This window comes from Argiope bruennichi, chromosome 1 (assembly GCF_947563725.1).
Source record: "Argiope bruennichi chromosome 1, qqArgBrue1.1, whole genome shotgun sequence".
In the NCBI taxonomy this organism is placed as follows: Eukaryota; Metazoa; Arthropoda; class Arachnida; order Araneae; family Araneidae; genus Argiope; species Argiope bruennichi.
In genome coordinates, this window is record NC_079151.1 from 98,120,284 (window position 1) to 98,264,462 (window position 144,179).

Consider the following 144,179-nt stretch of genomic DNA (forward strand, 5'->3'; position numbering starts at 1 on the left):
AAAGTTATCCCTGATTCAAAATGTATCCCCATTAACTTGAGGTGATGATTCTTGAAAGATTGTTTTTTAAAATTTTGACAAAGATAAAGAACTAGTGTTTCATTTGAACAGGCTTCAAATCAAGGCTGACATGAAAAATAATGAGAATATATTTACTATCTCATATATGAAGTATATAGGAAGTAATTGGTAAAAATTCGGTCAAATTCAAGATTTTGATGAATTTTCGCGTTTCAGATCTCTCCGAGTCTGAAAAATAACATTCTTGGAATTATATCTGCCTGTCGGTCTGTTAACAAGATAATTCAAAAACACTTTAAGCTAGACAGCTGAAAATTGGCATATGAAATTATGACCAAATTTTGATTTCTTTCTCAGAAAGTCTGTCTGTTTAGCTATTTGAATACAAGTGAAGGTTAAAACTATAAAACACAAAGTGCTAAGTAGATAAAAATGGATGCACAGGTTTAACATCTAAAATGTATAAATTTTTCAAATTGATTCAAAAATTCGTCAAATGGTTGGCTGTCTGTCGGGTTGCACTTGCACATGCATAAGAAACGCATTTGCTCATAAATACAATGACTTAAATTAATGAAATTTGGTATGTTATCTTGTGATGTAATTTTGTGCCAAATTCACAGTTAATCGGTAGGCAAAATGCATTCAAAAATATAATTTCATTTTTAAAATTTACTAAACTAAATTTTTTACTAACTTTTATAACTTTTTTTTACTAATTTTTTTAAACTTTTATTTTTACTAACTTTACTTATATTACTTTTACTTTTTTAATTATTACTTTTTACTTAATTTTATGAAAATTATAAACATAATTTTTTTTTAAAAAATGTTATTTTCAAAATTTTTTTAGTTTCTTTTTAGCTTTATTGATTTAAAGAGAAATAAATGAAAATGTAAATAAAGCAGTAAAATTTTTAATTAAAACTCATTTACAATGGGATATTAAGTTATAAAAAATGATTTAAACATTTATGGCAAAATTGTTCTATAATATTAGAAGAACATTATGTCCCTTTTCTTTCGATGCATACAGGGGCATCTAAAGAGTATTTCTTAAAAATTCTACAGCGTAAAAGTTACTTTCATAGATCTATTCCAAGAAAGTATATGCATACACGAAAGTTAGAAGGATTAGCTAAAAAGTTAGAACTCTAATTCTTGTAAAAAAAAAAAAAAATCTAATAATTCTTTTTTTTTTTTTTTTTTTTTTTTGCATTTTAAGAGATAAGTTTCTGTCGGGTATTACGTCTTTTCCAAAGAAATGATCTGAAGACATCAAGCTCTCTTCAATTTTTTTTTTCTTTTACATATTTAGTTCAAAGTTTGTTGATAATATTATTTTATCGCTGTGCAACCAAACATTTGCTTTATCAGATCTAAGTATAAACTTTATAACCTTATTAAAAATATTCATTCATATATTTCGTCAAAAAAAGTCTTCTATATTTAATCGGCTTAGCAATGTATAAATTGTTCCCAAAACCCTAATAATTTTGAAAAAAAAAAGTACTCCTTCAATTTGACCTGACATTCCAAAAACCATAAAAATTAAATCATATGATGAAATTGCGGACATGAAAGACATGGGGAGGCAAAAATACATTCCCCATAACCTCCCCAACTGAATACGAGGTGAAATATCCGTGAATTTCCTCTTCCCCCTCCCGTCCTCTCTTCGAGTTCTGCAGCTGTTCTGATACCTGACTGCACTCTCGGCGCCTTTGATGGATTATGAGAAGCGGGAGGTCCAGGGATTATTTCCTTCCGCGCCACTAATAACGTATGCTTCACTTCAATCACTATATAAATGTACTTAATCGTAGAGTTGGTTTCCTTTCCCTTCCCCCATGCCGGCGGATCAATACTTGGAAGTCACGATGTCTGCGCAAAGAGCGCAGGGAGCATTCGAAAGGTTTTGATTGGTTGGAATAAGAGTTGATCTCAGCTATTCTGAGTTTTGCGCTTTTTAATTGATCAAATAATCCAAGTTGATATTTGGAATACTACACAAATCAGAATATGAGCGTCTAGTGTATAAAATGTAACATGCATAGAAAATGTATGAAGCATCAAATAATATTAGGATGTCTTATTTCTTTTAACTTTTTAAATTACCATTTATTTTTATCTAATGACCTTCAGTTTCATGTATTAAGCTTTGTAAGTGAATAAAAAAATGTTATCTTTTTGGCTGTTTATATTATGATACATTTTGTACAATAAAGCGAAAAAGTAAATTCTAGAATAAATATAAATCAGTCACTTTATAAATGAAATTGAAAAATGAAAAAAAATAAAAAAATAATAAAAACACATTTAAAAACTAAACTGTACTAAAAAGTAGAATTTTTTTGCTTTAACTATTTTCTACTTTGCAAGGTTTAATTTATAATTTATTAACAATATCACTTTAAGAGATGATAGAAAAAATGAATTTTTATATTGCTTTTTTAAAACCAGAAAGAAATCAAGGTAAATGAGAGTGCATAGAAACTCCAGACTTGGAGCATTAGCATTCTTTTTAGCATTGCGTTCCAATTATAAATGTTTATTTCAATATTCAAAAATGTTAGTTTCTGAAAGTAATTTGATAATTTATAAATTTTATTTAAGCATATAAATCAGTTTTAGCGTTTTGAGTGTTTTACTGTAACAATAAAATTAGTTTAGGCCGATTTTATATAATAGTTTCAGTACGAAGGCATATCTATGATATATATTTTTTATTGATAAAAAGCAAAAGTATTTCATGAAAATAATTAATTTTGTCTTTAAAAAATAAACAAAATGCTAAAAAACATGTTGTGCAGTTACTTTCATTTCATAAAATGGATAGAAAATTACGTTTGGAAATTTCCTGAACTTTTTAAATACCTTTAATTTTAAATCAATTATAGTTATTATCTGACTAATCATTGACCACTTGACAGAAGCAAATTTTATGTATGTAAATTACAGCAAAGGAGTATAGCTCGTGATTACAGGCAAAATTTCCCTTAGAAGGGAAGAAAAAATCAAGAAAACTTCAATAAATTACCAGTTTAAAAGGCGCTCTAAGTGCCAAATTATCATTCAAGTTTTCACATTCTTCAGCTTTCACAACCAGCTAATCTCCCTGATCTCGTCCATGTAAATTTTTCATCAACTGAAGAATTTGCTTAAGGGGCAACAACTCTAAACTGCCAAAGTGAAGAAAAAGAGAAAACGAAGGAAGAAGCTTGCAATCTGGATTTTTAATTTTTATATGAACGGTGGCAAATATAAATGCCGCATAAAGCATTTTCTTCTAAAGAAATTGCAAATAAATAAGTTTTATTACTATCCATTATATATGAATTAATCTTATCTATCTATTAGAAAAAATTTTTTATGTAAACATTGCATTTTATTCGCTTTGTGATTGGTAGATAGTAGTAGATTTCCTGACATTTGCTAGATTTCCTGACTGAGGTTTGTTTAACCAGTATTGAGATGTAATGAATATTTAATGAAAATTATTATTACGAAAGAGTCAATATTTATGTTGCACTTGATGATGATATGGTGGCAAATAAGGGAAAGTAACACCAAAGTAATAGCAAATGAGTTAAAAAATAATATTATTTGTTAATTCTACTTTTAGACACACTGTTTGAGGCAACATTAATGGATAGCTTTCCGGTTTATTTAGCTTATTCGAGTAACGGACATTTTTCATCTCTCGGTTAGCAATCGTTGAAATACCTACACGAATTAACTCTGCATTGATTTTTTTAGCGTTATCAGATGAAGAAAAAATGCAAAAAGTGACTTCACGGTTTTAAGAAAGTATTTATTGAATTTGTTTAATTTTTTTTAATTGTGCATTTTAATTTCTCTTTTTTGTTGTAAAAATTAAAATTATGAAACAATTTCTTCTAAATTTTAACAAATGATAAAATCTTTCCTTTTTTTAAAAAATTTGGAATTGAGCTTTTTTGTCCATGACAGTTTTCAAACAGTTTGTTTCCATTTACTTTTATTGTCTGGTGGGAGGGAAACAATTTCCCAGGAAATCCACTAACTAGAGAACATGCATGCTTACAGAACAACATCGGGGTTTGGAGCGAAAATGCGCAAGGGGCTTAAAAATATATCAATTAAAAAGAACCTTAATATAGTTTCTGGTAATAAGATCTTAGATTCTGAGTCAAAAAATTCCAGAATGAAATCCCAATTTTACAAAAAACTCTTTTCAAAATAAGATTCACGTTAATTCAAACAAAACTTTAATAAGTAACAAGTCAAGATAAACGTAATAAGCTGAACTAAAATTATTGAAGAACTAAATGTGAAAATGTCGATAAGTTCTGTCAATAGCCAAATATAATTTATAATATTTAAATCGATTTTCTTTTGTCTCTTACTTTCTATAAAGACCTCTTTTCCTATGTGTGATTGAAAAAAAAAATACTGCGTACATTCAAACAAGCTGCTTTACATTCCAAAGCTGTGCATTCCAAACAAGTTTAACTTTTAAAAAACACGTTTATTATTATTATATTTTTATTTTACAGTAATAGCTCTTTAAATAGATAACAACTCAGTTAAGATTGTTTGTATAAAAAAAACTTTCTTCACAAATTGAATTTCCCCTAACAAGCACAAAAATTATTTTTCTCGGAAGCAAGTAATCTCAAAATAGATATTTTGAAACCCTTTTTTCATAACATCAAGGACATTGAAGGTGTACTCAATTATCGTTCTTCTAGAACATATTTTTGACAAAGTCGCTTTCTTTTCTTTCTTTTCCTAAATTGATTTCAGTAATGCCACTGAAAAAAGGGAGACTGTACCCAGTAACTGATCGATTCTTTGTGTTGTGTACTGTAGCCAATAAATCATCTCATTCTCTTTTAAAAGCAGGTAATAGGAAGTTGTATAGTGCAGTGATACGCAATGTATTGCAACACAACTAATGGAACTTATCATTTCCTTTCAGCAAAATGATCGTTCAACAAGTGAAACATTGTTAACGGTCCGGGTGCTGAACTCTTCAAACACGCTCTGTTTCTTAAGGTCTGTCTTCAAATAACCCCAAAAGGGCATTTTGTTCATAAAATAGAAGTTAAAATGAACTCGAAATGTCATGATGACAAAACTTTGCAGCTGACACAAGGATTGATTGTATGACTTACATCTCGAGAATGTTGAGTTAAAAGAGTTTATACAATGTTAGAGAATGTATGGAATCTATAAATAATTGTGGTTTGTACTTAGTAATACTAAAACTCTTACTCAAAATAACTGGTTAATTATATAAATCTTTACAGTCTACTGTAGTAACAACAACAGAAACATTTAATTCAGTGAGACGTTACAGAAACAGAAAACAATTGAAACTGACTTTAGAAACGAAATTTGAGACAAATAAAAACCTTAATTTTAACAAACCGTTTTTTAAATTAAGATTTAAGCAAATCACACGCTCAAAAATAAGCGAGATTATTTCCATTAAAAAGAAATTATTATTTTAAATGCCTTTTTAAGAGGCGATATACGAAGAAAAGAATATGAATTCAACTATATTTTGTGATAAATTTGTACAATAAACTTTGGATTTAAAATTTTACTTAAAACAAAAAGATGTTCGTAAAATTGGCCGTTGGTTAAGTCTTGAACTGAATTGTGAACAGTATTTAGAACCTTAGAATATGCTGAAAATTCTGTTCTATAAAGTAGATTTTTAATGCACATACCACATTAGTAATAAAAATTCCTAACAACTGAATATTAGAGGGGAAAATTTCAGATTTATTAGGTGATTGAATACTAAATGTCAAATTTATAGATGGTGATACAAATTCAAGAATGTTCATAAACTTCTGACCATTAAATTTCAAATTTATTAGATGAGTAAATACAAATTCAAGAATGTTAGCAAACTTCCGACCATTAAATTTTTAGATTCCTTTGATCGGAGGCTCATTAAATCACTTTAATATAATGTGATACATATTAAAGTGATTCTTATGATAAATTATTAAAGCATAATTAAGATTAAATCATATCTGATGTGAAGTTTACAACATGAATTTATATAAATATAAATAAAATGTAGAATATTTTACGTAAAAAGGCTAACTTATTCCAAATTATCATTAAAATATCCAAATGTATTGCATTTTAATAAGGCTTATTCCTATTAGATGATATCAAGGAAAGTATAGAATACTCTATTTTAGGAATGGAAATAATTAATAACACTTCAGAAATTAGTTTCGCCGACTAGTTTAGGCAATATTTCTATTTCTATTGTAAAAACTGAAAGAATTCTTTATAGGCATTAAGATCAATTGATGTTTTTCTTATATACCATGTACCAAACAAGAAGGTACTAATAAATATGATTGATAAATTATTATCTGCCAAACCATGAAATTACAGTTGGTAATAAACAATGTAACGAGCCATATCAATTTTCATTTCATTGATTTTTAAAAAGATTTTGTATAATATTTGTTTGGAGCAACAATATTTTTCATTTGCTTTCTAATACTAGCTGTTAAAAAAGAATTACAAAAATTTTAATTTCATGAAACAAATTGTTTTAAAATGATACACAAATTTAAAGGAAATCCATGATGTACTAGATAACAATAGTAATCTACAAAATAAATATTTTTTTTTGTATTCTGTCCTTAAATAACTTAGCATAATGACTCTTAAACAAAATACAATTAATACTTCTAATATACTTAAACTTCTATAGCAATAATTACTTAAGTATTAAATATATGTAATGCTTCTTATACTAAATATAAAAAAAATACAAAGAATTTAAATTTCATGAAACACATTGGTTTAATATGGCACTCAAATTTAAAGCAAGTCCATGATATACTAGATAACTCAATAGTAATCCACTATTGAGAAAATCTATTTTTTTAAATATTCGTTCTTTAAATAACCTAGCTTAATGATTCTGAAACAAAAGGCACTTAACCAAATTTTTTACTTTATTAAGCGGAACGAATAATATTTCCAAAAACAGCTATTCAGTTCAACATTTATCAGATATTTTTTTCTTTCTTAAAAAATTATACGTGCTCTAGTCCTCATACGACTTAATGCTGGTGAACAAAACATAAAAGAAAGTACGACAGCAGTGGTATAGAAAATAAAAATGAAGTCCATTCCCCAACTTGTAATATCAAGAGGAACATTATAGTCTTTCACCACATTAAGGTCAAGCCCATTAACATCCTGACATTTCATACCGCACATCGTTTTACAATCTATTTCCTTTTACCACAATTTTCTTATTTTTATTCTACATTCCCTCAATAGTTAATTGAGTGCTTGGTGGAAAGTAAGGTGCAAGTGCATATTATCGATGATTATAGACTGGGAAACGTTAAGACGAAGGTCGGGGGAATGGAAACTTTTAGGTAGAGATGAAATCATTCGATTACAGGATTTTTAAAACGTAGGTCAAAAAATCGATTTGAGGTTTAGAAAGATATTTCGTTTCTGGTAATGGGAAACTTGGCAACCACGGAAATTGAGAATATTGCCGTTGCCCTTAATCAAATGCTTCTACGTTTCAAAGAAAGTTTAAAAATAAAAGTATCGGGGATTAGATTTAAATTTTCTTAGCATGTTGATCGCCATGTCGAGCAAGTTTGTCTCCTCGATAATGGATTTGTTCGAGTCGTATGAATCACATATGATTCGCATAAAATCTTATGTTTTTTATTTTACTGTAATCGAAAATGTAGAGACGTTCACATTGACCATATACATGCATAATAAATGGCAAAGCATGGCCTATCGAACAAAATATAGTGATTGTCTTTATGTCTTTTTTTTTCTTTTTTTTTCCACACATTTTCTCTTTTTTTAATGGTTTATTACTATCGGTTGGGCTATTTCTTGACAAATCGCTGAAATTGTTCTCATATTCTTACATGGACCTAATAACTAATCATCCTTATCATCAAATAATATGTCATTCGTTATTTTCTAGAAACATTGCTTTTCCTTTTTGTAACTATCTATAATTCTTTTTAAAATGTACATAAAATTATATATTAAACAAAAAATTATGGTATGAGCAATATTATACTGTGTTCTTTACTGTTCAGCTAACAGAATGCAAATGCTTATTAAGAACAAGAACGGGTACGTTAATGTTTTAAATCACCTGCGATTCACCTAGTCTGCTAACTGTTCTGATCCATGAGGTCTCGTGAGACATATTTATTTCATGTTCAAAAACATTATTTTTGATAGTTTTATCTAAAAATAATTTTTATATCAATATTTTTATGGTTTTGTATGTATAATGAATCGGTTGTAATCCATTACCAAGAAAGCCCAAACAATTTTTGTGTTATGATGATTAAAGTGTTAAACACAGTATTATGAGTTCAGTTTTGAATATAATTCATTTTGAAAACTTCTACTCAAATAAAATGTTCGATTTAATAAAAATTACATCCTTGGTACTGAAATACTTAAATAAAACAAAGATTCCGTGTGGCTTTATAAATAATTGTGATTATTATCATTATCATGAAACCAACATAAGATAACCATTTTGATAAGGCTTATGGTTAAACAACTTCCTTATGCCAAAGGAGAATCTAGAATGTAAGTGAAAAAAATAAGATAAGGGAATTTTAATATAATGTGTACTTATTGAATATTTTAGTAGCTAATGAACCATTTCATTCTTAGTTATTGTTTACGTATGATCAAAAATCGACTTTATTTTTTGTCTTAAAGGAGGATAAAATTTATTCTAATATAATATTTCGATCGTCAAAAATTCCGGAACTTTTTGTTAATTTTTAATAAATATAAATTTTAATTGAAAATTGGGAAAAAATAGTCCCGAAGTTTATATTTTTTAGTTTCAAAATTTATTTGAGCTAAATATGATACCCCAGGTTAAATAGTTTTCCTTGTGCAAAATAAGCATATACACAGACGCACCATGTACGCACGAATATAAACGAGCGAACAGATACAAATTACCTTTTTCCCTTAATAGAAATGCACAATTGTTCGAAGAAACAACAAAGCAATAGATCCATTTACAATAGTGCAAGCAGATTCTTAAGTATTTTCAAGATTTCAGCAATGGAAAATTAATTAAGAATTTAAAAAAAACAAACTCACAAGCGAAAAAAAAAAGAGTCATAAAAACTTACACTTTCCGAATTGAAGTCCAAGAAATTTGTCTCTAAATAAAATAACCACATATTGTCTTTTAGCAACAAATATATTATTACGAATGACAAGGGACTATGCAATCAATTTAGAAGAAAAAAAATTGAAGCAAAATAGGTTGTAACTAGGATAATGGACTAGGCCAAATGAGAAAATTTCCAGGTGCTCTGTCTTGGTCTTATTCTTTCAACTTTATGAACTTTATTAAATAAATCCGTCTGTGCAGTGGAGGGTAGGATCCAGAAAAAAAAAGAATAGAATGAAAAGAATTAAAGGACCTTCTGCCACCAAAATATTTCTGGAACAAAGCAGGGAGGTCCATTTGAGGCCCATAAAGGTTTCCAAGAGCAGAAAAAAAATGGCAGATTGTGGATTATAGGATCGAAAAAAAGTAATCAAAATGTCGATCCGCGGGGGTGTTTCGAGTGCGAACTGCCATGTTCATTTGTGATGGCTCCAATCGCAAAAACAGGTCACTTTTTTCCTTTTTCTTATCGCCTTGAGAGGAAGGAATTAGAGAAACTGTCTAAATCTTTCCGCTTTGGAGAAAAAGAGGGAAAAAAAGGAATTGGACTTGAGTTGGTCAATATTGTGAAATTACGGATTTCTGGGTCCTTCAGATTTCTACAAGTGTTCCTCAAATATTTTGCTCGTTCTAGAGTCAAATTCTTTAGGATTTTGTTGAGAATGGACGTGAATTTAGATGAGAAATGGAAGAATATTGGTATTTGATTTCAAGCACGAAAGAGAGTATGTCGTATTCCTGATAATCCGGGTTTCACTAATTTTAAACTCCTTTTTACTGTAAACAATAAGTCAGACAAAACAATAATAAATGAAATATTTTAAACAAATAAGTCAAACGTTTTAGAATCAAATTCATTGGGCTTTGTTGAGTATTTATGTGCATTTAGACGAGGAAAAAAAAAGAATGTTGGCAGTTGATTTCAAGCACGAAAGAGAGTATGCCGTATTCCTGTTAATCATAATTTCCCTAATTTAAAACCTCTTTTTACTGTAAACAATAAGTAAGACAAACAATAATAAGTGAAATACTGTAAACCATAAGTCATACAAGACAATAATAAGTCAAATACTGAAAATAATAAGTCAAACAAAACAATAATAAGTCAAATACTGAAAATAATAAATCAAACAAAACAATAATAAGTCAAATACTATAAACAGCAAGTCGAACTTTCTAGAGTCATATTCGTTAGGTTTTGATGGTTAATGATTAAATAAATATATTAATAATTTCCTTTAATAAGCTAATTTCATGTATTTTGAAACTTTTTTATAATTAATATCAGGTAGAACTAACTCCTTAGAGAACCAATTCGCCTATTTTTTAAAAATAAAATAATTACTCATTATTTTGAAGAAAAAAAAATTAGTAACTACTGAGACTAATTTTCTAAAACAAATATATTTTTAAATTAGATTTTTATTGATTCTGTAATATGATTTAGTTTGGTTGGCTACAGCCGCCTAAGGCTAATAGGCTAGGAAGAGATGACGCAGATAGATTATAAATTTTTGTTACCTTAATTGCAAATAAATTTATAAAGAATACAAATTTTATTAATTATAATATATTAGAATAATATTAATACTTTGTCAAGTATTGTTAGCCAGTTCTTATATGTTTCATTTACATTCATTTAATTATTATTACAGTATAAATAACTATTGAACCTTTTTTAAAATAATATTATGCACCAATGTGGATGTCGCAAAATAAAGGGTCAAAATAAACAAATAATAACTTAACATTTTTACAAAGTTACACAAATAAAAAATTATCTTAAAATAAAACATGAACATGCCGTTAAGCTAAAGTATGTGCTGAAATGGGAAATTAAATTAATTAGTTTATCAAACGAGGAACTTATAGCACATACTGCGTACCGCTGCAAAATATTTAACACTATAACTACTAGTATTAAATATATACCTAATCTATTTTACAGTAAATATTTGCTTATAAATATATTGTAGTTTTACTATACCTGTAACACTGACGGGTTTTTGATCATCATAGCTTTCATTGTAACTTTTAGTTTAGTTTATGGAGATAAAAGAGTTTAATTTAACTAAAACAAGTTTAATAATTCATTAATTACTAGTAAAAAAACAAAAGAAGAATAGTTTGTATTTGCATTTATAAGATATCCAATTAGAGCTTTTAGTTCTAAACTGAATCATAACCGGAACAAAATAGATCCCATTATAACGGTTGCCGAACACTTTGAATCAATCAATATAATTTCATATGAAAAATGTAATTCAATTTTTTCTGGAAATGTCTGAAAGTGATGTATAAATAAATGTAAATATGTATTGGTGTCCATCATTACATAGGTGATCCATAAATATTATAAACTTTAAAACTCCGTCATTTTGACGAATCTTGGTATAAATAGGTATAGGTCATACTGATTATGGAAGTTATAAGATTATGAAAGTTAACCCTTAAAAGGGCCATTTTTTTCTAGTCATATTATGTTAAAATATTTTTAGGCTTGAAATTAGAATTAGAAAAGGTATTCATTTAGCTTATTAGATAAATTTAATTTGATTAATTAATTAATTTAGTTAATTAATAATTAAGTATCAAATCAAGACACCTCATTTTGTATAAAATAAAGAACTAAAGCCTCTAAGTTTCTGTCTTTCTAAAAAAATTTGTCAGAACTTATGCCAACCTACATAAATTCATACAAAAATTGATAAATTTGGTGGGAAGCGTACTTCCCACGGCCCTATAAAAGGTTAAAACGGCTTAGTTAAAATTGAATAATAGTATGTAATTGTTCTTAGATTTCATTAAAAGTCGTTATAAAGTTCTAGAGCAATGCATAAATTTTATCAAAATTTTTGAGCATGAAATTTGGCAACCATCAAAATGAAGGTCTTAGAAATTCTAGTGTTAAACTATTTTTCCCACTGGTACCTAGCAATAAATATAGCCAATAGAAGGTAAAAAAAAACATGGTATCAAGAAAAGAAAAGTTTTGGAAAGATATATATATTATTGAAGGATATGTAAACGAAACATGTTTAACTAATACAGGAAACACATTCATTATAAGCATTTATTTATCAGAAGTACGTATTAAAAACATGTTCTATCAACTATAAAAATCCAGAGAGGAAATTAATGATACTATTTAGAATGAAAACATTTATATCAAATAAGAATAGTTGACTTCTAAATTACTAATGCTTAACTAACAAATAAAACACCCTAGCAGACAACAACGACAATCATTCTTTAAAGTTTCTACAAAAAAGTTAAGGCTATATACGTGACAAAAATACACAACATTTAAAGTTAGACGCACAACCAAACCTTTTAAAAAATTGAAAACAAAGCACTAAATATAGATGCAATCAATAAATTCCGCCTCACGTATTCGAAATAAGAATAAATGCCTCCTCACAAGCTGACTTAAGCACAGGTTTGATAAAGAATAAATGACTGCAAATGACCACTTTCAAAATAGCCCATCCACTTCCTAATAAGTAGTTACAAAAACTTTGAAACGTTCGCCACACATAGCACATAATGATTTCTAAATTCCATAACCGATAAAAATGCTCGTTTGGTGCATAGAACGACATCTAAACAAAACACAGGGTTTTCGCTTCACTGATACGCCATCGTGAAGAATGATATTATTTATAATTCATGGGCTCATGGTACCCGACGATAAAATGGTCTAACAGTTTCTATTATCAAATCGGTGGAATCAAAAGAGCCGTAAATCTTCTTTTCCGCAGCGGGTTCTATTAGTTGCTGGAGATATTTGATTGGTGAATTCATATTCCGGCACATGGTTCCAAAAAAGAATTTCTTTTTTTCTCTCGGAAAGCTTTGACCTTTCTCGTTCAAGATTATGTCCATTCAGTCTTGTTCTAATCAATTGAAAATGTAACATAATTCAATTAAATGTCGTTTCATGTCTTTTCTTATCCGTTGGAGCTTGAAATCAAAGGCAATTGGTTTTATATGCGTGAATTGGTGGATGAAGTTTTTTGGTGATTTTCTTTCACTATTTCTTGAAAACGGTTAGGAAAAAAGAACAAATTACAATAATTGGGAGGTATTTTTGAATAATAGTAATGGCAATACTCCAGTTTTTATATATAAATGAATAATATTGTGATATGACTCTGAAATAAAAATTTTGTTACAAAGTAAGGAAATAAAATTTTTTCACCTTTCTTTAAAGTAGATTTCATAGCTTATTTTCGTAGTAAAATGCATTTTAGTTTGAAAAAGGCATCTAAGAGTAATATTGTCATTTTTATTTTAAGCTATGATAGTCACAAAAAGAAATATTATTCTTTATATTCTTTTGATCTCTTTTTTTTGTGTGTTAAAGATAACATCCATTCAGTCTTTATATGAAAATATAAATCAATCAAATGTTATTTAATGTCTTTTCTTATCTGTTGGAATTTGAGCTTATGGGCAAATAGATTTATCTGCATAAATTTGTCGAAAATAATTTTTTGCGATTCACTGCATGGATTCTGAGAATCACTGCTTCTTAAAAAGAACTAGAGAAGAGGAATAGGCCACACGATATTTGAAAATCATTTTTGTATTACTTAAAATAATGATCAGTAGCTCCAGTTTTTTTAGTGTAAGAAATTAGCATTGAGAATATGAAGTTAATGAAAGCTTTTATAAAAAGTTTTAAAAAAATGTTTCATATAACTAGGCGTTTTTTCGATATTCTTTCATACGTATATGATAGTCCATTTTTCTAATTGAATTCATAATTATGTAAGTTCTGTGAAGTTTGGTAAAAATAATTTAATAATATCTAAAATATACTTTTTCCTTCGTAAAATCTTTTACAGAAATGTTAAAATTTACAATTAAATAACATTCATTTCAAAAGTTTCTCATAATTCTGCAAAATTCGAAATCGACATATAATCCAAGCTAATGAGGAATTTCCACTATTTTTGCTTATTATCAATAAAAATTATCAATAATAATGCTCTTTGTAAGCCGCAATTCCCAAACTTATTTGATTTTTCAGGGTCGTTATTCAATCCAGATTATTCCAATTTGTGATATGTATTTATAATTTTATTATAAACCTAGGCTGATCCCTCATACAAAGGATTTAAAATGCTTCTGTTATTTTTTTGGTTCTCGAGTAGCTTATTCAAGAAGACAGGCAGACATAAATCAAAAAGACATTCGGGCTTACAGATGTCTTAAACGTGGTGATTTGTCAAAATCTCGAGTTCAAATATTTTGACTATTACAATACATTTTTTTTTTGTATACTTCATATACTAGAAATCAATAAAATAATAGCAAAATAATGCAAGAAACCAGATTCAAGAATAAAAAAAACCAGTTCCAAATTTCTTTATAAACTAAACAAATTTGATCTAATTCACTTAAGGGAGCTATAGAACCAAGCAAACTTATGTGGGTGTAGGTCGGCGAAGAAGATAGACTCAAAAATTGTGAAATTAGATCATTCAGAATATGAAAGAAAATATTCCGCGATTAATATTCAAGGTCTATTAAAGCAACAGGTAACAAGAACATATTGCAAAATAGCCTGTTATCTTTGTAATTTATGTAAAATTTACTAAAATATATTTTCTTCTTCTTCAGTGGCGCGACAGCCTCGGATGGACCTTGGCCTTCCTCAGAATTCACTTCCGTCCCGTCTTGTTTTTGGCTATGGTTTCTCGATTTGTCACCTTAATTGTTTTCAAGTCTCTTTCCAGGCAGTCAATCCATCTGTTTTGGTCTCCCTCTTTTCCGGATACCAATAGTTTAGCCAAAAATATCTTTTGCATTTTGTGAGTTTGTCATGTGAGAAAATAATGTTGTTTTGTTTTGGGGTTTTTGAAGCATTTTGAAGTCAAAATACGAAATTGGAAGTCAATACACACGTGCACGCACACGCACACGCACACACACACACACACACACACACACACACACACACACACACACACACACACACACACACACACACACACACACATATAATTTTTTTGAACTTTCATTTTTAATTTTTCTAGCTGGCAAAAAAAGCTTTGGAGCTCGAAAGATTTTGAAAAAAAAAAAGAAAAGCATAGCTTTTCTAAAAATTAACGATAGCTCAATACAATAGTCACATGATCATTTCAAACCAGTTTAAACCATTTTTCGCAAAAAAATAAATAAATAAAAAAATAAGTATATGTGGATATGAGAAAAAGTTTTGGACTCGACCGATTTTGAGATTTAAAAAAAAATGTTTTTCTAAATATCTGCACATGCGTAATCTGATAGTCATTGTTCCAAACCGGTTTAAATTGATTAATGAGTTAAATTAATTAAGACAAAGAATTACTTAAAAAGTAATAATGTCCTCACATGATAGAAATTTGCATTAACAAATTTCATTTTCTTTTTTTTGAAGACTGCATTTGTTGATGACCCTTCTTTGCGCAAATGAAAAATAATAATGAAATTATCTGAACTTAAATGCTTAGAAGGGCATATGCATCCATACCTGCTAGCCAAAATTCAGTCAATTCCTTTAATGAATTCCTTCAAGACAGTTTTTAAAAAAATGCCCCTCCCACCTAGAAATTTGATTGAAGAGCGACATTAGATGGAATTTAAATCAATAAGAATTAGTCCATATTATTATTTTGAAAATATTTCTCAAAAAAGGTAATAAGTTGATAATTAGGCCGAACTAGCAATTGTAAATGTTGCAATCTATGCAACTCAATTGAAAAGGGAAATGAAATTATAAAGAATTATTGTAATATCTTTCGACATATCTAAGAGGATGTAGAAAAACTTCAAGGCTCTGTTTTCTCGTTCTTGAACAGAAGATTGAGTGTATTTTCAGTTTATGAAATTCAGCGGCAATCCACTCTGTGTAAATCATGGAACCAGATCATTCGTTAATTGGTTTGTGATAAAGTAATTCAGATCAGACTGCTTTGATAGAGTCTTTTTGTTGTTATTTCTTGATGTCTTTTATATTTCGTTTTTTTTAAATCTACCATAAATTAAAGAGAAACAGCAATCAACATGAAAGATTTATTAAACTAGTAATGTATTCTAACTCTGAATTACTTATCTGTACAATCGCAATTTCGAACAAAGCAATGATAAAATTTATATTAAGTTCTCTGTCGCGACTCCATAAAGATTTGTTCCTTCGAAATGTGATCAGAGAATGTGTTACACCCACATGCTCAACCAAAATGAAAACAAGCATCCCACACAGAAAATCACAGAACAGGTGCCTCCATAATTTTTGGAGCAAGTGTAAGAGACATTACAACTAGATTTGAAGTTGAATATATCACACTTCATTTCTGAAGTAAGCTTAGGTTACAGCTTCAAGAATAAATTTCATATAACTTGTGTCACTTCAATGGGAGTGCATCTGTGCAGGCTAGAAACGATGCTCATATCATTTGTGTATTCTTCTAATTATATTCAACATTACAGAGAAGTAAGGAGTTGTGTTTCCGATTTTAATTAAGGTTGTGTAGAGATTTTATTCCTTCGTTCGCTCTTTTTTCAATCTAGTGTGAACAACACATAAGTTTAACAATTTGTCTTCTGTTTAAAATTCTTCAAAAAGATTATTTCTATTTTTTGGAGGGATTCAATTTTATAAATAAATATGCTTATTCAAATCTTGTATCTCTAGTATTTCCAAATAATTCGTTTTGCCAATAATTTGCAGTTAAACCTTTCAAATATATATTTTGCTGTTGTTATCTTCCCCATGAGGATTAGTTCCATCGAACCAATACAATAAAATGAAGTACTCAGAATGGTGGAATCGTGCAAATAGTTTTATATTTTTCATTATTCGCTCCATTTTCAGTCTAGTGTGAATACCAGTAGTACTATTTTATGATTATGTATTTTTATTTAATTGACTTTCTGCAGAATGTTAACCTTATAAAATACTTCAGTTTTTCTGAAAGATTTAATTTTTAATGATGATTTTTTATTTCTAGCGATTCCAAATATAATTTCATTGGCAATAATTCACTCTTTGATTTACATTGGTAATAATTCACTCTTTATTTCCATTGGCAATAATTCACTTTTTGATTGCCATTGGCAATTATTCACTTTTTGATTGCCATTGGCCATTATTCACTCTTTGATTGACATTGGCAATCATTCACTCTTTCATTGATATTGACAATAATTCACTTTCTTTATTATGGTTTTATATTTTTCTCGATTCAAATTATAATTTCATTGGCAATAATTCACTTTTTGATTTACTTTGGCAATAATTCACTTTTTGATTTACATTGGCAATAATTCACTTTTTTTGTTATAACTTTTCATTTCTCGCATTTCCAATTTCATTGGCAATAATTCACAGTTTGATTCACATTTTGTAATAGTTACAATACGACCCATGAGGACTAGGTTCCATCAAAGTTCATCAAATCATTTCACTAAAAAGATAAATCTAATAAAAAGAAACTCCTAAAACAATCTGATAATTACAGTTAAGCTAATTCATACAATTGAGTTCTACTATGTGAAAGCCATTTGAAGTTATTTTTAGATTCGAAATTAATTTAGGATGCTTTTATATTCCTAGCGATAGGAATTCATTTATGAAAGAAATCGTATATTTATCTGGCATTACAAACAGAAGAATTAACAAATAAACAACCAATAAACTAATAAAAAACAAGTGCTAAACATAATCAACAGGAAATATATTGGATAGATAACAAGGAAGCAGTGGAAAGTAGCTTGGGAACAACTTAAAATTCTCTTCACAAGCTTGCTTAATTGTAATTGTCTGCAAAAAGACAGGTTTCATTTCTTCGCGTCGTCTCCTTTTTGGAGGAACCAGAAATCTTCCTAAGTGGACACTAACTCCGTTTTAATAAGCGTTAATCTGATAAAGGAACTAGTCACTCCACTCGTAAAAAACTGCGGCTTCTGAACACTCGACTGGCAGCTAAGGACTTATTTTTTGTCACTCGTGGTTTTGTAGAGACTAGACATCGCTTAATAGCGTGTCACTTGGGACTGTCGCAATTGGGTAGACAGCTATACATTGTCGTTGGGTGCTGTCTTTAATCTTAGTCAAAATATTAAGACAGTCAGGTGATTTGTGAGGGTATTTGGATGATTCGTTTAAACTTGTAGAAGGTCTCTTGCATTAATTTGGAATGGAGACAATAAAAAGCACAGAAGAAAAATTATATGTGACTTTCGAGACATGTGCTGTTGAAACTAACTGAAGGACATAATAGAAAAATCAAGGCAAAAGGAACTACTGATAAAGAGATAACAGATAATGTAATGTCTGCTACAGGTACTATGTCTCAAAAGTACAAATGAGGAAGTATATTATTTATTGAGTTGCAATTTTATCTTATATATATATTAATAACTTTTATGTCTGGTTTTTAAGTATTATGAAATGCTTTAAATAGTTGTTGAGCTATTTATAAATATAAGAAATATTTTCTGATTTTAGAGTGATTCATCTTTTGTACGTGATGCCAGTGAAAGGACGCTGTTATTTTTCATTTAAATAAGAGAAGTAAAGAAATCAGGGTTTTATAATTACAAGGAAATGAATTCATGTAATTTTTAACTTAAAGTGGAAAAAGGAAAGTATGAAGTATCATTGTTATATAAATATTTCCCAAGTTGATTTCTATTATTAATTAATTTATACTGAAATAATATGACATATGTGATTTCCCAGAAATATAAATCATAAATCTTCCATTTTATTAAAAATATATTTGGTCCAATAAATTTAAATTTAAGGAATTTCAAATTATATTTTAAACTAAAATTGTTGCCAAGCACGTAAATTAATTATTGAATTTAATATTGTATACATTCCATGCAAAATAAGTTGTAAAAGTGGATTTAAGTGATTAAAAAATAATATTTTGGATTTTGAAAAAATAAATCTTTGAGAGAATGAAGATGCTTTAAAGATGAAGAACTGTGAATATTAAAAAACAGAACATTCATGCCCATTATGTGAATTTACAAGAAATCATTATTTGCTGAACACAAAGGCTTTACAGGATATATGAGGATTTACATACTGCAAGTGATCCATCTGCCATAATCAAGTTGGATAGTTCAATGATATCTTCTTCTGAAATCATTCCGTGCCTACGGTGGTATGGATCTTATAATTTTGAGCTCTGATCAAATGATAAGAACAGTAACCAAATTGATACCACATCTTCAGGTATCAACACCAAAGCAGCGAAAGAATATTTAAGCATCGACAAATTTAACGAACAGAACTTTCACTTGTGTAAAATTTCCGTCGAATAGAGGAATAAATATCGGGTATTCAAGTAGCAAAATCGAAATTCTGCTTGATAGCTCAAAATTACCAACAATATTACAATATTTTATGACATTTCGAATTATCATACAAAATCTTGTGCTAATAGAGTTGCCATAATACTCCCACGGCTTTTGATCAGAAATGATTAATGTTGCCAGCAGGAGATGAATTATTGAAATAACCTGAATAAAAGCGTTTACTAAGGACACATGTTTATTAGTGTACTAGTAAAAGAAAAGTTTTTGAAATCCATTTAGAATTTTTTAATTCATAAATTATTTATAAAATATTAAAAAAAATTTTGAAATAAATTTTTTTTCTCAAATTTGTTACCTATTGGTGCCATTTATACAAAAAACTAATCTATTTAATCAACTAACTGATAATTTGCAAAATTTTTAAAATGATATATTTTCAGCGAAATTTCAAAAGTAAACAAAAATTCGTAAGTGGTCTAAAAAAAATCGATTGCAAAATTCCATCTTGCAAATATGAAACAATTTAAAATGAAATGGCCTAAGTCCTCTAAAAATTTATCTGTCTCGACAAATTTTTGAGTGATGAGTTCGTAAGGTGAAAGAAATATGATGAAATCTGATATTGAGGGTCAAATAATCTCACCTTGATGTATTGCGTGTCTTCTGGAAGTTTTGAGAAGTAGGTATTTCTCTAGTATCAACCTGGTTATTTGTCTAGGATTGAAAACTACTAGGTCCCTTCCAAATAAAATCCTCTAATTTGGGGTTTTCACATAAATAAATTAAACGCAAAAGAAACAAGACAAGTTAAATAAAAGTGAAATCAGGAATTTCTGAAAGTACAACAAGCATTCAAAATACAACAACTTTTTTGCAAATAAGATATTGTATTTTGAATGCTAAATGAAAGAAGTGATTGAAATATGCAAAAAATTATTTAGAATCGAGTTAAATATTTACAACGAGATGTTATTTTTGGCATCAGTGAATGAATTTGAATCCAATATAAATACCACTAGCAACATTATAATGCCAATTCTCAATTCTCAATATCGTAGATATCTTAAGTTCAATTGAAGATATATTAAAAGCTTTCAACCAGTTAAATAAAAGTGACAACAGCAATATCTGAAGATCCGACAAGCATTCAAAATACAACACGGTTTTTGCAAATGATTTGCCAGATGCCACTGAAACATACAAAAATTATTAGAATCAAGTTAAATCTGTAAAACTAAGTGTTTTTACTGGCAATAGTTACGCTTTTTGACAATGTTTCCGAAGATATATTGTTTGCAAATCTACAGTCTTGCTTCCCTACATTAATAGTCTTGTCGCCGAGAAGAAAAATTTACAGATCTATTAAATGAACGCTAGGTTAATGACCCTTGCCCTTGGTGACAAATATTGATTGATTTTAGTGACAAAAATGAAGGTATTAAAAATACAAGAATTTTGACGCTATCTTATACAGAAAAATACAGGAATTTTGATGAACCGATCCTTGGAGATTCATCAGAAAATTTGATTCTATTTTGCGTGACCCTATAAGTGGGGAATGCTCATATGAGTGTCAGTTCTCTCTTCTGTTAATTTCAAAGTGATCTATATATTTGCTTTTACTGAGTTATTTACTATTTAAGAATTTGCTATCTGCTATTTTTATTAGAATCTAAAAATGCTGTTCTTTCTGTGTGTTTTAAACAAACTTCTTGGCAACCTGTTTTTCCTGGTGTAAAGTCTTGTTTTCCGTTACCTGCTTCCTTGCTTGTTAAACTTATTGACTCACTGGCTGATTTCCACAACAATATTCTGATTCAGATAGTACTCTTTTTATATAACGACATTTTTAATTTTGTGAAAATAATTACACAAATTAACTTTCACACATCAGAGTTTTCTCTGGTTTAATTCAGTGTGGGTTTTTTTTTTTTTTTTCCTTTTTTTGAAAAAAAAAAAAAAGACAAAAAGGTACAGCTATCTATGAACCAAACTTTTCAGTCAATCATTCAGTCAATCTTTTACAATTGTGAGCAGAGAAGCAGAGAAATTTCACCAATTTTAGTACAAAGATTTTTCTGAAATAATATATTCTTTCTTGATCATCTTTGTTCTATTATTGTGATGCAATCTGCAGAAATTACTACATGCAAAATTCGCTAAACATATTTTTCATCTATACGCCGAAATTAAATAGAAATATAACTAATGTTATTTCTAAGCTATTGTCTAGAACTTATGCGCATAAGATAAAACAATTCTGCTCATTATTATTATTTATTTCTAATCTTATTCTTATATTTCCTAGTTTTCCATTTTTTATTCTTTCTATTAATTCTTTTCACTCCTAATTCTTTTATATATTTTTTCTCCTTTTTAAAATATTTTTTTCTCTATACCTGTCAGTATCTACACCTATAAAAAGTTTTATACATAATTACATTTTGTTTTCCATTAGCTCGCTAAGAAATGGGTGCAAAGTTTATTTTTTTGTGAACTGAAAATTAATTTTTTTCATTTCTCAGAAGAATTTCGTATGAAGCAATTCATATGTTTATCCGTTTGTTTGCGTATGTGTTCTTATATTTGTTTATTTATGTATGTTTAAATTAGTTATATGCATCTTTCTCTTTGTATATATTTTTCTGTTTTGCTCTCTTTTATCCACTTCTTTTGTTTTTGTTTTTCATTACTCTTTAACTTTTGTTAAGGGATCGCCTTGCATATTTTTTATTGCTAAGGAATTATTTTGTATTTATTAAGAATTATTTATTATACTTTCTTCTGTAAGCTTCTTGTTGACAATTATGGAACCTGATGATAGTTAATGTTCAAATATAAACAAATAAACATCCGACATAGCCAAATATCGAGAATTGTACAAATTATTTAAAATTAAAGAACATAAAAATAATTTCATATTTTGTAAAAATAAAAGATTTTCTGACAATATAAATATTATCACTCAAAGGTTACGCAGTAGGATACATTATAATCGAATGTTTGCATTATATGTCGACATGGGTGAACAATGTTCAAACAAATTTCTGAATATCTGTAGTTTGTCTTTTTTCCGCCACATAAATTTCGTATTCTGCATACCTTCTTTCTCTTTATTCTTCCACTAATTTTCATTTCTGGCATTTTCTTTCTTAATTGTTGAATTCTCTCTTCATTATGAAAAGACAGCAATAAACCAGCTGGAATAGTCTACCCAAAACTTTCCCTCATATTATCCAATAACTTTGCTATGCCAGAGAACGCCCTACATGATTTACAATAGTTAAGAAATATTAACTTTTGAAGTGAATTCAGCATTTTTACTGTATCTATTATGTTATTCTTGGCGATCAATTCCTGGCATGCAGTTAAAAGTATCCAAAAATCGAAATTTTGTTTTAGATAAGTTTTTTCTCAACCGACTGAAACAGAAATTTGTCACAAAACTGCAGTTGTACTCACAAAATCACGTACCATATTTGATATATTGGACAAGTCATTGCGTTTTTTAATTATCGCATTTACATGTATCTGAAAGCGCAGACAGACTGACAGTCAGTCCGCTGTTGCTTTCAGCTCAAACTTTTACAGCTGTCTACACTATAGATATTGAATCTATGTACTGAATCGTATATATATATATATATAACTTCGTTTTATAATCATCGTGTTAACTTATATTCTAATATCCGGATGGTAGGACTTCCTCTGAACGTATTTTACCCAAAATTTGGTAGAAATTTGCAAATTTGGTGTAAAGACCGTACCAAATTTCAACCATTTAGCTTAATGTATTTTTGAATTTTCTTCGTCATAGACAGACAGAAAATTTGTTTTTCGCACTCAGGATGGTGTGAAACTTGGAGATTCGTCAAAATTTCGACTTAGAATTTTTTGACGATTAGTGTACTTTATCTATCTTTATATGCGAGAAAATAAAAAAGAATTATCTATATCCAACCTAACCTGCATATTCTCTTTACCATCTCATCGCCCAATTAATTATTTTATAAATTTAAATTAAAATCTTTAAAAGTATCATTGCATTAATATTAGAGAATATTGTCTTCTACGTTTAGTAAATTTCTGATTCAGAAATAAATGTGTATGATTCTCTAAAAAATATTTTTAAGCATCGATTGCGATAAACCTTAAAGTCATGTATTTTTAATAACCTTACATCAATTTTGTATATTTTGTTCATGAGCCTTACTAGTGGAGAGAAGTTACGTGACACATTAATGCCATAAAAAGCAAATGTTCTGGTAATCTGCCTAGCGGTTGCTTCAATTCTAATTGTAATTTGAAATTAGCGGTATTGTAGCTTTACGTTTCATTCTTCATTTGAATAAAGAAGAAGAACCACACGGTAAGGAAACGATGAACTCATGGAAATGGCATGAAATTTATTGCAACAATAAAACGTATTATTGAAAATTATGAGAATTTAAAAAAAATCAAAATTTATGAAAAATTTGCATAAAAATTAATTAAAATCATCAAAAACGATCATTTTTTTAAGTCTTAAAAATGAAGTAATAATAAGTTTAACGTAATAGTACTTTTGGAAATAATCATGGAGAGGTGCTAAAATCTCGTTGATTTTAAATTTCAAAAAAAAAAAATAAAATGCTAGATACACGTTTATACTTTTCAAAGTATATATGCGCCTAATTTTGTATATCCGTATAAAAGTTATGTCTTTTAGAGCATCAATACAAACACATGCGTTCGGCTTGATAATGCGTAGAGATTAAATATAGTCACTGTGTGATTATGATAATGAACCATGGGAGAATGATATGATTTAATGTAATAATGCTAGTAGCTCTATATTTAGCCAATATTCTTTGGAAAATAGGTTTAGTCTATCGCCTTGTATATTTTCTAAGCAGAAAGCAATTTACATTATATAATTTTATACTGGAAAATAATTAATTTAATTAGTGAAGAATATTTTTATATGCTAATAACTAAGTAGAAGTCATCCGATAACAGGTCTGGAAAAAGAGCAACTGAAAAAACAATTTGAGTATTCAAATGCATTTCTCACATTTGTTTTAAAGTGAAATGGATCACTTTAAACTTTCATTTGAGGAACAAAAAGCCATTTTTATTCCCTCTGCTATTTAAAGTTCGAGTTCTTTGCAATTTGGTTGTTATTTTTATTTGATTTCAGTAATCAATTTATTTTAATACTTTTGTAATATGTAAAGAAATTTGAAAGAAAAAAAGTGCATATAGGATGAAAATATTCTACACATAAAAGTAAAATCTTAAATAACTTGGAAATCATAAATTATTTTCATTATTTCCAAATTATTAATTTATTTTTATTTATTTCAAATTACTTTTTTAATTTTAAAGGGAATTTGATACACATTTATTATTAAAAAAAAACTTTCAGAAAATTTGTTTTTTTGCAAAATTGGTTTTTCAATTCTTTTTTTTCCAAAATTATTGAAATATTTTTAATTACTATATAAAAAGTATTAGTCTGCTACTAAAAAGAAAGATATATATAATGGAATTATGGAACATTACATGCTAATTATCATATTGGATTTAAAAATTTATAATTTTATAATTTCTTTTATTTCATTTCCGATGCTTTTTTAATACAATATTCTGTTCTTGTTTTTTTTTAATTGCTAATTTTGGCAATACAAAGATTATTTTTTATAATGGAATCGTTATAATTTTTGATAAGATATTATTTTTATAATGGAATCGTTAAAATTTTTGTGCATGATCAAGGTTAATGGATGCTTGTTGGCAAAATCTACCACGAAAGAGCGTCAGTTATATAATTCTAGATTTTTGTATACGATACAAATAAATTTATTTTCTTCTAAATATTTTATTATTATCAAAGGAAAAGAAGAACTCATCTTAATCTAGGTATTTCTGCTGCCTTTCAGATATCTTATTATGGTTCTGATAAACCGCAAAATATCTTAGCCTAATGTACTTAAAGTGCCTCTGCGAATCATAATTTTCTATAAGGTAAAAACTTTTTGGCATTTATCAAAATTTGAGGAACAGTAAAGTAAAAGAATCGGTACCTGACGTAAAAAATAATTTTCTAAAAAAATTTTTCGTCATCGGTGGGGAGAAATTGAAATCGCGCGAAAAACAATAATGTAAAAATAACGACAATACTGTAAAAATAACGAACCTTTTTATATTAGAATATGTTTCTTATAAAAATGAATTTCTGAAAATATTCATCATCCTTTTCTAAAAGTTTCATTAAGGGACGCCGAATTTACAAATAAACTTAAATAAAACCGCTTAGTTTATTTAAGTTTTTCAGACATTAATATGTAAAACCGCTTATTTTACAATGGAATAATTTCCGTATAGTTAATAACACATTACATTCTGTAATCCTCTGTTAAAATGCATAAAAATAATCTCATAAGCTTGATTCGAAAACAAACTGAAATCTATGTCCAACAACTTCGCAGTGGCAGCCCAAAATTGTGAAAAAACTTGTCCGAAATCATCATGCCCAGTGACCATATCGGAAATCGCACGTCAGTCGAAGCGAACTTACAGTTGGAGAGTTAACCTCAACTGGTCTCTCTACCTGGGCCCATTTGCCGCTAGGGGGCGACCTACTTTTGGACCTCGGTCTAATGAAAGTAAGGTAGTCAGATGGACCCTATGCACAAGTACAGGTGTGACCGTTCCTACCGGTGTGTGCCTGAGCGCGTGGACAGTGGTCTGCCTCCGTCCCACACGCATTATGTGTGGGAGTATACACCGTAATGGCACGTGAGAAAACAGGAGTTGTAGACCCTCTTAGTTGACTGAACAACAAGTTTATAAATAAGAAAGGATTATTGGATTTTCTCGCTTCTTTTATATACCATTTGTTAAAAATGAAACCCATGCCGCTTGGTGGGGGTGGGATTCGGTGAGGTACAGTAGTGTACCCCGTGGGATTGTTTCGTGTATGTTTTGAAAGGGATGACCACAAGCGGTATCGAGTGTACATCTGTAACCCCCTTGCTTATGAACACTGGAGTAACGTCAAAGCAGGACATGATGACCACGGATATGGCTGAGTTTCAGGATGTGAGTACATTTTCGATTTTAATTTATTGATATTGTGATTTTAAAACTTATTTTAAACTAACTTATTTTAAATGTGTTAACTTACTTTGCATCCATGCTCTCTATTAGATGCTATTAGCGATGAGAAAAAAAAAATAGCTTTGGAAATTCTTTCCAAAAATAATATATTCATGAAATTATTAATCTTAAGTAATGCGAAAAATTTTGATCTGATATAATTTTTGGATATCTATTAGTTCCCGAACTATTAACGATTTTATAAATCTTATAAAATATTTTTTCAGAATTTGTTATTATTATACTTTTAAATTGCATGAATTTTTTTTTAAGTAAAAATGAACTAACCTATTTTGTTGTTAAGCAAATTATTTTAAAACAGGAATCCTGAAATCGTTTTTTAATACTCTATGTATTAAAAATACTTCTTTGTTTAAAACATATAATGTGTTTTTGTAAGTTATCTATCGATCAATTATTTTTTTAAAATTTCATTTGCATTACATTTTATTTTTAATCATTTTTTTTTCATTTACATAGAAGTTTTATTGTTGACAATTTCCCTTTATTTTGAATTGATATTTTTTCCTAATCAACTTTTATTTCAATATAAAATATTTTAATGGACAATTTTCGTGTGAAATTGCGCTTGCTATTTGATATTAATTTTTCTTGAATTAAATATTTTGAGTTGATATCACTTTTTGCTAAATCTAACTTCCGACTTATATTATTTAGCTGAACTTTGAAATGAAATCCTATTTTTTCAGTAAATAGATTTCTTTTAGAAAATGATTGCTTTAAAATATAGCCTGATAATAATGAAACATGAACATTACATGCGACGCCTACATTTCCTTAATTGATTGTTTTTCGTTTTATAAAAACATTGAAGGATAATTTTCTATTAACACAGTTTATAAATATTGAGAATATTTTCAGTGGAGAAATTTCGGATATGTTTATTTGAAATTTTAATTGTTTACATCAGTATTATAAATCATTTTCATAAAATCACTATTATTCTACAGAAATTAATATTGTTTTTTATTTTGTAATGTAATTCAATCCAAAATATCTTCCAATGTAAATTCATGAAGTTAAATTTGATTCTTTACATTTCTGAAATGACGGAAATATTATGTATTAAGACAGTGCATTTATTTGAAAGTTAACTACGACCTCTTAAATATCTTGAAAGAAACTAAGCAAAAGCCTCATTTTGAGGCTGAAACATTTTTGAAATACATTAAACATCAAATATATACATAACTAAATCTTAGCTTAAGAATAAATATTAATTTAAATATTTCTCATACTCATGCTAAAATTAATAGAAATGTTAAAACTCCACTCAAAAATTTAACGACAAGAAATCATTAAATGTTTTCAAACAAAAATAAATAAACAAATAAAATAAAATAAACTATTAAATACATTTTATCCTGAACACTTCGTTCCGTTTTTGAAATTCTTTTATTTAAAATAAAGAATATCAACTTCTATTTATGTTATAAAAATTTCCTTTTCGAATTCACATTTTCACAAATTTCCAATCATAAAAACTCCCTTTCTTCTTTAATTACACCCTTTCGAACTCCAAATAGACAGATAATCCTTCTAATACCTACACACAGCATCCAAAAGTAGCTATAAAAACTGGCAATCAAATAAATAAACAAAAGGCACGAACTGACATAACGCGACCATCATTTCCTGATCAAGAACAAAGGGACAAAACGCATGCCGTAAGCGCGCCGTTACTTAGCCGGCACGGCGTCGACACGATTACCGTCAGAGCAGGGACTGCAAAAATAGATCGCACTACGGACACAATCACTGGCCATTTCCCTATTGTTATCCATTTCTAATCTAAATTTCAAACCTACATCTTGGACGGCAGGCGCCCAATTTTGTTTATCGTTGATCTTGAGTTTATAATTTTCCTTTTCTTTTCTTCTCAGTTTTTTTAAGATAATGATTTACTTTTATTATTATTATGATTTTATATTTATTTTTTGGAGTTATTTTTAAGAAAAGGGTCTTAAAGTTATGACGGAAAAACTTCAGTTCTATTTGTGATCTAAATGTTAAGAAACAGTATTAGAAGGGTTTTTTTTGGGTTTTTTTTTTTTGACATGAATTGTATAGAAGAAGATTATGCGTTAGATTTGAGAGTTGTTTCCTTAAAGATTTTAAAATTCAATTAACACACTTATTTGTTTAAGTGAGCTTCATTTGAAGAAGTATATCAATGCAATTTTCTTATTGATTTGCGCGATAAATATCTTTAATAGATAAAGATAAATAGATAAAGCAATTATAATCTTTATTTTTAATTTGATAATAATTTTCTAGGCTGTTTATTGAATTTTAGACAAACAAATAATTTGAATTTCAATAAATAAAAAAATGAAGCTTTAAGTCAAATGAAAGAAACATGTTTATTTTCTCTCAAATATTTCAAAAGTCACTAAATATCAAGAAAAAGCAAATACAACAGAATTCTTACGTTGTTGTTGTTTTTAAAAAACGTAATTCTTAGGTTCTAAGGTTAGTAGGAAAATATGTGTAATAGAAATGATACAGATTCGACAGCTATTTTAATATTTTTGGAATATTTATTTAGATTTGAGATGGAAACGTTGTTTCCACGTGCTTTTTAGTATATTTTTTGTCTGTATTTGCGATCGAGGAAGAAAACTGCATAACTGTTTAAATTTTGAATGCTATTATTTTCCATGGAGACTATAAACAGTTGAAATAGAGTATGTATTAAAAATATTATCCAAATAAGAGTCAAAATAATACAAAAAAAAAGAAATGTTGGAAATAATTAAACAATAAACAATCTTAGATCAATGGAATAATAGCTCGTAAGATTTCACGAGATTTTTAATTTAAAATAATGAAAAATTTAATTGGACTATTATAAGATTCCATTAAGTTATATTTAATTTTAAATATTATTCTATTTCCTGATTCATATATTTCAAATAATATTTCTGTTCAAGTTATGTCAAATGACACCATTCAGTAACTTTAAATTGTCAAATTTATCAAATTTATCGAACATTTTTGGTATTGATTTTGTGTCAGTGAAATCAGCAACAACAAAGCTCGTAAAATTCAATAATATTTAAATCAAAGACATATATTAAACAGTTACAAATAACAATGAAGTTTAGAGTTTACAAGAAGATGAAACCAGGAAGTAATTTGTGTATCCTTAGCAATATTTAACTTCTATACAGTTAAAATGTTTTAATGTTCGCTTTCTTGAAGTGAATTTATTTACGTAAAAAATAATTTGCTAAGCTTTAATTAATGAATTGGTTTCCATTTCTTAATAAATAAATAGATGTTTATAATGTTAGATCAGTTTTACATGAAAGCGTTACGCTCCGTCAAATTTAATCAATACGTAAAGCTTAAATTGCATTCTTTCATTTCTTTCAAAAGTTTAGTTTTTTTAAGCGATAGTTCTTTAATTTATTAGATAATGTTATGTTTTATACAACCTACATCAATTATCGAAAATGGCTCTTCTAATAAATATTATTTGTCTTTATGGCAAAAATAAAGCATGAAAAATTCTTCATATAATAATTATGCAGCCTTTTTTTTTCAATTAAAAACAACAAAAATATAGTAACAAATTCTCCCATCTAATAAGAACACAAATAATCCTTTATTTTATTATTATAAACTATAATAGATACTAAAAATATAAGGATAACATTAATATATATATATATATATATATATATATATATTGGCATCTAGTTAATGGTTCCGATATGTTTTTATTAATGTAAAAGAAATTAAGTAAATGATGTGCTTACAAAAAATGTTGAAGTTTATACAGCTTATATAGTTAATTTAGTAAAATGTTGAAATTTATAGACGTTATATAGTTAATTTTGTCAAATGACGAAACTTATAGAGGTTATAGTTAACACTGCTAATTTTTTAATGAATTATTCATCATTTGATCATGTAATTGTTACTTGATACTTGTATATAATTTAAAAGAACAAAAATATGAAAATGATGACATATTTTTAGATTTTTATATTTGATTTTATCTACTATCAAGCATTTAGCTTACTAATAATTTATTAAAAAATTAAGAAAACTTAAGAAAAAATATTAACAATTTATCAAAACGATAACGAATAATGTTCAAATTACGGAAATGTTAACAGAAATTGTTGTTCAAGAAAATTCTTCTCTCTTCAATCAAATGATTAAGAATAATATTCAAATTACTTTTGTATGGCAAAATTATGAACACCATAAATCACTTTGATAATTTTCTCATTCACTTTATTTTTCACATTTCTTAACTAAAAAACATTTCTTTAACAGCGAAGTGAGTTTTTTTGAAAAAATAAATGTCTGTTTCAAAATTCCTGCTAGGTTTGCGTACAACATCGGATCCAAAACAAAGATGTAACAGATAACGTTCTTCTTTTTTGTGACAAGCTGTTGTTAGGGGTTGCAGAGTGCAAGTAAATCATTGATAACTCTTTGAGATTGTTTTGACTTTTTTGATCCCGACCTTTTTGACTGGAAATTATGACTCCGATTATTTTAAGATAAGAATCCCGTCGTGATCACGTTTCGAACGCACCAGAAGAGCATCTTTTTTATTATTCTGGAAAGTTATTTATTTTTTTAAAGGATTTATCGATAGCTTTCCATAAAGTTTGAATTATTACGTGCTGATATCTCGACATTGTATCTTTGAAACCGAAATGTTCTCGTGCATATAACACTTCATAAACAAAAAGGAACTGATTTATTTTCGCTTCTTGTTTTTCTTATTTCTGGAAAGTTTCATATTTTAAAAGAACCTTTTTCTATCATAAGAATTGATCAGTAGAGAAAATTATAATTATCTCATATATTACTTAAAAAAAATATTCGCTTGTTTTGAAAGTATTTTATTTTTTATCAGTTGTTACATGTTATGATTTTACAACAAAGTTCTCTTAACAGGTTAATTTGCTCAAATTTGAGCAAACAAGGCAATGCATAATTCTCATAATTCCTTATTTTTTTAGATAAAAAGATTATATTAGAAAGTCCAGTATTTTCAAAGTTAATTATGCTCAAGATTTTTATAAATATGGAAAATAAGAAATAGTCCGGAAAATTAAACATTCTGTGATTTCATAAATTAAAAAAATAATTATTGTGTGCAAGATAACAGCGATTGTAATGGTTTTAATTTTTAACATTTTCTTTGAAGTGCCTTGAAATTAAATTAAAGTAGAATTTTTATGTTTAAATTTGAAATGAAAATAAAAATCAGCCATCTATAATCGTAAAATATCATTAAAAATGACATAAATTGTTGAAAATAAAGAATAGATATTTTTCAAAATATTTTATAAAATAATAAAAACTTGCAAGTGCTCCATTGAGCTATTTTAGCAATTTAACAACGAAATAACTCTCCGCCCTTTAAGCAATAGGTATCTTATTACCTGAAAGCATCCAATCCATCATTATAGAGTTGAATTTCTCATTCAGTTTATTTGCCATAAAATAATTTGTTTAATTCTATTAACATTATAAATAAATGCCAAAAAGATGAATGACTTAAAAAAAATTGAAATGGTTAATTTATGATTATATAAATAAATGAGCTCTAGTTATAGGAAGGTTTTAATAATTTTATATCAATAAAGGCTGAATAAATTATGATTAAAAATTATTGGTTTAATATTAAGAAAAAATATTAACATAAATAATCGATCAGCTTAATTACCATTAATGATCTATATATGATCCCTCAAAGGATTAATACAGAAAATGTTGTTTTGTTTATCCATTTATTTATTTGAATTTGCATGTTAATTAGATGAGGTTATTTCTCCATTACCTTCAAATGATATTCATGAGAAAGTAAAATTGAGGTGGACCTAACCAAGTCATACATCAATAGTCTATTTGTCAAGTTTCTTCTTGTTCTACTGACCTGAAAATACTGCAAGCTGATTGGACAGACTAAATTGCAAAAGCTGTCTTATGATTCGTAGCATAATACTTAAAACCTATTTTGACTAAGGACTGCATATATGCAATCATTAACTCAAAATATATGCATTTTATGATTTTTTTAAAACATTTTATTCACGACCAAAAAATTTTAATTTAAATAAAAGTTTTCTTATCTTATTATATTTTTGTTATATAAAAACTGTCTATTATATAAGCATTTCCTTCCATTTTTAATTTAATGATGAGTTTTTTTAAGATAATTTTTATCTTCATTTATAAAATTATTCTAAAATTTATAACTAAGTATCATAGTTTAATTAATCAATTATTTTTTTAAAAAATACTATTTCCAGATATTTACTGCTAGAGTTATCTTTTTTATAAATTCCTGCGGATTTTTAAACTTACTCTAATTTGATTTATAAGAATGTTGCAATAACTTTGGATAGTAATAATTATTTTAGAAAATATTTTTTGAAAAAACTTTTTAAAATTATAAAATAATTTTGTTAGTGAACACTCACACAATGTAACAAAATCAAGCGATAAATAAAAAAATTGAATTAATAAATACTTTTAATCAGATTTTCTGAATAAAGGCATTTCCAAAATGGCCGTATAATGGCTTCCAAATTCTTTTGTTGTTTATTATATCTTTTGTATTGTTAATTTTTGTTTTATTTAAGTACACTAAATAAATATCACTACCATGCATAAAAAAGAGAGGAAAATGTTTCTTACTTTAATATTACTAATACAAATTTGTATATTATTTCGTTTTAGTATGCAAAAATTTTATTCAAGAATTAATCTTTCATGCCTTTTTTTCATAACATGGGGGAGAGGGGAAATGCATTTTATAAGAACCTTTTAAAATGTTGATGACATTTATACCATTAATTAAGTATTTTGAAACAAACTGTCCAGCAAGCATTCCGTGGCTTCATTCGCAATTTTTAAGCTTAAATTTTTACAACTCAATTAAATTAATAATTTTACTAATATCTTTCAGAAAAACTTTTTTAAAGTATATTTTTTATACAAATATAATAACAGTCGATGTTTTTTCCATATGTCTACTTTTCTGCTCACATGATTACATAATAGTTAACACTTTTACCGTTTGGTTTTTGAAAATACATGGCTCTTTGAAAAAATGCACGAATCACGAAATATTTTTTGTTTAAAAAAATTTTTAAACAGTTTTTATGTAATTAATTATTATTTTTATTTTTAAACAATAAGTATAATATAATACAGCAATTTTATTTTAGATCAGTAGTACTGTTTGTTGTTTGATGTAATTTTCATATCGATATTAGTCTAAAAAATTTATAATTATAGTGAAGATGGCCAAGGAAATCAGTTTCATTACAAGTAGAACGCAAAACTTTAATATCATTTGTATCACTGAGATCCATTTTTTTTTTTTAAAAAAAGAGTTTTTAAAATAATGATTAACAAGTCAATGGTACTCAGTTTAACTAAAGCTGTGATTGCCATACTTATTTTATTCCCTTTTTGCTTAGGTTGAAATTAGTAATTCTATTTGTAGTCTTCAAAGGGATTAAAATACATTTCTGTCTCATTTTTTACAAAATTGCTATTATGTATTTATACATTTTGTTCAGTCTAAACAGAATGGTTATTAACTTTTACGAAATTGCTACTTGTTTATGTTATACATTTAATAATGCTAAACACCTATGGCGATCAGCTTGCTTGCCTAGATTATTAACTTTTTAGGCAATTAAAATATTGACATGGAATGCGATTTTAAAATTTCTGTTTATTTGATACCGTTAATATGAATTTAATTGAATCATTCTGCAACAAATCATTGTAGGCTTAAATTAAAAATGTGCATGCTACGAGATAAAAGCGGAAGTGGAAATTATTTTTTGGAATTACAGTCCAAGTAAAAAATTCCATCTTTCTTAAAAAAAGAAACTTAATTTTAACATTAATAGAAGCACGCGACTGAATATTTTGATGGATATTGAATTTTTAACATTAAAAACATCGTAACACTGCAAATTAAACTTGAAGAATTTATTAAAAGTAAAGAAAAAACTATTCAGAAATTAAATAGATATCATAAAAAGGATAATTTTTTAAAGTTTTAAGATAAGGCAATATCTTTTCGTGAAATTAATAGTTTTGGAAGATGTGGTCTTCTGTTCCCGTAGGTAAATGATAGACGGCTAAGCCTATTTTGGCCCTCGATTAAATTTTCAGATTAAAGTTTGTTTCTTAGTTTTCTGTTACAACATCTGACTGAATAGCTTGACACTGTCAGCAGCATTTATAATAATTTTGTTTAATTAGCGAAGTCTTGCATTAACTGCAGCTGTATAAACGCTGAATAAAGCAGCTTGAAATTTTAGATTACATATGGCTGTTGCCATTCCATAATAAGTAAAAATGGGCGATCTCTGTGCCGCGTACAATAGCGTTATATATATTAGCGGCTTACATGTATTCTAATTTGCGACATCTATTGGTAAACATGCGAATTATAACCGACAATGGTTGTGGGATTTACTACTTCACTATTACTTTATTGTTATCATTTCGAAAGCCATCCATTTAGTATTATTGAGTTTTTCAGTTATACAGACCCCAGTTATGGAACGCTCCAAATTGCATTTTCGACGCTCATTTCTTTTTTTTGTTGTTTGTTTGATTTGAAGAAATCTGAACCGTAGGCCATCAGATACTTTTAGCTGCTCCGTCATAACAAATGTCGGACAAAGAAATGCCTGGAGGAGGAATAAAAAAATTCGAAGACTATCAGTTGCAAGACTTGAACGAAAATGGGAAAAATTTGTAGAAAATGATGGAAAATATTTTGATGATGAATTCGGCAGTCACAATTTTAATAGCAAGCACTATGATGGCATGAGATTTGATTCCACTAGGATATATATATATATATATATATATATATATATTGTACCAATTTTTTTCGATAAAAAAACGAATCCTTTTTTTTTGTCCTTTAAAAAAAAAAACAATCAAAATACTTTCAAGCACCTAATATATAAATAGATGCTTGAGTAGAAATAGTTGAAATTTCGTTCCGTTTGCCGTTTAATTATATTCAAGCTAAAACAATTATGTTTCATGAAAGCATTCAAATAATCAAAATATAAATTTCATTTTCAATAGTCCTAATTTATCAAAAACGAATTTATTTGGAAAATTTTCCGCATTGCATTCACTCAATTACGTTTAGTTTCAGTAATGAATCGGTTTAATTATTAATGCATAATTTATTAATGAGACCGAAATTCACTTTTAAAAATAAAAATTACAGATTTCAATAAATGATGCAACGAAATCATTTAGTTTCCTGATTAAAATAAAAATTTCAATTCAGCATGCCACGCATCGTACGATAAAACAAGTTTGGTTGGAAAGAGATAGATTTCTAATATTTCATTTCCGGGTAGGGAAAAGCTATCGAAAAATAGGTTTTATAATATCAAATGGCAAAATAAAAATGATTGAATATAGAAAAAAAAATCATAAGTATTTCTCATTCAAGAAAAGCGATGCGTTTCTAATGTAATATTGTGAAAATAATCAAACATCCAACTTTAAATTAATAGTATTAAAACCAAATCAGAATAAAATAAATTCAAAACTGCAAGAGGTTTTATATATAATTCTCCTAACTGCAAAGAAAATTGTATCTTTGGGTCGGTAAATGTTAATGAATATACAGTTTATGTCGGTTATTTTCTTTAATTATTTATTGTTAATATATTTTTGAAATACGAACACCAGTTTTTTGAATAAATATTATATATCATTCTAGATAGTATAACCTATAATGTAGAATTTTCGTAAGTGTAAGGAAAAGACGAAACAAAGTTCATTAAAAATTCATGAATATTCAGTTTATATTTTTGAAGTCAATACATGCATTTCGGTATTTCTTTCTTTCAACATATAATTTAAAAATATTGACATAGATTTTTTGCATACATAATATATTCGATATTTCAATAACACAATGGTTTAATTAACATATACCATTTTTATTGTTTAAAAAAAGGTGTTTGTGTATGTAATTAAATTAACCTAAAAGAAAATATAACATCCATAATCTTATTTGATTACAGATAAATTAAAAACCAATTTGCTGTCAATGCGGGAAAAAAAATTCCAAGAAAATGCCCTATTTCTACAATGAACTAAGAAGGTGTAAAAGAAAAAAAAAGTCAGATCTTAATTAACGGAATCTTTTTTAAAGAATTACTCGAGTTTTTCTTTTATTATTATTAATTTCGTTATTTTATAATTTGAATTTAAGAGCGTAAAAACCTGAAATAATTAGTTTAAAATAAGACTGTTTATGTTTAAACATGCATCTTGTTTTGAGATATTCAGAGACTTTATTTGCAACAAAATGGCAATTAAAATATTTTAAAACAATTAAAATGTTCCACATACTTGATAATTCTCCATAGTTGAGCAATTTATTCTTATTTCCTCTTGGCAATTATTTTATTAAAGTGTAATTTTTCTGATAAATCCTAGAAATCACGCAGAAAAATCTTCATTTTCAGAAAGGTGAACTTCTCATATCTGTGTATATATTGCTTGATTTCATTAAGTGACCTTATATCCAGCAAGATATTATTAAAGACAGGGTAGATCTTTCGTAAATTTGGTGTTCTTTATTATACACTCCCAAATTTTCAATACTTATTCTTTTAAATCACAACTTTTCAACATCTATTCTGAATTTTCAGTGCAAAAAACATATTGAAAAAAACTTTTCACGATATACCGCAAGCTAAACTATACAAGACATGGAAAACAAAATCTTTTTCAGTTTATCTAGAAGAGTGCTAATTTTCTCCTCTTTTGGAGGAGGTTAAAAACATTGTTAACTTCGCTATCGTCCTTGAAAAGAAGGCAGCTTTCTTTTCGTTCACAAAAATATGCACTTTCAACTCCCATTGGTACCTGCTTTTTCCCCCAGCAAGCGCAAGGTGCTAATAACCTTGTAAACGAAAGAAATTTGCAAGGTTATCAAATAAAAGCTTTTATTACTCTGCTTAATAATTTGCTTCAGTTCTTCAAAAATTCAAAAGAAGGTGATGAAATAAGTCAAGCGAATCCTGCGTTGCGGTAAATGTTCGGAAAACTTTGTGAGTCAGGATTTTTTTTATGAATCATTAACAATTGAAGTTGCTAAATATTCATCATATCCTAATTGTTGAAAAACAAAGTTATAAATATAAAAAGTAATGTTTTAAATATAAGAAATATATGTTTTTTTTTAAATTTTAGATTTCAAAGTTAGTAATCTATAGTCCTAGTTTTATAACTCGGACAATAGGGATATTATATAAAAATATTCGTTGAGGTTAATAAAAAAGTAGAGTTTCATTATTTTTTTAAAAAAATTGTCTTAATATGTTTTAAGACAAATTTTTAAAATCCTGTTTATAGAATCTAAGAAAATGTTGCATTTAATTCTATAAAATTTATTCATTACAAAAATAACTGTTTAATATAAAAAGCCTAAAAATTTTATAAAATTATTTTATTTTAGATTTATTTTATAATAATTGAATAATTTTGAATTACCAAAATTATGTGCCAATCTAAATATTGCCAGATTTCATATTAGCACCACATTATTCAATTATTTATATTTTTAATATGTGTCTAAATAAAAAAAAGTTTACGATATCTTTACTTAAATTCCCTTTTATTTTCATTTTCTAATTTGAGATGATGTTAAGGGACTGAATTTGCTTAAATTTGGTCGAAATCAAGTGGTTAAAGCACTCTTTCATATTTAAGTCTCCTAATTCACTGTGACTAAATCATTTTAAAACGTAAAGAAGCTACAAAATGTTTTAGTTACAATGAAACTCTTATGATCATGTGATGCATATCAAATATTCCATCGCAATTTAATTTTTAACGCCACTGCATATTTCATTGATGGGAGAAAAACAATGTGAACTCACAGTAACTTTCAAATCAATGTGCATTCATGTTAAACAATATGCGCGGTATCCTTTGCCATTGAACGAAAATTGAATTCTTTAACTATAAAACGAGACTAATCTTTAAATAAAATTATTTTTGGGAGATTTTGATTCTAATTACGGGGCGTAAGTTCTGTTATAAAGTAAATGTTCAGTATTTAAATTATAGCATTGGGAAGAGACATTTAAAATACGTTAAACTAGGCATTTCAATATTTTACGAAAAAGAAGATAACTTTAAAATTTCTGGATCCTTCATTCCAGTTTGTTTCTTTTTTCATTATTACTTACTTTTCCTGAATAAGGAAATAGAAATTTGCAATATTATGATACTAAAATGTAATAAATTTACATATATAGGAGAAGTCGCATGAAACTGAATCTATAGAAATGCAGTTTTGAATAGTTTTATTCTATTAGTACTAATAATATGGCTACAAATAATGTTTCACTAGTATTAGGAAGAAAAAAATATTCGATGAAATGAGTTCTTAGAAAATAGAATTATATATTTTTATGACTTTGATTATTTTTTTGAAATATTTAATAAGTAAGGAAAAAAATATCAGTTTCCAAAGAATGAATATTTTGGAAGAAATGCAATTTTTTCTCTCTCTGCGAAATGTTTTAAAAGCAGGAAACAAAATAAAATATATTTTATTCATTCTTCTTTCTCCCATAATCATTTTTCTATAATTAACAGACTAAAACTCTTTTAAAAAGATAGCTTAACATTTATTTCACGGAATTCATTTTAATGATTTCGCCATATTTGATATTGAATTTTATATAAATTAAATTCCCACTTTAAAAGCTGAAACTTCAAAGATGCCTTTATTTTTTATTTATTTATTTCCCACCTTCCATTACTTGCTAGCTGACTGGAAATATTTATTGTGTTTAACTTTCAATGCTTATTATTCTCTTAATTTTTTAATAAATTTTTAAGTATCAGATTGGGATACACATTAAAACTGGGTTGTTTTAATAATATTATATCTTTTTTATTTACTGTACACTAGAAATTCTTTGTCAAGTTCTGTGATATCATATTTCCACTAAAGACATATATGTCTGTCTTATCGTATATTGTCTTTTGTGGGATTTAAACGTCAATTTTGTATTCCTCATGTAAACTACGCGGGTTTTTCAACATTGGAAGAAAATCTCTCAATTAAATGTTAAACTCACCGATGAAAATTGTTTGAATTTCATTCGAACAATGATATTTTTTATTAAAAATTATACAGAAACTATTTTTTAATGTTAAATTTTTAAAAAATTGCGCGGAAATTAAACTGCTATTATTAAAAAAAAATTCTTAATTTTAAAATGCTGCGAAATATTTCGTACAGTAATATTTTTGTGAGTTATTCCATAATAACTCCAAAATATTCCTTAATTTTTAATTAATTAAAATTCTAATTGTAATTTTTAAAAAGAATTTCTATAAAATTCCAGTATTTATTTGTGCTAAATTTGATATTATTATACAAAACCATATGTTCTGAATAAAGCCACAGACATACATCTGCACACATAAGCTCCTTATTTCTTAATAAAAGTACTTTTTTAAAATATAGACTGATCTGTAAAATTTTAAACTTAAGAAGAATTATCGTGATAAAATTTTATTGAAGTATAAATTACATTGGTTTTAAAAATAAAACGTTCATTTTTTTTCTGAATCTATTTCGAATTTCAGTTTACACTGAATATAATTCTGTTTAAAGTAAATCTCTGAAAATTAATTCTAAAAGTTTGAAAAAACTTAATTTTTTTAAAGAAAATATTAATTGCATTGTTTTAATCATAATTTAATTCTTTCATTTTGAAAAAAAATCATTAAAAAATAACTGATGTTAACAATTAATGTTAATAATTGATTCATTTAGAAATTTTTTAAATTTTTAATTATCTTCAATTCGAATATTTATTTCTTATTAATCTGATATCTTCAAGATGCAATGAGGTATTCAAATGTAAGATGGTATAGCTTTGATTTAACAGTTCAACCTAAATTTTAAAATTAACATTTTTATTATTTAAAATAATTGTTAAGCATTTTAGTGATGCATTTGGTTGATTTAGAATCAAAGAAATAGAAGGATTGTTATTTCTGCATCGATTTTCTATGAAAGATAAATATCAATAAAGTCAATAGCTCTGAGACCGATGAAGAACTGGATGATCGCTTCCTGTAAAACATTGACCAATTATCTTATTTATCGCATGCGAGGATAAAACATTCCTTCGAAATTACTTACACGCGTGCTTATATTTCGTTCGCTAAAAATAACCGCTTTTCTACATTTTGTATTAACTACACCTATTTTGAAAACTGTTTTTTCCTGTTAACCGAGCAGAAGGCAATCGTGACGAATGATCGTACGATCGTATTCCGACTGGTGCACTTAATGTAATCTTGCTGCAGATAATTTGGTATGTACACTGCATACGATGGCCTAAACGGGTAGAAAAAAAATAGAAAAGAAAAGAAAAGAAAAAAGAAAAATAATGTACCAAAACAAATGAACCCCAGAACCTTAATCCTTCCAATGATTCATTTGAAGATTTAATGATTTACGGGCGCAAGCATCGCACAAGTGCACGCAATTACTAGTCGTCTTATTGGCCCAGTTATTGGTAAAAAGTTCGATGAAGAAAAAATGAGTTCTCAATTTCCATGTGTTCTATATAATGAAAGATGGCCATTCGACTTCTTCGCTGCCCTAAGCGACAACTGGCAGCTCGGTTACCAGCAAACTTTTCGAGAGACATTCGTCACCTGAGGCGATGGAAATTATGCATTCTTTTAGGAATAGTTTCTGCGCCATTTTGTTGTTGTTACTTTCAATGACCATTACTCTGACTAGATAGTGTATTGACTGGCTGGTAAGGATTAGGTTATGAGATTTTTAAACCTGGAGGACGTGTTTTTATGCAAATTGAGGATAGGAAAGCGAACCGATTGAACTCATTTGCCTAAGTAGTAGTTGTCAATGGAAAAATTATAGATATGAGATAAAGAGTGACATTAAGGCTTTCTTGACACTTGTGTAGATTCTTTTAAATTGAATAATAATCGGGCAGGCAATCTAACCTCTAACACGAATTCTAAATCAAAATTCGAATTGCAATTCCTTAAATATTCCTCCCGAACATTTGATTTCTGTAAAATTGCTCCTGCAAATTACTTTATTTCATTTTCTATTAATATTTAATTCAATTTCTGTTGCAATTCCTTCAATTTTCCTCCTGCACGTTTGACTTCTGTAAAATTATTCTAGTAAATTACTTTATTTCTTCTTTAATAATATTCGACAACTTAATTTCATTTGCAATCCCTTCGTTGTTCCTTCAGTAATTTAATATTCCTTTAGTAATTTAGATTTCTATAAAATTGTTCATGAAAATGACTTCGATTTCATTTCCGAATAATATTTAATTCCATTTCTTTTACAGTTTTATAGATATTTCTTCTATATGTTTGACTTTTGCAAAATGTGTACCGGCAAATTAATTCATTTCGTCTTCTAATAATATTTCATTCTCTTTCTTTTGCAACTGCTTCCGAACGTTTTTCTGTAAAATTTTTCCTATAAATTTCTCTATTTCGTTTCATATATATATATTTCATTAATTTTTTACTATTTAATTAAATACAATAATTTTTGCTACATTCGTAAAAAAATTTTATTTTACATTTTCCTCAAGTTTAAATAAAAAATTTTTAAGAAAAGGTATTTCATATTTATTATTTCTTACCTTGTATACTCTTCTTAATGCATTGATACTATTAATTTTCTTAAGATTGTCCTAATCATTTCAACGTTTTATTAAGTATAAGATTTGTTGTGTCAAAAATTTGATTGCCATTAATTTAAATCTAGAATTTTGATGAAAACTGTCTTTATTTTCTAAGTGTCTATCGTACATATATTTATAACTGAAAGAAAACTTGAACTAAAGCTAGAAATTATATCTTTTTAATATTTATAATATTAAAATAAAATTTAATTACTAAAATACTGCATAAAATATATAATTTTTTTGATAGTTCAAGATCAACAACAACGAAGAAAGAAGATTTATTCATTTATAAAGTTTTGTAAATGAATAAATATATGATTTATTATTTAATCTATTTAAATTAATAAAAATTACATTTTTTCTTTTCTCATACTTAAGTAAGCATATGTAATTTTTCTAATAATGTACTTCACAATAGAGTTTATAAAATTGATTTCTGGCGTATATGTTTCAATTTCCGTATCTCCACAGTCATCATTTAGATGTCTTACTGTTGTAGTTCTGAAATAAGTATCATTTGAGAACTTGAAATATTGCATAGACGTTAACGAAAGTGAATATACAATGATGGATGCATACTAACTTCATTAACTTTGCACATTCTTTTTGAACTTTAGGAACTGGAGAAATTCAAATTCAAATACTTAATAAAGAAATTTTTAAAACCCAACTTTAATTAATATTTTAGCGTATGAAATCACAAAACTGAAGATCGAAACAAAAAATATAAATAAGTAAAGACTAAATTAAAAAAAGCCATAATTATTTTAAAATTCGTAGTATATTTTACTATTTTCTGAATATTAAAGTTTTTTGAGAAATTACTTAATTTTCATGTATTACTCAAAGCATCAGATGCTTTTATATTTTTTTGTTTTGACACTCCAAAATTAGTTTACGAAAAGTTCATAATTAAAACGACGATTTTATAATACTTTTAATTTCTGCTTTGTAGTGTTCACATATTTTAAGATTTATCAAATAAACATTATAGAATCTTATACAAAATATCGCAAATATGCCACCAAATAGCGCCAAATATATGAAATCAAAATTTAACTCAAACAGTCGGTTAATTGCCATGAGAATATAGAACTTAACAACATTTCAGAACTTGAGTACATCAAGTACGTCAAAAAAAATGATTGCAGTATTACATTTTTACAAAACTGATATCAACTAAATAAAAATATATAAATATTATTTTAATAAATTCATAGTTTAAGAATAATATTTCACTTTGATATAACAAACGTTTCAAGAAATCCCTGTAAACAGAAAACAGACTCTGTAAGCTTTTAGTTACTTAAATATATTTTATATTTTAATGTAAAAATTATTTCTATTCATATTTTGTTGAATTCCCCATTCCCTGGTAAAATTTTATTACCTGAATTCTTTTAATGTGTGTATATATACAAATGCGAAAAAGACAATAGAATCTTGCCCTAAGTCTGTCATCATGATAATAATAAGCATTGCTCTGACAAATGAAACAATGAATTTCTATTATCTGGAATTACATCATTTTGTTTTTTGTGAACTTTTTGTTAGTTAAACATATATACATTTTTAAATTTCTATTTATTTGTATTTTAATTCCACGTATAATTGTAAATTTGTTTATTTTTTAAATTCTTGTATTATATGTGTATACAGACGTAGTAAAAAAAACAACAACAACAAAAAACAGATTTCTGCCCAAATTTGATCACGTTGAATTTGTCTTTAATAGCTCTTTTTTTGACAAATTCAACAAGAAATACCTATTATTCGAAATTAAATTTAATGAATTTTATTTAATCAAATGTATTCAACATTTTTTAAGACCAATCTCATATTTTGAATTCCTTATAAATTTTGTATTCTTTTAATTCCTGAATTCTTATAAAATTAATGTATGCGCAGAAAAAAAAAGAGGATTCGGCCCTAATTCTAACAAATTAAACTTATCTTAAATAGAACTTGCTTTGACAAATTCTTCTTACTCGCAATTAGATTTTATAAACTTTAAATCAATTAATCAAATGAATTCAACATTTTGTTTCAAACTAACCGCACATATTTTATTTAATTCCCTAAACAGCTGGAGTTTTCTATTTTTTTATTTCTTGAATTCTTATAGTGTACACGTATCCATAGACGTAGTAGGAAACATGGAATTTTGCCCTAAGCCTATCATGTTGAATTTGTCTCAAGTAGGTCTTGCTTTGACAAATTCCATCGTTATTAATTTTGCATGTAACATGCCACTCACTCGTAGTATACGGCGGGCATTTAGGAGTTCTGGTTGATGAGTCTTGGAACCTCTCCAAAAACGGAGAACGAGATCTAAATTATCATTTACCGAGACTTGAATTCAGAAATGTTTCTCCGTTCTCGTTTCCAAGAGAGCACGATAATAACAGAGAATGAGCTTAACTCTATTCAATCGATTGAGCTTTAACGTGGATGGATCGGTTGAGCCACGTAACTGCTCATAACAAAGCTCTGGAATTGCCTAATGTAAGTTTCTGTTTGGGAAGAAGAACTGGCTCTGGTTGACTCCAGCGTAATTTAATAGTTTGCGAATACAAAGAAAGTTGAACTAAATGGATTATGTTGCTTTGTTATTGAAAATTAAAAGGGAGATAGATCCGTCAGTTACTCCAAGGTTAATGGTCTGGAAAACGTAACCAAAGAGATCATGGTTAAGACCTTAACAAATGATCTTGAAAGAAATATTTAACAATGATAGTAATTTTATTTTGTTTGTTATTGCCGCAGTGTTTTTTAATTCATTGATATATAATTTAACTCACTTTAAGTTGGAAAACCACATGTACGATTTTTAATGGCAACAAAATGCACAGGGTATCCATTCTAATTGTGGTCCAAATGTTGATTTCTAAACCATTCGAAATAGGCATACATTTACGATTCAAAAAGTGCTTTTTGACGTAAAGAACTATATTTTATATTATTTGAGTCAATAAATATTACTTCTAAAAAGCTACGAAGATTAAAATTTTAACCTTCTTCCTATTCTTCATAAATAGTAAATATTTCTAGGGGACCTTAAAATTTTGAATAAAAATCGTGCGAGTAAGGTGAACTCTTAAATAAATTAAGGTGAACTCTTAAATAAATAAATTAAGGAGTTTTGAATTTTAACATTTTAAATCAAACTTTTTCTCGGGGAGATGCCGTGTGTAAATTGAAATAGATTAAAATCGTGCATGTTAGAGATATTTTTAAAGCTTCATAACTCATTCAATTCAAAACCGTGGCATATAATTCTTTATGCCATTTAAAGTATTTTTTTCATTTAGAAGCATATATCTTTTCTAATGTTCTAGATATTAAGTATTATGCTACAATTATAGTGGGTGTCATGTATGTTGAGAATAATATAAGTGTAATAAAATAAATTTTAAAAATAATTTAATCTTTTATATAAAAAACAAAGTTTTTACAAAGGAAGGGAAAATTATTTAAATTCGGTTATTCTTAATCGATAATTCTTTGGATTTAAAAACAACGACATCATTTTTCCTATGTAAAACTTCTAAAAATATTAGACATTCATTTTAAATAATGGCTAGTATTTTAAAATATAAAATCTAATTTAAATATTCTTGTTTACAAGCAGCAGAAGCCACTGTCCTACTGAGAGTTATGAATTTAGCTTTCTCAAGAGACAGTTTTAGATCTGAAATGGCATTTATATATATAAAAAAGAAAAATCATCTAATTCTATTATCCGTATTCATACTTATTAGCTTTCAAATTTGTATTTTTCTTATTCATCATTCTTTGGATCCGAAAAAAAACTTACGTAATTTGGCCAAAATTTTGTATTTTACATATGCCACAGCTTCATTTTAAATAATGACTAGCGTTTTGAGTCATATGATCTAATTTAAATATTCTTGTTTACAAGTAATGGAGCAGCGGGAGTCAATGGCGCCAGGGGAGTTATGAATTTTTCTCTCCTAGTTTTAACATCACCGACTTAGCAAATGCCTCAGGGGCATGGTGTTATTTATTTCCCTTATTGTCATACGTGGATTTAAAAATGACCTAGCACATTAACCTTTTTTTTTCGTTGCATATCCTAAAAGGAAATATGGGACATCTATATTTTCTTTGTCACCCAGTCGTTAAGCCAATGTTTAAAAAAAATTTAAACAGTTAGAATTCCCCCCTTTTTTTTGATATTTTACAAAACAGTTTATTTTTCTTAGTATATTTTTAATTATTCCTCTAAATGAATTTGTAAATCAAATTTTTATCATGCTGGAAAAGGAAAATATAATTAATATCAACTGAAAAACTAAAATCATTTTTGATTTAAAATTTTAAAAAGCAATACGAGGAAAGATTTTATTTCAGTTTTTAAATTTTCAGTTGAATTTTATATTTGACAGTAAATTTTTCTTTTAATTATAGTAAAAAACGACTTTTTTTCATTCTCTTCGAATGAAATTGAATTTTATAAATTTCCTCCTTCCGTGATTCCTTTTATGGTAACTTTAAGTAAAAATGTTTTTGGCGGGAAAACACGGTATAATTAATTGATGATAAATGATAAAAAATATTTAATATAAAATGAAGAAATATCTATTTAACTTCAATAAAAGTTATTTCTGTAGTCATTTTATTATAATTTCATGACTGATTGTCAAAGTCATATGTTGCCGAAATTCCAAAAACACCAGTTCAGCGCCAGTTAGGGATATGGATCATAATTTAGAAAACTCTGGTTTTGAAGTTAGTTTCGAATACATAATTTTAATCAGAATTTTAGTATATATTTTCCTCGAATTGATAATCAATTAATGGTTTCCTAAAATATGCTTCATGCTTATTTAATTCACTAGCACACAGTTTTACACAAAAAAACATATACAGTAGTCATAAAAGAGAATCCACAGCTTTAAAGATTAGTAAAATAGCTAATAGTAAAACTTAGAGTGCGAATATACTTGTAATTGTTAATAAAGCTGTTAAGCCTAAAAATCTTATCTATCTGTGATATACATTTGCTGAAGAAACTTGCAAAACGAATTCATCGTAGACTATATGAAGAATGAGTACCTTTAAAGCACTCTGAAACAATTCATAATTGAAAACAGGTCGCAAGTCCCTAAAATCCTATTCAATGACGATATTTATTTTCAAAAATTCACTAACATATTTAAAAAAAAAAAAAAAAAAAAAAACATTGTAGTCATGGAACAAAATGAACGACTTTGAAAAACTATGAAACAACTCTTGATCTGAAAGTTGTGCGACCTCTTTTTCTAAAATATGGTCATTCTCACAGACGAAAAGGAAACAGATATTCTTAAACAATGCTTACATTCAACCACCCAAATAGTTGTTACGAAATCACGTCGTCTTTATTAGTTTAACCTAACTACGCAAATATACAGTTACTTTTGAACAAATTTTTCCTGCAAATTCAATTTAACGGTTTTATGTGACTTCTTTTGTACTAGATGAAGTTGATAAAATTAAGAAAATAAAATAGTTTGTATTTTTCAGATCTATTTTGTGCGTAGTGAAAATAAGTAGTATTTATCCAATAAGGGAAACAGTTATAAAAATATTTGATGCTTTCTATGGTCCGTTTTCATTGTTATAAATTACACTGTAACACTTCTGCTCTGGAAATGAATACAAAAATCTGTAAATGTAGTAATCATGTGTCGAAAACTAGTTAATATTCTGTTTAAAAGAATGAAAAATTGGTAAAGAAAATAATCATGGAAGGTATCTTATTAAAATAATCACTCCCAAATAATTGAATGAATAAAAACTCTGTTCTTTACGATTGGATTATATTTAGTAACTTTTTATCCTAATTTGCTTTAAGTGCATTTAAACAACATGATTTTAAAATATTTTCAGATTTTTTTTTTCACGTGACCTAAAAATAAGCGCGAGACAGCCAAAGGTAAGAAAATAACGGTGAAAAAGCTGTCTAACAAATTAAATACTGATTTTTTTTTAATATTTAAAAAAAAGTCTTTTCGAGCCTTTATTGCCCATATTTTTCAACGACAGAATTTACTTTTAATTTTAAATACAAGCAAAGTCTTACTCGAGATGTAAGAAATGTTGTAATTATTATTAATTAACAAAATAGCAAGACAGACGTCGAAATGAAATGAATTCCTAGTCTTTTTTCCGGAAAATTTGAGTTTTGTTTTACTAATTATGAGATATCTGTTAATAAAAGTAGCACTGAAACTGAAAACAAATTTGCTTTATATAATTGAGAATATGACAAAAGAAGGAATTCCTTATTTTAGAAGTAACGAGAGGGAGGTCTTATCCCCTTCCCTTGTATAAAATTGTAGACTTTGAATAAGGCGGCGAATATTTTGCATGGCATTGGTGAACAATAGTTACGAAATAAAATTCTTTGACCTTGAAGCTGGTATTTTTACTGAATCTATCAGGCAAATATGAATTTTTGACGCCTTTTTTTCTATCGATTGATATCAAAATTCTATACTAAATTACTGTTATTGTCACAATATAACATACTGAATTTCATTGGCTAAAATCATTATGTTTATGAATTCTTGCGTGTACATGCATACGAAAGTTCAAAGGGACAGCTGATCAACACTTTAATAGATTTAATTTAAAATTTGATAAAAATCTGCATTGTAAAGTTAAACTTGTATACCTATTTTTTTAAATCTATATTAGCAAATTTGGTATTCATCGCGCACATTCGTAATTGAAGAACTAGACACACAGATTTTCACAAAATGCATCTCATTTAAAATCTGTTAGAAATCTACACATTTGATAAAAAAGTCTATATACAAATTTAACGTCTAGTTGGAAATGTTTTTGAATTCCTATTTGGACTTTGTCAACGACATTCATTTCATTTACGGTTATTTTTTGACTAATTTTAATAACTTAAAAAAAATATTTTTAAGCATACTTTACAACCATATTTTTCATTTTTTAATTATTCCATTTATTTTCATACCAGTTTCGTTAATATTAAGTAATTTTTAGTGTTACATATAAATATAACATTATATTTTTATGTAACTACTAAGAAATCTTAAAAATAAAATAAGAGCTTTATTGGACGATGTTTCAGATTAGAGGTTGCCATCTGTATTAATTTCATTAAGTGCAATATTTTTGCGAAAACTGTCATGTAAAATGAATCGCTTTCCCCTTTTTAAATACCGTTGGTATCACAGCAAAAACAATCGTTGACTTTTATAAAAAAATATCATAGTTTACGATAAATAAATACAGTTAGTACGTTATTGACATTTATTATCGATTATTATTTATTTATTGATGAATTGTGGATATTGATTCTAAACACACTTCAGAGGAAATAATTACATCTAAACTTCAATAAATATTTATAAAAAAGAGCAAAATTTCATAACAATATATCAAATATTGAACAGAATTGAATTTCCGAAAATAATTGTAACATCGAACGGAAAACTAATTCTTAAACCACGTTATAATATTATGTTTAATTCAGAATTAAAAATCACTTTCTTCTTTACAAAATATAAGAATTTAATCGCTGGTAAAAGATTTATTATGGAATTTCAGTAAATACTATTATTTATATTTCTTTGTAAGGGTATTAGAAAATCTTCAAATCAGAGGAAAATGAGGGTTTAAAAATTCCATATTTTATTTTCAAGTTGTTTTTTTTACTTGCCCTTTGTTGTTTCAACTCTTATTCAAGCGTGCAGCCAAAACCACCTCAAATTACCATGCTTCAGCGCTTCGATTACAGTTTTGTCTTCCGCCATATAACAGGCGTATTTGATTTTTTTTAAAGAGGGAAATAAAAAAAAATCGGTTGGGATCTGAAAAATAAAGGGTAAAAAAATGACAAGAAAGACACACCTATGATGACTACGAATATCGGAGACAATATGGCCTTCAAATTTATATAATCCGGTTTGTTATTTCTAAGAAACCATTCGATCATACAAACATAGAAGTTAAAAACAAAATTATCTGTACCGGCACATAAAACAAATTGTCTTCAGTAATTTTCAGAAAAAAAAATATTATTGTTTTACTTTAAAATAGTTCCCATTTGCCAAAATTATAAATGAAGCTTAGTTATCGAATAGAAGGCATTTGAATTTGAATAAGAATTTAAGAATCTACAGTACTGTTGCCAATAGCATTTTATTTATAATATCGAACTATCATAACTGAAATTCTAAACTTTCATTACCACTGATGTTAAATATAATGTTGTTTTCTTTTAAAAAAATGGAAATTTATTGCACTAATGCGAATATATCGCTTCTATTTTTCTATAAATTCAAGATGTTTTAATAAATGTTAATAATAGTGCTTTTGTGTAGAATGTTTAGATATAAAAATGCAAGCCTATAAAATGGTAATATTGATCTGAAAGTCAATCGCAAATGATGCAATTTCAGTTCGTAAATTGAACCAAATATATCTTATCAAAACTATTTACCAAACGATAAAATGATTTTACTCGATATTTTTTTATTTCTGTTCAAATAGTTGGCAATTATTTCAGAAATATTTGCATTGAATCGAAATTAATTTACTGTTCCTCTTTGAATTTGATTTCAATCTCAAAAACAGATTTAAAAATTTAAGTATCCTATCAAATGATTTAATAGTTGATTTTCATTTTATAGAAAAGGGTGAAAATTTTATAAATAAAATAAGAATTAAATCAGCACTTTTTTGTCTATAAAAGGCAATTTGAATTTATTTTAAAACTTGGATGCCATTTAAATATACGATCTAAAAATAATTTATTAATATTATTAAAATTTCTTCTAAACCAAAGTGTTATTTATATAATTCATCAAAGAAAAGTGTGTTCTTTTCCTCAAATATTAATTTTACAATAAGAAATTAAAATATCTCTGTTTGGAACAGTTTTTTTTAATTCGCTGTATAAAGGAAAAGTTCTTTCCCCTTGTTTATAAGACAATTTGGTATTTAAATATCTAATCTAATATTAAATTTTCTTTTAATTTTAAAGTCAGATTTTCAGTTAATACAATTTTATATTATTTAGAATTTTTTGATAAAAACTGATTGAATTGATTCTTCCTTGTTTTTTTATTTTGTTATAAATATTATGAATGAGCAAAATAATAAGGAGGAATACATAATGCATTTTCAGTCGAACTTTTGAGTTGGAGTTACAAGTATGAAAGATTACCAAATTTTAGAATCAATTGCATGTTTTTTCAGTTTGTCTACTACATATAGGGTCGATTATTAAGTACTGAGTAATCAGAGAGGTAGCAGGTGCTTGCTTTCGCATTTAGATATAAATTAAAAAAAATTCCCACAAGCTTTCATTGTTCTTAAAGTAAATGTAAAACGATCGACGGCCACCTGCAGCATGTTTTCAAGATAGTGTTATGTTTAGTACTTTAATTTACTCAGATTCTATAAATGTTTTTAGCTTTCGAAACTTGTTTATCATTCAAACAGATATTTTTGATCAGAAGAAAGGATTTTTTTCCCCTTAAGTTATGAAATTAGAGTCGTAGACAACCTAAATCAACACCTTTGTTTTCTTTGTGTTTTTTCGGTGTTTCTTTTTATATAGTTCTTTTAGGAATCTTGTACCATCATTCTACAGAGTTGGAAATATTACATTTAAATTATCAAATAGGAATAGACTGTAATTGAATGGGACAGATTTTTTAATTTTTTTTTTTGTGTGTGTATGTGTGTAATATGTGTATATGTGTGTGTAATGTGTGTATATATATGTGTGTGTGTGTGTAATATGTGTATATGTGTGTGTAATGTGTGTATATATATATATGTGTGTGTGTGTATGTCTGTGTATATGTGTGTGTGTGTATATATATGTGTGTGTGTGTAATGTGTATATATGTGTGTGTGTGTGTAATGTGTATATATGTGTGTGCGTATATATATATGTGTGTGTGTAATGTGTGTATATGTGTGTGTGTGTGTAATGTGTGTATATATGTGTGTGTGTGTAATGTGTGTATATGTGTGTGTGTGTGTAATGTGTGTATATATGTGTGTGTGTAATGTGTATATATGTGTGTGTGTGTGTAATATGTGTATATGTGTGTGTAATGTGTGTATATATATGTGTGTGTGTATATGTGTGTGTGTAATGTGTGTATATATGTGTGTGTGTGTGTAATGTGTATATATGTGTGTGTGTAATGTGTGTATATGTGTGTGTGTGTGAAATATGTGTATATGTGTGTGTGTGTAATGTGTGTTTATATATGTGTGTGTGTGTATGTGTGTATATGTGTGTGTGTGTGTAATGTGTGTATATGTGTGTGCGTTATGTGTGTATATGTAATGTGTGTATATGTGTGTGTGTTATGTGTGTATATGTAATGTGTGTATATGTAATGTGTGTGTGTATATGTGTGTGTGTTATGTGTGTATATGTAATGTGTGTGTGTAATGTGTGTATTATGTAATGTGTGTGTGTATATGTAATGTGTGTGTGTATGTGTGTGTGTGTGTGTGTGTATATGTAATGTGTGTGTATATATGTGTGTGTGTGTGTATGTATATACGTGTGTGTGCATATGTGTGTGCGCGTGGTATTAATGTGCTGCTATTTCCTTAAATAGAAAATAAGCGTTTCTAATGAATTAAATGGTATTAATGTGATGCAAGTTAATATAGAAGCTTTTCTAATGAAAGAAAAAAAAATGTGTTCTTAAATGGTGAATATATTTTTAAAAAGTACTAAATTAATACAAATTATTCTTTTTTTAATTAAATGTTTAAATTACTTTTATTATTGAGGTAAACAGGAACATAACTTCTACTTTTTCACAGCCTTTAAAGGGTGGAAATACAAAACCCAATTCCTCACTTAGTCATGTGTTTTTTTTCAAACCTTCCTCAGGGGGACAGTTAAAATGATCACCTGGGCAAGATGAAAGCTTCCGAATAATCTCGCCCGGTAGAAAAAGGTCGTCTAATTCGCGTTGCTCATTACGCTATCCCGAAAAAGCCGCGAAAATTTCGAACTCAACAACTCCCGCCTCCATTTTCCGAGCCAAAAGTTCCCCTACGTGCAAGGCCACCGAAATATGTTCATGAAAAATAAGAGTAGAACCTGAAATTAGTCAAGAGAAAGGCAGAAGAAAAAGAAAGAAAAATTCTTCTCGATCCAATTTCTCGTCGATCTTTTGTTTTTCGCCGAACCTCAGTGAGTTCAAGGCTATTGGCCTCGGGCAGGTGATTTCAAGGACAAAGGAAAATGTTATCCTGAGATGGGATCGTTTTCATAGGCATTTTCACATTTAAAAGCGATATAACAGATAAGTTGGTCAACTTCATCCTATTAAGACTTTAGCGCAGTCCATTTGCATGATTATATGGTTTCTTCAGGCCCAGATGATAAATGAAGTGCTGCCACCCACCAAGGGAGGGTTTTTATTGCTTTTGGGGGTATTATACGGATTTTGATTGGTTTGAATATTATTGGCAACATTAAACTGAGGTTCTTACATTTAAATGTTTTGACCCAGGTTAAAGTTCAGGGGATATTTAAGGTTAGGTTAGAAAAAGGGTAACAATTTATATGCCTTTCGGTCAAAAGGAATGCTTGAGTTATCCATAAAGCAAACCTGAAAAAGAAATGCCATCCCTAAAATTATACGTTGAATTATTTTCAGAGGGAAGAGACTATGTAAGAAGGTTTATATCTTTTTGGAGCAGTAATAAGCGGCTTGTGTGTGATGGTAATTAAAAAAGTACCTGCTTCATTTTATGAATGATTGCTTCGAATGCCCTATGAAGATTGTTTTATGAATGGTCTGTTAAGTTCTGTCTCAAGACGTCAAGACAGGTCAATAAATTTCCAAAAACGATTATACATGAAAAGTTAGAGAAAGCTTTCATGAGCCAAATAAATAATCAAAGAAAGAAAGAAAGAAAGAAAGAAATGTTATCCCAAAAATTAAGTCCTAAATCATTTAGAATAAGAGGGCAAAGACTTTGTAAGAAGGTATATATATTTTCAAAAGTAACAAATGGCTTGTAGGTGTTAATATTTAAAATATATTCAGTATACTCCATTTTGTCAGTGACTATTTCGAATATCTGATGAATAACTGTTTTATGAATGTCCTGTTTCTTTTTTAATGTGTCAATAAATGCATACATATTTCCTTAAATGATTATGTAAGAAATATCAAAGAAGATCGATTAGAATCAAACTGGCTGTGTGATATAGAGTCCATATTAGATTCCACATCACACAGTGCAAGATAGTAGACAACTATAAACATTTCCAGCCGTAAATTCCCTTGATTTAGCCCAATAATGTAAGAAAAGATACAAAAAGGTTCTTCTAAATATTTTAATAGATTCTTACTTATTTTCTGCCTTAATAATAAGGAAATACATACTCTGGAATTAACCTCGTACGAGAGAGTTTCGAAAATTTGAACAAGAATCTATGATATTTTTATTCTTTCAGGGTTTTTATTAATAGCCTCGCAGCATTTCAAAAATGTAAAATTGACAACATAAAACATCGTGAAACTGTAAAAAATCGAAAATTTGTTTCTAAAAAGTAAACGAATCACAATACTTAAAGCACAAAATAGCTTTTTAAAATACCATGTGAATAGTTTTGTATCAGATAATAAGTCGGCATTGTTAGAGTTTTGACTCCCTCCGGTGGAGAAAAGGGGAAATTCTGTTCCCCTAACCAGATGTATTCGAGACGCCGATCCGGCGACATGTACATACTCTCTCTCCCGTCTTTTGTGTTGTGATGTGTTTGTGTGGTAGCTTAGAAATGTCCGTGTCCATATATGTGTGAAAATAAACCTATGAAAGTTCAACTCCTGCTTCGTCATTTATGGAATTGTCATGCACTGACTGAACAGGCATTTAAATGGTAAAAAATACATTATTAGGATTTAAGTAAAAATTAAAAAGAATAAATCGATTCTATCGGAACAACTAAAAAATTCTTGACAATCTTTACCAGCTATTGGTTCGCACCGTATAACCGTATTTTCAAAGGGAAAATCGAGCGGAATAATGTATGCCTCTACTACGGCAGGTTTTATTTTGACATCGGTTCTGTTCGTGTCTGTCGACCATTAAGATTTTCGAAATATCATAATATTTTTGGTAAGTATTAATTTCACCGTACTTCTAAATGATTTTCTGAAAATAAATCTAAAATGTTTGTTATCAAACCGAAAAAGCATAACAAAATATTTGGAAAATTCAAAATTGTAATTTTAAAAATAGTGGAAGAAATTACAAATAAAAAATAAAACTTGTTTATACAGAGAACAGTTTATTACAGAGAGTAACGTCTAAACAAAAATAGTTTGTTTATGTTTCAAAGCGTATGCAGAAGGAATTTTCAAATCCTTTTTATTCCACGTTTAAGAAGAATTTGAATTAAAATATCTAAAAAGGAAAAAAAAAAAATATGGAATGGTAGGCCTTTCATCACAATATTATAAATAAATATGCAATATCAATTCAATTGGTCTGATATAAATTAACAGCCAAATAGCCTATAAAAATTCTTGTGTAAACTCTTGATGATAGAAACAATTCATTTATAATTTCAAGGACAATACTCTTGATCTTATCACTTTTAATTAAAAGAACAATTCTGAGGTTAAACAAAACAGATGCTATCTTCCTTTTGCGTCGAGTTAATTAAGCCTCACTGAGCTTGCTACATCTTATGATTGATAAAGAGATAGCGAATTCATCGTTTAAATCCTGAGAGTTCACAAGCATGTTATAAGGCTGCAGAAACATCCTGATGACAACGTTTTATTTAATTAACCTTCTATGAAGAATGCCATAAAACTTGACATTTATTCGTCGATGAAAAGATTTAACAATATGCATAGGTAAAGAGCGGGCTGATCAATGCGTAGGTATTTATAGGTAATATTTATAGAACAAAGAAAAAACTACAAGGTAATAGGTAGCCGGAAGTATTAAGAAACCTGTCCGACTACTGGTTGTAAATTCTTGGCCTTCGATCGATGTCTGCAACCCTGAAGGCACAAAAAACGGCTCAATCTCTACACTCACATCCAAAGCTTTCTCTTCTTCACAAGATAACTGTTCCGTTGGAAACCAAGGACACAAGACCTTCCACTATTAGTTAATTTTCCCGTGCATATCAATTAGATCAATTCTTCCTCCTACTAGAAAGTTCCTCGGCTGTCCTGCAAACGAGATAAAAATTTCACAGAGAAAAGGGCTAAATATCATTTGAAAATTTCTACATTTTTCTTGGTGGAAAGTCTACTTAGAAACTCTGATTCTGATACTGAAAGCACCAAGCATTGACGAGGTGCTACAGTACCAGGTGCCCTATTAATTAATTAATTTTCCAGTGCATATCATTTAGATCAATTTTGCCTCCTACTAGAAAGTACCTTGACAGTCTAACGAGATAAGAATTTCTCAAAGAAGAATGCTGAATATCATTTGAAAATTTCTATGTTTTTCTTGGTAGCAATAGTCTACTTGGAAACAGTAACTCTGACATACCCGGATATTAAAAATGTGATAATATTAAGTAGAAATTCTTAAGAGAATTGATAAATCTTTCCCTATTAGTTAATTTCCCCTCTGCATATCAATTATACTAGCATTGCTTTCCATTAGAAAGCTCTTGAGTGTTGCAAAGAAGATGAGATTTGTTCAGTCAAAAATACTGTATCAAGTATAAAATTTCCTAGATTTTTCTAGGAAGAAATAGAATTGGTTTAAGGGAAGTAAGAAAATCTTCTTAAGAGATTTCTTCGTTTCCAAAAACAGCAGATATTGATACTCAATAGCGATTATGTGTTCTTTAAAAAAATGTTTTTCAATTTTGGGTACTGTTTCAGCACAACTTCTCAGAAAAGCACAATTCTTGTAATGCAGCAATTCTTGTTAGACATTTTTGGGTATCCAGAAGCGATCAGCAATTAAAAATGAATTCTTAAATTTTTCAAAATTAGCTCTCTATAGGGACGTGAAAAACGTTCATGACTTTATATTGACCAATAAATATTTCTATAGCCACATGGTCAGGAAATAAGTAGAATAACGAAGTGGTTATTAATTATAACCAAAAATAAATTCAAAAAATATACTAAATAATCTTTTAAATCAAAACTTTTTTTTTACTTATTTTATTTCTCATTATTATTATTATCTGATGACGAAAAATAGACTTAGGTGTGAATATACTACGAAATTTGAAAAGAGGATGATAAGTCACAATCACCATGATGCTGTTTGATATAACTATACAAAATGCATCATACAATTCATACAATTTTAGCGATATTCATAATTTTTTAAGATAATGAATAAATTAATACAAAGACTATAATAATGAATAAGAGCCAAATGGACTTTCACAATTTCAGTGCTGATTTTCTTTTCGACATAGAGAAATAGTTTTAATATTTTCTTTCGCATCTTCTTTTTAGCAAAATAATAGCAATTAATTAATTATTTGAAGTTTAACAAATAATTTCTTTTTAATAATTTCATTTTTATTATTACCAGTAACATAATCATAATCATTTTGAGATAATGACCAGTAATTAAATTTTCAACAATAACGAATAGGCATTCTTTAACAGAAGAAGAAGAATCAGTCTGCTTTGAAAGAAATTTTAAAATAAGTTAATGATAAATAATGATAGTAATGATAATAAATGATAGTTCTATACACTTTTAAAACTTTTTAAATATCTAACTTGATTGAATAAATCCAAATAATATATATTTTATTATGATAATTGTTCATTGCCATTTTGCAGAAGATAAGAATCTTGAAATGCACTTCTAACCCATATTACCTCGACGTGTAGCAACATGATTACGCTAGTTAAATTGTTCATGCATTTGAAATCTAACATCGCAACAAAAATAAATGTATGCAAAAGCATTCAGAGGGAATTTTAGATTATTACGATTGTCTGAAGATATCTCTGTCCATTTCTAAGATTAAGGGCTTTTTAACTATAGAATTTTTTCTTAATATGATATTGTTTATAGGCAGTCACTTATCTGTAAATTGTAACATGCATAAAGCAAAATAAATAAATAAAAGGTTCAAAACGCTTTTCAAGGCTTTTCAAGAGAGAATTTTCATTCGATTTTTTAACTAAAAATTAATCAAATTTTAAATTTTTTGCTCAAATTTTACGTATTATTGTCTGAAAAACAAATTAAATAAATTTCTACGGATAATAAGTTCATGAATGGGAATTTATGAATACAAGTTTGCATTGTCACTGATTCATTTTCGAACAATATTTTTCCTAATTTCAATAAATATTTAAAAAATATATATATATTTAAATATTTTTGCAATAATAGTTGCGTGCGTGTATGTGTGTGAGTGTGCACATGCGTGTATACGGGATCGCTAATTTATAGTTAAGAGTAAAATTTTAAAAATAAAATAAAGTCAGATAAATTAAATTGCTCAAATTATGTATTTTTTCTTTATTATAAAAATTATAATTTTAATTGAAAAATAAAAATTTAAAAATAATTAAAAATCAACTAAAAAATTAAAATAAATATCCTTTTAGAAAAATAGAAACATTAAATTGATAAATCTTTTGATTTTAAATTTTGCACCCAAAGATGGTTTAAAGTAACTTGGGAAAAAAATTTCAAACGAGTTGGAAACAAGAAAGAAATGCAAAAATGCATACATTCTGTGTTTTCTGTTCTTTTTTTTTTCAAAGCACAATTCCAAGAACTAAATCAACAATGAGAAAATTGTCTGCTAACACAATCGTTTTCTTGTCTTTCTCTTAACCAAATATACCGCAGAGGAAAAAAAAATCCGGTTTATTCATCTTAAGATTTTCGCGAACCTAAGCTATCTAGTCTTTCTTCCTCTTTTGCAACAATGTTTTATTTGAAATTGTAAGAGGAAAATTGATAATAGTGCTCTTTGTTATATGGAATTAGAAATCAGGTTCCAATTTAATGTATATAAAATGTTAGACCAGTACCAAGACATAATTCAAACTCGAATTTATAATATCTGGAATAGATGCATTAAGATGCAAATTATTGATGATATTTTAGTGCCATCATAGAAAGCAATTATTAAAAATTATAAGGCATTTTTTGTATTGATTTAATTTGATTTGTGTGGTTTTTTTGGGGCGCAAGAGCCACATTTGGCTAAGCTGTGCCATGCAAATGGTAAAAGATAAAAGCAGGGGTAAAATACAAGTTCAGATAATCAACATAATGTAATATAAACTCAGAACTTAAAACTTATGAAATGTGACATCAATAAAATTTCAGAATTAAAAAAAACCCATCAATTTAAATCCAAAGAATATGGTATCGAATTGATAATTGTTGATCACGGTGGGCACGATGACTGAGATAAAACAGGTATTAGTTACACTAAACATAAGTATAAAATTTAATAGCTTTTAAAAATTTAAAGATATTTGTGTGGTGTTTTTCACCCACCAAGTCCTTAAGAGTCAATGAAGTTGAATGAAAAAAGCGAATATGATGGGAGTTATATTCGTAATCGGAGTTATATTTATATTTTTTCAATTTTTTTTTTGGAAAAATTAGTTAGAATAAGAAAAAAATATATATATAATTACAGTTTCGTGTAAAATGTAAACTATGGTTATGAATTTCTTAAATTAACATAATATATGAGGAAAAATATTGAAATTTTTTGAGCAATTCTGTTTTTTATTGTAGTGCATATTAATATATATAAAATACTATACATATTTTAATTGAAAAATATCTCGTATAAGAAGGTGATAATTTTATAATTAAATTACAGAAGCGTAAATGGACTGAAAACGTAAATGTACATCCCTCCTCATCTACGATGTATGCTTCATCGTAGAAGTATATGTAAGTTAAATTAACAAATGAGGGAAAATATTGAAATCTTTTGAGCAATTCTTAGTAACGCAGATTAATATATATATATATATATATATATATATATATATATATATATATATATATATATATATATATATATATATATTTAAAGTGATGTACATATTTTAATTGAACTTCATCTCGTATGCGAAAGATAAAATTTTATAATTAAATTATAAAAACATAAACACATAAATAGTATTTTAATAGTATTAAAATAAAAAATAAATTTTATCTCCCTCATCTACGGTATGTACTTTAATGGTTTAAAAATGAAAATTTACGAATTTATTTATTTAATCAAATTATTACCTTTAGAAATATTTACAAAATTACAATTAAATGAACCCTTTTTATCAGAATCAAAAAAATTGCAACTTAATAATTTTTTATTAATTATAAAATTATAATTAAATGTCCCACTATTGCTGAAATAACTCAAATATTTAAAAAATTCGGAATTCGTCATTGCGTCACCGAATGTAGAAACCATTGAAACGACTCGCCTTCTTCAAAAAAATTATAAAATGAAACTAATACACTATTTTTGAGGACTTAAAAGATTTGTCCAAGATTGGACATGCCAAATCCAAAGAAAAATAGAACAATTCATTTCATTTTATGTTTGCGTAACGATAAAATTTATAGCAAAACAGATGAAATACCAACTGATCAAATTGAGACAATGCCTCTCAGCAGTCGGTCAGTTCCTCGGCTAATCCAACTAAGTTGTAAAACTTTAATATAATCTGATTAAGTTAGGCATACAAATTCTTGTTTAAATAAAAACATAATAACCGACAAGAATTTTTTTTAAAATGAATATTGTATTTCTTATCTGTTAACGTATTAATGTGAGCTCAATGGATTTAAAAGTAAAACTTTTAGATAAAAGATTGATATTGCTTATTGATTTATTAAATCGTATCAAAATATCGTATCAAAGAATTCTTTTTTAAAAGACACTTGATAAGAAACATTAAACAATTAATTTATTTGTACTGCGCAGGAATTGCAGCTGAAGGTTTGAGTAGGATGCAAATTTATTTATTTGGCAAAGAAAAAGAATAAAACAAACATTAACGACTTTCAATAAAAGCTGCGTATTGACATAGAAACGATTAGTTATTTATAGCTTCAGGATCTTTCGAAGTTTAATACTTTTCTTCCCTATATCGAAAACTAGATCACTTATTAAAGAAACTATCAATTCAAATCCTCCCTACTGCTTCAGCTGCCCGACAATGAGCTTATAAAGATATTTCTTGCATTCATTTTCTCCTCGAGTAGGAAGTATTCCCTCTTTTTCGAAGAAGTGAAAGTTGATGGCTTTCAGTAATCCACCGGCATTCGGCAGATGCGAGAGCAGAGAACAATAATATGATCTGGCCAAGAGGAAAAAAGGGAAACAAGAAAAAAAATTACTGTGATGATGATGGCGATTTCTTAAATAACCGGACATCGCTCCAGCGAGTTTACTGCCAGAACTGGAGCACATTTCGATGTTCCATTCCATCCATTGTGTTATTGTTCGAGCGTCGATGGAAGTTGTCGATATTGATTGCGACGGACCTGCCGACTTCTTGACCGGTTCTTTTAGGTAGGAAAGTCATTGATATGCAGATGGCGTGTGGCTCAAAAAAGGATTTTTCGAAAGGAAAAACGAGGCTTTGAAAAAAATCGGAATCATTACGGACACAGTGATCAGGTTTCTTCATTTTCCAAGAATGGCCGCAGGTCACCAGTGGCAATGATGGAACGGGAAGGTACGAGGTGTGTGTTGCCAAACTGCCTATTAAAACTTCTCCGCTTTTCTTGAACGAGACCTGACTGCTCCAGATCAGAGCTGTCATCGAAAGTCGAAACCATCAATTCGTTGATATGCAGTCTCAAATCAGTTGGCTCTAAGTGATTTCGATTGATGAATAAAAGTTTTGTTTGCTCAATCCCATCATTTTTGTTCCGTATTGCAATAGATAGGTCAATATGATATCGCTTTTTGAAAAAGAACGGAATATTTGCTTGCAACGAAATATATTATCATGGCTGACGGACTATTTGTCCAGTTTGGATAAGCATTCAAAGCTTTAAAAAGACTTTTTGCTTCAATTTTTAAATTACTGAGCAGTTATTTTCAACCATCTTATCTCAATAGTACTGTGACGTAACGAGAGTAATCCGTAGATGGGGCATGGCATTATGTTTCCGCTTTCGCGATGTTATTTCTCCTTTAAAAAACCACATATCTAGTTTTTAACTTCCAAGTCATATCTTCTTTAATACAACGATTTTAGTACTTAACGATCTAGTGGGAGAAAATCCTTATAATGTCTTCCTTTTTTGCAGTCGATTGGCTTTTTATATCACAAATAATTGTTTTTAGTTGTGCTACTTGCTTCTAAATACTTAACCATTTTTCAAATGAATTAGTTGTAATTTAGAACTTATTTCACCGTAATTTTACGTTACCGTATGTTCATATATTCACCATACGTTTGGCGCATCATGGCCATGTTTGTGCCATCGAATTCCCCTTAAAAAAGTTAAATAAACGCACTAATGTTTTGCCTTTGTAATGTCACTTAAGACTAGCACCTGGGGCATCTATACCCCCCCCCCCCCCACTTCGTGCCAATCGGTATGCAAGTGCTACAACGTACACTTGTTTCGAAGTCGGTAAGAATATATTTTCGTCTAACGTTACAAAAATTGATTCACAATTTATCTAATAGTTACAAAGATCTAAAATTTTATTATCTTTATGTTCTCTCGCTTCTCTTTTTACCACTTGAAAACATCATTTTTTAATTCTATTTTTCACTAAGGGACATCCAGTGGCATAACAGTGGTAGGTGGGAAAGCCAAGGGGGAACATAAGAGTCACACTTGTGGGATCTTGTAAATGCATAAAATTAATTTGCCTCTTTCACTTTTTAAAATCGAGAGTTATAAGGGAAGGGGATATGAAATTTAATACTTTGTTCATGAGCAATTTATTCCCACTACACAACTAAGAGTGCTTCATTTATTAAAAATTAATATTCTTCTTTTTCTTGAAAATGCAAAGGGGTACCTCATTATGATATAAATGATGTTTATAAATATGTGTATATAAACTTTGCAATAATATAAATATTTGTATATAAACTTTGCAATAATATAAATATTTGTGTATAAACTTTGCAATAATATAAATATTTGTATATAAACTTTGCAATAATATAAATATTTGTATATAAACTTTGCAATAATTTAAATATTTGTATATAAACTTTGCAATAGTAAGTTGTGCCTAACTAACCATGAAAAATTACAAACATCCTGAAAAATAAAAAAATAAATAAAATAAAATAAAAGAAATAAATAGGCTGAAAATTTCTTTTTGAAGAAAAGAACCTCTTTGAAATTACATGTTTTCGACATGATTCTTTATTCCCCCTTTCATGCTTTGTTTAATGAATCTACGTTTACATTGAGGCATTTACTAACCAAAGATTTATACGAGTATAATAGGAAACTATCAACAAATAGTTGATAGTTTTCTTCATCATTAAAATTCAAATAAAATCATGTGAGAAACTTGTTATTGAAAGGAAAATCCAAGAAACAAACATATCTTACTCACACAATAGTTGAGAGATCATAGTTCAAATGAAAAAAGTACCGAGAAATTCATAGAAATTGGTGGAATTAGGTGTAATCGAACCACAAAATTGATAAAAATAATAAACCGCAAAATAAAATGCCGTAATAAATTCTTGAGAACTTTGCTCGTCTTTAAAACTACAAATCATGTTTGACAGGAGAGAAAATGCAGAAACTTGTGAGTTCTAAGAATTTTAAATTTAAATTTAAACCCGTTCTTTTAAGTTTAAATTGAACTCATGCATTTTCCTATAGTGGCTTTTGTATTCTCAGAAATACAGAATTATGTATACAGACAAGCTTTTGAAAAAAGGGAAGGAGAATATCTAAAATTATTATATTTTTCATTTTAGAATATAACGTTACAACAGAATTATAATAAAACAACTAGAAATTTCACATTATTAGGCAATGAATGATGATTTAAAAAGTTAATCTTATTGAAAAATCAGTATTAGAATTCATTCAGTCGTTTTATTTTAAGAACTTATTATTATTGTGGTTGATTTCATAAAAATAATCCATATATATATTTTTCTTTTATTTTACCGATTTTTATTTATAGAAATAGTTGTTTTTGGTGCCAAAATTTTTTTAAAAAAGATTTTAATTGAATTTGTTATGCATAACTTGATGCCCATTATTTTTTCAATATAATTTTTTTTAGTCATCACATTATAACAAACATTAAAGCCATATAATTTTTATAAACATTATGGTTGTGATTGTTGCATGTATGAATCTATTTCATGGAATCGAGTCTCATGACATCACAGTGACCTCTGAAACTTAATTGCTTTTGTAAACTATTTTCAAATTTCCCGTAGTCTTCCCAATAGGGCAATTTCAGTTTTTCATTCCATATATTAAATGCACAAGTGATCAATTCTTTAATTTTTAAACAATAGAAAAAAAATTGTGATGAAATCCTTCCTGAAACACTGAGAATCCTTTCTACGAATGGTTTGAATTTCATTGTGACAAATATACAAAAACATTTTCAAAATAAAAAAAGCAACTAAGAAAAGTTTGAAAGATATCTAAATTGGCATAATAATAATAATAATAAAAATACTATTTTAAATTTTATAAAGGTACAATAAAGTAAGAATTTTGTGCAGCAATAATTTTAGGATTTATTTTTAAGAAATGTCAAAATCTAGCTAAATTTTTAAATTATTAAAAATTCTACTAAAATTTCAAAAAAATAATTCTGAGATACACATTCTGATTATTTAGATTAAATTTGTGTTATGTTTGTATTTTTAATTCAAACGGTCAGACCCTTAGAGACCCATTTTGAGACAAATTCACTTTTTTTATTAATAGAGATTGATGACAAAAACAATGAAAGTGTATCAACTTAAATGCTGAATATTATAATATTCCAACATCCATCATGTTATAGAAACAAATATAATCATTTAGATACATTTCATCCTTTTCAGAAATAAGTTTCAGGAGAAAGAATAAAAAAGCATAAGAAAAAATGTATTTCATGATGTATTATTTTGAATTTCCTGACTAAATAAACAATGGAGGCAATCCATTAGCGATAAAATAAACATTTGTCAACGCGAACATATATATATAATATATATATATATATATAATTTTTCCTCTTAAATAACAGTAATATCAACCGCAAATTCCAAAAGAGCCTGATTGAAAATGGAAACAGAAAATCAACAGCAACTTATTATTATCTGAAATACCGATTATCAACAGCGAATTTTCGATTTTTCACAGAAGCAAATAATACAATCGTTTCATTTCATTCCAATTTAATTTATTCTTCTTTTCTTGTTAATTTTCAAGCCACACTGTGAAATAAATCTATGATTTTAGCTCCTCGGACATTATCAACTAAAAGATTAAAAGACGGCATTGTATTCTAATCCATGTTTATGAGATGTTGTTATCTTCAAGCAAAATAGGTCAAAGAATTCACTAGTTTATTAATACTGTACATATGGCATTGTTTATATATTTAAAAATACTGAAAAATAATATTTCCCTAATAATTGTTTTCATTTAACATTTAATTTTATTTTCGCTGGCATGATTTTAAATAGCGTATTGGTAAGTTTAGAGATTCTTTAAGGAAGATGAATGTTATTTACGCATAAAGTGTTATGAGCTATTTTTAATCTGTTCTATTTTTGATTTATAATTTTGTGATGCACGATTGAACTATTATTTAACAAATCACTTAAAAATTATTTGAAAATAAATAGTAATAGCAAATAATGATAGTATTGTTGAAATGAAGTTTGTACTTTTAAAATTTTAAAATAGTGAAGAAATTAATATCTGAATAAAATCACTAAAAATATATTTAAAAACGGCGAAAATAGAAGCTATTTAAGTAATATGCTATTATTTCAACCTTTAAATCCTCTTTGGGAAGTATAAACAGATAACTAGAATAGCTATGTGCAAATAAAAACTTTTATAATTCATTGAATTGTAAATATGATCGATAATTCCAAGTAATTTTTAATTATAACCAAAAATAAATAATAACAGGCAGCTGATCTAAGTGAATCTGATGTATTTGGGCACCTTATCTATCCGAATAATCCCAAGCTAATTATTGAGAGTAGTAGTAGTAGTTTAATGTATATTAAATTGGGAGTTTTCAAAATTCAAATTTATTGAAATCAAAAAACTATTCCTTAATAAACTACAAGCTTAAAATTCTCATATTTACATCTAACAGAATTTTGAAAAGTTCAGCATGATTTCGTCAATGAAAAGAAAAAAAAAATATTAAAATAAATTTATTTGCAGTCTTATTTCACAGAAATTTCCTTGAATATTAGATATATTTTTTAAGATTTTTTAGTAAACGTTTAAATCATTTTATAACTTAACACTTTTTTAAAAAAAATAATAGCAGATTTTGAGAAGTTATAAAGAAACATCAATAAAATAAGCAATTTTCCTTTTTGAAAAAACTTATATAATAAAATATAAAAAAAGAAAAAAAAGGGGTATAATTTCAAAAATTTTGGGACGGATTAATATTGAGAATATTCAATTAAATAACAGAATCTTCTTAAATTTTATTGTGTAATTTTCTGTTTACATAGAGTGAACTGGCATCAGCTAAAAAATAAAATGAATAATTGAATACTCAGTTTATCAAAAATTGTACAAAAACATTTCCAAATGAAAATAAATAAACTACAAATCATTCAATTTTTTTACGCCCAATTTATTCTGCTTTCATTTTTTTTTAAAAAAAAGGTAACAATTTTTCCAATTTTTGATTTTTCTAAACCGCAGTAATGCAACTTAATACTTATTTTATTCCACAATATCATAAATTTTCACAATTTTTTTCCCGAGATGCTCAAAGTACAAAACAAAAAAAAAATGAAAGCACAATTATTAAAAAAAAATCAAAAGCAGTAGTAATTGTGTATAATTCGTAGATTAAAAGCTGAACTAAATTGCAATCAAAACTAAATAAATCTTTCAGTGGCAAAAAGCAAATTAAATAAATAAACAGGGAAAAAATACGCCTCCACTACTAAAAGTACAATTTATAAGCTGCTAAGCCATCTAAAGCTTTTCGCTATGCATCAATCACTTAAGACAAAAAAGCCTAATCCTATCTGCAACGCCTTAATGCGATTTAAGCAAAAATTCAACCTAACTGCCTAAAGAGAAGAGGCGAAGTTACAACGATGCATTCCTTCTTTAGCATACAACAACATTGCTTTTTGTTTTACTTTTCTTTCTACCGCCTCTTTGCCTCTTGTAACTTTTACGATGTTGTTTATGATCCTGCCTTTTTATAACGGAAATGGTCGTTATCGTTGTAGGGAGGTATAACGCCGACTGTGAACATCTGAAAAGGGACCTCACACCGTGGAATGACGAAGGCACAGAGGGTATAAAAAAAAAGATGAAAATGAAAAATAAAATTAAAAATAAATGATAACCAATTTCACGCTTTATCAGGCACACCTGGTCAGATTGGGAATCCAAGCAGATGATAGGCAATTTACGTCTCTTCAATGATTTGAAGTTTTCATTGGCGATTGTTGCTTTACCATTGGGGAGTGCTTTTTTTGTTCTTAGTTGTTGCTTTAACAGATATCTCAGGATTTTTTCCAATTAAACATTAAAAAAAGCGATGTAGTAAGAGCGAAGATCTTATGAAATTTCAATTCTTATTGAGTTTAGTTTAATTGAAGACAATCCAATCTAATGGGTTCCAAGCAGATGGTAGATAATTTGTCTCTTCAATTATATGAATCTTCATTGGCGGTTCATTGCTTTACCATGGAGATGTGCTTTATTATCATTTGTTGTTTTAGAAAATATCCTGCGATTTTTTTTTTCAATAAAGCAGTAAAAGCGAGGCATTAATGTGGAATAAATTATGAAATTTCATTTATTTGTTGAGTTTAGTTAAATTCAACTATATTTGCATCTCGTATCGAAATGCCATGAGTAATGGTTTTGGACGGACTCGTAATTTTGAGCCATTATCAGATGTTTTATATTAGTATTCTTTTGATTTTTGATGAAAAAGTGGACTAATTTATTTACAAAACCAACCATGAAGTTTTCTTGAAAATTAGCCTTTTGAACTGGCTAATTGAGTTTTTGCAGTTACAGTTGAACATATTAGCAACGCTCAACTGTTGTTTGATTTACTACATTTTGCCCATTTTGGAGCAAATTTTAACTTTTTGACTAATAAAAATAATTTGACCATATGAATTCGAAAAATATGAATCATGGTCCTGTTTTATGAAAAAAAATATGTTAAAATGATGCATTAAAATAAAAATTACGCTTGAATTAAATATGAAAATATTCTAGAAGGTTTAAAATCTAGCTTATAAAAACAGAAAAAAACTTATGAACTGAAACGAAAAAAAATGCGGGGGGGGGATTGTTTTATCAAATATTGTTGATATTTCTGTGGAAATGTTTTAAAAGTTTTATATTAAATTGCGGATCTTTTCACCTGAGTTATGATAAGCAGACAAACCATAACAAACAAACTTTAAGAATAAATTCTGGTCATATCAATAATGGCAGCTAGTAAGTTTTGAATCATGATACGTAGAAGCAAGAGAATATTATAGTTAGAGATGAAAATACGAGTTCATTTTATGATTCGATAAAAGAGATACCAAATATTATTTATATGAGTGAGAGTTCAGTTTTAAAGTCACAATAAATACTAAACAAATCTCTCCATATTATAAACTATTTTTAAGAAAAATTCTTTAAATAAACTTCAGAAAACCTCAGATCTTTCCAAAACATAAATTATTTTTACAGGGAAGCGAGGATTCTTATTGTAAATATTTAAATGTTTAAAACTATATAAAGTGAGGTAAGAAAAAAGGGTTTTCTTTGATTGTACGTTACCAAAGGATATTTAGAATATCAACTACCCCCCTTTCCTCTTTTCTTTTCAAGATGAAGTGCAACTTCTTACAAAAAAAATTAGCCTTATAAATAGCTATTTTTTATATAAGGAAGAAATAATTTATTGTATTTTCAGTGATTTTTAAAACAAGGGTGATGGATACAGAAATTAAATATTATTTTGTTGGGCTTTAATGCATTTTCCCAGGTTAATATTAAAATCGTTTTATAGCACAACTACTTAAAACATAGAACTTCGTCGTACTGACACGTGAATTTTTAGAACATTAGAAATTTCATTCTTTTAAGGATCAAATCATGGGCCCATTGAGTTCTTTACTGTGATTGTTTAAAATTATTTAATTATATGTTTCAATATAATTGCTGGATTTTTAAAACCCATCGCAAATTTCTTAAATGTAAGTATTATATTCAAATTTTTTTTAAGATTCTGAATAATAAATTTGATACAAAATTCAATTTTTATAATAGTATAAACCGAAAAAAAATTTAAATGGTAATAGTCACTTGAATTACTTACTAATACAATTTAATCCATATCTATTATAAAAATACTAAATTAATTAATTAACAATTTTAATCAAATTTACACTTTGCATATTATTAAAAATAAATCTTTATTCTTGAGGCAAAATTTTGTGCACACTTTAATGTAAAAGCATTTGCTTTAACTCAATGCATTTTAAACTTTAACTCAATAAATCAAAATTAATATCCCAGTTGATATTTCCTAATTACTATTTTTACCATCCTGCTATTATAATCTCTTGTTTGCTATAGATCAATAATCACTCAAATTTTTACTCTTAATTTTACTCTTTAAATGGTAAAATGAATTAAAATGATCGCATGAGTTTAAATAGGGCATAGTATTTATATAGCAATAGCGCATATATTTAATATTTAAGAATTTGAACCAAATGGTTGTAATTCTTATCACGCACCAAAATTAAAATATTTTACATACTTATTAAATGATATTTTATAAAAATGATCTCTTCAACAATTCAAGAAGGAACTACTTAACCCTTTATTCACTTAAAAGATGATGAAAGAGGCCCTATTTGTCTTATCCATCATGCTATAAAATGGGCAGTTAGCACGCTTATGATATACGCACCCACTGCTCAATCAAACTTTAAAAGCTGACGTGTTAAATTATAATTTGATGAATTAGGAGTAAGATTAAAAGAGTTTCACAATTTGAATTTAATAATTATTATCAACCCATTTTCAAGATGAAAAAAAAGGTAATTTAGTAGAAGTATGAGTATCAGTCATACTTATTAAGTAAATAAAAAAAAAAAAAAAAAAAAAAAAAAAACAGGAAAAAACTGGCAGTTGAGTTTTTTTTTTTTTAACTGCAAGTGTGGTTGAAACTGACGTATTCTTAATTGTCTGATACATATCTAAATGAATTGCATGCAAATTCATTTTTTTTAAATATTTTTTGAAACTGTTCATTTTTTTAGTGACTCATGTAGTTGCTTGTAAAAAAAGTTAAAATAAAAAAAAAATGTATTATTTTTTCCAACTTAAAATCAACTTTTCTTCTTCCTCTTTTAGGAATATTTTTGACGGGTTTTTTTTCCATTTTAACCTTAGCCATGTAAACTATTAACATTCAAATGTCTTCTGTGCATTCGAATTTTTCCATTGTCTTTTTCTTGACATTCTTTCTGATTTCGGTCGAGACGTTTCTTCAATATAATTTGATTTCCTTATACACAAACAGATAGAATCATAACATCAAGAAAATTTTCCCCTTAAATTTTGATAACTCTTCATGTTTCATTACCTCTCAATATTGTAACTAGCAGGGTCTCCGTGAAATTTTCTCACATACTATCCAGTTAAGGTCATCCCCCTCCCTCCGCATAAAACTACAAATTTCTGAGAAGTTCACAAAAGCCTTGATATCATCAGCGAAAAATAGTTACGAAATATAAAACTTTGGTATAAATCTAGAATTTTTATTAAATCTATCGTGCGAATATTTATTTTGAACGCTTCTTTTACTACCCAATGAAGAGAAAATATGACAAGAATTACAGCTGTGGTTACAAGATAACGTTTCTAATTTCATTGATTTAAGTTATTCGATTAAGAATTATTACAGAATACAGAATAACAAGGTCAGACTTATGACAGATTTGATTCAAAATTTGGTAAGAATTTATACAATAGAAACTATTCCTGTCTACCAAATTATATCCATGGAACCTTTTGAACTGTGGAGTCACTGAGATTGCACGTCATCGCATACCCAGATAGGCAGATTTCCTCTGAATGGATTTCCTACAAATTTGATAGAAATCTACCAATTAGCATTACCAGTTTTCTTCACTGATTCGGGATACTTAATAAAAAATAATACGCCAAATATCGAATGCCTGCTAAAAAAAGCGAGTTACTCGTCGTCTGTCCTAATATAAGTTTGGACAATAATTACAAAACGAATAGAACTACTAGGATAAAATTCGCCTACACAGATTTAGTATCTTAAATATAGACATGTATCGAATTTGAAACCAATATATTAAGGGGTTGAATGTTTATCGCCTTGTATTTTCACAAGCATGTAAATGCAATAACTCAAAATCGAAGTGAGATATATGAAATATGGTATGAGATTTTTTTTATTACTATTGTAATTTTGTGTCAAATTTATTTTTCAATCGATTGGAAAAAATCATCCAAAATACAGATTCGGTTTTCTGGTATTTGTGTATTAACCACATTCCAAAAATTCATCTCCAAAGAAAAAAATCACTAACACCGTGTCTAATAGACTAGTTTGCCAATGACATGCTACTAAACCCTTTGCATTCGTATCTCCCCCTTCAGATATCATTCAAGACAATGCATGATTTTGACATTTTATTTATTTTGATCTTATAAATACCCAAAGTAGTAAAAAAGAGCAGGTTAAAACAATCATACATTTTTACTTATATTTCGGAGCAATAAATAATTTTTGTATCAAGTGAGCGAATTAATTTTCCAAGCACTTGCACATTTATTAAAAAGTATGCAAGAAAGTTGGGAAAAGTCAACGTCCATTGATTATTAGCACTATTTGTTCAGAGTTTCTCGACACTTTTCAATGTACCTAATAGGCGATTTTTTTTTCTATTGCACTGCAAAATAAAGTAATTCCTCATTTTGAAGTTTTTAAAAAAATATCGACAACTCTATTCGATGCAGAAACTCTCTGCCATTTATCACTTTTAGAGTTTATTTCTTCTACAGGTGATAAGCAGGAACTAAAAAAAGTGTTTTTCTGGAATTTTTTGTTAAGTGGATTTTTTAAGCTGTTGTTTTGTTATGTTAGTAATAGCTTTCTTATTTTACTCGATATGTTTTTTTTACTCCGAAATTTATGAAATGTGTCTATGCATTTTTAAATAAAAATAAACATTTCCAGCTATGTATTTACATGAAATCAAAGCCAAATAATGCTTGCTCAAAAGCCTAGATGGCTTCAATATCTGAAAATGTCTGTAGTTGGATGCTGTCAATCTACGAATTTGTCCCTTACGGCAGATCGCGTAACTTCATGTTCAATATTCTAAGATGGCCATGGCCATAAGATATCAGATTTCAATCTGAGATGTGATTAATCTAAATTCACATCTCAGATTGAAATCTGAGATCTTTTTACCCTTAAAAACCTTGCTATGACAAGGTTAAAAAGCATTTCATTTCAATCTATGAATGCCAATAGACAACGACTTTACGAGTGTCGTGCTTTTTGTTCATATTTGTTCTTAAGGTATGATTGTCACAACTGAAAATATTATTGTTAAAATTTTTATTGTGGGAATCTTGTGATGAGGAACGCAAAATGTTACCAAGATGTATTTAAGAATAATATTTCGTACAGGAATGTTAAAATATCTATTGTTAAGTTCAAATATAGTAATATAAATATTCTTTTCGTTCTATTCATCGAGGCTCTTTTATTACCATACTGCTATCTATATATGTTAACCACGAATGAAAATATGATAAATATATATAATTTATTTTGGAAATCTTCTGAACATGAATGAAAAATTTTATGAATATTTAATAAAGACTTATTATGTTCTAGAGTGGTAAAAATATCATTTCCTTAATTCAACCATAGCAGCATGAACGATTACCATATTTTTTTATATGCATTTTTATTTGAAGTATTATTACCACGAATGAAAATATAACTGTTAAAATATTTTGCTGCGAATATCTTCTGAGCATAAATCCAAAACACAGGTATTTGTAAGAAAGAATATATGCTAAAATGATATAAAAATATCACATATTTAATACAAGCATCGTCAAATGAATGAACGCCATGTTGACGAGAAAATATCAGCTCTACATTTATTACAACGCTGAATTGAATGGATATGACTCATCCGAATAGCATTTCCAACATCGAAAAGAAAAGCAGGTGATGGGAAAAGAACCTAATGCACCATGAATCATATACGACAACGGCAGGAATCTTAATTATATATTTGATGAATAAAATTAATAGAACGGAAGCAAACCTGATTTCTATAAGTGCTGAAGGTGAAAAATAAACTGGTAGATCTCAAAGTGTTGTTAGTCTGAAGGGAAAAAAATCCCATCCGTCTTTTCATCAAATTCATGGATAAATTTGAATTACAGAATTAAGTTCGGATGGTGGTTTCTGTCTTTTGCCGATTAAATACTTTTTTTTAAGTTGCGATGATTGTATGTATAATGTAAATTAAAACTTCAAAAACTATTAAATAATTAGTTAAGGAATTCAGATTATTACTATGACCGAATTGTTTATTATATTGTTATACAAAATCTTAAAAGTTTTTTTTTTTTAGAACTAGCCTAAAATTATAGTCTATTGAATTTAATTCTAGTTTTTTAATACACTGAATTTCATTTGTTTTATGCAGGCAATAAATACCAAAATTAATACATGTGATTTCAAATTTGCAACTTCTTTATGCTTTTCTTTTCATTTTAGTGTCTATAAAACTTTTTATCTTTTTTTTTTCAAAATATTTCAAAAAAAGAATATTCGTTCATTTAAATATAATTTTAATTTTAATTTAACTAAAATATTCTTCTTAAAATGTAATAAATTTATAAGTATTTTTAAATGAAATTGTTCGCAAAATGTTTTAACTATGTAATGATGTAACTATATTAAATATGTAATGATATGACTAACTATGTTTTAACTATGTAATGTAATGATATTTTCATAAAAATATGAAAATATGCTATGTTCACAATATAGTGGGTTTAATCAACTGTTGCAAACAATTTTTATCCGCTTCTTATAATTTTATTAAAGTCTTCAATTTTTTAAGATCATGAATTAAAAAAAAACTCTATTGAAGTTTTTCTTGAAATAACTATTTGTAATTTCATAATTTTTAACAATCTTTCTACAAAATATTCATATAAATTAATATAAAACATAACATTGGCTTAAATAACTATACCAATTGATTTTCATGGATTTTAAAAGTTTTGTGCATTTATGAAAATATTTAGTGTATAGTGTATTAAAGATTAGTTCTTATAAAACACAAACAAATTTATTTTTTCTTAAAATAAACTTCCTGATGAATAAGAATCTCACCCTTAAAATAAATAACACTTTTTAATTGACGTGTAATGAATTTGGTATCTTGTATTTTATAAACTGATGACCCCCGTATTTTCTTGAAAAGGAAGAATTAAATCAATGAGTTTTATTACACGTAACATGCATTGCTTTATAGTAAATTAACTAACTCGAACTTGTGATAGTCAGTATTGAGTAGTTAAAAATTTTATCGAATGAAAGTTCTCTAAGAATGTTTTGGAAAAGATTTACAAAATACAACCAGAAAAAAAAATTAGAATTAATTGTATCTTGCAAGAAAAAAGTTCTACCTACTGAATTTCCCTATCCCTCATGGAGTGCATTGCGACGGATACGAAAAACTATGTACTGATATGAAAAAGTTCGCTCTCTGTAACGGATAAGAAAATTAATACAAAATATGTGACGCTGTAAATAGTATTTATACATACTATTTGTCAACGGAAGCTCTATAAAAGTTTTGAAAAAACTTTGCAACATAGAACTAGAAAATCATTTTTAAATAATCGTATCTTACAAGGAAAGCGTTCTAATAAATGATTTTTCTAATCAGTAACACATACCGTAATATTATAAGGTAAAATATAATAGTAAATATTGTAATTTTGACTAATATATGATAGTCAATATTGTGATACTGATTAACATGAGATAGTCAATATTGTGATACTGATTAACATGAGATAGTCAATATTGTGACATTAACATGTGATAGCCAATATTGGGATATTAGTTGCAGTCAATAATGTAAAGAATATTTTTAAAAATATATATCTAACAATGAATACTTTCTGAAATTTTTGTAAAAAAATTGCAAAAAAATATAAAATTATTCCAGACCAATAGTACATTGCAAGAAAAAAAATTTATTGAATGAGTTTTTTTTATACGAAACACATAGTGTATTATAAAAAAGCAACATAAAATATGTGGAAGTCAATATTGTAATTAATATTTAAAAATTAAAATACTTTCGGCTAAAATTTTGGAAAAGTTTCTTAAAATAGAACCAGGAAACAATTCAAAACAAATAGTATTCTTTTAGTTCGTATTTAATTTTATTTTCATGCAAGTGACAGAGGATAAAAAAATAAGAATCGCGTTTGTTTATGGCAATTTGTTTAAAAATTCTTAAGCTGTCATTCATGTCTGTTATCGACCTTGCTTCTTGCTCAAGAATATTCACCTGTAGATCAAATGATCGCAATTATAACTTTTTCTCATGCAAATTTTCATCATCTTGATTATCCTCAACAGTCTTCGATCACAATAAACCAAAGAGGTTTGATTTATAAGAAGGAACCGCTTTATTTAAAACAGATTATATTTCGGCCATAAATCTTACTTATATTTCTTACAAGCCGAAGCAGTCTTCTACTTGGAATGAATTAAAACCTTGGAATAAAGGGAAAAGTTCGAAATCAATCTTATGAAAGCTCAAGCTAGCTTGATTGATTCTTTTAATAATTAGTATTCATTAGTTAAGGTTATTTTATTAGTTTCCTTATAATATTATTTTCCTGATTCGAATCATTGACTCCGCATTTTGTCAAGATATTCTGTAGAAAGTTCTTTATAAAAAATATGGTTTAAAAAGGAAAAGAAATGCATGCGAAATAGTAATACACAACTGTAGGGGAAAATTAATCTAAGAATTCGAATATCAGATAAAAGATATCTTTAACCGCGCTTTTTGTTTTTTTATTCTAATAGAAAATACTACCGAAAATATATATTTAAATTCCAAATGCAATAGACCCTCATTTATTGCAATTAAAAGGTCAAAATTAATATGTATATACTTTATAAGAAATTATGTTCTATGAATTGTGTTTAATTATAATAAACACTTTTGTAGATAAATTTCCCATACTTTGTAATTTTTTAAAAGCGTATTCATGCAACGTCACTTTTCAATCGTATTATGTGGGAGATAGCTGTTACAATAATCTAAATATTCTAAGAGTGATGAGTTTTGACAAATTTATTTACAATAGACAGCTTTATCCCATACTGCGAGATCCTCCGTAAAGCGAATTCGAGCAACACGTCACTTTAGAATCTCGCTGTACAGCAGTTCATTTTAACAAAACACAAATCATTCTAAAAATTATACTGCACGAAAAATTTACTTACACTATGCTTTACAGTAAATAAATTTTCCATATTGCGAGATCCTTTGTAAAGCGAATTCGAGCAACGCATGAATTTCTGATGATATCATAACCCAGTTTACTCCATCAAAAATCGAATATTTTAAAGCGAGTACAGATTAATAAATAAAACAAAGATGTTTTTTTCTATTTTTCTAACTTAATAATGATAATAAATATAATAATGATTACGGTTCAAATGTAATAAGCATTGATTGAAAATAATTAGATATCATTTAATTTTTGCAAGTGAATAATTTCCAGTTTCTTTTTTATAAGAATATAATTACACTTTAGAGACATTTTACAGATTGAATCTTCTAAGTTGTAAACATCAGTTTATAGAGAAATTCCAAAATCTGAATTATTTCCAGCATATAATTTAATTCAAATTTTCAATTCTTGATCTAGACTAAATCTTTGTAAAATTACGAGTCAAATTATTCAAAGACCCTGAAGAGTCCATTAATGAATTTACTTCAGCTGATTCAAATAAACAAATGATTAAGGTCAAAATTAATTAAGTTCATAATTTTGCATGATAAACATGAGAAAAAATGTGCATCATTCGCAAAAACTATGCATCAGAAGAATAAAGAGTTCATTTATACTTATTTGATTGTTCATTTTAATGGATTTATTTTATCAATTAAAATCGGCCAATAAAAGCTTTACTTGCTGTTAATGAAAAAATTATATTTGTATTTTATTTGTCCAGGCAAACATTTTATAAAATTAATTCTATATTTTTCAATGGTAATACAAGAAAATTTTAGAAACAAAATTATTAACATGATGGGAATTAATGTGTAATAAATGGACTGATTTCGATAATGAGTATTAAAATTGCATTTTATGAATGTTTTTTTTAATATTTTGTTGTGCAATATTTATATATATATATTTGTTGCATAATATTCTATTCTTTAAAATTTTTGATGAGAATATTTAGCTCGAATGTACCTTTCGAAATGTAAATTTATTTTACCGATTAGAAAGAGTTCTTAAATCAAAAGTTATCGAGATTTTCATTAATATAATTAATTATTTTTATTTTATTATACGATTTTTTTACGAAATAAACGTGAATATGCTATTTTATAGTTCTTTTTTCGGGTAATTGAATAATTAGTTGTTTTTTTTTCGCCAAATAAGCAGCATAACTTGTGTTTTAAAATGTTTCCTATTTTTAATTATAAGCATTTCTTAAATACGAATTTGTTCGTTATGATAAAATATCAAATTTCAATTTTTTTTAAAATTTATTTTTGTGAGTAAGACACTGACCGAACATCTACGATAGCTTTATTTTACATAAAAATCTTGAAAAGTTAAACATATTATAAGATTCGTTTAAATGAAAAGTGATATTTTCAAGATAAACCCAAATGGATAGCATGGAAAAAGGAGAAACTCAGTAATATCAAACTGAAATACATAAATTTTACACCTTTTTTTTCTAGACTTTGGCTGTTTGCTTTGTCAAGACACTTCATCTGATATCAGATCAGAGGTGTTCAATGAAAGAGAGCTTCAGCACGTTTTAGGGTTGCATCAAAATGCAATTTATTACGCAAAGTAGGTTAAAAAAATAACTGCATTCATCTCGTTTCTCCTACGCAATTCGGATGTTTTAATCTACATCACCTTCAACGAAATTTTAATGATTTATAATGTCTGTAAGCTTTCCCCTCTTCGGAGTGACTTACAAGATAGTTATCAATCAAAATTCTCGTTCGCAGTTTTGTCACGACCACTATAGATTACCAGAAGGTGTTCCGATGCTATCTGGAATGATCTGAATTTCCTCTTCCTCATTTTATCAGAAATGGGCATTTTGAAAGATTTGGAGTAATCAGAATTTGCATTGAATATCTCTTGCTTTTTTGGGAGCACGCTGTAACGATCAATAAATACAGAATTTTTTATTATATATATATATATAAATGCTTTTTAAAAGTTACGCGGATTCATCAGAATAAGCATTGGATATTTCTTGCTTTTTTTGGGAACATGCTGTAATGATTAATAAATGCAGCAATCTTTATTTTATATTTTTTTAAAAATGCGTTTTAAAAGTTATTTGGATACATCAGAACAGACAGTGAATATTTCTTAATTTTTTTTTGGTGGGGGGGGGACAGTGCTGTGATCAATAAAGACAATAATCATATATTTTTAAAAAATACATTTTAAAAGTTATGCTGATTTATCAGAACAGGCATTGAACATTTCTTGCTTTTTTGGGACAATGCTGTAATGATCAATAAATACAACAAACATTTTATATTTAAAAAAAGCATTTTAAAACTTATACTGATTCATCAGAACAGGCATTGAATATTTCTTGCTTTTTTGCCACAATGCTATAATGATAAATAAATGCAACAAACATTATTTTATATTTTTAAAAAAGTGTGCTTTAAAAGATATTTGGATGCATCAGAACAGACAGTCAATATTTCTTACTTTTTGGGGGGACAGTGCTGTAATCATCAATAAATACAATAATCATATATTTTAAGAAAATGCATTTTAAAAGTTATGCTGATTCATCAGAACAGGCATTGAATATTTCTTGCTCTTTTTGGGAACGTGCTGTAATGATCAATAAATGCAGCAATCATTATTTTATATTTAAAAAAAGCATTTTAAAAGTTATATGAATTTATCAGAACATGAGTATTCCTTGCTTGTTCAATTACATAATAATGATCAATAAATATAAAAAAATCCTTTTTTATCCAGAAAAAAAAGTGGTATTGGAAGTTATTCGAACTTATCAGAAAATGCATTAAATATTTCTTGTTCTTGGAACTAAATAATAATGATCAATAAATATAACAATCCTTATTTCCCCCCCCAAAAAAGTCATTTTGCAAGTTATTCATACTGATCAGATCATACTTTGAATATTATTTGTTAAACTATCTAATAATGATCAATAAATATTACAATTATTATTTCTCCAGAAAAAAGTCATCTTGAAAGTTATTCGCACTGATCAGTGTGCATAAAATATATTTTGTCTTTTGGGTCCTATTTAAATTATGCATAAATATAGCAATCTGTATTTTATTAAAATAGCATTTGAAAATTCCGACTTATATTCCGATATTATAAAATTCCGATTCCATATTCCGACTTATATACATGGAATATTTCTTGCTTGTGGCAACATTTTGTAAGGAATGACGAATATAGTAATTCTTATTTTATTAGAAATAAGTCACTTGAAAGTCCTTCGAAGTATTCAGAATATGCATAAAGTGTTTTTTGCTTTAGACCATATTGTAAACATCAACAAATATGGTATGATTCTGAGTTCGGTTCATGACTAATGTTTGTTTTTTTAATATATAATAACAAACAATAAGTTAGTCAAGTCATAGTATTTTGCAAATAAATAAAGGGTGCTTTTACTTATGACATTATATTAGAGTTGAAGATAACTTTTCAAAACTCACTACCTAAAGAAAGAAAATATATATAATATACCAAATTATTATATAAATGTCTTTATTCATATATATATATATATATATATATATGTATATATATTTCTATGAAGATTTCAATCATTCATGCGTCTGGGGAAATAAGTGATATTTCTTTTATATTAATCTTAATTTTTTAAATTTAGTTTAATATCTTTCAGGAGTATAATTAATTTTTACTGAAGAGAATATTTGAAATGAGAATAAGTGATAATTAAAATCACGAATAAATGTATTTTAAAAAATGAATAAATTCTTTCGTCTTCTAATTGTTTAAAGTAGAAAACAAAATAGAAAATACTATAATTAAAAATTTTGATTCTAAATAACTTATGTAAAAAACTTTAATGTCAGTTTTATTTATTTCATTATACCTATTTAAAAAGTCTAGGTCTCTTCTTCATTTTTTTTTTTTATTTCGAACTGTCTCTGACTTTTTTTATTTCGCTGTAAATATATATATATATATATATATATATATATATATATATATATATATATATATATATATATATATATATATATATAAGTTTTCTTTATATTTACATTTTTTAAGAAAAAAATAAGCATTTGAGATCTATGTTAAAATTTTAATTGAATAAAAGAATAAGCATTTATTTTAGGTAAAATTTTAGTGTAGAATTATTCTATTTGATAATTTTTTTCCACACATGTTTATGAAATAGAATAATTCTACATAATCTTTTTCCAAATGTAGAGAGATCAGAATAAATTTAAAATATTATTTATGGAATATGTTTATATCATTCATTTTTAATTACTACTTTTATATGGAATATTAAGTTTTTATATGAAGATTATTATATAAAATAGTTTTTATACTTTATTTATTAATCGAAATAATTATTTTAGAATTAATGAATATTAGATAGAACTTTTAATGATTATCTTTAATAATAGTTTACAATACTTTTAGTTTTACTTAATTGAGCTAAAGAAAATTAAATTTCTTCGAAAATATGAAGACAGACCTACATAAAAATGACAACTTCAGCTGATATAATTCTATTGATGTTAGATATATGTTATTTTTTATGGAATATATTTAAATCATTTATATTACTAAAATAATGCAATTTAGGCTTTCTGACTACAAGCAAGTTTGTAATATTTTATAAATTCTCTAAATTTTTTAAGTCAGTGCAACGGGTATTTCTTCTATTTAAAATTGGAAATATTTTTGCATACATCATTACGTTTTATGCTATTAATAATTTTTACAAATTTTTCTACTCTAATTACACTTTTTTCCCAACGTATATATTTCTTCTATATTTTCTAAGGAACGAAAAAAAAAAAAAAAATAGGAAAATAAATGGAAGCTTTCTGTCAGAAATTATTTGTCATTTCAGTCGAAAACACTATTACCCTGTGCTTTATCTACGGAACAAAAAGTAATGACCATTCCACTAATAAGACAGCGCACCACTCAAGTTTTTTCAAAGGAAAAAAAAAAGAACATCATAATTTTTCGTAGGGTCTTTCCAAGCAGACGATAGTTAATCTTCTCCGGACAGCCCCACGCTCTTCGCACGCGCTTTCCATTCTAGACACGCTCCAGTACCTCGTTCCGAACAAAGTGGGGGGGAAAGGGGGGTGAATCGAAGGCAAGGTACTTTACAATACCTGACCAGAAGAGCTCTTTTATGGGTGAAGAATGTAAACAGTTCACTTTAATATGTTTGCGGGAGGACGTACACAAGGGCTCTAACAATGGACGGTCTATACAAAGGGTACGCTGTTCCTTCTTGTTGCTTGTGCGAGGAACTGTTTGCAAAGTTATGCAACGGACGCAAGGTCAAACATCAAAAGAAATTGCTTACATGCGGTGTCACTGGAGAGCCGTAGAACAAGGATATGGCCTTATGTGAAAAGAGGAATTTATTCCAAATGGACGTTTGTATGTGCGTCCTTTTAATTTTAACTATTAGAGTTCCGTTGTGTTACAAATTAATGACATTAGTGCCTTGGATTTAACGCATTCTTCTGAAATATCCTTTATGGGTTATTGTTTCTTTTTTCTTAAACTTTTAAGAGTTATTTTGGTCATTATATTGAACTTACATTCATCTTCACTCTTTTTCTTTTAACTTAGTTGAGAAGGTTTTATTTGAGTAAGTAATGAAACAAACTAAAAGGCCTTTTACAACTAAGGTCAATTTCATTTTAAATGTATGATATTTATAGAAATTTTATGTATGGCTTAAATATGAGAAGAAAAGAGAACTAAATAATTAAAGATATCGCACAGACAAATTCCTTGAAGTATATTTAGTTACGTTCTTTCAACAACAATAGAAAATTCTTTAGAATTTCAGGCAATGTGAGATTAAAACAATAAGGCGCCTACGCATTTGTGAACCAAATGCTTCTTAAACCGTCTATGAGCAGTTCGAGGTAATTGTTCTCTACGCGTTTCCAACATGAACCGTGGGACGGGGTGGGCATCATATGAGCCATCATTTGTCCTTTATTCACAAAAGGGAGAAGAGGAGGACTAGGCGGGGAAGGCACTAAGTCTGGCACCACTTTTGTAAGCACTAAATCTGCGTTTCATCTTATCTTGAATTGCGACAGAATTTGATTCCTGATGAATTTAAAGACTGTGAATTGCTACTCCCAATGGATTTGAGAAATATTCGATGCGTAGATAAGTTTGAGACTTTTGTATCTTTTAAAAAATCCTTTGATTTAATGCCTTATTTCACTGGAACATAGTTTAAAGCACGAACATCTTGCTGTTGGGAGCCCAGTTCTCTATAAATAAGCAAATCGCAAAAGCATATAACACATTCACAACATGGTCTTCAGATTTATAGATAAATCTTAAAGAATGCTACATCCTAGTTAAGGGTTTCATTGTAAAATAATTCGAGAATAGAAAAAATATTCAACTAGCACTTAACACAACATAAATATTAAAAAGAAAAAATATTTAATATGAAAAAGGCCATCAAAATTGGATTTGAAAGTGGAATTTTTAATGATCTTTAGTTATTTTTGTTTATATTATACAAATTATTTGGAACGTTAGAAATATATATTTGGAACGTTAAAAATATATATATGGAACGTTAAAAACAAAATTTTTGTATTTAATATATAAATTAAATACAAAAAAATAATATACAAAAAATAAAAATAAAAAAATAATATTTATTTTTGTATTATTTTTATATTTTAAAATAAATATAAAAATAATACAAAAATAAAATAAAAAATAATGTGAAATTCTACAGAATATCACAATTTGCGACCTTCCATCCAGTAAAAAAAATGCAGTTGTGGGATATACAAGAAGAATGATGAAAGTGGGTGAGTAGAATTATAATACGTCGTAAAAGCCTTTAGTGCAAATGAGTCAGCAATCAGAATTCATAAAAAAAGAAAGAAAGATAAATTTTCCGGCTATTGTTAATTACATTAAATCTTGAAATACGTCATTTCCTTGTCGATTCTAAATCATTAGAAAGATGGCTAATCAGTATTTTTTTTAATACTGATTTCTTCTTTAAAAATAATGACAACCATATTTTTATGGAAAAAATATAATTTCCTGGTGAATTTTACAGAAATATTTATTAAATACAATTTATTTATCAATTGTTTTTCTAGACAGCAACATAAGTGCTACAAAACATTAATTTTGTGTTCAGAAACGAAAATATAAATTCTTAGACAAACAGATAGCCATATTTGATTTTTGCAGATGAACTTTTTTTTTTCATTTCTCTAAGAAATTCTTTTTCGATGAAAAAAAAAATCCGTTGGAAAAAAATTCATCAATTAAAATACCAATTATTAAAATTTTATCACAAAAGAATGTTAATTTTGCTTTAGCCTTGGCTTAGTGACTGCTATCATTGGCATTTCAACCACAAATTGTTCCTTACAGCATCTTGATTACTGGAATTTTTCCTCTAAGCAAGACACAAATGTGGGTTAGTCTGCTCAAGAAATCCTTCAAGAATGCAGCCTATGCTTACAAGAAGACAATCTATGTCGCAACTAAATCATATTTTTACTTTAAGCGACCCAATATTACTTTGGTGATAAACGATACTGCTCTTACTTTTTTATGATAAATCTTTGATGGGCTTAGCTTATTGTGACAGATAGCTTAGAATTATAGTCATTGCCACAAAAAAAGTTACGTAAATAAAAAAGTTCAATCGAAATAATCGATCGTGTTAAATTTCATAGCTAGGTTAATATCTGAATTTTAAAATTCTCAAATTCTTATATCACTTCATAAGAAAACAAATTTGTTTTTGTTTACATATTTGTTTCTCATTCGCAGAAATAATTATTAAAAAAATTGATCAGCTTGGAAACTAAATTATAGAAAAAATACTTCACATTTGATTTTTCAATTCGTTGATGATTGATGAATTGACTGCATTCAATTTTTCATAAAATTTACACTTTGCTTGGCGTCTCTTGTCTCAAGTTTGAAATTTGATGCTATCTATTGCTTACTGCAAACTCCTTGAGCAAATGCGCATATAATTTCCTTCGAATATTAATTGATATCCTATTGCCGTACTAGCTTCCATTAATTACGATAAGCTGACAGTTTAGTTTATCTTAACAACACTTAATTCTCGAATATTTAAATTAGCATCTGACTTGCGCATGCTCTTTCAATATGGAAGCATTCACAAAGCTGGTAAGGAGGAAACGGGTTCGAGAAAATATCTGGTAATTAAACAGTTATCGGTTCGTAAAGTATTGAACAAATTACTGAATATCGCTTAGAGACGTGCTTCTACTACTGATTGAGGGTATTCGATCGATAGTCATGTAATTAGTTTGATTTATTTCTGCTTATAGTTGGTCAAATTAACTATTTTTAGAAGTCTCAAAGCTTACTTGAAATTATTGTTGAAGGATTTCTATTGTTCTTGCTCTAACAGATCATAAAAAATAATAACATTGAAATCTTACTTAGAATGCAAATAAAATATTAGCTATTCGTAAATTATATGAGATAAATTAAATTAGAAAATAAATCATGAATGGCTTATTCATTTTTCTAAAGAATTTGAAACTCACCGTTGATGATCAAGCATTTTACACAGAGAAACTTTGCCATAATAATTAAAAACAGCCATTTATTTTAATTTGAGACACAGAAGAATTATAAGAAATCTTTTCAATCAATTTCGGAATTTGTTTCAAACCTACAAGAAAATGATTTCCAAATTTGTCAAAGATTACAACATTTAGAAGAATTTGTAACGCACTTTCATTAATTTCATTCAAGTTTCAGATCATACAGATCTCGCTGTGCAGACATTTTCAATACAATCCAGATCATAAATGTAGATTGTTTATCTATTTAGTATATAATACATCAGTCAAAATCAGTTCATCACATGATCAGCAAAAACAATTTTTTTAGTATTTCATCGATATTTTAAATATTCAAATTTAGAGTATTATCTTTAGACCAATATAATTAGTTTTGATTTTGTAGTTGTCTCCGAAATTAATGTTTATTTTGTTTGTGTGGTTCATCGAAGAGAATGATTTAGATAAATGAGCTTATTAGTAACGAGAAGGAAAAAAGTTAAAATAATTCTTTCATCCCTTTCTTTCTTGTAATGACTTCCCATGGCTGTTCATAAAATTTACTGTAATGACTTTTAGTAACTATAGCTGCTGTCTATAGTTTTTGCCTATTTTGACTATGACGCCCACCTATAACGCTTACTCATAATGAGTACTAAAGCAATTTTTATCGCTATATTTTTCCACAAAGAAAAGAACACTAGATAAACAGGCAGCAAGTTCTGTGTCTTCCAATCAAAACTTTTCTTGAAACGTTTGCATATTTCAAATTTTTGAACTTCTTTCATAATATTTTCTTTTCATTATTTTTTTTGATAATTTCAATTCAATATTTCTCCTTAGTTAGGTCATGCAAAACTTTCTTTTTTTTTTCCTCTTGGGGGGATAAAAATGTTCCTTTTTCGTTTATTTTTTGATGCAAATAAGAAGGGACAACTTTAGAAAGAATTAACTACATAAAAAGTTAAGAGATATATTAAATATTAAAATGATTTTCTAAATTATGAATGAAACATAATGCCGCAGAATTTCGCATAAATTGTTCTTAGAATTTTCGTGAACTCAAAATAAATGTAGGATTCCCCACTTAGAATCAAGTTATGTTTTTTAAAACACTACATTTCGATTTGCAAGACATTTCAGCCTATATTTTGAGTTAACAAATAAATAATCTTTGATGTTAGAGTTACCAAATAAATAATCTTAGGCTGCAAAATAATCTTAGACTAGATCCTAAATATTCCATTTAAAACAGCCATTTCTAGCTTCGAAACATTTCATTTGGAAGCTAACAAGTATTATTTAAAAATAATTCATAAGATTTGGACAGCATTTAAATAGCAAGTACTGTACTCACCGAGCTTCCTCGACACAGCAACCCAATATTTGAAACACAATGGTAAATTTAAAGTGCGCCAAGTTCAAATGTGCGGAGATTTTTACGGAATTGGGTCTTCTGTTCACTTCAGTTGGTGACTACAGCTGCCATCTCTAATCCATACGATGACCTTCATAAATGCATCCTTAAAATGCATAAATGCATCATGATTTCATATTTTTGAAACTAATCAAAATGAACATCTTATTTGCATATTTTATGTGAAGGTTATTTAGAAATCATTCTTTATTCTGCTGGTTTCTTAGAATTCTTATATATTGAATTAATTAAGGAATTCCTGATTAAAAATATTTTACAAGCTGTTCTCATGTTAGTATAAAATATTAAGGTTTAACATCCGGTTAATAACAATATTATAAAAATGTACCTATAGTGTTAAAACTACCTTTTAATTTCAAGTCGTTTTCTAATTTAGGACGTCTAGTTAGTATTAGAATTTCAAATAAATTGTCGGAAACACCGCATATATTTGATTCTCTATTTACTTAACTCTCTAATTTCCATTTCCCTCTCTCCCCCCTCTCTCTCATTCTTTTTTTATATAAAAATGGCAGTTTTAAAAATAGCACTTATTTACAGACATTTTTTAATTTTTTTTTCTTATTTTAATAATGGAAGTTAAACAGAAAAGAATTAATTTTGTATAAAAATAATATTTAAATTTATTTAAAAAATTCATAATAATCATAAACTGCATCTTCATTCCAATGTTATTTCCATTATTTAATAACAATATTTATTTTAGCATCTTTTATTTGAAATGAAAGCATGTTTTCTAGCTATGTCTGTTGTTCGAAATATTTTTAGTTGCATTTCGGATAAGGAAATTTTTAATTAAGGAAAAAATATAGCCAAACATTTATATAAATATTGCTTGGACAAAGAAATTAACTATTATAATTTATATATATGTATATAATAAGAATAATACAATGTTTTCAAATTCAGTTTTAATCTAGACAGTTTTCAGTTGCGATTGTTTTTCAAATGGAAATAAAATGGAACACATAATTATATGCATTTGCGCTTGGCGTTGAATACATAAACAGTAATTGTGAGGGTTATGAGTTATTTAAAAGTATCATAAGAAACAAGTATAAAAAAAACATAAATTTTTAGCTTTATTACATTTAATTTATTTTTATTTTCAAAAATGAATCTTCAAAATGTTATCAATGTTTGATGGTGTAACATTTTAATTAAAAATTTACTTAATCAATTATATTAAAAGGCAAACTAAATTTAAAATGTAATCAGGGTTCAATAACATAAAAAAAATAATATTTAGAATATGATTCGATTCCATAAACGTAGATATGCCTAATATAAATCAGTTGATAAACATTTCTCTTTCCTTCTGTAAATGTTCCGATTTAAAATAATTAATTAAAGTTTAACATTATGGATATGTAGATATACTGAATTCTTTAGTTTTATTCTAAATAATAAAAAAAAAAACTAGTAAACTGAGGAAGATAGACCAATCAGAAAATAAACTTTTAAATAGTAAAAATTTGAAAATGAAGTTTAGACAAAATAACTATAGAAAAGAAAATCAATTTTATTGAGGTGAAATTTAGGAATTCTTCCATATAGTCGTAAATAAATATTTAATAAGTCAATGAATTTGATAAATCTATTGTAAACACTGAAAAAATGTTTACTAAGCGTCGGAAAAAAAATTAGAATTAGAATAGATGTAGAAGCCAAGTAACTAAATAAATCGGAAAAATAAATTTCTTGTAGTAGATAAAAGCGGGTTTAGACTTGAAATAATTATAGAAATAAAGTAACAAAACTAATCTATTATAAATATAAATACGATATATTTTATATACATGCAATATTATGTATACCATTTTATTATTAGATATGCTCTTATAACAAAACATCATTTCACTAAATAACATTTATTAAACTAGTGAAAATTGCTATTAAAAATCGGGAAAGTTAAATTATATTTAAAACAATAATAGGAATTAAGTAATAAACTTAATCAAAAATATATCATTAAACAAAATATAAATATGTGGGATTTTTTCATTTTCTTCTAAAGAAAAATAAACTACCCAAATCATTGGCACTAACTGAGCCAGCGTAAATAATCTATACTTATAATAAAGCTCAATGTGTGTGTGTGTGTGTGTGTTGGCGCTCTACAGACCACGTCATTTGACATACAGCTATCAAATTTGGTACATGTATGCCTTAGAGGCCGGGAATGTGCACCTGGGGTCCCTTTTCTTGAAATTTTAATTAGAATTTTAATTATTAATTAAAAACTAACTTTCCCGCCAAAAAAATCTTCCATTTTCCCCACCGCCAACTTTTCCGCCAAAAAAAAAATCGAGAAAGGCTTCAGTTTTTTTTTTCTCCCAACAGTAATGAGGCTAGGGTTAAAATTTTTCGGCGGATTATTTCAATCGATTCTGTTTATTTTCTTAATGTTTGATGCATTTAAAATTAAACATTGTTAATGAATCGATCTTTCAGATTCATTCTGAAGTACTTTTGAATTAAAATAAAACAGAATAAAGGAAATTAAAAATTTCTAATCCGCATAGCGTTACCTCAACTGGCGTAGAAAAAATCACGTATTTGCATTACGTAACCGGCGAAGAAAATTCACGCATGCGCATTCTGTTCTGATTGTTGCCATGACAACCGTTATTAATGGATGATTTAAATTATTTTTGGGTTCGTTGCATGCTTTTGTAAGTAAATTGTATTTATGTTAGTTATATATTTTTTGTATATGCTTATAGTTTTAAGTACATCGTTTTTTAAGTAGTTTTTTTAAAATCTGTTTTCAACCGTTTATTTTAAACGATTCGTTTTATTTTCTTAGTGTTTGATGCATTTAAATTTAAACATTGTTAATGAATCGATCTGCTCATAATGAATCTAAGAAAATTTTGTTGACCAACTCTTGAGATATTACATAAATTTAAAAAGATATTCTTTAGTGCCCATAAAGTTTAAACGCTGAGTGACTCTATTTTCAGTAATCAGATTATAAAAAAAATGCTTTGTTTCAATAAAAAATATTATTATATTAATTGAAGATTCATTCTTTCCACTTTAATTTAAAGCATAAATTCTACGGGTGCTAACAGAAAATGAGAGAGATACATATTACGTTATGACTGAAGGCCTTTATAATATTATAAATGAATTATATGACAATCAAAATTTGAAGTTTTAAAATATTTTAATGAAGAAGCTATTAAAGTAGAAATTGTATAAAATATTTAATTATTAAAATTTTAACGAACATTAAGATTGGCGAACCGGCTGGTCGCCAAAGGCGGCTAGTAATAAATAAAATTTTAAAAAATTTGTAAGCAAATAATGAAAAGTTGGAAAAAAAGTTTAAACTTTAAACAAAGAAATTAATCATAAAAACGTGGATGTTCAAGATTATTGCCTTCTTCGATAATCAATAATTTGGAATTAATTTATATATTTGTAAATCAAATATTCTATGAAAGATAACTCATCCTTTTTCCTTTTATATGCACTTATTAGGAAGCGACTGCTCATGTGAAAACTAAATTGTATCTAGATCGTGCTTGTTCCCCTAGTTCTAGGTCGAGTTCCTGTTGCTCTTAATTCAGTTCCAATACAAAAGACATAAGAGATCATTTAGAAAATTGTCATTAAGTTCTGTTAATTGCTTTTCGAATTGAGATCTCGATTGGCTAATCGCCTGACAAACAGCTACGTAAAGAAAGAAACATTTAGTTGTTTTGTCATCAAGGTTCGAGTAAAAAATAAAACTTCGAATAATGGTATGCTGAAATGAGTTTGGGATGAATTGAAATCTTTTAGAAAGCATTTCGAATATTTCTTATGGAAACAATAATGTGTTTTTTTTACCCGGATTTTATTTTATACATTCTCTATTGTATTATATTTGGTTTTTTAAATGAATTTTGAAAAAGTACATTTCTCAACTTTTTTCTTTAATTATTTTTAATTCATTTTATTGGAAATTGGCCACTTAGAATTCCTTTATATTATTTCATAAAATATTTTAATTTGCTATTAAGAAAGTATTAGAAAGTGCCCCAGTTAACAATTTCGAAATAAAAATCATCAAGAAATTAAAGATTCCATGAAAGGTTTTTTTCAAGCTGCTTTTTATAAATTCAGCTATTTACAATTTTATTGTACTTATTCGAAGCAGTTCTATAAAGTTTCTTGTGGTAAATTTTGATTAAAATGCTAGTAAAAATAGCTATATTTAGAGAACAAAGAATTACTTTTTCTAATAGGGAAAAATAATGTTTTTTTGTAATTCCAGAATTCAATACATATTTATATCACATGAATTATTTCATTATAATAGATATTTTAATAATAGGTATAAAAATCGCCTGATTACAATTATCAACTATAAAGCCCTTTTACTTACATTTTATTTTACACGTTCTCATTTTACGTTTTTATTAAATTAATACTACAATTTCATTCATCTCTTGCAGTATGGTCAACATCATTGTCCTTGTCCACCCTTTAAAAAACTACTTCATTTCTTGCAATGAAAATAATGCTTTGCAAATGCTACTATAAATGCAATCATATTAATGAATTTTAATGATATATTTATTATTTATCTAAATTTCAAAGAAATAGGATAAATAAAGTATAAAATGTCACATAAAAATATGTATTATATTCAATTAATTAATTACCGATAATTAATAATAAAATTTATTGCAATATAAGATTTTAATATAATAATATATATATTATATTTAATTTTCTCTTAAAAATTTGAAATCTATTTTCTTCATAAATCTGTTGCAAATTGCATAATTTTTCTTTCTTTCATTCATTTTAAAACTCTAACATAATATCTAGACATTATGTATTAGCAATACAATATATCATTAATTTATGTGTTCTATATTCTTACATCCTTAGAAATTTTTAAGTTCTTATATTCTTATAAATATTCTTGCGCTTCTAGAAATTAATTTATAGTCACAGTCCAATACATCTATTCATTAAGAAGAAAAGGTCTATGTTTTATGGCCCGTTGTGTCATGAAATGTTGTCGAGGATATGAAAGATCAAGATGAGTTGTAAGAGCAAATGCCATCATCTGGACGAAAACTAAATTCAGACGTCCTTTCTAAAATTACATTTCTCGAATAACTGTTAATTGATACCAAAAAATTGGAACTGATAATAATTAATTGTTAAACTGTTAATTGAAATCATATCGTATCTTGTTTTTAAAATATTGAAATTAATCAAAAATATTACACTAATACTGTTTATGTGAATTAGAAAATTGGACTTATGATCTTAAATAATGCAATGAATAATAATAGAAAATATATTCGGATAGAGCCAGACGCTTTCTTAAAAAATTAAGAATTTATAAATCATTTTCAAATTCTATGAATTGCAAAACTTCGGATAACTTTCTTTTTAAAAAAAAAATTATGGCAGCTAAATTTAATAATAAAAATAAATATAAACGAAGCATTTCTTTCAATTCTCTTTTTCGTGCCCATTATAATAAAAGTAATCATATCTTCAAGGATTTTTAAATTATAGAAAACCGCAGAAAAATCGACATTTTTCACTCTCCCGGATTCAATTCACCTCCCATATCAATAACCCAAATTGCATGAGAAATTGGTAACGAAAGTGACCGTTAATTACTACGTTGGCCATTTCAAAAACGTGCGAAACAAAAGTGCGTTGGGAACAACTCATATTTACTTTCGAATTCATTGATGCGTTTCTGGCATCAACGGTTCCATTGCGGAATACCGTTGCGAAAGTTTTTATTTATTCTCCACTTCCGCTGCTAGTATCCGGTTTATTTCTGGTGGTCCATTCTTCTCTGTTCTCAAGGATCGTTGCAAGAATTTCGATTAATGAAAATTGGCCACCTTTGGGAAAAGTTTTGAATGTGAGTGGTTCCCAGCCAGTTTTGTAGGCCAGTTCCTATGCTCACTTGTTGATTTCTTATATGCTAGAATCATTGAAGCCGCCTAAAAAGTACGGGAAAACTTTATCAAATGAGAGATCGAATTCCGCATAAATTTCACATTAACTGTATAAACATTTTTTTAAATTTATTTTTAGCTATAAAAAGGTAAAAAGGATCAATAATTAATAAAATTTCAAAAGAAAGAGTAACCAATCCATAAATCACTCTAATAAGATGTTTGTGTCTATACAGACCTTGTAATCTCACTGTAGTAGAAAATGACAAATGTCACGTAGGCATGTGACACATTTCAACTTTTTGTCGAACGAGTAAATAAATAAACGAAAATATTTAATCCATATTTTGAAGGAAAAAAAAAACATCCGACAGAAATTGAGTTTGAATTTCCAGTTTTTAAATTGAAATCATATGTAATAATAATAATAAAGTGCTAAGAAGTATTTAGAAAAAAGGAAATTTGCTAAAAGTGATTTTCATGGAAAAATAAAACGAAGAAAATTGTTTATGCTGCATTTGCTTTAGCATTTTCTGGCATATATGAGGATTTTAAAAATTTGTATAACATTCTTATGTCTTATATAGAAATATATTAGTGAGACGAGTATGTTTCATATTCATGGAGATGGTAGCAAAAGTTTTCAAAAAACAATGTTAAATTATTAAAGTGAAAAAAAATCCTTAAATATATTCTACACCTGTTATTATTACACCAAGTACATAAATGTCTTTTGGCATAACGAATTTATAAAAAAAAATGTTTTGTATCTTTCAAATATGTTCTACTTTTATCATAGAAGTAATATTATTTATTATTAATATCGAATTGTGAATTTTTTTTCATGATTTCGTTTAGAGTTTGAAAGTTTGAAGTCTTCGTCTTTTTTATGTTTGGTTTTACGTCGGTTTTGTCAAGCAACTATTTGATAAGAAAAACAGGTCTTTCAACCTTTTGTCAGCTTTAAAATTTTAATCGGAACCTCAATCTTTGCTCGAACTTCTGAATCGTTAATCATTTAGTAATAGAATGCAGCAGAAAAGTGAGGAGTACGGAGTTAAATATATTCACAATAAAATAAGACAAATGTAAAATGAAAGCGCAATAGTTTCAATTTATCATGAATGTTTGGATATAGCGTGCACGACAATGAAACAGCATTTAACAGCATGAAATGACTAGTAATTTTGGCATAGATTTATTGTGTTCATCGCTGCACTTAATCGTTTTGATATCGCTTTTCACAATATGAAATTTCATCTTGTGTTGCGTCGGCCAAGTGATAAGATCTGCAGGGCGGGGGGGGGGGGTAACAATTCCTGTAAAAATCCGCTATGTAATGGTCCGGTTGAGTGTTAAATCTGATATCAAGCTCAAATTATCTTCCATTGGTATGGTGCAAAAATATGGAGAAATGGAACTTAGTTTTGCCAATACTATTTGATAACAGTTCTATCAAGAAATAGCTCTAGGATTTCAAAAAAGGGTATTAATGTACTAAATAAACTGAACTTTAAATTTCTCTTAATTTTTTAAAGTTATTTCTTCACAATTTCATTAAAAGATAACAAAAGCCTGACATTGCAGATTGAAATATATCAAAATGTGATACATATCACTATCGGAAACTGCGACCAAATGATTATCGCTAGTTAATGCCAAAAAAAAAAAAAATTCTTCATACTGATTGCATTTAAAAACCATGGTTGTCAGGTACGGATGAATAAAAATACTGCGGCTCTCTAGCTGATATATCTGCAATAGCAAAATGATCTATATATTTCATATACGAATCTTACAAATCAGATTGAAAAATAATTTCATTTTCCATTTATGGTAAGCATCTCCTTCTCCGTACAGCGTTGCACTTCTTTTCTCAACAATTTTATAAAATTTCATAATGAAAGATATTTTTATATTTCCTAGAGATTCGAAGACAAAAGTTTTTAATATTTTGAAAATTAGCCCTCGATGTTTAATAAATATTTATTGCCTTGTTTTTTTATTACAAAACTTTTATTATGCAAATATGTTTTTCGATTAATTTTGAAGTCATTTTTTTTGTTGACATTCCGTTCCAAGATAGCTAATAAATATTATATATTGTGTTGTTTTTTTAGTATAAAACATTTATTATTAAAGTATGTTTTTCGATTAATTTTTGAAACCCTTTCTGTTATTGTGTCGGCATTCCGTTTAAACATTTTTGCTTAAAATTCTATAGAAAAATTAAACAATGCAAATTTCGTACAATAATGTAAGTTCCTGTTAGGACAAAACATAAACATATTGAAAGCAAATGTCAAATAAAGAGAGATTGAAATAACCCAGTAATAAACTCGTTCAAGGAATCCATGCATTCTAATGAAGTTCTTAATTTTTATTCTGCGTGGAATTTACTCGACTAACGTCATTGCCGAACACTTTTCCCACGTTGTCTGTCTGTACGTCTGTCTTTTCTAGGGCATCCTGATTCTGCTCTGAAAGGAGAATTCAGACAAAAAAGAAAGTTGCAGACAGGCTGTCAGATTGCTAAGAATGCGACAAGAAAACCGTCTTGAGCTTTGATTTCAGGCAGGGATGAAGAAACTTGCAAAAGAAATGAATAAATCTTTACCAATCACAACAAAACAAGAATCCTACCGCAGTTGACACAGTGACGTTACCGAATAAAACTAGTTCGCTGAAGAAACTCTTTAATAGAGAGGAAAAATACCAGCCTACTTTTTCAATACTCGCCTTTTTTGCTTGTTTAATTACACGCACAGTTCGTTAGCAATCTGTAGCATGGATATCGGAGTAAATTATCGATTTTTTGTTTTATTCGTAAAATCATATTTCGTGACTTGAATCATTCTAAATAATTTTTTTTCAGGTTTACGATTTGTTTATTCTTATTTAATATCTAACATCTAACTAGAGTAAATTAAAAAAATAAACACACAAAAAAAGTTATAGAAAATTCGAATAAAATTTTTTGTGTTTCTATACTTATTTCGTGGAATTAGAAATTTTACTTAGTTATTTTTTGCGATTAGAAGGATTTTATAGTTTTTATTTTGTGATAATTACTTTGATAATGATAATAATAAATGGGAATTTGACTTGTACGAATTTTGACTACTAAAAATTGCAAGCAAATAATATAATAACGCACCAAATCAGCGCATATTCGAAATTCAACAATTCAATCAGGATGCACTATATATTCTAAGAATAAGCAACTTTAGATACGAACGTTATAAAATTAGAAACTAATTTTAACTCTCCTATATAAAAATATCCAAAAAAAAATGACGATAAATCATAATAATAGTAAAAGACAAAAGCCTGGATGAAATAAACAACATTATTTTGTAAATCAATATCATTTATCTAAGTAATTAAAATGGAAGAAATTTGACACGAACGAATTAAATCTGTCTTTTCTGCAACAAAACAAAAATTTTAAAGAAAATACAAAAGTAAATAGCAAATTATTTCCATTTTTATAGATTTTCTACGTGGATTGTAGAAATTTTTCAAATTTGCATCGAATGAGGTTGTTAATGACATTCATTTTAATTGTCTTATTTCATTGAATTAATAGCTTATTAAAAAGTTATTAACATTTTATAAATGATAATTCTTTTATAATTTTTAGATTATAATTTCTGCCAGTTCTTGTGCTCGAGGTAACTTTGTATTATGTAGAACCTTTTATTTCCACTTATTGAATTTTTATTCATTATGTGAATTTTGGTGTATTTTTAGTGCTGAATAATGTATTTGGACTAGCACTGCCATGTGTAGTTCTTGTGTCGTGAACTTACTTGCTTCCTTCTCGAAGCAAATGATATTCAAACTAGAAAAAATATATATTTTTTACAAATAAGAAGCATTGAATATAAAATTATAGAGCACATATTTATTAAAATAAAAATAGAAACAGGAACTGCACAGAAAACAGTTACTATCTCATTTATGAATAAGTAATGAATAAAGTTCAAGAATTAGAGCTTGTATTTGTTTGGTTTATTTAAAATTAGTTATGATTCTATAGTCTATTATATTTATATCCAATGTTTCTATATAGGATTAATGTTATATGTGTGTATGTGTGCGTGTGTGTGAGAGAGTGAGAGTGAGATAACCCTCGAATCTCGAATTCAAAGTTTAATCATGTAACTCACAAACAAGTTATTTTATATTATATATTATTTCTATTTTATGATGAATTTCCTTTATCTTTTAGAATTCTTCTATTTAATTTTAATTTTTAGTTAAGGTGTAGTAAGATATTTAATGATAATAGTAACTCTTTAATCTATTGTTTAGAATTTATTACTTGATTAGAGAAAATATTAGATACTTTTGAAATCACATTTCTCTCAGATTCAAATATTAAATAATTGATCTTATATAATAATTGACTTATAATAAAACGCTAAAAAATGTTGAAATAGTTTATTATCATCGGTAATACACCAAAAAATTCCAAAACTTAAATCATATTCGGAAATGAAGTAAGATTCGATAACAAAATTCTATATTTAAAAACTGAAGCAATTCAAGTATAGAAATAATTTTTTTTTATTTAAATTAGTTACGATACGTTAAGAATTTATACAATTGTCGTCAAAAAATACTCTTCAATGGATAAATATACTCTATATTTGACAAAAACACTGTAATAAAAGGAATTATATTTCAAAGAAATTCAAAATATAATGAAACATGTATGAAATCAGGATAATTTATATGTAAAGTAAATATCCTATTTAAGGAAGGTTTCGACTGTATTAAAATATTTCTCTTTTAAATAAAGATCCTTGAGAAAATGAATTTATGTATTTTTTAATTAAAAAAATAGGAATAACACGCATTTAATTTTTGTTTTAAATCGAAATAATATTTTTCTTTGGTAAATAAAATGAATGTAAAGACAATTAGTTCTCATATGTTCACGTCATTCATAACTGCTTAGAATAATAAAACAGAAATTTGATTTCGCTATAACCTTCTTGGAAGCGGTTTAATGTTTCAATGAATTTTTTTAAGCAATTTACTAAGCCATGTGGGAAAAACGTTAACTACACTGTGCAGCTCAAAAAACAAAGTTATAATTGCAATTTAACAATGCAAAACTATTTACTTCAACGTATTCAATAGGAGTGAATTTTTATTTTAAAAAAATAAGTTTTAGTAGTTATATGAGTATTTATTTTAACTTATATATACACAATCAAACAGCTAATAAAATATATTTGTATGAATGTCTGCTATATTAAAGAATTTAACATTTTGTGGCAAGCGCTTAAAATCGAATGAATTTTTATGGTGAGAGTAATATTTCTAGTTTAATCAAAAAATTCATTTCAAATAAAAAATTGAAACTGAATATTACACAATTCTTTGATCATTTTTATTTTATCAACTGCTTCCAAATTTACTGTCTAAATTAATATTAAATAAAACTTCTTAATTTATTACACGTAGTTTAAATAACATTCTTATTCCCTCACACATAAATATTTAATTTTAACAATTCGCTTTTTTTAAATGATTTGCCCTTTTATTAAATTGGAATTAATTTCGTCTTATAAATATTTTCAATTTCATATAATAAATAAACAAAATAAAAGAATGACAAATGTAAAAGCTTTAATATTCTTTTTAAAATAATTATTAACCAAACAAAGTAATTTATTCAAAGTACATAATTTTTGATTAAATTATAAATATGAATATGAAAATGTTTGAATAAGTCGGTAAACATAAAACAAAAAAATAAGATTTTTTTTTACCTTGCTACTTAAAAAAATAAAATAAATAAAGCATTTCTTCGTATGAATAAAGAATTTCCGGATTCATAGGTCGACTAAAATAGGCCAACAAACGCATTCTAAAACAATGCTAAAGTAAATACATTACGCTGCTCATTCCATTATAAAATAATTTGTAAATTTTTATCTTCTCCCCGTTGTCAAGGGGAAAACTGTGATTATCAGTTGAATAGTCTATAATTTATATAATTATCATGATTAATAGAAATATTTTAATAAATTACTTATGAATAATAAATATATTTTAATAAAAAATTCTGATATAGAATTATTTTAATAAATTCAAATACCTATAATTTACAAGTAAAATGTATTCAGTAGATTAAAAATCAAACGATTTTCATAACAAAAGAAGCATTTCATCGTTTGGCCGTAGGAATTAGTATGTTGAAATTAATGAGGCTGAATATGGTCTTAGAAAATAAAATAAAATTATTAAATTAATATTAAAATTAATTTATTTAGATGCAATAACAAGACACTTCCAATTAATTTTGCCTTTAAGCAGTTTCTTTCAATGTCAACATATCGTTATCGAGATGAGTAAATATATAAATAGATTCGTATAGTTTAATTTATTATTTATATTTTGACAATAAAATCGTTAATACAACCCAGGAATATGATACGAATTATGGACATAACTGTCACATGTTTACTGATTGTTAATTTAAAAAAATGATAATAATGAAATGTAGACCAAGGTTGTGAAAGAAAATTCCTTTAATTACGGCAACTATCGCACTTCCTCTAAATTGGTTCAGATTTGTTTCTTCGATTGCTTTTATCTTTCTTTTTTGTTTATTTTCATGTAGCCAAGCGCAAAACTTATTTCCTCGTTCAATGTCACATTCATGAAAAAACATGCTTATTTCTGTTTTTTTTATTTATTTATTTATGATATATATATATATATATATATATATATATATATATATATATATATATATATATATATATATATTCCTTTGATTCCGCTTATCAAAATATTTTGTTCTTCTTAGAAAACAATCTTCCTTCGCAACAACTGAAATCTTAATAATGGTTTATAATTTATTATGAAAAATGTATAGTTTTGATTAGTTTTATAACAGAATACTAGTAATCCAAAACTGAAGACGCTGACACTTATATGTTTATATATATATATAGTATATAAACTGTAAAAAAAAAGTTTTTTCCAATTTTACTGTAATTTTACCTTTTTTTAAATTTTAACACATTCAAATTAGTAAGTGATAATTTAAATTAATTATATAAGAAGACATTTAAATATATTTTAGAGCTTTTGGACATAGTTAACTCCGAATAAGCAGATTTTTATAAAATTATTTATATTTTTATAAATAATGAAAATCTTGAAATTTCTTACAAATAAAAGATAACTTAGTCAACATACAATTGAAATAATAAAATTATTTAAACAGAAATGCCAATTTGTAATAATTAAAACGATAACAGCAACTTTCAATGCTATAACATTTAAATTATTAAATAATGGATACAATAAATTCTTCATATCAGCGATTTACTAAGCCGTTTGTTGTAGTTTTTTAAGTCCTTGTAGAAAACAAAGCTATATGAATTAAGAATTCCGTAAAACATGCTATCTTGATCTTTAAAGGAAATAAAGAGCTTTGAGAATCATACCAGAGAAATAATTTAAATAAATTATTTATCTCTTTCAATTTACACTCTAAGAAAATTAAATACAAAAAAAAAAAAAAAAAAAAACTGAAATGAAGAATGAAAATGTTACTCCTAAAAACATGCATTTCTAGTCAAGTGACTTTTATTTCAGTATTTTCTATCAATCCTACTGTAATAAGATCCTTCCAAATTAATTGAAGAACACTCAAGAAAACACAGAAAGTTATTTGCACATTTGTTCTTCAGTTTAGAAGGAAAATCTCATTACACAGCGGAAGTCATTAGTGAATAATGGCCTTTTTCTCTCAAAGAAATTTCTTCTTTAGAAATAGAATGAAACATATGATACATTGCTAATGAAGAATCATCCCACCTGCAGTCTCTTACTTGCATTGTTTATGAAAATATGTCACGAGATTTATTTCTTTTTTAATCGATTTCGAAAAAGTTTAAAGGGTTGCGTAAGTAATTTTACTTTTATTTCGCTGGGATGTAGACACGGGTATTTGATTATAATAAGTTTCAGCCTTATTTCATTTTTTCTGTATTATAATAATATCGCCAATTTTCTTGAATTTAAGATCTAAAACAATCCCATTAACATCACGCACTTAATTAATGCATAAAAGAGGAAATTTGAATCTGACTTAGAAAATAATAAATAGAATTGTTTAACATACTCCGATTTTACAATGTAGCTGAAAATTAATTATTTGAATTCCTTGCAGCCTGTTAATTTAATAAAAATATAATTTAAGCAAATGTTACAATTTTTCCATATGTAAAGGTATTGTTTCTAGAAAAATGTATAAAACCAAACCGTTTGAACAATTTTTCTCTTACTTAAAATACTTGAAATCTATATAGCAGTTAAAGGAGCAATCCATTTTAAATTAGCTTAAATTGCAAAATCAACATTCTTCAATTAGTAACAAATTCATTATAAAGATAAATAAATATATCTTATTTCATTTTAGACAAAATTATTTGATTAACTAATCAATCAAGTGACTAATCTCAAGTTATTAATCTTATAACCAAGTGACTAATCTCAAGAAAAAAAGCCCCAAAATTAATTAAAAAGTTTTTAAATATATTATTTACGCACTTTCCTTCATTTAAAAAAGAAAAATGAAATTATTTAACGAATTTTTTTATATTAATTAAACATAGGAATCATAATTATTATTATTTATTATTTTTATCTTTAGAAATCTTAGCATTTCTTTTATAATTTAAAGTATTTGCATACAGCTTATTCCAAGCAAAAAAGTCTGACAATTATAGTAAATAAAAAATAGTAATAAAAATGCAAAAAATTAATGTTGGTGTCCTGGCATAGGGGTAGCGCGTCTTCCCTGTGATCTGGGCATCCCGGTTCGGGCATAATTGCTCTTCTTCTATGTTTTATTTGTGAGGTGTGGGAATGTGCCCCCACGTAAAAAGGGGTTATGCAAGCGAATGTGATGCATGAAGTAGCTAAATCGTACTCTTGGCGCTACTGAAAAAACAAGAGACGCTTACTCGGCTTAAATTGCTGGCAAATAACTGTCAGCGGGCTTGTAAAGTGCCATAAATCACAACAATAGCAAATAATTATTAAATCTGGTTGGTCCGAAGACTTTATTAAGGGTCACTTTCGGCGCAGGGATTCAAACCCCAATTTTTGTTGTGGGACCTGACAATCTTCTGAAAAATAACTCCTCGGGGTTTGAATTCCTGACTAAAAGTGACCTTTAATAAAGCTTTCCCTTCCAATTCATTTTTTCATTAATTTTTAAACCTTTTTTTTATTTTTATTCCCTTTATTATATTTATACACTATAATCTTCAAGCATTTTCAGCGTGAAATAAGACGTGCATATTTTTCTACTTTTTTACATATTGTACATTTAGGAGCTCCCTCCAGTTAAAGAGTTTTTTCTAAAAAAATTATTCTAATAATTTGAGTTATCTAAATAGTTTTTTTTTAATTTTTTGGTTTAATTTTTTTTTGAATTTTTTTGATTATTATCATATATTTATTAAAATATAACTCCGATTAATTTTCCAAAATATTATTTAAAATTTTTAGAAAAATTATTTGTTTTGCTTTATTAGAACTTAGAACAATAGAAGACAATAGTTTTAAGAATAATAATATAACATAATATATAATTACAATAATTTAATTAGAATAATATTTCAGTCCCTAAACTTGAAAGAATAAATTCATAAATAATTTGCGTTATTTAAAAAAAGATTCCAAACTGCAAGTGGGAAATAAGGATAATATTAATGAAAAGAAAAAAAAAATAAGATAAAATTTGATTTTTGAATTTGTTACAATGAACCGGCAATATTTTATTCCCTAAAATTAAAAGAAAAATATCACTAATATCTTGCAATATTTCAGCAGGGATTTCAGACCCACAAGTACAAATAATTAAGAAAATAAATAAAAAGGAGAAATAAGATAAGATTTATATAAAAAGTAATGCATATAAAAATGATTAGGTACATGATCTCTATCCTTTTGCAAAATTAGTTTGTGCTCAACTACCTTACTGCATAAATCAGCTTTCAAATGTACCTTCCCCTTTCCCGTATTATCGGGGCGAAGGTCACATTTATTCTTCAGTCACGGTTTCCAATCATTGATAATTCATCATAGCTAATAGCAGCTGGAATGATAATCCCCTCCATAATATGCTAAAGCTTTAAATGATGGATCCTTTCGAATCTTCACTGGAATATTCAGGCTACATTTTACAGTCACGTTTAGATCCTCATTAAAAATAAAAATGTAAATAAATCAACCTTTAAAATATATTAAAGAATTTTATAATTCACATAATCAATGCTTTTAATGTTTGCATTGCACACTTTTTTATATAAGAATAAAGCCACTGAAGAGTTGCTGCCATTTAATATAGCCTATTTGATGAATAATGGATATTACAAAAATGGCCTATAATCAATATGGAATAATGAATTAAAAGTTGTGATGACAAATAATTAATATACTTATAATCAATTAAAACGAGGGGAGATAAAATTGTTACATGATTAATAGTAACATACCTATAATATTAATATGTACTACACATATGATTACTTCTAAATTATTTACTAAAGGCAAATTAAATATATATTAGTAATGTTAGCATGTTCAAGTGAAAGAAATGCAAATAAAGTTTTTATTAAAAAAATTCTGTAAGAAACCGCTGTGGAATAAAAATTCAAACATTGTACATGATTTGCTAATCCTTTTACAGGACTCACCACTTTAGGTAGTTAACCCTTTAAAGGGCCATTTTTTTCTAGTCATATTATGTTAAAATATTTTTAGGTTTGAAATTAAAATAAGAAAAGGGATTCATTTAACTTATTAGATAAATTTAATTTGATTATTTAATTAATTTGGTTAATTAATAATTAAGTAACAAATCTGGACACATCATTTTGTGTAAGATAAAGAACTGAAGCATCTAAGTTTCTGTCTTTCTCAAAAATTTTGTCAGAACTTATGCCAACCTACATAGATTGATAAATTTGGTGGGAAGCATACTTCCCACGGCCCTAGAAAGGGTTAAATAATAATTTGATTAAGATTTTTTTTGTCAATAATTTGTTGAAATTTTTTTATAATATTAAATCATATAACTTATATCAAATTTTTTTTAAAAAATTTAAAAAGTGAAAAAAGAATGTTACATCCAGTTTAAACTCAGCATGTAAAAAAAAACAGTATTATTCATTTAAAAAAAAAAAACATAATATTTTTATTCTGGTATATTATCTGATAATTATGTCATGCAATTATATGTTGAGAAAATAACTCAAAATGTTTTGCAGGATACACCGCTATTCTTAGAGCTCCAAATTTGGCATGAAGTTATTTTTTGAGTACTGAATATTCATTAAAAAAGGAATTTCAAAATTTTAATTATAAGTTGATTAAAAGTTTAAATTTTAATTAATTATTTCTAAACATTATAGTATAAAATATTCTCTTATGCAAGATTTTAATATTCAAAATAATAAGAAGAAGAATATTTACAGCGATACTAATTTTATTTATGTAAATTTTTTCCACCAATTTTAATACTTTCCTATACAATAAAGAGATAATCACATATAATTACTAAATTTTTAGTTTTAAGAGAAAGTAATGCAAGTTTTCAGTTTTTCGTGCATACAAAAGAACAGATCGGTAGACAAATGGCCAATTCCTAGACAGAATTGGTAGAAAATTTGATAAAAATCTATATTTTAGATGCTAAATCTGTGAATCATATTTTATCTATCTAGTTTTCAAAGTTTTGTAATTACCATGTTCATTTGTAATCGGTCAACCAACCAGAAACATCCTACTGATGGATTACATTCAAAATTTGAAGGAAATCTACAAATTCGATGCAAAGACAGCATAACAAATTCCATCCGAAATCAAAGACAAAACGACAAATATTGTTCGTAAAATTAGTTTTTCGAATTCGGGAAGCTCTGAAATGTGGAGATGCGACAAAATTTTAGGACTTAAGCGAATAAACAAGTTTCAGATGCTTCAAGAAATAACATCAAAATATTGCGCGATCGAATTCATTTTTAAATAATACACTATATCATCTACTAGTAATTTAGTTCTATTTTGCCGTTGCTGGAATGTATTTTTCTCCCCTACCCCCTGCTATTCCATAGATGCCTATGATTGATGACTTAGAGTATGGTAGGGTGACCCATTTCTTAGGTATCGTTATGCATTCCTTTCGCACCTTTCACCTGCATGGAAACAATAAGGCAGTAATGATGAAGCGAAGCACAAAGTGAATAAATGAAATGGAACAAAGAAATGAAGAAGCAAATGGCATGGAATCACTGAACTGGAGAGATAACTGCGACATCATTCGCTTCTTAATCGGATTTAACATCATCATTGGATTACGGTGGATGAGACATCAATGATGGACCTTATTCTTTTTAGCATTTTGATATCGAATTTATAAGGAAATGAAAGAGAGAGTGCTGGCATTCTAGTACGGGTTTAATTGCCTATTGTGACTTTCTGTAGAAGAGAGCAGAATCTGCTTGCACATTCAGATTACTTCCGTAGGCAGCGGATATGTGTAAAAAAATTTAGTAGCATTTTAGAATAGTTAAATTATAAGGAAGATATATTTCATGAAAATTATGTATTAAAATTGAGTAAACATATTATTCTAAATTCATATTTTCCATCGTGAAGAAATTATCATTATATTTATTATAGAATGGTTTGTTGTTGATTTCCTAAAAATTATTGAGTATGAAAAGTCAATTAGTAAATAAAGTAATTTACAATAACGCAATAAGCGTGATGTGATTATAAGCTGATTCTCTAAATAAGCATCTGCTTCCCAACTTAATTTTTAGTTAAAGAATACATTTATTTGCGCTTGATTTTTCCCTTAGATAAAAAATGATCAAATTGTAAAGTGTAGTAGAATTTTAATAATATATATTTCTTCAAAATTTTGATTTGATGGTACTTCCCAATATCTTTGAAAAATATCATTTTCGAGTACATAAAACTATTTCAGTTCAAGCATATTGTTTTGAACAAAATTATCTGGAAACTATTTTCTAAACTGCTTTTTTCTTTTCGGCAAGCATAAATACTTTTATAAATTAAATAGTAAAAGCGAATTTTCACTTTCCCTTCTTATATTGAACTTAATAAGTCTTTGTCTACTTATCATTAAATCTCCATATTTTGACATTTTTTAATATATCCTGTGTACTTGTTTGCAAACACAACAATTCACTACAACTCGAAATTCTTTTCTTTACTTTTAGAGATGGAAATATTATTATATCTTCACTTTGCTCTATATAAGATAATAATATAGACTGAGAAGCATGACTTTATTTAGAAAAATTAAATATGCTGTTTTATATCTCCTTTGAAGCATGTGCTCATACGTCTTCTTTCACTTTTTCAGATGTGGCAAGACATCGAGAGTGTGTTATTGGGGGACATTCACCCATCAGAGCACCAAATGAAGCCACCAGTGTCAATGAGTTCAATGAAGCCCATGCATTCAAATCAATCACAAACAATGGACAGTGTTCAAAAGAGACTAATGGCACCACCTCTAAACGCTCACATCGTCACAGAGGACACAACGCCTGCCAACAGATATGAAGACATTGGTGCTTATATGGATTTTGTTTTAAGTAGTTCCTCCACTGGTAATACGCATCCATCTGTGATCTATACTGACGATGTTAGTTTTGATGACAGCGTGAAACCAGACCTGTGTAATAATACTACAGGTTCTATAAACGAAACGGACGAAATGCCGCCTTTGATTCCAATTGATCACGGCAAAGACAGGTTTTCCCAATTAAATAACTGTGTCCCTTTGCAGCAACAGCAACAACAACAACAACCCAATCCTCACGTCGTAGCACCTTACACGACGACGATACCACAAAATATGTGGGTGACATACAACACAAATACCAATGCAGTGATTGCGAGTCAGATGTCACCGCCAGCGTCACCCGAAAGGACAGGTCAACAACTGGCCATGAAAGCTGCCAGTGGGTTGTTAGTCGATGGATTCATGTCCCCGCATGTCATGAATCATACTCAAACTCAATTTGGTACACCTTCGACAGTGTCCATGCCATCAGGTCACCATGGCCAACTACCCCAGCAGCAACCTCCCCATTTGCGGATGGTCACACCACCTTCCTCGCCTCATCTTGCGGAATTACTCAACAATAATCGTGCCACCACTGCTGCCGCCGTGACAACCGGGTTCACGACGACGCATCAGACTGTTTTCGCCAATTTGCCAGACATCCCTGATCCACAGCAGCAGCAACAACAACAACAACCGTCGGGAAATATGGTGGGTAAACCGAAACGTGGAAGAAGAAGTTTCGGTCGGAAGAAAATAACGACGCACACTTGTTCACATCCAGGTTGTTCCAAGACTTATACAAAGAGTTCGCACCTGAAAGCTCACCTGAGGACCCATACAGGAGAAAAACCATATCAGTGCAATTGGAAAGGGTGCGGCTGGAAATTTGCTCGATCTGATGAACTTACTCGACATTACAGGAAACATACCGGAGACAGACCCTTTCAGTGCAGACTTTGCGAGAGAGCCTTCTCGAGATCCGATCATCTCTCGTTACATATGAAAAGGCACACGGCTGTATAAATAGATTTTTTCGCTCTTTTTGTGTTCTTACTCTGCTGAGTGGCAAAGAAGCTCGGTTCAACAGTGAATTTTGCTTTTTCGATTTCAACTCAATCGATGAGCACAGAAAGCACAGGTTTCAAAGGTGAATAAAATGATACAAATATTAAAGAAAAGTTCAATATCACTAAATTTTTTTCTGTTCAATCTATGAGGAAATTTTTCAGAAATGTAAAATTATTTACGTTTATTTAAAAATAAATTTTACATGATAGGGAAATCAAAACAAGATATCGATAGTTTAGACAAACTTTTAATTCATGTGGTTTTTGTGTTCATTGATTTGGATATTTTATAAACTATTATTCAATACAGAAGAATATGTACTTGTCTTAATTAGCATAATCTGCATTCCGAATTTCTTACTTTGTTTTGTACTACAAATTAATTACTGTATTTTCTTTTACGAAATCTATTATTTCTTTTCCGATAATAGATAACTTTATTACTTACTTTTAATTGTAACAAAAGTTATTGAATCCAATGTCAATATAATTGTTGGAATCATAAGAATTCCATTCAATATATATAAAGATAATAGTTTGCTCTCTTTGTTATAAGCATGTTATTTATAGCAATATATAACAATATATCTAGCTATATTCTAAATGTTAGAATTTGCTATTTCAAGATGGAATAGAGACATTTTGGAGAACTTCACCCCTCCCCCTTGAAATTTAACATTATTACTAAATTTTCGAAAAAGTAAATCCAAAGATCAAATATTTAAATAAAACAAGACAATTTTTTCTGCAAACAAATTGTGGTTTAAATGTATCACGCAGCCTTTAATATAAAACTGTTTCTTCTTCTTTAACTTCTTTTCCTCCTATTAATATAAAAGTTTCATGTTAAAAAATAAAATCCAACGAATCAAATTTCTAGTCCTATACAAACCCGTCCTACAGGAAGAAACAATATATATACATATAAATGTATGCATATATAAATAAAATTTATAGAAAGATTTATAGAATTTTAATATAATTAATAATGTTATAATGAAGAAGAGATATTAGAGATAAATGTTTTAATTTTTCATTACTTTTTTTGTATATTATCAGAGTTTAATGTAGTTTTTATATTTTGTGACATATAGTAGTTTATTTATAATTGTACAAATCAGCAATAGAGTTTTTTATTTCTTATTGTTGTTGCTTTGTATATGTGTGCACATAATATTGCTTACAATGCTGGTGCTTTTTTTTCAACAATAGTTAGAAGTGTTATGCGTCGTTTTTATTTTTCTTTAAATTCTAAAATTTTAAATGATCTCGCAAATATATCAATATGAGTGTTTCGATTAAAAAACATTTTTTTAAAGCAAGGAATCATAACTATTAATTAAACTGTGACTGTTCTTCAGTATCGAACTTTATGTTTCATGTAAAAGCCTTAAAAATGAAGTGAATAAATATATGTAAAATAATAAAGGTATTAAAATCAGCATTTATTATAAAAGTTAAAACATGCTTGAAGAAACAATGCTGACATATTTTTGAAAAACAGGATTATTAATTTAAATCAAAATAAATAAATAAATATTATTGTTAAAAGATATTTTAAACAAACATCTCATGTTGAAAATTGAAAAATTGGAATAGAAAAATAAAGTACAAATCTTAAAAATAAACAATTAATAAAAAATAATTTTGTGAGTATTTAATAATTTGCATAATATATTTTTTTTCTAAAGATCGCGCTTTTAATCTGAAATTGAAATTTATATTAGAAACATTTACCTTTTTTTTCACAATTATCATTGTATTCAAATATATTTCAAAGAATAAATTTGTTTACCATATTGATTTGATGAATTGAAAAATATTTTTGTGTCTACTAAAAATCAAACATTTTGAAGACAAGTGCTTTTAACTTTCTAATTATTTTTATTTTTCATTGTCAATGTTACATAGAGTCAGATTTGACAGCATAGATGTATGATTAACCTTAAAGAATTTTTCATATTTTACTAATCAAACATGCAACGAATTTTTATATATTTTTTGCATGGTTGATTTAAGAAGTCTTCTTTCATAATTAAGTGTTAAAATCCTCACTCGATATGTGTGGTGTGCGAAAATAAATAGTATTATATGTGTGAACAAAGTCGGTAAAGGCAATTTGTAAATGAATCAAATTAGATAGATGCAACAAATCTATGTTTTGTTAACTGCATCTTTGTACGAAAATTTGAATAAATCTTGTAAAAAAAGTGCACAGTTGTAAAAGATATAAAGATGGTTTTTGAATGTATATTTCATTCATAATTCTGCATCTCATAATTCTTCAATAAAATCTGAAATTATAATTAACTTTAAAACAACTGAACATGAGAATGAAGAACATTAAACTTAGCTTAAGGGATTTTTAATTACGTTAACTGGGATATTTTTTTTTCATTAGATGAAATGTTTGTTTTACCTTAAAAATCAAAATGTCATCTTTGTTGCAATGGTTTTTGTATTTAATTTTCCCAACAGCAATTTCCTAAAATTGGGAAAAAAGAAATATTTGCAATTACAACAAACTTTTCTTAAATTACAAAAGGAAAAATATGCAATTCTTTAACAAAGAGTATGAAATATTTTTAAAATTAGCCTTTTTATACCGTATTGATGAAATGTTAAAAATCTGATTAAAATAGCGGTTGAGAGTTTTCATGTATACCAGATCCTCTTAAATCACAGAACTTCGGTAGAATTGGTTTTCCGGCTATTCATTCTCTTGCTTCAAAACCGATATTCACTCCTCAGACCTTAAAAAATTCAAAACATAATCAATAATCCAAGTTATAAATTTTATTATATGCCATACCTAAAATTTATTTTGCAATTAATTAACTAAAATAATTTTATGATTATGTGATTATATTTGTAAATTCTGTAACAAAAAATTATTACACTTTAATAATACATATTCTTTAAAAGTCAGGCATTCAGAAACTTTAACATTAAACTAAATTGAATTATAAAATATATATTAGAAAAATTTATTTAAAATTCTACAATTCCAAACCATTTTTGTAAGAAACAGTATTTGGCATAAAAAAAGGCGAGACTTAACGAATTCAATACATAATCTTTTCATATAAAATATGGCGATATTTAGCCAATTCTGTGCATAATTGTTTACTGTAAAATATGACGTGACTTAACCAATTCAATACATATTTCTTTGATATAAATAAGGTGAGGCTTAATTAATTCAATACATAAACATTGATGGATCTACTCCTAAAATATGAACAAATATATTGCGATAATTTATTATTTGTACTCATGTGTACACACAGATGTGTCATTCTTGAGATTCTGAATTCATTCAACCATCTTTTTCTCTTTTCACAACTGAACATGTAAAATGTCATAATTTCTTTGCCAATTTGAAGATTTATTCTCCCTGCTTGTAAATAATACAGATGTTTCGTGTTTTTAATTGATATATACTATTATCTTAATAATTGATTGTATGTGTACTTATACAAATATATATAAATAAATGTGCGAGTACAGAGTATTGATAGTCGCAGCGCTTTGTGTGCCCTTATGCTGTAGGTAAAATATTATCTATAAATTATGAGTTCTCAACATATATCTGTGTCAGTGATTTATTTCATTTTCTTTAATCACCTCCATCATATTTTTTTAATTTTTCTAAATCATTTTCAATCAATGTTTTCTAAATGAAATTGGTTTATATTTATTAAGTTAAAAAGGAAATTTGCTATATTTTTTGTAATTTTAGATAGTGAAACAGACAGAATCAGGCATGGTTTCAGCTGAAAGACGAAACATTGTCTTTTACTATGGCAATGATGTTTAACAAACACATAACGGATGGTGAACAAGCGAGCAGCGAATGACCAATTACATGGCAATTGAGTTCTTTTTAATCTTGCATCAATTGATTTTATATGTAAAATGATTGATTGTCTTAATCAGTATTGTTAGTAAAATATTCAGTTAATTTTGTGAATAAAGGACACTCACTGAACAAATATAACTCACAAAATCAATGCATGATTTGATAAATGTCAAAAAATGGCTACTACCGGTAAGAAAGAGCGAAAATAAGAGTGCTCACATCAAAAAAAACCAAACAAACTTTTGGCAGTAGTCCAATTTTCTAGCAACTAGACATTTGCGCCATTCCAAGCGAAGCTTGTTAAGTAATCATTTCGCGTACCAAATGTTAAGTTTTTATTATGTTTTCTTTCTGTTTTGGCAACTATAGATGTACCTACGATAGTCTTTAACTTATTTTGTATATTTGGTGATATTCTAAACTCTGCCATTCCTATGCGTTACTTTATATATTTTTAATCCATTGAATCACAATTTTTCACAAAGAAATAAATATAACAATTACATTAAAAATTTAAGTAAAGGTGAGAAGATTGCCATAGTTGCAGTAGAATACCCTTCAAGTTTTGCCCTTTAAAAATACCCTTTTTGTTTTACCTTAAATGATTCTTTTTAGCATTTTATCTTTCATTCTGTTAAACTCATTTCCTTCAGGTCCATGTAACTTTTTCTATTGCTTCATTGAAAATAACCAGTGTGATATAAAATATAAAAGAGTTGTTTAGAACAAAATGTTCATATTTATATATTGTGAAAGGTAAAGAATAATTTTCCAAACATTGTTTTTGAACGTAGCAATTGCGAAACTATGTGGAAAACAAAAGCAGGCAAAGGAAACGCGCTAAAATTAACAGTAACTAATACGCAATAAGACAAATTTGGAGCTTGGAATTTTGTATTGTTTTTATCAGCAATCGAACAGGATTTTATGCATTTTTTAATTGATAATGGAAATCATTAATAATGAATTTCAATGAAACCAAATTAAAATTATATAGTGAATGATAATATTACAATTAAAAAAAATAATTATTATGTTTTCTACTGGGCCATATTACCTGATTGCTATCATTAATAATTTCTTACAAGTTATTCATGATTTCGTCTTATAAAGAGATTTATGAAATAATCATGATAATGTTTTTTTTTGTATTTCATTGAATATTTATATTTTGTAATAACCCCACAAATTAATTTACAACTTAAATAGGTATACCAAACCTTGATCACTTCTTTTGAGAGCAAAATGTTTATGAAAATTAAATTTAGGGTGGTGAATTAAAATTTAATGTATGACAATTTTAAATCGAAGAAACTTTGAAATATTGATATTGAGTTCTATTATTATTATTTAATATTAAGTATCATTATTCAACTTCTTTCTAATTATTTGAAGTATATTTAACGAATTCATTTGAATTTCAAAAATTTATGATTATTTCGTTTGCAGATGTACGTTCTTAAAACAAATAAAATTAATTTTTTTAACTCGAAAATAATAATGAAGGATGAAAAAATTTTGTTTATTCGAATTCTTTATGACATATCGAAAAAAATTTTAAACGACAAAATTTTTTTCTTACAGGAAATAATTGGAACATAAAAAATTATCTTGGAACATTTTCATTAATATTATGCATTAAATATAAATAATTCCAATCTTTGTCAAAAATTAATAACGTAAAATAAATAAAAAAATTAATTAAAAATTCATCATTTAATTATTACATATAGTTTAAAAAGTAAAAAAAATAAAAGCTTATAATTACTGAGAATACAGATAAAATATAAGATTTATTGAAAAAAAATTAACAAATTTTGTACTTTATGCATACATTTTTACAATTGTTAAAGAACATTAGTCACAAAAATAATATTAAATATGAGATTAAACTTTTTAATTCCATTTATATAACTCGTTAATTTTTTGGAGTTTGTTATAAACCTATTTAGCATTATTCATACATCGCTAGCAAAGAAAGAAATATTCTTAGTAATTCTGTGAGACTTTTAAAAAAATGTGTTCTGAAAATAAAACTTTCAAATTATTAGCAAAGATATATGGTATTAAAATAATTTTATTTTGGGTCAGAACTGTTTATTCCATAGTGAACTGCAAAAGTACAATACCAAAACTCATTATAGCTGAACAATTAATAGAAGATAACAGAAATGGATACCCCCGCTTATTTTTCAGTTTCCTATTTCAAAATCAATTTAAATCGATTTAATAATTCTGCATCTTTCAAAATGCTTAGTATGCATTAATAGATATTAGTATGTATTTATGATCACTGACTACTATGCAATGGAATAGAAAACAAACGTTTATTTTTCTAAGCGGTATTTTCGATTTTCCATACGAAACTATTGTAGAAGTTAAAACGGTATAACAAAGCTAACATCTATAAATATCTATAATGACCAATTTGGCTACAAATATTATAAGAAAAGTCATGGAAGTCGAGAAAAGTACTAAAAATATGTACATTGAACTCATGCAATTTTCCATTATATTAATGATCCACCGTTCTTATTATAGGTTTAAATGTTTAAATGAAGTCAGATCATAGCCAAAAGGCTGATGTTAAAGTATACCTTTCCTACAGCAAATGAACAAAGGGAGAAAAATACTTCAAACAATGCATTTCCTTTCCTTTTCTTCACTTAACGAAAAAAAAATTTACCAGACTTTGAGATACAATGGCAGAATATCCAAAAGACTTCTATAAAAAAAAGATCTGACCTCAAGGTCTTCCAACAAATGATAGAAGACAGTGAAATTGGGAAGTTTTGGGAGAAGTAAATCCCATCAAGATGACTAGCCAGGGAAATTGTTTCCTCGCTCTGATTCTTGACAGCGTTTTTTCTTATTTATTACATGGACACTTATTGGTTTTTCAGCTGTCGAAGATAGATAAGAGAAAGATCTACAATAGAAAAAAATACCATCGTTATAGTTGAGCGACCAGGATGATAGCAGAAGAAATTAGGTAAAAAGTCTTCAGAAACAGCTGGATTTCAGCGAAGAATTCTTCTGATGGCAGAGTGAAAGTTCTGTGGAAAAATAGGTAATAATAGAGTAGTTAAAAATAAAATCATTTTGGGTTCGCGCGTGCTGAACTAAAGTGACAGTTTCTGTAGGAAAAACAATGAGAAAGGGGAATTACAGGAAACTTCTGTCGGATCATTGATATAAAAAGATCTGAACGATTAAACGGGAGATAAGATTTATAGCCCCAATGTCGCACGAAAGACATTTGATTGTAATCTATAGAAAAAGGAAATGCTCAATTAACTCGGATATTTAAGGGATATTGCTTTATCTGAAAATATTTTATTTGATAAATAAAAGAAATAAGTTTCCTATCTAGTTGTCAAAAATAAAAGAAATTGTTTCAAAAAAAATTACACACTTCAATTTAAGTCTCCAAATATTTTCAATTAGAAGCTATGAATTTGTTAACCAGAAATATCAGGGTATTAATTAAATTTTTTATACGTTTTAGTGACTTTATAACAGAGATATAAAAAAAATTCAAAATATAGGGAAACAATTAAAACGTTAAAATTAATACTATTTTATCAGTAGCGTAATTGCTTGCTCATTGTAAAATGTAATTTACCGAAATATGTATTAACTATTGAAGTTATCATTCAAAAAAATATTTTTTGGGAAATAATTACTTAAATTAAGATGAATATTTTATTATTTATTAAAAAAAGATTTTGTTTTGGTAAAGTTATTCTCTTCATTATTTGTTGATGAAATTTAAACATATGCGACACTTTAGTTAAACATTCCTATTTACTATGAAATATACAGAATTCCTCAGAGTTATTTTCAATTCTATACAATATAATTGAGAAATGTTTATTTATATTGCAAATTCCAAATGACAGTAATAGTTCTAATATTAGAAATACTCTAATTCTGCTATCCCATACTTTCAATATCTAGTAATAATTCCAAAAGACGCTAAATTATTGGTTATTTTAATTCAAGTATCAAAATCATTCAAAATTAAGATATCAAGGCGAAACATTTGTTGCAAATTCTTAATAATAGGACCTTGTCGATACCACTACCAATTAGTAATTTAAATATTAGTTTAAACTTTTGTCAAAAACAATACTATATTAAAAAGAAAGCTAAAAGTTTGCTACAGCTACGAATCGAATTGAATTAGTCCTATAGGTGTTTTTTTTTTTTTTTTTTTTTTTTTTGTAAACAAAGAAATGTGTGGGTTGTGTCTATCATATCTGGCTTCCTTAATCTGAACTCCTATGTTCATTCTTTTTTCTTCCGTTATGAAAATGAACTGCGCTATTGAACTTGTTAGGAAGTTAATGATTTTCAATAATTTGAGAAGAATTTTCTCAAAACATATATGATTCTTATAAGAACTACAAAAGATTTCATAAGGCTAACTGTACAAAAATAAAATTATTAATATTTATGGTATCTGGAAGCTGTTATTCCTTCGAAATTCAAAAGCTGTATGGTTTAGATCCTTTTTGCTTTTGCATATGTTTAGCTATGATTTTAGACTTTTTGTCCGTTTCAGATTTTGACTCACTTTGAGAACTTTTTGACATTTTAAATTCGTTTGTTTACATTCGAATTATTTCATAAGAAATAAGTATGTTCTCTTTATAGAAATAATGAAAGGTATTTTTACCAGTACTTTTCTGTTTCCAGAAAACAAATTCAATTGAAGTGAACTTATAGAAGAAATAGGGAAATGGTCGGTTTGCTTCCGCTGTCATATTACTTACAATAAATAATATTCTGTGAATCCTAAAATTTGACAGTAAAGTTGGAAAGTGAAGGCGGCAATTATTTTGAGAATTGTAGAAAACAGATAGCACTAATCATGATATTCTTTTTTTAACTTTCTCACAAACACCATAATTTTAGTTTGAAAAAAAATGTAGCTGCATAACCTTCAGGCAAATTGTAAAAAAAATTATAGTTATGGAATGAAGTTTTGTGATGTATTTGAATAGTGTGAATGAATTTATGATTTAAAATAAGATTACTTTATTCATGCCTTCAGATCGTTTTCGATCTTTTGGTTTCATTTTTTTAAGAAAACACATTGACCCAAAAATAAGTATTATTTTCGTTTTATCCAGAGGCAACAGCAAAATCTTAACATCATTCAAATTATAGAATTAAAAATGTATTGTCCTAGAGGCTGATTGGAAAATAATAATATTCACATTATTATAATTAAGGAATATGTATTTTTAATAAATGTCTGCTATTATTATGAACTGTATTCTTAAATATTTTCGAGCAAACAAAACTTTCTTCTTAAATTGTATGAAATATCTCTGTGAATTACACAATATTCTAAAAATAAGAATAATATAGTTCAAACTAATGCTCATAATATGCTTTCTATAGAAAATTGGCATGCAACTTTTATAGAGCTAGTTTTGAAACTCGTTCTTCATGTAATTTAAAAAATTATTAAATTTCTTAAATTCTTAAATTAATCGGAATATTGGACTAAAGTGTCCCAAGGTATTAGATATAACAATAAAGCAACTGAAATTATGGAAATAAATGCTAAATGACAGATTATAATCTTACGGCATTTATGGTTCCACAAAAATAAATATGACGATATTTTTGCTGAATTTTTTTACATATGAAAACATTGCAATTTCCTTTTATTTATCCGATATAGCTTCAAATTTTATTATTTGAAAAAAAATATGTCTTTTCAATGAATTTTAAAATTCTTAGAACAGATGTAGCGCACTAGTTCGTCCGAGACAAAACCGATTTCTATGAATCGGATTGTTTATAAAATTACTCATATTACTTTTCAACCAAAATTTCGCCCATCGCGCTTCTCCTTCCCTAGTAGCGTGTACATGGTAAAATCGCGTTGTGCAATCTTACGCTTCAATTGCTACCCTTGCTATTGAGTAATCGCGGCCATTTTCACCGGGGCTCTTCGGATGGGCACCCGATACGCCCCACTTACCGGTTGCCCCGTGCCTCTTTAACAACAAAAGGAAATATTTCTTTCTGAACGAAAAATTGCTCCTCTTTTATTTGCCTCACAAAGGTTTGTGAGTATTCCATTTCATTCCACACGGCAGAAGAAATAAAATGGCGGGATATTTGCCTCTTCTGTGTTTTTTTTTTTTTTTTTTTTTTTTTTTTTTTTTTTTTGCTGAAGACTTTCCAATCTGTGAACTTGTCTCGTGGCAAAGGACATTGACGCTGTGCCTTTTGTTCCTCCGGAGTCGAATGTCGAGGTTGAGAGCAGATATTCGAGAATTCTGACCCAAAAGTCGTTTTTCAGTCCTTGGAGAGACGAATTCGAGTTTATTTTTGAACTTTTCGCGAGTCAGTGGACTTCCTGGAGGAACTCTTACTGCGCAAAATTGTACCGATATATTATTCTGATATATTAAATCCGAAATCGAAAACCTCTTATTGTTTAAGCTGTCACTGACATTTACCTCGAGAGAAATCATCAGTTAGCAACTTCAAGAGACTGCAAATGTCTAAGCTTCTAGTCCTGACCATAAATCCTGATGAAATATAGAGGAATGCCATGTTAGTATTACACAAAAATGTTCTAGAACTCATTAGGAAACTAGTTAGTTTCATTTAAAATTAAAGTTGATTTTTAAAAGTACCATGGAAAACACAAGAAATAGGTTTGAAAAAAGGTAAAAACACAGAGAAGTTCAATATTTTGAAGGACTTATAGTTGAATGAAGTTAATTTGCAGTGCTTATAAAAATCGCTAAGAACGATTGAGCTTTGCTTCGACAGAATCGTGAGTTGATTTATTTTTATGGTAAAATGAAAAATAGGCAAAACTTGTCTCTAGCTCAATAAAATGAAGTGGACTGTAGTTTTTTTAACAATTTATTATGAAATTCAACAACAATGTCAAATTATAATTTGATTAATACTAATTAAATTGTTAAAGAATTATAGAATTGCGATGTTAGATCCCATCCTCGCTTAACAGGAGGTAAATTTGAACAATAATATATAAGGGAATTTCGTCTCTTGCTTAGAAATTTTTTAATCCAATTCGAAAGAGAAACCAGTCTGAATTGAAGGGTTTCCTCTTTAGCCACCCCAAGGGGCTGACGCTGCAAGTGAGTTTAAACAAAATTCTTGTATAGTAATAAAGACGAGCGCTAGGAGGATGGAATGATTTAATTCAACAATAAGAATCACATACTCTTTAGGTTGACCAACATAAAACTTACGAAGTATATATGTGAAGAAAAGAAGATTCTGAAATAAAGCTATCAAAAATATGTCTATGTTAAAAGACTGCCAGTGTCCATTTATTTGAGATAGTAGTTACTAAAATGAAGTTATTAGCATAGTTTTGCTTTTTCATATTTCGATAGGAAAGGATTAAATGAAAGTGGAGGAACACGCGAACAAGAGGAAGAGACATTTATTACACAAAATATTCTATTATTCATTCAAATTCTGAATAAACTATCTTCATATATTTAATCATTAATAAGCCTATATCTCACATCTGATACAAGATAGAGCCTCGAGTTAAGGACACAAACATAAGAGTTCCTAAATTCTTTTTTATTAAATACGAGCAATGCATATCCGACTGATGAATGTTACGTAAACTATCAAGGATAAAATGTGCTCATATAAGCTCACATAAGTTATAATTTAAAACTACCAATGCATCCCAAAATAGTCGCTATATAGCTCCAAAACAGTACATTATTCCATACAATCAGTGAATCTTCTACCTTAGAGATAAGGTCGGAGCTTCTATTAGTATTATATATGACTCTTTGGACACCGATGTAGATCACGATTAAAATTCGCTCGAATGAATGGGACATAGGCATGGGGTTAAGATATCCCTTACATAAAAACATATTAACAACAATTAACATCTGTTCATATATTCGAACATTCTAAATATATTCTATTTTAAACAGCCTTTCAATAAAACTACCAGTTAGATTTAATTTTCATTACACACGCATATATGTATAAGACTCCATTTCCACTGTAACTTTAACTTATAAGTTGCATGGGCTATTTTTTTCCCCAAAGGAATCAAAATGCTCAGTCTGTAGATTTCTATTAGAATTATGTAAGATCAGAATACTTTATCAGAGTCTATCATTCATTATTTCTTTCGGCTTCTTATTCAGTATGCTGCACCCTACTCTTCTTATGGCTTGGATAGAGAATCTTAAGAGTACATAAAATGCTGACTAATTTCTAGAAATTATAAACAACTCAATTCGCTCAGTTCAAGTCTTCTTATTCGGAGTATGCTTTACATATGTATCAGAGAAATATTTAAAAATTTATATGTTCTCATAAATTTTCAAGCTAAAGTTTTCCATTGTTGTGAGTTTATAAAGAATTAGACCCATCTTTCATGGTTCAGATAGATACTGACAAAATTTCCTTTAAACATTTTAACCCTTCCATTTTTTTAAAAAAATTAAGGTTTAATTTTTTTATTTATTTTAAACTTTGCAATAAGATATCACAATGCCTTTATTTCTCACTCATACCATGATCTCTGAGCACCATATATCATGGATTTCAACAATTGGCTGCAGTACAAAACTACAAAACTAAAATACTATTAAAAGATTAAAATTTATAATGTTATTTCAAATTTTATTGTAGTAAATAACCTAAATTTATTTCGATTTGCAGTGTTTAAACAATTTTATATATAATTTAAAAGATTGTTTAATATTATTACATTATTTTTTCTTTAAATTTTAATAACTTTTATTTTTTTTATTTAATCTAAAAACATTTCATAACAAACATAACATTTTAAAAAAGGCCTTTTATTTATATTTTTACTTAAATTTTTTCAGTAAAACGCAAATAACTAATTAAATCAAAGTTGTAACAATGTCGAATCTTAAAATTTGAAAACAAAATATATCCTGATGTTATAATTCAAATTCCCGATAAGAACATTTGTCTTGTATGAAAGGCAAAACAACGAACTCCTGAGTACCTGCTATTTTTTTTAAATCGAAAATCGTTAAAAATACCTAAACGCCAAATAAGGGGGAAATTTTTAATTTTTATAATTTGTTTCCTTCCCCAATAACTCTTTTGTTAGTTACTTTCAATTTATTTTTATATTAAATTCATATTTTCACCACAGGTGTACGAATTTCAACTACAGAATTCAAATTAAGTGCATTTTTTAACCTTGTTACATTTGCAACAAATTAAAAGTATAGTAGTTATGAAATCCGCTGTCATACTTATGTTCCCCATATTGGCTAAAAAAAATATTACAATGTAAAATCCAGTGTGATGAGTTAAGGTGAGATTTGTTCATGTTTTGCAAATGATATGAGCAGAGGAATTTGTTAACCATGTCACGCATCATCAATCCAGTCATATTGAGGTTGGTGGTGATGAACAAGACGCTCTGGAACATGTTACAAAGACCGCCGTAAGACAGTGGGCGTAATCTGGAGTTGTTACGCCCACTCTTATATCTGTGGAATAAAACTATGACAAAAGAGCTATCGGTTTCCCAACTTCATTTGAATATATTTTGTCTGTGTTTTATTCAAGAACATAAGGAAATAGCATTCATTTTTAAGAAGAAATGAAAAAATTATCGGATTAATCTACATAAGAAAAATGTGTTAATCCTCAGATTTAAATAAAATTTCAGAATCAAGAATGTGTATAATAAATGCATTAAATCCTAAGGAAAAGTTTTGTTACTATGTATTTGATGCATAAAATAACAAGAGAAGAATGTACATCAGATATTTTGAAAAGGTTTTTCGCTAAATTTATGTTGATAATCATGATATTATATCTTAGAGTCATGATTCAATTTACCAAATAAGTTAAAATTTCTAAGAAAATCATTATTAAAAAATGAATAATACAAAATGAAATACGATACAAAAAATAGCTGATACAAAACATGCTTTAGGTATCAAGCACATTGAAAATTTTGTTTCAACCTTAATTCGAAATTGGTTAAAAAAGAAAAAAAATATCTAACAAAATTCTTAAATTCTAAAGTGAGACACTCGTTACTTGTAATGTTTTCCGCACAACTCTTTTGTATATTCATTTTCAAAATATGGCTTGTTTTTCATTTAGTTTCATTATATAAAGAAGATCATGAAGCATACATTCTGTACGTTAATTTAATGTATTTTCCGAGTAAATAAACAAACAATATGAATCAAATGTAATTTTGTAAAAAATTAATATGTTTTTGATTCAAATGATTGAATGCTTGTGTCTTGTGTCAATGACAAGAATATGAATTTGGTATCAAAATTTAATTCATTTATTTTTGTTCAATTATTTTTGTTTATTTATTTCGTTTCTTTTTTTCAGTTAGTTTGCTCACATAAGAGCGAACAAATAGATATACAGTCTACTCTTCGAAAAATTTAAACAAATCTTTGACTCACAACTACAATTTTCGTGTAAATATAATGTATTAAAATTCATCGATATAGATTGTTATAATTTTGAATTACTATTTTCACGTACATACGGACGGGCAGACAGAGAGATTTATGACTGGTGGATCTCCTTCAAAATTTGATACAGACTTACAATTTGATTTTAAAATTACACATTAAATTTCATTCGTCTAGATTCTTCAGTTTTCGGATTATCATTTACACTGACACACCGACATACAAGGTATAGTTGCAAGGAATGGTTTTATTTTTTCGCTCTCAAGGAGATTTAAAGCATAGAGATTCATCAAAATCTGAAAATCGAATTTTTGAATAATTATGTTTTTTGCCATTAATCTCTACAAGAGAACATAAAAATTTGCCAAAGAGAAACTTCTGACGACTTTTCTTTACTTACGATCGGACAGACAAATAGATTTCTGACTGGTGGATCTCGTCCAAAAGTTGATATAGAATTAGGATTTTGATATTAAAATCACTCATTAGATTTCATTCCTTTAGATTCTTCAATTCAAGGATTAGTTGCATGAATACTTTTATTTTTTCGCTCTCAAGAAGATTTAAAGCATAGAGATTCATCAAAATCTCAAAATCGAATTTTTGAATAATTATGTTTTTTTGCCATTAATCTCTACAAGAGAACATAAAAAATTGCCAACGAGAAACGACTGACGATTTTCGTTTACGTACGATCGGACAGACAGATAGATTTCTGAATGGTGGATATAGTCCAAAAGTTGATATAGAATTACAATTTTAATATTAAAATTACACTTTAGATTTCATTCCTTTAGATTCTTCAGTTCAAGGATTAGTTGCAAGAATTCTTTTATTTTTAGCACTGAGGAAGATTTAAAGCATAGAGATTCATCAAAATCTCAAAATAGAATTTTTGAATAATTATGTTTTTTGCCATTAATCTCTACAAGAGAACATAAAAAATTGCCAACGAGGAACGTTTGACGATTTTCGTTTACGTACGATCGGACAGACAGATAGATTTCTGAATGGTGGATATAGTCCAAAAGTTGATATAGAATTACAATTTTAATATTAAAATTACACTTTAGATTTCATTCCTTTAGATTCTTCAGTTCAAGGATTAGTTGCAAGAATTCTTTTATTTTTAACAATGAGGAATATTTAAAACATAGAGATTTATCAAAATCTCGAAATCGAATATTTAGATAATTATGTTCTTTAACAATATTCCTACAAGAAAAAAATAAAAATTTGTCAACTAGACACTTTTGATGATTTTTGTTTGTCTTAACATTCTCCAGATTGTTCAATTGTTCTCTTGCTCAAATGGATAAATCTAGTTTTATTTTTATCTTCATAGGTAATGACATCTTCCGCTTAAGCTGAAAAATTATGCTATTTCTTAATGTTATCTTAGCTACGCAACATACTATCAAGATGTAAATATTTTTAAAAGTAATGGGCGAAATTTAGAGAACAATGGAAAATAACGCTTATAAACTGATGTTACAATTTCTCTTTTGCTTTTGTTTTACTATCAGCTCAACTTTTCTAACATATTAAGCAACTGGACCATTTCCATACAAACATCTGTTTTAGCGTTACATTTTTCGACTTTTCTTCGAATTGGAAAGTTTCAGAATCGCAAAAGGAGGGGAAAAAAGAGATGCAAAGAACATAAAAAGTTTGTAACTTTGGAAGAATGTCCTTGCTTATCACGTTCGAAAGAATAATCGTACATTTAAAGTGACATTTTTTTTTAAGAAGGGGAATTTAACTATCAGATCTGATGAATGTCTTCAGTTTCTTCGAATTTTGTACTCTGTAACGGGCAGTTTTCAGAACTTTCCATAAAAACTGACCTACTTTTTGTCAATTTCGAAGACAAATGAAAAAAAAAATAAATCTCAGATCAGTAATTGTAAAGACTGCTATTAAATTAAGGCTGTCACGAAATTTCTTTCTTTAAATTGTAATCGACATAGGAACAGATCTGTCCGCCTAACATCAGAAAAGGTTGTATACAGATATAAAAAAAAAGTAATACGCAATATTTTACAGAACAAGTTAATTTTTTTTTTTCAGTTTTATATTTTGATGCAAGGAAATGGTAATTTAATTTTGAGAAATTCAATCTCCTGTAGTAGTTCCTTTTCAATAAAATTAGATAATAATATGTTTTAGAGTTTTTTAAAAACTATTAGTGTAATTTAAATAAAAAAATGCCTTTTATTTCAATTATAGCTGTTGTCTTTATTTTTTTCAATTCCTTTTGAAAATTTACGTTATATGATTGTTTTTGAAATAATAGATTAATTTTATTATTTCTATTATTTCCTTCTTCACATCTTTGATTTATTTGATCGTTGTTGATCTTGAATCGGAACTTGAAAACCAAACAAAAAAAATATCATGAGAAAATAATTGACTTTGAATTAACTAAAATATATTACTAATAGATGTAGAATAAATATTGAGTGAAATGTAAAAAAAAGGAACAAAATATTAGAGTTCAATTCTACATAATGATTTTAAAAAAGAGTAATTTTACCGAAATGAATGTAATTATGTTTATACTCTTTTTAAAACCTGAAGAGCTTTAAACACCTTCAAAAATAATATAATTTATTTTTCTTAAAATTATAGTTCCATAGTCTTATAAAAAGCAAAGTTTTGAGAGGTTTAACTAAATTATATAGCATATATATGAATTAATTGGGAATCTACATGTATATCATATAATTTCTGGTACAATCTTAATAAACTTAATAAATATTTTTTCAATATTGATTATTTAAAATTGCTAATTATTTAGAATTATTTGGCATATTGCATGAAACTTGAAAAGCCTACTTCTTGTGGATGAATTTGAATTTAAGTTGAAACTTCTTTTCCAAAGGAATTTCATTCTAAATTTAACTAATTAGTTATGTATATATTTAGTTACGTAATAAATTTTATTTGAGGAATTTGGAATTTAAATATTTAGTTACGTAAATTAACCACATAATAATTAGGTAAATAATTGTGTTTTGTGCTAATAATTAGAAACTAGCTGTTCTGCTCCTCAAAATAAAGCACATGAAAGATAACCTTTCCAAAATCTAGTCATTATATCGTAATCCTTCAGATGAAAATAATTTAAGTCCAAAGTTGGATTTTTGTGATATTGTTAAACGTTTGCATCGTTATGAAAATTATAAATTTATTTTATAGATTTTCAACTCCTACAGTTGCTATACTGATCTTTTGAGAATTGTAAAAAGAGCATATGGCCTGAATAATTATAAGGAATCAACAGATATTCAGTCCCCAATCATAGTACCGAAAAATCTCGATTAATCTCAAATTTCGGTAGTGGTTTTTTACATTATGTCGCCAATTCTTTCCTGTCATTTTGCAGCTAATGTTTACCTTTAAAGGTTAGCAAGAGAAATTATCCTTCCATCCCCTGCAATATTAGGTAGTCATTAAGTCCTCTTAATATAAATCGACAGTAAACCTGATGAAAGTCGCTAAGCAGATAGTGATCTCTGCCTGACAATATAAGCGCCATAAGAAAATTTAGTGAAATGTGGACACTTATATTTCTCAATAAGCGAAATTCAAAGGAAAAAAGGATGAAACTATCATTTTATTTTCTACAATATTATGAAATCCTTAAGTAATTTTAATTTTTGTTTTATTTAAATCGACAGTAAAGCCGCAGAAGTTCGCTAAGCAGAATAATGAGCTCGCCTCATGGTATAAGTGCCTGCAGAAAACTTAGTTAAATGCAGGCATTTTTATTTCTCAATAAATGAAATTCAAAGGAATCGGCAACTTTTATTAGAACCCTAATTACAGATGTGATTGACTGTGTGAATGATTGTGTGATGTGATTGATTGTGTGAAGTTTTTGGACATAGACTTTTACCCGAACGATGACGATATATCCTCTAATATATACACATTTAAGCAGTATAAAACCTCTCTTAAATGTAGTAAGTATTTATTTTCAATAAGTTTCAACTGTTAAAAGTGAAACTATCATCAAATATATTTTATTTCGAAATCCGGAAACGCACTACGCTATCTATTCCAATGCGTTGTACTTTTTCGCTAGAAATCACAAAGAGGTCTGCGAACCTAACAGAAACTGTATGTAAACAAAAACCTCTTTATTCATATTTTCGCTCGGCTTGTGTTTTCATTCCGTTCCACGTTTTTACTCGCACCGTCAATTTCAATCTCTTTGTTATCGCCGAGATCAAGTTTCCATCTTCACTTTTTTCGCCTCCAAACACTTAACAAGCGATAGACCTCGGAAGCGATTTTTTTTTTCCGTATTCTTTTCTTTCTTTCTTTTTTTTTTTTTTTTTGTCTTCGGCCAGGTGGAGCGAGATTTTGAATGAAACCGGTTCTGTATGATGTTTTTATTCCCTAGAATGAATTCGGTCCTTAATCAGATTCTATGAGGGGTGCCGTTTCGATTTATATTAAAGGGGATCTTTCTAATATTTCGATTGACAGAAACTAGTCACTCTATATATTTTCTTAGAGATGTTTCAAACATACTTAAATTGGATTTTCCAATCTCATCTTCTTTTCATTTTTCTATTCTTTGATGTTCACTAACAATTTGTATTCAGATTTATCATGTATTTCTAAATTAATTAAAGGTAAAATATTAAGGGATTTAAAAATTTAGCTTTGGTTAGGTCATACGGGAAGGTCCCAGGTCTGTTTAAACCTTGTTCTAATTTTTCTTCGTTTTTTGAAATGAACAATCCAAAAGCCAATAACTATTAAATGGATTTATACATTTTGTTATGAAGATCTTCTAACTGAAGTCGATTTTATTTCCATTACACCGTAAGAATGAATGTCCCAGACCTGTTTTAGACGCTCTTCATTTTCATTGTAGTCTGAATTCAAACCAAAAAATACGACTAATAAACGCATTCAAACGTTCTACATGAGACATTTTCTAATTGAAGATTTAAAAATTTCATTTTCATCAGATCATGTAAAAGTGAATCCTAATTTTTCTTCATTTTTAAGGAATCTATATTAAGAACAAAACGAAACTAAGTGTCAACGATTATTAAGTTTATTTCTATAAAGTTTGAAAACAAAGCGCAAGACCAATAAAACAACTGTGGTCGGACTGCCTCTAATATAATAAATCCTTAACCTTATATGCTTAAACCTGAAGAGAATTGCCAAATTCATTAAAAAGAACATTCGGCGTATTTTTAGAATGAATAATCTTATTTATTTAATACAGAAGAATTTATCTTCAAATGCATTTAAGAAAACTGTATCAAAAAATATTTTCAAAGAATTAAGTGTTTCAGATAACTTATATACATTATTAAAAGAACAAGGATGTTTCAGGTTCGTACAAATACATTAAATCCAATTTTTGTTCAAAATATAGAAATTTTATCTAATTTCAATTAACAGAATTAAAATATATATATATATATTTAAAGAATATTAAACATCATTTAGTGAGAAATCCTATCAGGACTGTAATATTTGCCAATACTTCCGTAATATTTGCCAATATTTTTAACTACTATTTCAAATTGTTAAATTTACCTGCATTTATTAGTATTTTAGCTTGTTTAAAGCCTCAGAAAAATATGCATGTGTATTTTTGCATGCTCTGAATTTTGATCTTCTGTTTATTGAATGTTGTTTGGAAATGTTTCACCATATTACTAATCGAAACCAGATTCCATTTTTAACACAATAATTAATACAACATTCTTTATTTTAAAATAATGAATTTTTTATACCGTAAAAAAATCCTTCATCTGTCTTACCATTTCATCTTCGAAACAGAAACTTTTGGAATGCGATATTCACATATTTCATAATGAGAAAAAAAATGAAATGATTATTGAACTCCGACGGCTGTCTTTAAAACAGTACAGTTGAACTCTCGGAATCCTCGTGCTATGCATCTCAGAGTTTCCCGTTTTCTTAATTCTCATTTTATGTTATGATATGGTTTAGCATGCGAGGTAGTTCATGCCCTTATTATTGCCATTTCTAGTAGATTGTGATTCCCTTAAGCGTTCAGATATCCGTGACCAAATCCATTTACGAACACGTTTTCTATTTTATTAAAACAAAAGAAAAATATATGTAATAAGCTGAATATGAATAATTAATTTTTTGCTATGTAAATTTTCTATGAATAAGTAGTATTTACTTTATGTGGAAAACAAATATATATGTTATGACCTATAATCTGTCTTCGAAAATTATCACTTTTCTCACATACTTATTTTTAAGTACGATGCTTTCCTTCTTCATTTGTTTCACTTCATAAAGCATACAAATAAATGTATATTTGAAGATACTTTACGATACTGATGAAACCTTAAGATATAGTATTTAAATTTTATTTTACATAGTTGTATTAATTGAAATATTTTCCAAACTATAAATGTCTTCAAAAATAATTAACGATAAAAATAACCAATCTAAATATAATTTTAAAACTTACTTTCCCTAGATAACTCATTAAGACTCTTAGAAATAAAAATTTTGATTATCATTTATTTTATTTGAGCTGTTAAGGAACTTTAAGTAATCAAGTTTTGAAAATAAATTTGATCAAAAAGTTTTTAATATATTAAATGTATAATGAAAAAAAAATGTATTGGAATATTTTCTATTTTTCTGGAAACAAAAAAGTAATTATGAGTTATGAAAATATCGAATTGTATCATTTACATAAAGTATAAGTATATTTTACTTATTCATGGATTAAAATAACTATTATTGCAATAATTACTCTCAAATTCATTAAAATTTTAATTTATTATGGTCAGCACTGATTAGGTACTTTTAAAGGAATATAACAATACCATTTTGTAAAAATACATATTTAGTTTCCTTTATGTTTAATTATGTTTAGAATTAAACAATTTTGGGCAAGATACATAAATTAAAATAATCCGTCTTTATTATGTTAGTAAAAATAATTAAAGCAGATATTCTGCTGTGCGAACAACGAAACAAATCCTGTTGAAATTATCAAAAGAAATAAAAAACGTGTTTCAATAATCCTATTCACGGGATTTTATATTTCATAATTATGATTAAGTAGTTATTTTTAATCGTTTCTTATTTATTTATTAACTTTTCATTTGATTTGTAAATTGTCTTTTGAAATGTTTTAAACTTTCCCAATGACATTCTTTGTAAATTGATTCCCTATTAGTTGGAAACATATTTTTTTATTTTAGAATAATTACATCCTTTCAAACAGCAATAAAGGTTCTGTAATATATTGCGCGAAGAAGTAAACAGAGCCATTATAGTTAAATTAAGCAGTTTGTCCAACTTGATAGTAAATTATTCGTCTCATTATATAAATGTGATCATAACAGCAGGGGAAAAAAAAGCTTCATATTTTCTTTCATAGGCAAAGCTAAATTGCCTGTAATTATTCCGCTTATATACATGTATTAATATCGATTTAGAAAACTGCTCTAGTACTTAATTTTTACTCATTTATATTCCAACTTATGACACAAATATTGGCGAGCAAAATTTTCCGGGAACGCATTGTTCATCTGCATGCATGTCATTTCTCGCGTTTTTCAATAACAAAAATCTGTATTACCGTAACAAAAATTGGATTGTCGCATGCGAATTTAGAGTAAAAGAAAAATAAAGGGAAAACTCTGCCTCACTCGTGTGGTTTACGACTTTACTTACATTTGCTCGGAATAAAGATTTCGCGGAACAGACGCACACACATACCACCGGAAAACCTTTTACTTTAATCACGCAATTCCCAAATCCCAATCTCCAGAATAAAGGAAAACAGGAACATCCAATCAGATGAATCGTTGCTTAAATCCTCTTCTTGTAACGTGACCTGTGAATGGCCTACGAGCACGCTGTAGATGTGTCGAGCGAATCAAAGACGCTGCTTAGCGCACTGATATAAACGGTTCATTGCATTATCGATTTAGTTGTTCAGGTAAACCATTGAACACTCTTATTCGTGTTTATCATATTAAAATTGGCGCATGCGTGGATTTGGCCAGTCTGGCAAGCGTAACTATGGAGAAGAGGCTTGTAATTTAGATATTGATTTTTCGCTCGACTGATCGATATGGTGTTTCAACAGGGGAATTCCTTTAGGTTTTGTGAAGACATTTCTTTCTTCCACGCGTTATGCATTCGGCTGATTCAGATTTATTCTTTTTCAACTCATGGCCCACGAAAATGCAATAAACAGTATAAGTATTGATTTCTTTTATCGATCAGATATATGGGAGAGGGATTAACTGTAGAATCCCTTTGAATTTGAACCACGGTTTGAAAGCGAGAAAGATTCAGCGCCAAAATATTATAAAACGGGTTGAACCATTTCATAGATGATTATTTTTTTGTAATTGAAATAAACTTAATTGAATAAAATTTACATTAGAAAATAACATAACATTCTGAATATTGTAAAAAGGGAAAAATATTGTTATCAATATGATAATCTATGTGTGACATATAAAATTTATGGTGAATTCAGATCTGTTTAATTTTATTCTATTTAGCAGTTGCACGATGACCATTTGAGGGTAGGGTGGTTATAATTTTGAATTCTGGCTAGATGATGAAGAAAATACTTGTGCTTGTTGAACCTATACAAATTCCACATTATACATAAAGCATCTATTTATGAATTTAATATAATCAGATCACAATATACAATAGCTTTAACTTGGAATTAAGTCGTTTTCCTCTGCTGTTTGTGAGATAGCCTCTAAACTGACATAATTTCCTTTGAGTAGTTCAGATGCCACCGTAACCGGGATTTACTAAGATATTCTGGACAGGCATTTATTCTAATAGTTAAATCGACTTTTGTATTAAATCGACTAACAGTTTAAGCATGCTTTTTCTTATAATTGAGGTGGCCTGCTGAGACGTTTCATTTTAATTTGTGCGAAATCTATGACAATGACTATGGCTATCATATGTTATCATATGTGTCATTATCAGCATGTATGATAAAATTTCACAAGTAAAATTATGAAATGAGGAATTTTGTAAACCTTCTTCGAATCATCTTATTAAATAAGTCTATTAATCTTAACTTACTTTTAATTTAAAGCTGTCAGCTCATCGTGGAATTTTGAAAGATCAATAACAAAGATCATGTGACTAGTTTGGATACATCTCTATTTCCCAAACAAGTTAATGTTGAGAAATGGTCAGAGTAGGCCTTCAAAACTCATGCAGAGGCTAAATTAACGTTTATCATCACAATTCATGATTAAAAAAGCAAAATTAATCACCAGAATAAAAAAGTGCAACGAATTTCATCTGCCGTTTTCCAATCACCTGGATAACCAAGACTATTGATCTTGGAAATAATTCGCATTTACTTTAAAATTACTCTCTCTCGTGAGGTTTTAAAATACCAATAGCAATTATTAAGTGACGAGTTTGGGTACATCCCTGTTTCCGAAACAAATTAATGTTGAAAAATGGTCGTAATTAGTCCCTAAAACTCATGCAGAGGTCAAAATATCTATGGATTAACGTTTACCATCGAAATTCATGACAGAAATTAAAGCAAAATGAATCATTAGAAAAAAAAAGAAATTTCATCTGCCATTTTCTGATCATTTGAATTACCAAGTCCATTGATCTTGAAAATAACTCACATTTACTTTAAAACTACCTTCTCTCGTGAGGTTTTTAAAAGATCAATAGCAATTATTAAGTGAAGAGTTTGGGTACATCTCTGTTTCCCAAACAAATTAATGTTGAAAAATGGTCGGAGTAGGTCCAAAATTTCCTCAGGGCAGACTTATCAAGAAAGGGTCAGGTCAAAAACCCTTTTCTAGATAATTTACCCAACAAACTCCGGATGGATCTGATCGAAAGAAAAACCTTTAGGGATATTATTTTCATGCCTTCAAATGAGATGATCGAAATTTCTTTTTAAAGTCGTGCAATTTGTCACGACATGGGTAATATTTTTTATCGGCTACTGGTCATAACAATAGGTGAAATAAATGAACTCAAATTCCAAAATGTAAAATGAACATAGCTAGGGAAAAAAGTTGATTAATGTAATCTATCATTAATGCTTACCTCTTTTGTGCTTGATATTCATAGACGATTTAAGCGATTATAGTTTTATGGTTCGATCGAACCGGTTTTATCTGGCAACAATAGCTTTTTCTTACCAACCCCCTTCCCTTTTTGGTCTGTTTTTCAGATAAGAAATCTCTCCCTTTTTGGAAAACGATAATTGCTGGCGATATGGAATATTTTTTCACAGATCTCTGGTATTTATCTCCAAGAGATGAAGCATTCTGGAAAACATTTTTTGTCTATTCTTATCTTTCTGTTCAATCGTGCTTAGTTCACTAACTACATTCGTTTACCATTTTAAGATCTGAGTTCGATTTAATGACAAGCACTTGGCTGCTAGAAATTTAATGACTTATTTTTCGTCTGCATATCATAAACACGTTTCTATCTATAAACACTTCACATAATCAGTGTTAATCTATAGAATCATCACTTAGCTAAATTTATGCCTAGGGAATAAAATTATACTTTTTTGTGTTTGAATTTTCTTAGAGAATGGGTATTTGAGTGTTAGATTGCTCAATTTTGCATGTCAAAGAACTTCATGACTAGATAAATATACAATTCAAGGAGAAAACGCTTAAATTTTCTTTAAAAAAATCATGTGTCAAATATTTTTTTTTACTAAACATTTTTAAATTTCTAGTAACCAAGAATCATCATAAAAAGGCAGTTTATAACAATGTTTCACATTTTTAAAATTTATTTATTCCTTAATTTTAAGACAAAATCAGCAAAAAGTAGTTTAGTTAGCAAGAATAACATTAAAAAAGAAGAGAAAATTCCTTATCAAAACAACAAGTCCTTCCGCTTGTATTTTTTTTAATAGCATTGGCATTTTTCTGTTACTATGTGCTTTAAATTCTTTGTAGATTGCAAAAATGCAAATGTAAAAATTATTGGTTAATAGAATTAATATTTGAAAATTATTTTTTTTATTTAGTCATAATTATCATTCACCGAATTCATAGAAAGTTTGTAGATAATGTAAATTATAAAAGGATATCAGTACAACGGATTTTTGAACTATACGTACTAAACTGTAAATAACGTACGAGCCATATACGCATAAAGTTATATGCCGTTATATGAAAAAGTCATGCATTTTAAATATGTCTTTTATGATTCCCTATCAGATATAAAATTAACAAAAATATTTTGGCTTGGTAGTTTAAAAGAGAAGAAAAAACAATTTTCTTATCAGTAATATAAGTCCTGGAATTTGTATTCTTGTAAAAAATATTTTATATATTTTATTACTAAATATTTTTATACAGTTAACAAACCACAAGAAAAATACATATGGCGAATACCTTTAAGAATAATTTATATTCTTAAAATATTTTTCTTAACCAAGTAAACATTAATTCAATTTGATTAATTGTACAATTCATGAAATGGATTTGAGTAATGTGAAAAAAAAAAAGAGAAAGGATTTCTTATAATTTCAATAGGTCATTAAACTTACATTAAAAAAAAATTAGATTATGTTAATTTTTTTATTTCTAAACGTTTATAGGTGACGATCATCTGCAAACAGCCTACAAATGAAGCAAAAAATGGCTCAAACTTTTAAAATACAACTTTCAAATAAGAGCTGAATTTATAAAAGGGTGACTGGATAATCTCAATAGTAAAACTTATCATATAAGAAAAAAGTAAAAAAGAATTTTATTCTAGAAACTGAAATTTAAACACACACGCACACCAAATTCATCACTATATACATATAATTTAAATTCAAGTATTTAAATAACTACAATACCTTTTTCCTACACATATACATACCTTATCATTTCATTATATTATTACGTTTTATTTAAATTTGTATTTATTGAAATTATATCGGGATAAATCGGTGGGGTTTTGTAAAAATGTGATCCAAAAGAGAATAACCATCAATATAATTTCAAGATAAGGAATAAGTTTTGAATGATTTCTGATGAAAAAATTTGCTGCATTTGTTGCAAGAGAAGAAAAATCAGGACACATTTACTACATAGCTGTATATAAGTTCAACCGTTTTTCAAAACAGTAAAAATCTGGTTTTTTTTCTCATATTTTTAAAAACAAATTTTAAGACATCTAATTGGATTCCCAATAAAGTTGATATTCAAATTTTACCACAGTATTCAATCGAATATTCAATAGCATCCCTAATTTAACAAGTTCTCTGGTTCGATCAATAACAACAACAAAAAAAAATCTTTAAAAAAATTAAATAATTATATTTTTTTCCGATCTTCAAAATCTTAAGATGCCATTCCTTGTTTCCTTATGTCTTCCAGATGTATTATTAAACTACCTGATTATTTATCAACATGGAAATTGACCTTTTGACCTTGATTATTTTTACATAAATCTGATACTTTTGTTAATGATAGATTTGCGAACATTTTATGTCACATTCCTTTTTAATTTCAATATTTGTTTTATTTTATTAAATCGATGAAAAAGATACGAAATACTGCAAATTAAATTTATAGATTTTCAATACATTAATATCATCTTTCAAAACAAAACAACTCCAATAAATAAAATCAGTAGTTATAATATGTAAACTTTTAAGAGTTTATGATATGAGATATAAAGTACCTTATATTTAGCTTTAAGATAAATTACGATAAGTGCAAATAAATTTGATAAATCGCAATTTGATAAAAGCGCAATATTTAATACAGAATATTTGAAGTATTACAGCAGATCAATTTGACTACATTAAAATGCATTATAATACAAACTTCCTCCTTGTTAGAGCATAATTTTTTTTTTTTAAGAATTTGTAATACAAAATATAGTGCATTTAAAATTTAGTTTTAAAATGAATTTTTAAAAATACTAATCAGTGAGATAACTTAAATAAGAAATACAATAATAACAATTCCAATATCAAAACAAGCAAAAATTTAGCTCTTTTACTTTGAAAACACATCAAAACATAAACCTCCTCAATCCTTCAATTATAACTTCCTTGACAGCTTGAAACCAATAATTTATCAGTGCTCTAATTAAAGTTGCGGTATCCTAAATCAAATTTTCAAAAATCAATTTAATTATAAAATGAACAATACATCTACTCAACCCCACCTTTTCTTATTCTAGAAAGATTACTTTCATGAACTTTTCCAAATTCCTTTCTCTCAAGAGAAATATAAGATGTGGGTTCCATCGCAATAAGCCTTAATTTCCACATTAATGCCTTTGAGACGGACGATCTAACAATCACAGATTATTTTGCTGCAATCACATCGGGAGAGGTTATTTTTTTATTATTGTTATTATTGTTACCAATCCATCATGGCAGAGGCAATTAATCAAATCGCTCCACCAAGTGTCGTAGAAGAGATTGAAATGTGGCTGTATTCTCAATTTGTTATCTGTTCCTAATCTTTTTCTATTTAGGAAGCATTTTTGGCTCGCATACAAGCGACAATTCCCGAGTCCTTTTAAAATTGGTAATTGGATTGGATTGGATCACTGATAGGATTGGGTTGAAGTGTTTATGAAGGAGCTCATCTAGTTCATGTGGAATTGAGTCTTTTAATAAAAGAAAACAAGCCGTCATGGTATGTGGGTCTAAATTACTGTTTTCAGCTATTTGGATCTACGGCTTTGATTATTTCTGTTTTTAAAGTAATTTAAAAAATGGAATTTAACTTGCTTTGTTTTTTACACTGTGTCATGTTGACTTAAATTTTGATGAGTGAAAATGTAAAGATCTTTCCCCCTCCTTTTGTTATTATTTTGTTTTCAGGAAATGGAATGATGGGCCGACAGAATTTTTTTAATTTGTACGAAAAAAACTGGATGAAACGATTAGATAAAATTTAAACCGAAAAATATCGTTTTTGGTTTTTCAAATAGTGAAGAAAAATATGACAAACATCTTATTATAGGAAGATAATACCATTTCATCCTTTGAAAAATAAAGTTTTTCTCATTTTTAAAAATATTTTTTGAAACAAAGGATTTGAAAACAATATAAAAAGCTTTTAGGTGTAATGAAATAAATTTGAAGAGATAATGAAATATACTAAATAGATTTTGACACAAATATCAAAACACACTTCTTTTTCTAAGCCTGTGTTTCACACTTAAATTAGGACTTATGAATCACGACAAATTCAGTACTCATCAAATGCGCAAACACGCTTTATAATTGCTGAATTCGAAAATTGAACTTTCTTTTTGAAACATGAGTTAATGACTGAGTGATTTTAATAATTTTCTAAAACAGTATTAAATTTTTTGAAAAGAAAATTGTCATATACGATTTTAATTCTACATCCGTTTATCGATATTTTTTCAACTTATTGTTCTAAATAGTTATTTTAAAAATTGTTCTAAATAGTTGTTCTAAATATTATTCTAAATAGTTATTGTTCTAAATAGTTATTTTAAATGTTGTGAACTATCATTTTCTTCTCACGTTGAACTCTTTCAAACCTGTTGAAAAAAATGAAAGACGGTGGCAATTATGTAATTATTTTCAAATTAAGAGCAGAACTGAGCGCAGCTTTTTTGTGTGTGTTATTGGGAAAGTTGAGTAAAAATTACGGAATGTGTTCAAACAATTCAAGAAGAAGTGGACTGGTTCAGCAATCATGCACCCAAATAACAGCTTATCTAAAATCTATGAATTTAAACTGAAAAAGGGAATTTTTATCGATCTACAGATTCAAAAATTCTTTAAGGATAATATGTTTCAACCAGATAAAAAATGAAATTTGGAATGCATTTTGCTTGAAATAAAAAAATTACTTAGGAATAGTTTTGTTTTTCAGTTATTTACACCGTTATTAGAAATATATCAGTCAAAAATCTGTAATAAATTGGATTTAGACATATTATCTGCATAAAAGAAACCTGTTTGTGCAATAACTTTTGCATTTTATACTAGAGGAAAATACTATGGAAGCTGATTCACAATAATGTTGGCAGGCTGATATTAGACGGTTTTCAATTATGATTCTGAAAAATGAAGAAACGACGGAATATCAAGCAGTAAATTGGTAAATGCGTTTGTCAATAAATTATATCATATAAAACATTAATTTGCAAACGTCTTAGAAATGAGAGCATTTTCTGAGTTTTCATCACCATAATCGTTATCAGTAATCCAAAATTAATAATAATTGTTATTTTAATCATAGAGGAAAAAAACATTGAAATTTTTTATTTTGGATAATCTTTTATTCCAATTAATTTTGCCACAAACATTTTTCATTGTTTTTAATATTACTTTAATTAAAAAAAGAATTTCCCCATCGATTTTTAAAGAAGAATTTAAACCTTTCAAATTCAACATATGTCTTAAAAATAACTTTAGAAATTCGAAGTACTATGTGTTGCTAAGATAAAGGTGATACAAAAATATAACAGTGATGAATGATGGAAATGGAATTGAGGAAAATTAAATATATATAACTAGATTTGTTATAGTATAAGAAAGCGAGAGAAAATCTATTCATTTCCAAACTACTTCTAATCGTCTCTGGAACACCACCCTGATAAATCGTTAGTGGAAGATCACCAAATGAATCGTCTTATTTGAGTTTAAATAACCTTGAGAATCGTTGGGCAATAGGAGAAAGTAGATCAAACCGATTACTTTGTAGAAGATACCAACTTCCTGTACCCACCAAATTATTAAAGGATGGCATATCGAAAATTTAATCTCAAAAGATTCCCACAGAAATGACCGAAATTACACGCTTCAGGTTTAATTTGTCATCATTTTTCAACTGCAATTTAACCGCAATCAACAATCATTACGACCATACACTGACAAGACTTAATGTCATAGCAAACTTCGTCCTGAATTTTTTCTCATAATCCTGGCACAATCTGTTTGGCTGTTTACCCCTTCAATCTTTCCCCCTTCTCTCACATTGCTATTAACAAATGTTTTCAATTAGCAACAACATTGACGCAATTTCTAACCTTTTAATCTTAATTAAACGCACATTGGTAAGGGTTTATGTCTCGACTGACTTTTTCTCAAACTTATTTTTATAATTTTGTCTTTTATTTGGCTGATTGCGTCGCCAATTACTCGCATCGGTTTTTTTATCAATTACTTCCAACCAATTTTTTAATCCGTTAAATTACCAATTAAATATCGATTTATTTTCTATTCTTGTAATTTTTGGGTGAGTTATCTTCGAATGAAGAAGTTTTACAACTTATTTTATTTTATCTGCTCTTCTTTCTGATAGTTAATTACATCTGTTTTAACAGTTTTCTAACTAATCATTTTGGACCGTCATAAACAAACTTGGCCCAATTATTTTATTTACAAATCACTTAAGAGATCTTGGAATTTCTTTTTGTGCACATTGTTTGCGGTTGCTATCATCGAATGGTCAAATGTTTCCTTCAGATTAATTTTCATAGAACAAAAATTCAAGGAAGTTAGCAAGTTCACTTTATAAGATATCAAAAATTACCAGCCAAAATCAAAAAAATTCAGTGAATCAGATTTCATTCTAAAACGTTTCTAGTAGTTTATATCGTCTTATCTAATTTAGTTGCTTACGCCAAAAGCAACTTTATTTCAACAATAATCTGCGAATAACGATAGCATTGATAACAATTTGTTATCTGTGGGTGATTCAATAAATCTCGAAATATCTACTTGAGTGTCTGGAATCTTTATGGTAGATATCTTCGAATAATCAAGTTTTCTCGCCTGATTAATTGTTAAAAGTCAAACCCCAGGCCAATTTGTTAATTGGTTATATCGCCAAACGAATCGCTGTTTGAGAAAGAATTTGGCAAACTCGCCTAATCAAACCGTTTACCATTTCCACCCAAAGGCTAAGAATTCAGAAAGCCTACGGAAAGAATACATTTTGATATCAGAGCGCTAAATGGGTTTGCACTGGATGATTGCTTGACAAGTAATTAATTTAATCCCCAAGAAGATTTGTCACTTGAGGCTTGGTTGTTTTCAGATGGAAATTTCTCTCCTTATTACATTTACCTTTAATCCAGTTCTCAGTGCTTAAGAAATGACGTCTGAAGAAGGAACTGCTAATTCGAACACTTCAAGAAATGATGAATCGGGAGTTGGGAAAACCTCAAAATCCTTTTACAGATATAAATTAATCTGTGTCAAATGCTTTTTAACCTGCTTACTTCAGATATCCATAATTGTGAATGCTAGATGAAATTTGAACTTAATGCTTTCATTTGATGCCTTTGTGTATCATTTCCTTATAAATCTGGTAGGTTGTTTTTATTTATTTTTGATATTTTATTGGAAAGAAACTGGTTAGTGTGCGGAACACAACTCTTAAATAATTCGAAGGATTTACCTGAATAAATTGCTATAAAAAGAAGAAAATCCTCCTGGAACTTCAAAAAATTTTCTATTTTTCAAAACACTTTTATTTAACGTGATTTGTTTCAGGTTTGTAAAAATGGAATTTTTTTCCTGATTTTTCGTTCAATGTATAACAGCGTTTAATTTTTTTACACTTGCGGATACTCATTGATGGAATATTATTTTCTTACTTTTAAAATTTAATTATTAGTTAATCAAGTTATTTCATTAAATTTTGATTAAATAATTGTAGCACTAACTGCTGCATTGGTAGGAAATTTGAGAATTAATTTTGAAAGACAATTGTATTGATAATTACATATTACATATAAAAAGTTGAAAATGATTAAAGTATAATTTCTAATGCGCAATTGAACTTCTATTTTTCCTCTGTCACAAATTTTCTTCTTTTAATATGTAACAAAAAGTTTTTCAAATAACTTTCTATTATTCATTTGATTTTTTTAAAGATCTTGCAACTATGATTTATTTGGAAGATGCATATTGGAATATAGAAGCTACCGAAAGTTGAAGAAACCAGTTTTATTAAAGGTCGTAAATAATATTTGTTAGTCTTAGTCACGAAGCAAAGTAAGAAGTTCATGAAATTTATGAATAATAATTAATGGAATTAAATAGAAAATTTACAGAATTTATGAATATCAATGAATGACATGAAGTACAGAAGCATTATGAAATTCGTAAATAATAATGAATAACATGAAGCATAAAGAAAGTTTCTGAAACTTATGAATAATAAATGATTTTTTAGCAAAGAAAGTTGCATTTATTATTTGTTATTAGGGATCATTAAAAAATCTATGAGTAAAAAAAAAAATGAGTAGAGAAATAAATAATGTCTTAATATCCTTAAGAGAAAAATCGCAAATTTCATTATAAATTTTTGAATTAAGAAAAAATATAAAAAGAAATATTCATAAACCGAAACTACTTTTGGCATTTTAATTACTAGTCTTAGATCCCCTTCAAAATAAATAGTTCTTTTCTTTTGTTAGAGCAGAGTTTAATGAATAAGTTATGAGTTCTAATACATCACGCAGAAAATAATTGCTTTTATTGAAGTTATTTTAAGAAGGATGAATAATTGATGATAAAAATGCGATAATTTTAATTGGTTCCACATTTATTCATTTTTTTAAAAAGCTTTTAAATTAAAATTATAGATAAAAGAAGTCACAAAAATGTTTGGGAAAATTTTTGCTTATTACAAGCATATATTTCACAATCAGTTATATTATGAAACAAAAATATGATTTCACAAGAATTGCCTAATATTTACTACTTTAATAACATTTAGAAAGAAACAGATAAAAGATTCCAAGGAATCTTTACCCGTGAAAATTATAAATTACTTCATTAAACAAATGCTTTAGCACAGAAAATTTACAAGTATATAAATAGATAAGGGTGATATTAAGAGATTATTACGCTCTTTTATCAGCAACCATCGTCTAGAGTCTATATATTATTATTATTATTATTATGAGTCCAAGATTTGTAAGACTGTGCTATACAATTGCACTCATTTATTAAGACATTATTTATAAGATGGATGAACAATCATTCCTTTGTGAAATTTTCTTCTTATCTACTTTCTATCAGCAATTCTCGCTTAGAGTCCCTACTTTCAGTGGCTAATTTACGCATTTTTCGAGTCTAGGCAGTACACTCAAATGATGCCTCTTGTTTAATAAACTGATTAATTTAATCTCACATTCAACACATTTTTGACTCAATCAACATGATAATGACTAATAATGGATTTTTTAAAAATAATTTTATGAGAATTTATATGTTTTTATTTGTTTATTTATTTAGACCCATGGCAAAACAGCATCCACATTTGCATGCAAATATATTACAGCAGCGTTCTCTATTTATAAATAATGTAATAACTAAGTCGATGTTATGTGACAGATAAGAGCCTGACAGATACATGACAAATTAATTATATCCTAATATTTTTTTTATTCGAAGAATATATATATCATATGATTAATAGTGTCTTTTTAAAAAATTTAACACCGCTCTCCCCCCTCCCTTCCCGAGCAGCTGTCTTGTCAGAAATCCGCCACTAAATATAAAAATAAGACTCAGTTTAACATTGTAATTGCACTCAAAGATTTCATTTATCAGGAGGGACTATTTATTACTCGCTGAAATGTTCTTCCAATTACTCTTTCTTAAAAATGTTCTATTTTTATCTTTCAAAAATGAATCCCATATAAGCTTGATAGTACATATTTTTTTACTTGTTAAATACTCTTTTTAATGTTTTTTTAATCTTTACGTTAATGGATTTTGAAATCAGTCTGCAGATTGCTATTGACCATGAAGCTTTTTTTTAATATATTAGGTCTGATAACTGAAAATATTTCATAAATTCTTCACACACAGTGGAAGCGAGAGTCTGCTTATTTACTCAACCACAAACTTGTGATGGCTCCTGGTGGAGGTGAGTTTGACAATAAACAAATCATCCTGTTTTTTACTTTGAACCTTAATAGAAGCAAGTTATAAAATCAATTATTTCATGGAAATAAATAAGAACAATTAAATATTTAAAACAAAAAAAATAATAAATGCTCAATACAAAACTTGATCTCTAAAAATAAATTTGTATTTAGCACGAAGTTTTAAAATTCCGGAACTTTACTTAATAGCTGTAACTTTGGTTGGGCGCATTTGTAAATTCCTATGGCAAGACCACAAAGCTGAGTTGTTTCTCCTGAAACGGATATAAACAACTGGAAATCAACAGATCAATAAAATAAACCGAATTATAAGCGAAATTCATGAAAAATAAAATGGTGTTTCTTAATTAAAAGCGTTTGTATGTCATTCGCTTCGATGAAGAAAGTCAGGTCATGTCTCTTTATTTTGAAACTGCATAAGTTGAATTTCTTGTATCAAAAATACCTTCTTTCAATATCAAAAATTTCATGATAAAATTCTTTACATTTTAATTAGAGTTTCCATAAACAAAATTAAAGATCAACCTATTTTCCATTCATGAATAAATTATGATGCGTAAAAATTTGAAGGAACTTTTCTTTTATATGGAAACGAACTATCTCTTTTGAAACATAATTAAATTATGTGATTAATTAACTGTTAGTTCATTGGAATGGCAATTCCTCTTAGCTATTCACAAATTATTCGAAAATCCTGAGACCGTATCATGATTGATTAGCATTTATGTCAATTGCTCATTCAAGTTTTAATGAAATTTCATTGCAAAGCATAAGACGTCAAGAAAAAAAAAGCTTCTTTAAGCATTCTTATTTTGAATTTTTGCCGACATTTATGGAAAATCGTTTCTATTATATTTTTATACTTTATAACTATTAGTCGCCTGTTGATTCACCGAGAATATTAGCTAATTTTAATTTCATTAGTTAGATATAACTTCAAGTCCATGATTCCATCAAATTGTCGGACATCAAACCCATCGTTTTAATTGTTTTCCATATGTTTCATTCATTCTGTGCATTGAATTTTCTAATGGAGATCAGTCCGATGACATTATAGCGCTATTAAAAACGTAAATTAATAATTAATTCTTAATTTCTAAATTTCTCAGTAGTTTAACTTTACTTACGCGTCTTTTAACGTCTATTCGTTGTTATTGAACAATTGGCGAAAGTCGCTCGATTAATTATTTGATGAAATAATGTAAATGGTTTGAATTTCTGAACAGCGATGCTATTGTAGGAATATAGCAAAAAAGTATTTTTTAAAAATTCCGAAAATTCTGGGAAAATTTCCATGATTATGAAATTACTTTTTTTAAATTTTGAAACTAAATTTTTTTAATTAAAAAAAATTAAGAATTTCTTTTAGTTCTGAAAAGGTGTGAAATTCATTTTTATGTGACCATATTTTCGGAAAAAATTCCAAAATTCACTTCATTTGTAATAGATTAAAAAATTTTAAAAATTCTCCAAGGGCACATTTTTACCACCTAGGTATACATATATGATGTATTTGGTAGCTTTAGGTGAAACGGTTTGCCCTGTAGATCACCAGTTTACACCTAGAAACACTTACCTTAAATTTTATTATTAGCAGAGAATATAATTTCTATGGATTCATTAGTTCGAAGAAACTTTAAAATCAATAAATTTCAAACGAGTAGAGATAGAAATATGCCGTTCCGTTTAGTAAAGCTAAAACTGAGAAGGAATTCCTTTTCAACACGAATCCAGAATGTATTCATATATCACTAGAATTTATATTACACAAGAGTTTACTGATACTTACAAGTCTCATAGTTTACAATTTTAGTGACAAGATCACAATGCATTTAACATAACGATGCATTAAACCAGATATTCAGAATCTACGATCACACTACGATAAAGAGGTGGTACTTCAGATTTATTGAAATGATAAAAACTGGTCAGAACTGGTACGGATGTGGGCTAGAGGTT

At 27.5% G+C, this 144,179-nt stretch overlaps 1 protein-coding gene across 1 annotated transcript; it reads left to right on the forward strand.

Annotated features, from left to right (window-relative positions):
• Positions 1–26,241: 26,241 nt before the first annotated feature.
• LOC129958017 (Kruppel-like factor 3) lies at positions 26,242–108,309 on the forward strand. Its single transcript, XM_056070569.1, has 2 exons — positions 26,242–26,647; positions 106,684–108,309. The coding sequence occupies exons 1-2, from the start codon at positions 26,540–26,542 to the stop codon at positions 107,914–107,916; spliced, it is 1,341 nt and encodes a 446-aa protein (XP_055926544.1). The 5' UTR covers positions 26,242–26,539; the 3' UTR covers positions 107,917–108,309.
• Positions 108,310–144,179: the final 35,870 nt, after the last annotated feature.

Coding starts and splice junctions, on each gene's coding strand:
- LOC129958017 (XM_056070569.1), top strand. CDS start 26,540: ATGACCACAAGCGGTATCGAGTGTACATCTGTAACCCCCTTGCTTATG. Junction 26,648..106,683: donor ATATGGCTGAGTTTCAGGAT/GTGAGTACATTT, acceptor TCACTTTTTCAG/ATGTGGCAAGACATCGAGAG.